Raw genomic sequence first — 142,884 nt, forward strand, 5'->3', positions numbered from 1 at the left:
CCAGGAGATACCTTTTGAAATTTCTCCCCTGGTCCGTATATATCCTTTCAGGGATGCCCTATTGGCAGATGAACTCTTTCCACATCACATCATCTGTCTGGAGTATGAATGGTAGGCTGTAATCAGCATTTCCCAGTATTGGTGCAGTAGTCAGCTTTGTCTTCAGCTCTGTGAAAGCCTGGTCACATTCCTCTGTCCAAACAAAACTGGGTATCTTAGTGGGACCCCTCTGATTTCTCCTTCTGGTCTGGGCTTCACCTGCAGTTAATCTGAATAATGGGGTTATCAGTTTGGAGTAGCCTTTGATGTATTTCCTGTAATAGCCAGTAAATCCAAGAAACTGTAACACTTTCTTCCTGTTAGAAGGGGGTCTTCCAATCCCTCACCTGCTGTATCTTATTTGGATCTGTTGCAATGCCTTGGGCAGACACTATGTGCTCTTCTCGTAGCAAGTGACACTTCCTGGGCTTCAGCTTGAGACCGTGTTGATGGAGTCTATCAAAAGCCGTCTCCAGGCGCTGTAGATGCACCTCAAAAGTACAGGAGAACACTATGACATCATCAATGTAAATCAGTACTGCTGAGAAGTTTAAATCCCCCAAGACATACATCATCAGCCCCTGGAAGGTAGCCGGGGCATTCTGTAGACTGAAAGGCATCCGATTACATTCAAACAGCCCCATAGGGGTGGTGAATGTGGTTTTGGGTTTTTCCTACTCTGCCATTTCCTCCTGCCACTATCCTGAGTGTAGAGTAATATCAGGCTCTGCCTAGGGCATTCAGGGCTTCTTTGATACAGGGCAGAGGAAATGAATTTTGAGTGGTTTTAACATTCAACTGTCTGTAGTCAAGCATAGAACCATCTTTCTTCCATGCCACCACCATTGGTGAAGCATAAAGGCTTTGACTCGGTCTGATTGCTCCCGCTTCTACCATCCCCTGCAAGTGATTGTGGACCTCCTGGTATTGTGCTGGAGGTATTCTCCAATAGGGTTGCCTCACAGGAATAGTATCAATCAGGGGTATTTCATGCTTGATTGTGGAAGTGCAGCCCAAGTCAAGATCATTTTGAGAAAATACGTCTACATTCTGCTGCAGCAATTCTTCCAGTATCTTCAGATGAGCTGGGTCCTGCACAGTTACCTGACTGAGGTCCACCTCTGGCACTGCAGCATTGGCCTGTGCCACTTCCCTCAGTGCTTGTCCTGGAGAATATTTTATGTTGCTGCTCACGCTAGCCTTGCTGTAGACTACTGAAGCTATTGCTAGATGCTGGTTCCTCTTTATTACAGTTGTTGTTTGTCCTACATTTTGCAGATAAATATAAGCCATCCCGTATTCAACATCTGTTATACCTTCCTCCACCCTCAGGTCTTCTGGAAGGTGAGTCTTAGAATCAGGTCCTACCAGAATAGTGTATGGTTCCCACCCTGCACCACAGGGGGCCTTCACTTCTTCCTTCTCCAACTCTTAACAAGATGGGCCACTGGCCAGTGTATCTCAAGGATGGCCTCCCTCAGCCAGAGACCACTTGCTTGTAGGCTGCATACCAGACTGATGACTTTCCTTTCAGGCAGGCTGGGAATTAGTTCCTGGACTGGTTAGCTAAATCCTGCCAACTGGTGCGGATGACATTTGTCCCTAACAGCATGAGTACTGCCTAGCAGTACTTCATCCCAGGCACCACCAGGTCAGGCACCCTTGTTGGTTCGGCAAAGAAAAGATAAATCTAACTTGATTGCTCCTTGATGGGAGACTCCTTGGCCACGGCTCCCTCTATTAGGATATCTACAGGCATGGGATGCAACTTGCCCAGGGTAGGGTGGTTTCTCCAGAAATCCTCTGTGCTGGTTGTGACCTAAGACCCTGAAGCAATTAGAGTCTTGCACAGGATACCATTCACTTCCACAGTTTCTTCGTTCAAGGGCTCCACCAGGCCGGGATGCCAGGTTGCAACTGGTATGGTACATTGGGAAGTTCTGCACACTGATGCTATTGGGGGACTTCTCACCAGCTCTACGCCCTTCATTTGCCCCTTAGTGTCAGTCTTTAGCAGTTTAAAGAAGCGGGAGCCTCAACTTGCCCTGGCGCCATGGGGTGGGGCTGAGGAGGTTGATGGTAGCCCCTGGCTATGTGGCCTTCTTGTCCACAACTGTGGCATGAACACTAACATCAGGGGTACCTTGACCATTTCCCCATCTAGAATTTTGGGGTGTCATCCTCGCTATTGCACTTGCCGCAGTACTTGTGCCTCCAGTTGTCCCATTCTCTCATGGCTCTATCTCTGGAGGACAGTCAGTTCTTGGACTAACCCAGTTAGGCCCTTCACTGCCTCCAGCATCACATGATCTGGGGTACTGCAGGGTTGGAGGCCTCTCAGGAGCAGCCTGCACAGCACCATCTGGCAGGGCAGCTTGCTGCATGTTGTTTATCCTCTGGGCTGGCCTATCCATTGTACCCTCTACGTTCCTCTCCCAGGCCAGCTGACGCAGTTCTCCTTCCAGCTGTTGGAATGTCATGTAGCAAGGCTGCATAGGTGCCAGCGTGTCCCACACTTCTCGCTCCCAGATGCCCTGCATGAACTGCAGTGTCAACTTACAGTCCCGATCAGGGGAAGGATGGCCGCCTCAGAGCTTCTTCTCTACTACTTGCAGTAGGGCCTCTAACTCAATGGCATAGGATGAGGCTGTCTCTCTAGGGCATTGGCGTCTCTCATAAAAGTCTTCCATGGGGTCCAGCAATAAATGGCAGTCACTGTACTCTGCACTGTACTCTGATGCGATTCCACCACTCAGTGCTAGTTTCCAGAGCCCTAAAGCGATGATCCACCGTGTTCAGCTGTTCCATGAATGCCAATGGTAATTTAATGTTGCCCTATCCAGGCTGGACAGCGCGTCTGGCAACTGTGACTACCATTGCATTCGTAACTTCAAGAACAACTCTGCTGCCATTTGTAATGTGTTAGTGACAGCTAGCAGAGCACTGGAGAGCAGCGCAGGATCCATGCCTGTGGACGGAGATGGCAGGACGAGCAGAAAACAAGGGATGTTGAAAAATGCCGCGAACTGAAGATGGAAGCACATGGAATACTGGGACAGAAAGAACTGCATCATGGGACGTTGAGCCTGGACCCATGATGTGCTGCGATCTACTCCGTCTCCCACAACATCGAGCGGCATAAGATGGAGAGTTGAACTGTGGGATAGCTACCCACAGTGCATTGCTCTTACTGCTGATGTGACTGCCTCACATGTGGACGCGCTATGCTGACAGACGAAGACAATGTGAACATGCAACAATGGTTTTCTTTAAACACTTTTTGATTGTTGACCAAACTTTCAGCGAAAAAATTGTCAGTGCCGCTATGGCCTGCGTTAAACAGAAGAAAGCCCCGTTTACACCCGAATAGGAATGTCCGCTCCCAGGCTTGCACCAGGGTAACTATGTGAGCACAGCGCAGCCGCACTGCTGTAGTCCTTCCGTGAGGACGTTCACGACAGTGACAGGAGGGGCTCTCCCGCCGCCGTTGGTTGCCCACTTCCCCGAGACGGACCAGCTCGGTGGATGGAAGAATTCTTCTGCTGACCTAGCACTGTCTGCACTGGGGGTTAGGTTGGATTCAGTAGGGCTCTCAAGTGGTTTTTCACAACATTGAGAGACATAGGTACGTCGATGTAACTTTTCAGTGTAGATCAGCCCTACGTTGGTTTATATTGGCACCTTTGGCCAGGTCTACACTAAAAAGTTAGGTTGATCCAGCTATGTCACTCGGGGTGTGAAAAATCAACAGACCGAGCTACCATATCCTGGTGAGGTGGGTTAACTACGGCAAGGGAGAGCCCCTCCTGTCACTGTAGTGAATGTCTTCACAGAAGCACTACGGTGGTGCAGCTGAGCGCTTCCAGTGAAGACACAGGCTTAAGACCAGCTTAGCTTTCCCCCGGAGACCCAGCCTCTCCAGAACAATGACTTTCTCTTGCTCTGCATTTGTAAAGGGCCACACACAAAGGAGGCCGAAGGTGTTACTAGAATACAAATACTAATGACATCTGAAACACTAGTTAGTGTTTTTATCAATGACCTGGAAGACAACATAAAATCATCACTGATAAAGTTTGCAGATGACACAGAAATTGGGGAAGCGGTAAATAACTAAGAGGTCACAGATTCAGAGCAATCTGGGTCATTTGGTAAACTGAGTGCAAGTAAACAATATGCGTTTTAATATGGATAAATATAAATGTCTACATCTAGGAAAAAAGAATGTGGGCCATACTTACACAGTGAGGGATTTTATCCTGGGAAGCAGTGACTCTGAAAAAGATTTGGCTGATGTGATTGCAGAGCCATTGGCCACTATCTTTGAAAACTCGTGGCGATCAGGGGAGGTCCTGGATGATTGGAAAAAGGCTAATGTAGTGCCCATCTCTAAAAAAGGGAAGAAGGAGAATCTGGGGAACTACAGACCAGTCATCCTCACCTCAGTCCCTGGAAAAAGCATAGAGCAGGTCCTCAAGAAATCCATTTTGAAGCACGTGGAGGAGAGGAAGGTGATCAGCAAGAGTCAACATGGATTCACCAAGGGCAAGTCATGCCTGACCAACCTGATTGCCTTCTATGATGAGATAACTGGCTCTGTGGATATGCGGAAAGTGGTGGATGTGTCACGGAGTCCCCGGGCGATGCGCTGGAACTGCTCCCCATGAAGCCAGGCAGGACTCTGGGGAAGTCTCCTTTCTGTGAGCAGCCTGTCTTCAGGACACAAAGCTCACACAGCTTCCACCTTCCTGGGTCTGACCTCGGAGCATTCAGCCTCCTCTGCCCCTCCGTGCGCTTCCCCCAGCGAGTCCGCTCAGACGGGGTTCCTGGGGAAGCCAGAGGGTCCTGAACCCCAACTTCGCAGTCAGACGTGACTCTCAGCCAGCCAGTAAAACAGAGGTTTATTAAACGACAGGAACATGGTCTAAAACAGAGCTTGTAGGTGCAGAGAACAGGACCCCTCAGCTGGGTCCATTTTGGGGGGCCGTGAGCCAGACAGCCACGTCTGTCCTTCACTCCATGTCCCCAGCCAGCCCCAAACTGAAACTCCCTCCAGCCCCTCCTCCTCTGGGCTTTGTCCCTTTCCTGGGCCAGGAGGTCACCTGATTCCTTTGTTCTCCAACCCTTCAGCTCTCATCTTGCAGGGGGAAAGGGCCCAGGCCATCAGTTGCCAGGAAACAGGGTGTCGGCCATCCTCTGTGTCCAGACTCCTGCACACACCTGCCCTCTAGGGCTCTGCAGTGATTATACACCCTTACCCCACCACCTAGATACTTAAGAACTGCATAGGGGAAACTGAGGCACCCCCACAATATTCAGAGGAAACATTAAGAACAGTCCCACTTTGTCACAGGATGTAATTTACCTTGACTTTAGCAAAGCTTTTGATGCAGTCTCCCACAGTATTCTTGCCAGCAAGTTAAAAAAGTATGGATTGGATGAATGGACTATAAGGTGGATAGAAAGCTGGCTAGATTGTCGGGCTCAACAGGTAGTGATCAACAGCTCGATGTCTATTTGACAGCCGGTATCAAGCAGAGTGCCCCAGCGGTTGGTCCTGGGGCCTGTTTTGTTCAACATAGATTCATAAATTCATAGATACTAAGGTCAGAAGGGACCATTATGATCATCTAGTCCGACCTCCTGTACAACGCAGGCCACAGAATCTCACCCACCCACTCCTATGAAAAACCTCTCACCTATGTCTAAGCTATTGAAGTCCTCAAATCGTGGTTTAAGGACTTCAAGGAGCAGAGAATCCTCCAGCAAGTGACCCGTGCCCCATGCTACAGAGGAAGGTGAAAAACCTCCAGGGCCTCTTCCAGTCTGCTCTGGAGGAAAATTCCTTCCCGACCCCAAATATGGTGATTAGCTAAACCCTGAGCATATGGGCAAGATTCACCAGCAAGATACCCAGGAAAGAATTTTCTGTAGTAACTCAGTTCCCACCCCATCTAACATCCCATCACAGGCCATTAGGCCCATTTACCATGAATATTTAAAGATCAATTAATTACCAAAATCACGGTATAACATCTTCATGAATGATCTGGATGATGGGAATGATTGCACCCTCAGCAAGTTCATGGATGACACTAAGCTGGGTGGAGAGGTAGATACGCTGGAGGGTAGGGATAGGGTCCAGAGGGACCTAGACAAATTGTAGGATTGAGCCAAAAGAAATCTGATGAGATTCAACAAGGACAAGTGCAGAGTCCTGCATTTAGGATGGAAGAATCCCATGCACCGCCACAGGCTGGGGACTAACTGGCTAAGCAGCAGTTCTGCAGAAAAAGACCTGGGGATTAGGATTACAGTGGACAAGAAGCTGGATATGAGTCAGCAGTGTGCCCTTGTTGCCAAGAAAGCTAATGGCATATTGGGCTGTATTAGTAGGAGTGTTGTCAGCAGATCGAGGGTCGTGATTATTCCCCTCTGTTCTGCACTGGTTAGGACACATTTGGAGTATTGCATCCCGTTTTGGGCCCCCCACTACAGAAAGGATGTGGACAAATTGGAGAGAGTCCAGTGGACAAACGGTCCAGGGACAAACAGTCCAGTGGAATGAGTGCTCAGTATAATGTACTGTGTTTGAAGTGAAGAAAAAAGTCAAATGAATGCAGACACTAGTACAGCTGTTTCTTGGCTCCCAGTATATCTTAATGACGCTTGCTCCATGTGTCATGATAAATCCATTCAGATGCCAAGGAACTGGCAAATTGCCCAACACTTTGAGAAATACACCTAGGTCACTGCTGAGTCAGAGCCAGAGGGAGCAACATTAGAGTGCATCTTTTAAAAAGCATGCTTTTGTCTTTTGCAGGAGAGTTTTGTGAGCCTAAAAACCATCACTACAGAAGCACCCTGCTTTTTGAAAACAAGGTCACTGTCAGACCCTGAGAATCTCCAAGCACGTAAAAAACACTCATTACTTTAGCTTCACAACCCCCCTGTGAGGCTGTTGAGGGCCCTTATTCCCACTTTACAGATGGGGAAATGGAGCGGGAAAGAATCCATTGATTGTCCTTCATGTGGGAACAAATGATACAGCTAGATTCTCACTGGAACTTATAAAGGGAGACTATGCCAGGCTGGGGAAGACGCTTTAGGAAATCGAGGCTCAGGTGATCTTTAGTGGGATTCTGCCTGTTCCCAGAGAAGGGCAACAAAGGTGTGACAAGATTATGATTGTCAACAGATGGCTCAGGCAGTGGTGCTATAAGGAGGGCTTTGGGATGTATGGCTACTGGGAGGCATTCATGGACAGAGGACTATTCTCTCAGGATGGACTTCACCTGAGTAGGGAGGGAAATAGACTTCTAGGATGGAGGCTGGCACAACTGATTAAGAGAGCTTTAAACTAAGAATTTGGGAGAGATCATTGGGAGATGAGCAGGTCCTCAAAGAATCAATCCTGAAGCACTTGCATGAGAGGAAAGTGATCAGGAACAGCCAGCATGGATTCACCAAGGGAAGGTCATGCCTGACTAATCTAATCGCCTTTTATGATGAGATTACTGGTTCTGTGGATGAAGGGAAAGCAGTGGATGTATTGTTTCTTGACTTTAGCAAAGCTTTTGACACGGTCTCCCACAGTATTCTTGTCAGCAAGTTAAGGAAGTATGGGCTGGAAGAATGCACTATAAGGTGGGTAGAAAGCTGGCTAGATTGTCGGGCTCAACGGGTAGTGATCAATGGCTCCATGTCTAGTTGGCAGCCGGTATCAAGTGGAGTGCCCCAAGGGTCGGTCCTGGGGCCGGTTTTGTTCAATATCTTCATAAATGATCTGGAGGATGGTGTGGATTGCACTCTCAGCAAATTTGCGGATGATACTAAACTGGGAGGAGTGGTAGATACGCTGGAGGGGAGGGATAGAATACAGAAGGACCTAGACAAATTGGAGGATTGGGCCAAAAGAAATCTGATGAGGTTCAATAAGGATAAGTGCAGGGTCCTGCACTTAGGACGGAAGAACCCAATGCACAGCTACAGACTAGGGACCGAATGGCTAGGCAGCAGTTCTGCGGAAAAGGACCTAGGGGTGACAGTGGACGAGAAGCTGGATATGAGTCAGCAGTGTGCCCTTGTTGCCAAGAAGGCCAATGGCATTTTGGGATGTATAAGTAGGGGCATAGCGAGCAGATCGAGGGACGTGATCATTCCCCTCTATTCGACATTGGTGAGGCCTCATCTGGAGTACTGTGTCCAGTTTTGGGCCCCACACTTCAAGAAGGATGTGGATAAATTGGAGAGAGTCCAGCAGAGGGCAACAAAAATGATTAGGGGTCTGGAACACATGAGTTATGAGGAGAGGCTGAGGGAGCTGGGATTGTTTAGCCTGCAGAAGAAAAGAATGAGGGGGGATTTGATAGCTGCTTTCAACTCCCTGAAAGGGGGTTCCAAAGAGGATGGCTCTAGACTGTTCTCAATGGTAGCAGATGACAGAACGAGGAGTAATGGTCTCAAGCTGCAGTGGGGGAGGTTTAGATTGGATATTAGGAAAAACTTTTTCACTGAGAGGGTGGTGAAACACTGGAATGCGTAGGGAGGTGGTAGAATCTCCTTCCTTAGAGGTTTTTAAGGTCAGGCTTGACAAAGCCCTGGCTGGGATGATTTAACTGGGAATTGGTCCTGCTTCGAGCAGGGGGTTGGACTAGATGACCTTCTGGGGTCCCTTCCAACCCTTATATTCTATGATTCTATGATTCTATGTTCAGGTAATCTCCACACCAGATTTTATCATTGAGAGGGAAGAAAACGAAGTAAGAAAGGATACAGCCGTGGGTAGGAGAATGGACATGAGGAGGAAGGGCAGTGTAGATACCAGTCTAATAGGTGATACTGGCGGTAGAATGTCTGTGCCTAATCGGGTAAAGAATGTGAGTGAAGCCAAACAACAAAAATTAAGATGTTTGTACACCAATGCGAGGAGCCTAGGTAACAAAATGGAGAAACTAGAGTTACTGGTACAGGAAGTGAAACCTGTAGGGATAACAGAAACATGGTGGAATAGTAGTCATGACTGGAGTACGGTTATTGAAGGGTAAGTGCTGTTTAGGAAAGACAGAAATAAAGGCAAAGGTGGTGGAGTAGCATTGTATATCAATGATGAGGCAGAATGTAAAGAAATAAGAATCATAGAATCATAAAATATGAGAGTTGAAAGGGACCTAAGGAGGTCATCTAGTCCAACCCCCTGCTCAAAGCAGGACCAAGCCCCAACTAAATCATCCCAACCAGGGCTTTGTCAAGCCTGACCTTAAAAACTTCAAAGGAAGGAGATTCCACCACCTCCCTAGGTAATGCATTCCAGTGTTTCACCACCCTCCTAGTGAAAAAGTTTTTCCTAATATCCAACCTAAACCTCCCCCACTGCAACTTGAAACCATTGCTCCTCGTTCTGTCATCTGGTACCACTGAGAACAGTCTAGAGCCATCCTCTTTGGAACCCCCTTTCAGGTAGTTGAAAGCAGCTATCAAATCCCCCCTCATTCTTCTCTTCTGCAGACTAAACAGTCCCAGTTCCCTCAGCCTCTCCTCATAAGTCATGTGTTCCAGACCCCTAATCATTTTTGTTGCCCTCTGCTGGACACTTTCCAATTTTTCCACATCCTTCTTGTAGTGTGGGGCCCAAAACTGGACACAGTACTCCAGATGAGGCCTCACCAATGTCGAATAGAGGGGAATGATCATGTCCCTTGACCTGCTCGCTATGCTCCTACTTATACAGCCCAAAATTCCGTTAGCCTTCTTGGCAACAAGGGCACACTGCTGACTCATATCCAGCTTCTCATCCACTGTAACCCATAGATCCTTTTCTGCAGAACTGCTGCCGAGCCATTTGGTCCCTAGTCTGTAGCGGTGTATGGGATTCTTCCATCCTAAGTGCAGAACTCTGCACTTGTCCTTTTTGAACCTCATCAGATTTCTTTTGGCCCAATCCTCCAATTTGTCTAGGTCCCTCTGTATCCTATCCCTACCCTCCAGCGTATCTACCACTCCTCCCAGTTTAGTGTCATCTGCAAACTTGCTGAGGGTGCAATCCACACCATCCTCCAGATCATTAATGAAGATATTGAACAAAACTGGCCCCAGGACCTACCCTTGGGGCACTCCGCTTAATACCGGCTGCCAACTAGACATGAAGCCATTGATCACTACCCGTTGAGCCCAACAATCTAGCCAGTTTTCTATCCACCTTATAGTCCATTCATCCAGCCCAAACTTCTTTAACTTGCTGGGAAGAATACTGTGGGAGACCGTGTCAAAAGCTTTGCTAAAGTCAAGGGATAACACGTCCACTGCTTTCCCCGCATCCACAGAGCCAGTTATCTTGTCGTAGAAGGCGATTAGATTAGTCAGATATGACTAAAGAAGCGATGGACTGGATAAGACAGAGTCTGGGCAAAAACCACATTGGGGAAGAAAGCTACTAGAGCCTCCCCTGGGATAGTGCTATAGATCGCCGGGATCCGATCTGGATATGGATAGAGACCTCTTTAATGTTTTTAATGAAGTAAATACTAATGGGAATTGTGTGATCATGGGAGACTTTAACTTGCCAGATACAGACTGGAGGACAAATGCTAGTAATAATAATAGGGTTCAGATTTTCCTCGATGCGATAGCTGATGGATTCCTTCACCAAGTAGTTGCTGAACCGAAAAGAGGGGATGCCATTTTAGATTTGGTTTTGGTGAGTAGTGAAGACCTCATAGAAGAAATGGTTGTAGGGGAGAACCTTGGTTTGAGCGATCATTTGCTAGGAGTTCAGATCTCACCTCAAAAGAGTGTTACATTTCCAGGCACTTCACAGCCCTGGCATTGTCCGAGGCTTCATACCCCAGTCCTGGAAGGCACCTACACTACATATCTTCGAGGCTTACTGAGCTGAGATCTAAGTGCACAGGACCATTGACCTAGCATCTAGTCATGACCTAAGCCCTTCAGTTACAGGAAGGAGGATGCTCAGGGTAAGTTTCCCAGACTGAGCTGATTACATTGCTGCTTAATGACAGGTTTCAGAGTAACAGTCGTGTTAGTCTGTATTCGCAAAAAGAAAAGGAGTACTTGTGGCACCTTAGAGACTAATCAATTTATTTGAGCATAAGCTTTCATGAGCGAGCTGTAGCTCACGAAAGCTTATGCTCAAATAAATTGGTTAATCTCTAAGGTGCCACAAGTACTCCTTTTCTTATTGCTGCTTAAGAAAACAAACCCAGAAGCAAAGAACAAATAAGGAACCTCCCTTGTAACAACATTCTACACCAACTCTCTCCAGCTCAGCCACTGAGGTTTGCAAAATATATTAACAATTTTCTGCTGGCTAGATAATAAATTATCATTAATTATTTGTCTTGCGGTAGCACGTAGGACCCCTAGTCATGCATCAGGACTCTCCTGTGCTAGGCGTTGGAAGACACACAACAAACAGATGTCATGTTTTATATTTGAAGTTCTCAAAGCACGTCACAAACATGTTAAAGATGGGGAAACTGAGGCACAGAGCAGGGAAATGACTCTCCTAAGGTCACTGAAAGGGTCAGGCCACAGCTATGCTCCTGATTCTCTCCCCTTTATCCTATCCTCTGAGCCATACTATCTTATATTATTTTTCAATTTATCCTCCCCAAACAACAAATGGCTCCTTATTGGCTCAAAGGGTCTGCTTCAAACTACAGAATCTTTTAAATACCTTTTCCCCATAACCTCCCGCAGCAAAGGATACAAACTTGCCTGTAAAGGCAAGTCAAAGATGCCTAGAGGATGAAACAAGCCACACAAATCCACCAGCCTGCCAAAGAAAAGATCTACTCCTGCTCATTTGCACATGTGCAAAACACACACAATCTCACCATGCCCTGAGCTCCCATGAAGCTGCCATTCTGCTTCCTGCTCAGGGGCTTGTGCACTGACGAGGCTTGTGAAGTTAGCGTATTTCAAAGTACCACCAGACTAGCTAGCCAGGGGCTCCCACCTGTCATGGGAGGTGGTTGCCTCCTTTTGGCATCAAATGCCTGTTTACATCCCATAAGAAGAGAGGGAAATAGGGATTTTGTGTTGGCTTCCCAGTGTCTGATTCACTGTGGGATGATACAGATGTGAAGCTCCTTGTAGAACAACTGCTCTTAACCCTCATCGGGGTGGTGGTCAGGGGCCAGGGGTGTGGATAGGGGTTGGGGCGGCCAGAGGGCAGGGAACAGGGGGGTTGAATGGGCGCAGGGGTCCCGGGGGGGCAGTCAAGAAGGAGAGGAGGGTTTGGATGGGGCAGCGGGGGCAGTCAGGAGTGGGGGTTCAGGTGTCACTAGGGTGCACTGGCGACCAAGGAAGTGATATCTTGGAGCTCCATTGCCATGGCTGGATATTTCTACTTTTTACTCCTTATGGAACAACTTTTCTGGACAAATGTAAAACCAGATGTACTTCTTTATCATGGTCTTGACTTAACACAGCTTGGAGAGCCATATCCCAGAATACTTTCCTTTTCCCAGTTCTAAGTCCTGGCTGACCAATGCAACCAGCCCTTGCTGCATAACTAATCCTTAAAGAACGGAGGCTGGACTGACTCCTTGATAAATTGCAATGAAGAACTGAAGCTGATTTTAGTACCCAGCTCTTACAGTGAGGGGTGCTTTAGGAACCTATCTTTGGGCATTTCTAACACACCTTCACCTCAGTGTCTGGGCACCCAGTAGAATAAACAATCAGTGATTGCTGTCTGAAACGCACTATTCTCTTCATGACCTTTTTCACTGTGATAGGCAGCATTGTCTAGCACAGAGGTGGGCAAACTACAGCCCGCGGGACCTTCCTGCTTGGCCCCTGAGCTCCTGGCCTGGGAGGCTCGCCCCCGGCCCTCCCCTGCTGCTCCCCTCCCCCGCAGCCTCTGCTCACTGCACTGCGGGTGGGGGTGGGTGGGGGGGCTGCGAGCTCCTGGGGCAGTGCAGCTGCGGAGCCCGGCCTGACCCGGTGCTCTGAGCTGCGCGCACGGCTGCCTGTCCTGGTGCAGCCATGCTGCCAGCCACCCATGCTCCAGGCAGTGTGGTGAGGGGACAGGGAGCAGGGAGGGTTGGATGAGGGCAGGGGAGTTCGGGGTGGTGGTCAGGGGCCAGGGGTGTGGATAGGGGTTGGGGCGGCCAGAGGGCAGGGAACAGGGGGGTTGAATGGGTGCAGGGGTCCCGGGGGGGCAGTCAAGAAGGAGAGGAGGGTTTGGATGGGGCAGCGGGGGCAGTCAGGAGTGGGGGTTCAGGGGGTGGTCAGGGAGAAGAGGTGGTTGGATGGGGTAGGGGTCCTAGGGAGAGCAGTCAGGAATGAGAGGAGGGGTTGGATGGGGTGGTGGGGCGTCCGGGGGCAATCAGGGGACAGACAGCTGGGCAGGGAGAGGGGTGGATGGGGCATGGGTCCCGGGGCACCATCAGGGAACAGGGGGGTTGGATTGGGCAGGAGTCCCGGGGGGCTGTCAGGAGGCAAGAAGCAGGGAGGAGGTCAGATATGGGGCGTGGGGCACAGCCTTCCCTAACCGGCCCTCCATACAATTTCAGAAACCCGATGTGGCCCTCAGGTCCAAAGGTTTGCCTGCCCCTGATCTAGTGCAATGGGATAGGGCTCAGGTGACTGGGGTTCTAGCTTTAGCTCTGCTACTGAACTGCTCGGTGACCTTGGGCAAGTCACTTCTCTTGGTGCCTCTTCTCTCTCTGCCCCACCTTGTCTATTTCAGTCTCTTTGGGCCAGAGACTGCCTTTTTCATGCCTGTGTACAGTGCTTAGCACAATGGGGCCCCTAATCTGATTTGGGGCCTCTGGGAACGCTACCATTGTGTAAATGGAAATGTGGACAAAAGTGATCTGGTAGGTTCTAAGCCCCCTGGGACAGGGACTGTCTCCTCAGGCCACTGCCACAGCCCTGACGGCTGGCTCTCACCAGCTGGCTTTTGGCTGGAGCAGCAACGGGACAGCACTTCAACCCATGGCAGGATCTGGCCCTCACTCCCTGCTTGTGCACTGGAATATCAGCATTAAACAGTGGTAAAGATAATCGGCATCAGAGCTGGGCTGAGGGACACCTGCTACATGCAACCTCCACATGGTGATTCAGGCTGCAGCAGTGTCAGGATACTGCTGGGCAGCGTGGGTGAGGGTGTGGGGGGTGTTTGCGCTGGAGAAATACAGAGCCACCTAAGAGGCAAGGATAAGTAAGGATAGTAAATATGGCAGGCGACCAGCTTGGCTTAATGGTGAAATCTTAGCGGATCTTAAACATAAAAAAGAAGCTTACAAGAAGTGGAAGGTTGGACATATGACCAGGGAAGAGTATAAAAATATTGCTAGGGCATGTAGGAATGTTATCAGGAGGGCCAAATCGCACCTGGAGCTGCAGCTAGCCAGAGATGTCAAGAGTAACAAGAAGGGTTTCTTCAGGTATGTTGGCAACAAGAAGAAAGCCAAGGAATGTGTGGGCCCCTTACTGAATGAGGGAGGCAAACTAGTGACAGAGGATGTGGAAAAAGCTAATGTACTCAATGCTTTTTTTGCCTCTGTTTTCACTAACAAGGTCAGCTCCCAGACTGCTACGCTGGGCATCACAAAATGGGGAAGAGATGGCCAGCCCTCTGTGGAGATAGAGGTGGTTAGGGACTTTTTAGAAAAGCTGGACGTGCACAAGTCCATGGGGCCGGACGAGTTGCATCCGAGAGTGCTGAAGGAACTGGCGGCTGTGATTGCAGAGCCATTGGCCATTATCTTTGAAAACTCGTGGCGAACCGGGGAAGTCCCGGATGACTGGAAAAAGGCTAATGTAGTGCCAATCTTTAAAAAAGGGAAGAAGGAGGATCCTGGGAACTACAGGCCAGTCAGCCTCACTTCAGTCCCTGGAAAAATCATGGAGCAGGTCCTCAAAGAATCAATCCTGAAGCACTTGCATGAGAGGAAAGTGATCAGGAACAGCCAGCATGGATTCACCAAGGGAAGGTCATGCCTGACTAATCTAATCGCCTTCTATGATGAGATTACTGGTTCTGTGGATGAAGGGAAAGCAGTGGATGTATTGTTTCTTGACTTTAGCAAAGCTTTTGACACGGTCTCCCACAGTATTCTTGTCAGCAAGTTAAGGAAGTATGGGCTGGATGAATGCACTACAAGGTGGGTAGAAAGCTGGCTAGATTGTCGGGCTCAACGGGTAGTGATCAATGGCCCCATGTCTAGTTGGCAGCCGGTATCAAGTGGTGTGCCCCAAGGGTCGGTCCTGGGGCCGGTTTTGTTCAATATCTTCATAAATGATCTGGAGGATGGTGTGGATTGCACTCTCAGCAAATTTGCGGATGATACTAAACTGGGAGGAGTGGTAGATACGCTGGAGGGGAGGGATAGGATACAGAAGGACCTAGACAAATTGGAGGATTGGGCCAAAAGAAATCTGATGAGGTTCAATAAGGATAAGTGCAGGGTCTTGCACTTAGGACGGAAGAACCCAATGCACAGCTACAGACTAGGGACCGAATGGCTAGGCAGCAGTTCTGCGGAAAAGGACCTAGGGGTGACAGTGGACGAGAAGCTGGATATGAGTCAGCAGTGTGCCCTTGTTGCCAAGAAGGCCAATGGCATTTTGGGATGTATAAGTAGGGGCATAGCGAGCAGATCGAGGGACGTGATCGTTCCCCTCTATTCGACATTGGTGAGGCCTCATCTGGAGTACTGTGTCCAGTTTTGGGCCCCACACTTCAAGAAGGATGTGGATAAATTGGAGAGAGTCCAGCGAAGGGCAACAAAAATGATTAGGGGTCTGGAACACATGAGTTATGAGGAGAGGCTGAGGGAGCTGGGATTGTTTAGCCTGCAGAAGAGAAGAATGAGGGGGGATTTGATAGCTGTTTTCAACTACCTGAAAGGGGGTTCCAAAGAGGATGGCTCTAGACTGTTCTCAATGGTATCAGATGACAGAACGAGGAGTAATGGTCTCAAGTTACAGTGGGGGAGGTTTAGATTGGATATTAGGAAAAACTTTTTCACTATGAGGGTGGTGAAACACTGGAATGCGTTACCTAGGGAGGTGGTAGAATCTCCTTCCTTAGAGGTTTTTAAGGTCAGGCTTGACAAAGCCCTGGCTGGGATGATTTAACTGGGAATTGGTCCTGCTTTGAGCAGGGGGTTGGACTAGATGACCTTCTGGGGTCCCTTCCAACCCTTATATTCTATTATTCTATGATTCTATGATTCTAAGTCCTCTGGGCAGATGTCCCTCAGTGCTAAATAATGAGGGGGGAAGAATCCAGGAAAGAATGGATGGGAGCAGAGCAGCATCTGTGTTTCCCCATCTGGTCCCAGCTGCTCCTCCCCAAGTGCTGCATTCATGTCAGTGGGCTGGAGGGTGGGGCTCCTCCCCCAGCCATCCCCACGCTGTCCCTCTGAAAGGTGCAGGTGGGGGACAACGGGACCCAGCATTTTCCCCAGGAATTGAAATGGGGGGGTGGGGTGTTCGAATATACGCGCGTGTGTGTGTGTGTGAGGGCCAACGAGAGTTGAGACCGTGAGGGTGAAGGGGGGCTGGATGGCACTATAATAAAAGCTGAAAAATGTTTCAAGACTATTTTATTAGATGTAGCTCATGTTTTAAAATAATCACAGAAATTAAAGTTGGCTACTCAAGCCTACTATGAAGCACGACATCTGCATCCTTCTTGGTTTCTTGTAATTTTGCACAACTCTTTGGTGTCTTCTTGTGTGTCCGGTACTTCCAGTCCTTCATGATATGCTCGTATTCAGGCAAAAGGTGACTTCTTACAGAATACAAAATTCTATTCAATGAGGAAAAAGAATGATCACCTGTAGCTGTTGTGACTGGGAGTAGCAAGAGATGAATTCCTGCTTCTTTCATCCGAGGAAACAGAGCACGAAGATTGGGTCGAACCACTCGTGACGATAAAGAAGAAGTTGAAGTTAAATTTTCATTTGTTTGTCCTATGATTTTCTACTCTGTGTTCAAAATTCTCTACTCTGGCCTGAGCACATGGCAGCCCCATTGCTGGTAGGCCTCACTCCACTCAGCTGTCGGTGTTTTATCAGACAGGGATCTGTAAAAGCTACGTAGAGGTTGAGTAGAATCCAGAAATCGTTGTTGTAGATTTATAAGAATCAAGTCTGTGTACTTTTTCAGCTGGCTAACAAACACTTCTTGTCCTCTTCACTTAAGAAATCAATATAAGGACCTTCATTAGTCAACTTCTGGACTGAAGTCTTTGTTCCTTCCAGTCCATTTTCAATGGATCTCTCTCTGATTGATGCAAGAGTAGCTTCTATTGCTGGACAAAGATCTACTACTGTTGTAGCAGATGCCTGGATGGCATTGTTTAGTGACTCCAGTGGTTTCAACAGAAGACTTACAAGAGAGATAATGGTGATAGTCTTCTCTGAACTTAGGAGCAAAAGTAGTCCACCAGCCTCACTACTTAGATCTGTCCCATCTCAGTAGATACTTTCCAAAGCCGGTAATAACAGTTGCAGTAATTTTAAGATAACAGCCAAGGATAGCTCATGAGAAAGCCAGTGGGTTTTCCCAGGTTGGACTAATTTGAACTTCAGCCCCAGTGTATCTTCTATTTGTTTCCAGGCTGTTCAGTCCTTTTGGACTCTTGCTGAAAAAAAAAAAGAATATAAAAAGCCATTAAATGTATGGCTTTTAATGTTTTTTGAAGAGTCTGCAGCTCATACTAGCATTAGCTGGAGTAGATGGCCTCTGTAGTGTGTATAGGAGAGATTAGGGTTACACTTTTCTCTGAGCAAAGCTTGTAGTCCACTATGTCTTCCAGAGAAGTTTGTAGCCCCATCAAATGCACCAGCAGCCATCTGTCTGGGGTTCAATTTACAAGCATTTAACTCTTCTAAGATGTCACAGATGCAGCTGATGTGTCTTCTCTTACCTGAACATCTAGAATGCATCTACTGGCCTACCATGGACAGCAAGATAGCAAACACACTGACTTAACACTTGATGCCTGTTTGCACTGGTGCTTCATCAGCCATGTGTGCACATATTTTGAATGTGGGGAGAGAGTTCTTCACTTTTTAAACTGCTGAGTCTTTCACTGTTGCACCACGTGCTTCTAGACAATCAGCTGAGTTTTTGCAGAAATATAGCAAGCATGTGTTCAACTTCAAGATTGGTGGGGAGGGATAGCTCAGGGAACCCAGGGTTGTGAGTTCAATCCTTGAGGGGGCCATTTAGGGATCTGGGGCAAAACTTGGGGAGTGGTCCTGTTTTGAGTAGGCAGTTGGACTAGATGACCTCCTGAGGTTCCTTCCAACCCTGATATTCTATGATTAACAAGTGACAATGCACTTAGAATTGGCCTCCAGTTTGCTGTGTGTGGTATCTCTTGCTTAAATAGAAAGTGTAATGCAACAGCCATATTGGGTCACATAAACAGAGTTATGTATCCAGCATTCTTAACCGCCTTATTAAGTACTTCTAAAATTGGCTTTGACAGTGACTGGCTTATAAGGAATTCTGCATGTCCATGCAGTCCAGAGGCGTGGTGTTTTGCAGCCTTTTCATGTAGGTTATCAGTATTGGCTTGGCTGATTGGTCTGGCAAACCCAGCTCCTCCACTTTTACCACACAAATCTATGATATGCCCACATTTTGAATACTGCGTGCGCCATGCAATTCTGGTCACCCCAACTCAAAAAAGATATACTGGAATTGGAAAAGGTACAGAGAAAGGCAACAAAAATGATGAGGGGTCTGGAACAGATTCCATAGGAGGAGAGATTAAGAGACTGGGACTTTTCAGCTTGGAAAAGAGATGACTACGGGGGCGATATGATAGAGGCCTATAAAATCTTGACTGGTGTGGAGAAAATTAATAAGGAAGTGTTATTTATCCCTTCACTTAACACAAGAATCAGGCAGCAAGTTTAAAGCAAACAAAAGGGAGTCCTTTTTTACACAACGCACAGTCACCTGTGGAACTTTTTGCCAGGGATGTTGTGAAGGCCAAGACTATGACAGCGTTCAAAAAAGAACAAGATAAGTTCATGGAGGTTAGGTCCATCAATGGCTATTAGCTGGGATGGGCAGGGATGCAACACCATGCTCTGAGTGTCCCCAGCCTCTGGGACGACAGGGGGTGGATCACTCAATGATTCCCTGTTCTATTTATTCCCTCTGAAGCACCTGGCATTAGCCACTGTCAGAAGACAGGATACTGGGCTGGATGGACCTTTGGTCTGACCCAATATGGCCATTCTTACATAAAAAATTAATTATAATAATAAAAAAGTTTAGTACAGAAACTCCCCAAGATATCAAGCATTCTTAAAACTACAATACTCACCTGGAGATGTGAGGAAACATTGACAGAGACAGGTACCCAGAAGTCACTTACTACAGGACAGGCCTAACAAGGAAAATAACAGAACACTGGCCATCACGTACAGCCCCCAGCTAAAACCTCTCCAGCACATCATCAACAGTCTACAACCTATCCTGGAAAATGATCCCTCACTCTCACAGACCTTGGGAGACTGGCCTGTCCTCGCTTACAGACAGCCCCCCAACCTGAAGCAAATACTCACCAGGAACTGCACACCACACCACAGAAACACTAACCCAGGAACCTATCCTTGCAACAAAGCCTGTTGCCTACTCTGTCCCCATATCTACTCTAGTGACACCATCAGAGGATCCAACCACATGAGCCACACCATCAGGGACTCATTCACCTGCATGTCTACTAATGTGATATACGCCATCATGTGCCAGCAATGCCCCTTGGCCACGAACATTGGCTAAACTGGACAGTCTCTACGTAAAAGAATAAATGGACACAAATCAGACATCAGGAATGGTAACATACAAAAGCCAGTCGGAGAACACTTCAGTCTTCTTGGACATTCTATAACAGATTTAAAAGTAGCCATCCTTCAACAAAAAATCTTCAAAAACAGACTTCAAAGAGAAACTGCACAGCTACAATTCATTTGCAAATTTAACATCATTAATTCGGGCTTGAATAGGCTCACTGCAAAAGCAACTTTCCGTTTCTTGGTATTGACACCTCCCCATCAATTACTGGGAGTGGACCACATCCACCCTGATTGAATTGGCCCTGTCAACACTGGTTCTCCACTTGTCAGGTAACTCCCTTCTCTTCATGTGTCAGTATATTTACGCCTGCATCTGTCATTTTCACTGCATGCATCTGAAGAAGTTGGTTTTTTACTCACAAAAGCTTATGCCCAAATAAATCTGTTAGTCTTTAAGGTGCTACCAGACTCCTCATTGTTTCCCCAAGATAATGACCTCTCAAGATAGCGATGATGTGAGATAATGCCTTGGCAAATAATGCATTTTAAAAATCTTGGCCTGTTAGGAAATGTATATTTATGTCAGTTTCCTAGCCACAAATCTAGCGTTCTGGAGTGAAGTCACTAAAACAGCTCTGGCTGCTGTTGTTCATTGTGCTGCTGTTCACTCCATCGCTCCGTCCCCAGTGGCCCTGCACCGTCACCTGCTGCTGCCCCCTGCCACCGTGACCTCTGCGAGTCGGTCTCTTGGGTTCCACCCGCTCTCAGTGATTTCAGCTCTCGGTGGGGGAACCGCGCTGCTAGTGCAGGCTGGGCCGTCTCTTCCACAGAAACACTGTCCCCTACAGCCGGTCTGAGCACGTAGGCCTGATTGTCAGCGAATTCAGCTCTAGTGGTCACTTAACCAACCAGAAGACTCTCTGTGGAGCCCAATCCGCTCTCCCTCTAAACAGGAGAGGGGGCAGGTCAGACAGTGCCTGTGACTCTTAGGCAGAGCCCACCCCACCAAGCAAAACACCTGTTCGCCCCCTGCCCCCTCACTAGGATCTGGCACCCAACCCTCCTGCTTAGCGGGTGCAGTTCAGGTGAGGGTGACCAGGGCTTACTCTGTAAGGAAAGAGGTGCTGGGGCTCAAGCAAATTTGTTACTTTCATAAGTGATGTGGCAAGCCCAGAGGTCCCCAGGCTCTGAACGGCCGAGCCTGGAGGTGCCAGGGCTGAGCCCTGGCAAGCCCTGGCACCAATTAAGCCCTGAGGGAGACCCCATCATTCAGGCAGGCTCAGCACAGGTCTGCTGCCCTCTACTCAGGCCATAAGGAGAACAACAGTTCATGACCCCCACATTCAAAGTGATTCCTAACCCAGCACCAGCCAAAATGGATCCCTTGGGCAGCAGGGCTCCGTCTGCTGGATACCTCGGCAGAGTAGGTGAGTCCATATCAATACAGTCTGGCCCTGAAGCCTTCCCCCCACCCGGCTCATCAGCAGCTGTCAGGGAAGAGCTCAGTCAGACCTGGCTTACAAGTCATAATTGGAAATGATTAAGCAGGCCAATGTAGCCGAAACCAATGTGCGAGTGTCACCAATAACAGCCGTGTGAAGAAACGGGTCTTTGTTCAGACTTTTCAATCCGTTCTGCTTGCTCAGGTACAAGGTTTGATCACAAGATGTGTATGCTTTTATAATGCTTCCACTTCAGTTCAAATTGCCTTTGGCAACGCTGCTACCTGGGCTGGGGCGTCGGGGAAATTCGGGGAGCGGCTGGGGAATCCCCCGCGGGACCTGTTGCCGGAACAGGGCAGAGTCAAGGGCCAGGTGCGGACGCCGCGTGTCCGCCCCGTGCAGCGCGCCCAGCCCGGCCCAGCAGGGGGCAGTCGCGTGCGCCGGTCCCGGGATGGGCCGGGCCGGGGGCGGAGCCGAGCCGGCGATTGTCTCCCGGGCTTTAAAGAGCCGCCGGGACGCCCCGCTCCAGCGCAGCTGGGCCGGCCGGGCGGGCGCTCCGGAGCGAGGCTGGCGGTTCTGCAGCGCCGCCGTGTGAACCCTGCAGGTAGGGCCCGGCCCGGGCAGCGGCTCCGGCCGCGGGGCTGGGCGGCGTCTGGGTCGCAGCCGAGCCCAGCCCCCTGGGCTGTTCGCTCCGCGGGGCCCCCAGCGGAACTTCGACGGGACTTCTGCGGGGAGCGGACCCCGGGTTTGCCTGGGGATCGGCCCGTCGGGGGCTTGAATCTGGCCTCGGGCTTCTGTTCGCCCTTCCTCTCCCTCTGGGCTTTATCCCGCCTCGCCGGGACGGGGGTAGCGGAGGAGCCCCGGCAGCGCGGGGTCGGGGCTGCCCTGGGGAAGCCCGAGTCCGGGAGTGAGCAGTGGGGCCGCATCAGCCGGGCGTGGGGATCGCCCCTTCCCTCCCTCCTCTGGCGGCTGCCGTGCTGGGGAATCCCGCAACGAGGAGCGGGTTGCTACAGACCCGCTCTGGGGGGCAGAGAGGCGCCGGAGGCTTGTGGCTGTGAGCGGTGCCAGGCTGCTCCCGGAAGCCCTCTCCCAGTGCTGCTCCTCGGGAGAGCTAGGGAGTTTGGTGGAAGTTCTCGTGGGCGATTCCCAGCCTGTTTGGACACTGCTTTGGTGCTGTCAGTCTCATCCCAGGGCGCTGGGCAGCCCCCCTTTGCGTGGAGGAAAGGTTGGCAGTGAAGTTGGGCTGTTGGCAGGGTGTGTGATTTGCAGTTAATTCTTCTCCCAGGGGAGGTTCTGGCTCAGAGCTGCTGGAATGTGTGTCAGATGGGTTCACATGCCAGCCAGTGGGTTTGCAAGGAGCTGGGTGGTCCTCAGGCTTGAAGTGGGCTCCCAGAAATGCCAGGCCTGTCATTAAATCATGACAAGATTTAAAAGTTTGCAAAATAGCCCCTGCAGAATTGGGGCAGATGCTGCAAGGAAACCATCCTTGGGGGAGTATGCCAGGATGCAGAAGGGAACGACCTAGGCTGGGGACTGGTGGTGCTTGCCAGTACTAAGGCACTGTGCCAGCCTCCCACCAGTAACTGGTGCCCCTTAGAGCTCTCTCTATCTAGGGTGGGAGGCAGGTTGGTGACCCAGTCCCCACAGAGACTGATGGGATGGGGGGGGGGGGGGGTTGGCCCTGGGAGATGCAGGGACTGTTATTGTCAGATGCTGGCTAGAAAAGTTTCAGTCCAGCTGGAGGGCTGTGTGGATAAGGCCCAAGTAGGGGAGATCTCTGGGAACCCCACTATGGCCAGGTCTGTCAGGGCTCTGGGCACAGCAGAAGATGGACTGGGGAAATGAGGCACTAAGGAGAGCAGGGGCACTTCCTGCCCATTGGTTAGTACTGCCCTTAGGATCCTGGGCTTTGCTCTTTGGGGCCAGGTTCCCATTTCAGGGTCTTGGCCCATGTAGCACAGAGTGGTCCCAGGTCCAGCGCCATGCAGTGTGGGGGAGCTGTGGGTGTATGGGGTGGGGGAATCTACATCCTCCTAGGCAGCTGGGACGAGGTCACTTTGTGCAAGAGGTTCCCCTTCCTTGCTCTGCAGATGACTTGTAGGCAATTCCCCTATTGAGATTCCCAGCCGGAGCCCTCCCAGACAGTCATAGAATCATAGAATATCAGGGTTAGAAGGGACCTCAGGAGGTCATCTAGTCCAACCCCCTGCTCAAAGCAGGGCCAATCCCCAATTTTTGCCCCAGATCCCAAATGGCCCCCTCAAGGATTGAACTCACAACCCTGGGTTTAGCAGGCCAATGCTCAAACCACTGAGCTATCCGTGATCATAAGGCAGCCATGGGGCTCAGGATGCCAAGGGACTAACCCTCCCCTCCGAGCTAAAGCCTCCTGAATAATCCAGGGGTCTCCTACGGCAGCCAGCCCTGCTCCCAGCAGATAGAGCTGTAAACCAGCTCTCGCACTCCTACCACTCGTGGCTGGCTCTTACTGGCTGACTTTTGGCAGGTTTCTGTGCTGGCTGGTCAGTACCATGAGCTGCATGTGTGATGGGGACACACGTTTGTCATGGGTCACATGGGTTTGAAAGCTCTTTAGAAAAGAGTGCAATTTTCTAAGCAACTCGTCACTGTGCATGCTGAGCTCTGGGCAATCTGACGGTCTCCCCCAAAGGGAGCTGCTGGCTCTGGGAAACCTGGCACCTCTTTGGGTGCCTAAACGGGAGCCTGAGCACTTTGAGGAAATCTGCTCCATGCGTGCTGGATTCTTACCTTGCTCACCCCAGCGCAACTCTGTGGCGTTATCCTTGACTCTCACCAGTGGCAGTGAGCTCAAAATCTGGCCCTTGAGACAAGGTTTGTTCCCTTGCATTACACGGGTTTCCCAGTTTCGTGGGCTACAGTGTGTTCTCGTATTGATTGTGTTGTGGTACTGTGGTAGGCCCTATATGAACATATAGGAAGAGAAGGTTTAGCCTGCAGAAGAGAAGAATGAGGGGGGATTTGATAGCTGCTTTTAGCTACCTGAGAGGTGGTTCCAAAGAGGATGGCTCTAGACTGTTCTCAATGGTAGCAGATGACAGAACAAGAAGTAATGGTCTCAAGCTGCAGTGGGGGAGGTTTAGGTTGGATATTAGGAAAAACTATTTCACTAGGATTGTGGTGAAATACTGGAATGCATTACCTAGGGAGGTGGTGGAATCTCCTTCCTTAAAAACATCTAAGGCCCGGCTTGAGAGAGCCCTGGCTGGGATGAATTAGTTGGGGATTGGCCCTGCTTTGAGCAGGGGGTTGGACTAGCTGACCTCCTGAGGTCCCTTCGAACCCTGATATCCTGTGATAAGGTGCCTGCACTGAAGAACTTCCAGTACAAGTTGTTAATGTCAGCGGTGTCATTCCCTGCAGCCAACCAGGGAAGTGCAGGTCACCTCCCTTTCTGCACCCCTTTACCTGGAAAGGTGCTTGTGCTGTCAGGCTGTGGAGGTAGGAGGCCTGATTCTGATCTTGCCCTGCTGGGAGTCCATTGAGTTCAAGGGACTGACTTCTGACCAGCATTGCTCAGCAGAACAGCCCATCTCTAACTGTTCCCACCAGCCACCCAGCTTGCTGATCTTCGGAGGGCAGTGCACCATGCATCCTCTCTTTCACGCATTTTCCTGGTGATGGCTGGGTTATATCATCTGGACTGGGGCTCTGTGTGTGTGTGTGTGTGTGTGTGTGGGCGGGAGGCACCTGGGGGGCCTCTCTGCACTGGCCTTTGTGGGCAGTTAATTTAACGTGAGGCTGCATTGAATCTGCATGAGGCACCAGACGCTGCCGGGACCTATGCATTTTAAAAAATTCAATGAATGGAATCAAATTAAATTTTAAGAGCTGAGGTGGGAGGAGCTTGTTTCTAAAAATGACCTGACCCTGTAATTTGTTTCTGAAACTCTTCTCCTCAGCCATTCTAAGTGTAAGTTAAAGCCACCTGGAGACCAGGAGGCTGCAATGCCTCTCAGCACCGGGTCACACGGGCTGATCCCAAGTGGGTCCAGGGGATCTCTGCCCTGTTCTGCAGCTCTGTGCTCAGACTGTCTAGTGTGGGCTATAGCTGCTGCTGCAGGATCAGTCAGCAATAGCTTCTCCATTCCAGTGCTGGGTGGGTTCCAGTCTGCCCAGCTTTGCCAGGGCACCTCAGCCCCAACTGGCTTCCCCCACACCTCCCCAGCTCTGCCAATGCTCTTAGTTCCTGAGCTGCAGCCCTCTAGCTCCAGTCCTAACCTCCCATCTGCACCCCAGCTTTGCTGAATCACCTTAGTTGTATGTGAAAACTCTCCAGGTGTGGTGGGCTTTTAGCATAATGTTAATTTCTCTTGGAAACCAGCCAGGAGGGGAAACCCTATATGCCATGTCTTCCTTGCTTCCTGGTGATAGAGCACCCATGGCTTGCCATTCAAGGGCTCCCAGACCATCTGGAGATAAGGGTTCTTCCAGGGTCCCTGAGCTGCCGCATGAGCCATGGGACCTTATCAGCCAGGATGAGAAGGTGCTGGAGCAACATGCAGATCCCCATCGTGGGGTGGGGTGGGGGTGCCCCTGTCTGGAGGGGTCTCATTCTGCTCCCTTCAGCCAGACTGGGCCCCATGTTTATCCATGGATGAGGATGATGCAAGGGTAGGGTGGGGGGAGGGTTTTGTGCAGCAACAAGTGATCCAGAGGGTACCCTGATCTGGAGGACACTGGGACTTCAAGAGGTGTTAGTTTGCCTCCCAAAATTCCCTGTGCAGCTGCCACTGGAAATGGAGGTATTCAGCTGATTCCTAAATTGCTGCACAGTGTTGCTGCATAGAACAGTTACCATGCTCTGGACCAGAGGTGGCTGTATGTCAGTGCTGGGCGAAGTGATCTACTTCGAGCCAACCATAGAGCTGTAACGTATCCTCCCTTTGGGAACCTCTGGGATGAAAAGCACTAGTACAAATGTGCAAAGAGAAGAAGCAACAATCCAGCGGTCTCATTATGGAGGGAAGGAAATACAATTGTATCTCTTTACGAAGAGACTGGTTTGTTTCTGTCCTTCCTACATCCCCCATGAGGGCTGGAGCAGTTACTCTGAAACAATTCATACAGGATTATTGTAACAGCCATGTTAGTCTGTATCCACTAAAAGAAAAGGAGGACTTGTGGCACCTTAGAGACTAACTCATTTATTTGAGCACAAGCTTTCGTGAGCTCACTGGATCCGATGAAGTGAGCTGTAGCCCACGAAAGCTTGTGCTCAAATAAATTGGCTAGTCTCTAAGGTGCCACAAGTCCTCCTTTTCTTTTTGCCTGTATAACTTAATGTTTCTCTAGCAATCAGCAAAAAGCAGAAACCCTGCTAGGAAGGTGCCAACTTCTTACTGCCCAGGGCATCCCCAAACACCACTGGCATGATGTGCTCATGCCTTTGGAACATGTCAGCTTCAGGAAGAGCTGTGTTAACAAGCACATGGTTAAAGAAACCAAGCAGTGTAGTTAGGATCCAGCTCTCTAAACCAGGAGGGTGCTTTGGATGCACACTGCTTTAAACTGAATGGCAAACACAGGATCTTTCAGGGCACTAAAGCCTGCATCATCGGAGTTGCTCAAAAGGAAATAAATAGCGTTCTCCTGCCAGACATGTTTCCGGTTTCCTTGGTGGAGCTGTGCTGCTATAGTGTTTGTGGTGGAGATGCTCTCTCTCGCAGGAGAGAGCTTGCCTGTCTGCTGAACTCCTGCCTCTGCGAGAGGCAGCAGCTCTGCTGGCAGGAGACACTTTCCTGCTGCAATAGTGCTGTCTACACTGGCAGCTAGATTCGTGTAACTTATGTCGCCAAGGGGGGGTGGATTACTCACATCCTGAATGTTGCACGTTATACCAAAGTAACCTGTAGAGTAGCCACGGTCTTAGTGAATCGGTCACTTAGCTGGCAGTCAGAGGGGCAGGGCACGGAAGCACTGCTCCTTGGGCTGAGCACTAGGAGCCTTTGGTTTGGTGCTGGCTCCACACTTCCAGGGTCTGCACCCCCAGTCTGTGAGGCAGGAGGGGAAGGGAGGAAAGCCGCCCTGCTGCTGAGGCAAGAACAGGACAGACACTGCCCCTGAGTTTTGTAGGAAAAAATAAAACATCTCATCGGATATTAGGAAAAACTTTCCCACTAGGAGGGTGGTGAAGCACTGGAATGCGTTACCTAGGGAGGTGGTGGAATCTCCTTCCTTAGAAGTTTTTAAGGTCCGGCTTGACAAAGCCCTGGCTGGGATGATTTAGCTGGGGCTTGGTCCTGCTTTGAACAGGGGTGGGACTGGAACCTCCTGAGGTCCCTTCCAGCCCTGATAGCCTATGACTGCCAAGCACTACCAGAGTCAGGTATGGAAACAGCATGTTAGTGCAGTGCTGTATGTTCCCGGGCATCTGCTCTGGGGTCTCCTTTTAGTAGCTAGTGACATTATAGCAGGGACGTCAGCAGGAGGGCTCCTGGAGCAGTCTCTTGACTAGAACTCTGCTCAAGCATTTGCAAACGCAGCGAGTGCAGTGCATGGTGTCCAAGCCCGCCAGCTGGGGTGGTTAGACACAAGGAGGAATGTTTATGCAGTTAAGTGTTGCACTTGCTCTTGGGGGTGGGTGGGTGTTTTTTGTTTTGTTTTCCCTTCAGAACAGTGCTTAGGATCTGCATCCTCTCACTGCTCCCTGTGCTGGGGTAGCAGCCGTGTTAGTCTGTATTCGCAAAAAGAAAAGGAGGACTTGTGGCACCTTAGACTAACCCATTTATTGGAGCATGAGATTTTGTGAGCTACAGGTCACTTCATCGGAGGCATTGAGTGGAAAATACAATGGGGCGATTTTATATACACAGAACACGAATCAATGGGTGTTACCGTACACACTGTAACGAGTGATCAGGTAAGTGAGCATTACCAGTAAGGGGGGTGGGTGGGGGTGTGAGACCTTTCGTAGTGATGATCAAGGTGGGCCATTTCCAGCAGTTGACAAGAACGTCTGCGGAGCAGTGGGGGACGGGGGGAATAAACATGGGGAAATAGTTTTACTTTGTGTAATGACCCACCTACTCCCCGTCTCTATTCAAGCCAGAGTTAACTAGCTCATGAAAGCTTATGCTCAAATAAATTTTAGTCTCTAAGCTGCTGCAAGTCCTCCTGTTCTTTGTGCTAGGGTAGTCACTCTGGGGCAAGTCCAGGGATGCATATTGGTGTCTGTTCAGCTCCTAGGGATGCCCACATTTCCTAGGGTCTCTAATCACCACTGCCTGGGCTGTGTGTGCTCAGGGGAGGGAGCGTTTGGCCTCCACTGTTAATCCACTTCTCCCTGCCTGCCCCCGGTGCTGTCCCCAGCCAGGAGCGACTGTGCAGCACGGACTAGGGTACTTCTTGCTCTAGAGAGGCAGCAGCTGTGGAGATGGCTCAGTGGAGCATACTTGCTGGGTGACTGGACAAAATGGGTCTGTGGGGGAGAATGGGCTGAGGGAGGGTTTTGCAGGTGAATCTGCAGCGATGCACCCTGTGATTGCTAAAGCAACAGGAAACCCTTCAGCATTAGCAAGCAGCCTCTGGTGCAATCTCTGCCAAGTTGTTGCGCTGACCCAGTGTAATGGTAGGAAATGCTGGAACTCCCCCAAACCCTGGCCTCTGAGCAGGGCCCGGCCCAGCTTGGCTGTGTGTGTCTCTGAATAGGGAAGGATGAACTGGCATGACACTTGGCTGCAATGGCTTCCTGCCTGTGAAGGGGTGGGGTTTGCCTGCATGCTGAGTTGACCCAAGCAAATGGGGGTTTTCTCAGTAACTCTTCCTGAGCTTTGGGGACAGTGACTGGGGTGAGGGTGATGGAACAGGAGTCAAGAGGACCATTGTCATGGGAGAGGGAGGAGCGGAGCCGAATTGCAGAGCAGCCCTGCTGAGAGACACTTGGGTGGTATTTGAGACTGCTCTGCCCCAGTGCCCTGCAGTCCTGCACGTATCACCAGTGATATGTGCATGTCCATATCCATACAGCCTGCACAGAGCTGGCTCGGCTAGCCCAGTGCCTTCTATATCACAACTCTTCCATGTTTCCATCCCCCTCTGGCACAGGGTAAGAGCAGAGGCAGGGCATAAATTGCCCTGGAAGGGAGGGGACAGAGTGGAAGTTGTGGATGGGGCTGGGGTTGGCCAAAGAAGCACTTCCCCATAGTGCTTTGCAAGCCTAAAGGCCACTGCAACAGGAGTACAAGTTTCCATGGCCTGCGTCAGGAGCCACCACAGCCCCCAAATAGGGGAGAGACAAATTGCCCTGTACCTGAGCAGGGCTCTATGCCCCAACACAGGAGGAATCCCCCTGCCTAAGCACATGTCATGGGGAGGGCAGGAGATGTTTGCATGAGAGTTGCGTTGCTCAGACCCATTGCCATTACTGTGATCCCTTTGTAAGTCGTGCAATGGCCCGAGGTGTGGGGGAGATGCAGAGGCAACTCGGTGGTAAGAGCACTGGTCCAATCTGCACTAGTGCTTGCAGCTGTGGGAGGATTTTGGAGAATCCTGCCTGTGGGCAAAGGCCTGGAGATTGGAGAGAAGAATCTCCATGGCCTAACCCTTCACTTGGCATGTGCTGAGGCTGCTGCCAAAGCAGCCGGGGATTTGTGAGGGTTTCCTCTTTGAAGGAAATTAACCTCTACAAGTGAAGGCTGGTAGTAGAATGTGACCACATAATAAAAGTGCATCAGGCAACTGCTGGCTGCCTGGTGAAGGCAGTAACGCCGTGTGGGCACAGGCTGCAGAAGACCATTACCCTACAGTCACCTGTAAAGGTAGAAGACTGACTGGCCATTGCACTCCACTCTTTCACTTCTGATTGATACAATAATACCAGACACTGCAGAACAGGGAAGGATTGGAGAGAAAATGTGTTTGGTTTTTTGTTTAAAGTAGTCTACATAAAGTCTCGCATTCTTTCCATGCAGTTAGTGCCCTCTGTGGGGCTTCATCTAAACAAAGTTTGCGTGATGTTGGCATGGGAAAAGTGGTACAGCAGAGCCACACCAGAATCCTGCAGCTTTGCGTTTAGACAATGACTAACTGCAAGGGAAAGGGTGAAAATGACTACAAAAATCACCCCCCCCATGAGTCCTGTGGATACAAAATCTGTTTGTGGACCAGGCCTTGATTGGGCGGGATTTCACACTGCAGCAGGGGAGAGAATTCTGTGCTTAAAATGGGAAGGTGGGATTGGGAACCACAAACACTGACAGGTCCTGGGGCAGCAGTATTTCCCAAGCATTTAAAGATTGCAGGTCCCCTCATCTGCCCCCCAACTCCCAAATAAGATTGTTTCTGTTTTTTTGGGGGGGGAGGGAGGAGTCTTTTTATTGAGCTTCTGGTTTGTGAGCAGTTAGACATGTGTTCAAGCTTTCCTTGGCCACCACAAACTAGGAACGTTAAAGCTGAGATTCTCACATCTGCTGCTTGGTGGCCTGTGGGTAAGGCTCCTAATACCAACAGTCAGGGGTTCCCAGGTGATTGAACACAAGAAGGTGGAAGGGGCAATTATAAGACCTTTTAATTTTGGATGAAATTCTCTGGCCTGTGTCCTGTAGGAGGTCAGACTAGATGGGTAGGGCAGCACATGCTTTAAAGCAAAACAGGATTTAATCCACGGTCCCAGGTATGCAAGCAAGCGTGGGTTCAAAGAACATGCCTGAGGCTTTTGTGTATGGCTGGTAAGGGGGTCTGGGCAAAAACGCACCCAAATGATGGGTAGACCTACAAAGTGGACATAACCATAATGGGACCATTATGAATCTGTCTACCTTATGAGCTAGGAGTGTGGTTCATTCCCCCTGCCCCCCTTCCTGCTCCTGTACACATTTGCACTAACTCTCCTCAAGCTAGTGTGACAGTAAATAGCAGCGTAGCTGCAGTCGCATGCATAGTGTTGTACTCGCCATGGCTAACCCCTGCATTTGCTGCCACTACCCATGCGACTGCAGCTGCCTTGCTAGTCATACTCCTGCTGACATGAGTGTAGTGCGATCCTGAGAATCACATCCTCAGCTCTTAGTGCACATGTAGCCTGTGGCTCCAGGAGTTGGAAACTTAAGAAAAACACCCCAAATTGCAAGAGTTGGCAACAAGCAAACACCTGGAAGCTACTTTTGGTTTTAAGATAGCACAAGCAACTTGAAATCTGGCTTTATCTCTGCTCACAGAGCCCTGGGGCCACTTCTTCAGAAGAGTTCAGCACCCAACATGCAGAGCCTTCTTGCAGACCTGGCCCCAGAGTCATGCTGGGGGCTGAATGCTTGAACATAGGGCCCCAAGTTCCTTTGACAGCTTGGTTCCTGCTGCATTGACTCTGTCAACATTGGCCATTGTCTTGCTGGTTAAAAACAATTGCAACTGATCTGGGTGAGATTCTCTGGCAGGAGATCAGATTAGATGACTGCAGCTGGCCTTGAATCCAACTGCTTGAAGCATATGGGGGAAGGGTTGAGTTTTGGGGGCATGGGCTCCTGGGGGCAGGGATTGTATGGGCCTGTAGACTCCCTCCGCCCTTTCCAGCTTCTTCCAACAAGTCTCCTCTTCCCATCTGCCTTGCAGGTGGTGACAGAGTATTGGAACAACACACTGAGGAGGTGACACTCACTCAGTGCATATCCTCACAATCCAATCTGAGCTTAAACCTTAATTACCCTCTTTGCCAACAGCCTTCCTCACCCTAACCCCATCCCCTCCAGAATGCCTGAGGAAGGTGCTGAGCTCTGTGCAACAGCTGATCTTTGTCTGAGGGAGGATCTAGGGAAATATGTGTGGCCAGCTGTGAGGGCCTGGGATGTGAAGGATCGCCCCAAACAGGTCCATGTTTTGAGGTACACTTTCCATGTACATCTACATAAAAAAGATCTCACTGTTTTCTCACAACGAGAAGGATCCAACAGGACTCCTGCTGTAGGGGAGACACTCCCATGAAGAATATTTGATTCCCAGGCTCACTTGATGCTAGCAGGGAAGTTTGGAGTGTAGGGTGACTAGCACAGAGACAATTCTGAGGTGGCAGAGGATAGCTAGGCAGAGCTGAAAAGGAAGCTATTATCTAATTAGCAGTTTCAATGGAAGTGTATGTACTCTCATCAGTGTGTCATGCATTAGACTTCCTCTGAGCTGACCCAAGGATTCCTTTTCCCCTCTTATGTAAGAAAGGGAACATTTGCATATAACCTCACTTCAAGTTCATTAGAAGACACTTATCTTCCTGGCCTGGCTCTCTGAGCAAACCCATCTTTTTGCATATCAGTTGTTCACTTCCCTTCCTCAGGAAGTTGGCTGGGCTGTTTGCATGTTTCCTTGAGGCCACATTAACATACAGGAATTAAATTCATAACCACATACATGGATCAAATATCATAACCTTCAGACTATCACCAGCATGTCTAAAGATGGCCTAGTGATGGTGCCCTTTATTAAGGGGGAAACTCCCAGTTTACAAGTGTGCAAAAAACAAACCCGTGCACTTAATTTTATAAATCTATAAAAATATCCTAGCCTTTGCTCTCCTGTATACCCCTCCTGCTTTTCCCTTCTCTTGAAGGCTGTGGATAAAGATCTGGAGTGTACCAAGGTGGACCAGGTTACTGCAGTGAGTTGCTGAGCTTGTAGCTCTTTCTCCCAGGATCCATAGAAGTACTCCTGGGGGCAGTCTGGCCCCCCAAAATTTTAAAATTGGGCAATTTTATTTGTCAAAATAACACTACATAATCAGGACCATTTCAATTTTGATTTATTTCAAAATACCTGTAAGCAAGTATGTCTGTCACAATTCAGACAAACACAAATTCCCCAACGAGTAGAGTTAGAGCCCCCTGTGACAACCCAGTTCCTCTTTCTGTCCCTTCCCCTCCCCAGAGCCCAGGTGGGAGACCAGACACCCACAACCTCCCACCCCTTCCCCAGAGCCCACTTGGAGTTCTCAGATTGTATTGCGGTCCTTGACCCCATCACTCTCTCCAGGGACACAGCACCTCACTACCACTTGCCCTGAGTGTGAAGAAGCCTTAGGGTCCCCTGACTCCCCCAGCAACGGGCAACACGTGCACCCCCCTCAAGGCCTACACTGGCCCTGCTGCTGTCTCCCTGCAGTTTAGAGGATAGGCATGCTCTAACCCTCGAGCCCTCCTAGCAGCCCCTGTTCTACTGGACGCTCGCAGTATTCAGAGCCATTGGTTCCAAAGAAACTGCACACCAGCTTAGCTGTTCCACCTCAAATCACCACTCTGCATTACATGCAACACTATGAAGGTCACAGACCTTGAAGCAGGGCCCAGGAGTTCCCAGACAGCACGTGGCCCACAGCCACCACCCAGCAGGTCCCTTGAAGGACTAGTGCGCAGAGCTCCACCCACAAAGCTTCTGTTTGGGGGAGACATCCAGCCCCACTGATTGGCTGGGAAGCTCCACTTAAGCCAGAAAGAGGCACAGGAAGTTGTCAAAGTGGGAATCTGTGGCTGGCTGCCAGTATGGATCCTGTCTGATTCCTGAACGCTGCCTGTTCCTGTCATCCTTATCCCAGACCCCCATCTGTTCCGAGATCCTGCTTTCCTGCCTCACTCAGGTGCCTGCTCCTACATCCCACCCCGATGCTGACTCCAGCTTTCATCTTAGGGTTGGCTCCTGACTGTTGCCAGCTCTGGTTCCAGGCGCCTGACTCTAACCATTAGGCATGACTGCCCATGCCCGACAAGCACTGAGATGTTTCTTTATAGAGAAAGCAAGTACAAGTTTATTTTAACAATGACTCAAGTGATAGCAAGTAGAAGTATTGAAAACAAATAGTCCCAGGTAAAATCATAACATGCATTCTAGAGCCCTGACTTAATTAACAAGATACTTTCATGTCTAATAAAGTATTGCTCACTAGCACTTTGCAGCCAGGCTGGCTGTGACCCCTCTTTGAAAAGGCACAACATGCTGTCCACTTGTCTCCTCAGTCAAGGATCTGGGCTTGTCTCCTGGTACCCCAAGATGTATTCGAACAGTTTTGTCCTTAATCATCAGCAGGACATCGGCTGAGAAATCAATGAGAGGAAAGCCACAGGAAGAAACAAATCATAGAATATCAGGGTTGGAAGGGACCCCTGAAGGTCATGTAGTCCAACCCCCTGCTCGAAGCAGGACCAATTCCCAGTTAAATCATCCCAGCCAGGGCTTTGTCAAGCCTGACCTTAAAAACCTCTAAGGAAGGAGATTCTACCACCTCCCTAGGTAACGCATTCCAGTGTTTCACCACCCTCCTAGTGGGAAAGTTTTTCCTAATATCCAACCTAAACCTCCCCCACTGCAACTTGAGACCATTACTCCTCGTTCTGTCATCTGCTACCATTGAGAACAGTCTAGATCCATCCTCTTTGGAACCCCCTTTCAGGTAGTTGAAAGCAGCTATCAAATCCCCCCTCATTCTTCTCTTCTGCAGGCTAAACAATCCCAGCTCCCTCAGCCTCTCCTCATAACTCATGTGTTCTAGACCCCTAATCGTTTTTGTTGCCCTTCGCTGGACTCTCTCCAATTTATCCACATCCTTCTTGTAGTGTGGGGCCCAAAACTGGACACAGTACTCCAGATGAGGCCTCACCAATGTCGAATAGAGGGGAACGATCACGTCCCTCGATCTGCTCACTATGCCCCTACTTATACATCCCAAAATGCCATTGGCCTTCTTGGCAACAAGGGCACACTGCTGACTCATATCCAGCTTCTCGTCCACTGTCACCCCTAGGTCCTTTTCCGCAGAACTGCTGCCTAGCCATTCGGTCCCTAGTCTGTAGCGGTGCATTGGATTCTTCCATCCTAAGTGCAGGACCCTGCACTTATCCTTATTGAACCTCATCAGATTTCTTTTGGCCCAATCCTCCAATTTGTCTAGGTCCTTCTGTATCCTATCCCTCCCCTCCAGCGTATCTACCACTCCTCCCAGTTTAGTATCATCCGCAAATTTGCTGAGAGTGCAATCCACACCATCCTCCAGATCATTTATGAAGATATTGAACAAAACCGGCCCCAGGACCGACCCTTGGGGCACTCCACTTGATACCGGCTGCCAACTAGACATGGAGCCATTGATCACTACCCGTTGAGCCCGACAATCTAGCCAGCTTTCTACCCACCTTATAGTGCATTCATCCAGCCCATACTTCCTTAACTTGCTGACAAGAATACTGTGGGAGACCGTGTCAAAAGCTTTGCTAAAGTCAAGAAACAATACATCCACTGCTTTCCCTTCATCCACAGAACCAGTAATCTCATCATAAAAGGCGATTAGATTAGTCAGGCATGACCTTCCCTTGGTGAATCCATGCTGGCTGTTCCTGATCACCTTCCTCTCATGCAAGTGCTTCAGGATTGATTCTTTAAGGACCTGCTCCATGATTTTTCTAGGGACTGAGGTGAGGCTGACTGGCCTGTAGTTCCCAGGATCCTCCTTCCCTTTTTTAAAGATTGGCACTAAATTAGCCTTTTTCCAGTCATCCGGGACTTCCCCGGTTCGCCACGAGTTTTCAAAGATAATGGCCAATGGCTCTGCAATCACAGCCGCCAATTCCTTCAGCACTCTCGGATGCAACTCGTCCGGCCCCATGGACTTGTGCACATCCAGCTTTTCTAAATAGTCCCTAACCACCTCTTTCTCCACAGAGGGCTGGCCATCTCTTCCCCATTTTGTGATGCCCAGCGCAGCAGTCTGGGAGCTGACCTTGTTAGTGAAGACAGAGGCAAAAAAGCATTGAGTACATTAGCTTTTTCCACATCCTCTGTCACTAGGTTGTCTCCCTCATTCAGTAAGGGGCCCACACTTTCCTTGGCTTTCTTCTTGTTGCCAACATACCTGAAGAAACTCTTCTTGTTACTCTTGACATCTCTGGCTAGCTGCAGCTCCAAGTGAGATTTGGCCCTCCTGATTTCATTCCTACATGCCCGAGCAATATTTTTATACTCTTCCCTGGTCATATGTCCAACCTTCCACTTCTTGTAAGCTTCTTTTTTATGTTTAAGATCCGCTAAGATTTCACCATTAAGCCAAGCTGGTCGCCTGCCATATTTACTATTCTTTCGACTCATCGGGATGGTTTGTCCCTGTAACCTCAACAGGGATTCCTTGAAATACAGCCAGCTCTCCTGGACTCCTTTCCCCTTCAAGTTAGTCCCCCAGGGGATCCTGGCCATCCGTTCCCTGAGGGAGTCGAAGTCTGCTTTCCTGAAGTCCAGGGTCCGTATCACACGGACCAAATCTAAGATTGATGATTGTATCTGGCTCAGTCTGTAAACAGCCCTACAGAGTGAGGCGCACAATACACAAATGACCAGACAGGGAGAGAAGTGTTGGTTGCCACCTGTCCAAGGTCTGTCACCTGACCTGATACGTCTGTATCTGTACTGAAAATTCTGTTCTGAAGGATTTGGGATTGAGAACTCCTTAAATATGGTGTACCCACATTTTGCAACAGTCTACTTGCTCTGGATAGAGACCTCACATGTTGCCTTTGGTGAACTAATTTGTATATATCTGATCCAGGGGATCCCTGTAAACCCCTAGGCACCCTTTGCACCCTCTGCCAGTTGGCACCAACAAGCTCCTGGGCCACAGACCCATGTGCCTGTCCTTTTGCCCACCCACACGAGACCTCCGTTCATCAACAGCTATTTTTCCATGGTGCTCCAAGACCTGGTTGGTCACCATGGAAGGTTCACCAAGATTAATGTGGGGTGTTCTGGCCAGGTCCATGGGGCTACAATCTTTTGAAACTTATGTCTGGGCTTTGTGTGTGGTGTGTTTTTGCTAATGGAAAAATGGAACGCTTTCTTGCAGGACCACTATGAACATAAGAACAGCTTTACTGGGTCAGAGCAATGGTCCGTCTAGCCCAACATCTGGTCGCCTGACAATGGCCAATGCCAGGTGCTTCAGAGGGAATGAACAGAACAGGGCAGCTTCAAGTGATCAGTCCCCTGTTGTCTAGTTCCAGCTTCTGGCAAACAGAAGCGAGGGACATCCAAACATGGGGTTACAACCAGTATTCCCTCTCATTTTCCCCACCCATGTGCAGAATGAATTTTGTTATGTGCACCAATATGGATTGTTATACATCACCTTCATATTAGTGCACATAACAAAATTCATGTGGTGGGGGTGAGGCCAGAGCTGAGGGGTTCAGAGTGTGGAAGGAGGCTCAGGGCTGGGGCAAAGGGGTGCAGTGCAGGGGTGTGAGGGCTCCAGCTAGGGGTGCAGGCTCTGGGGTGGGGCCAGGGATGAGGGTCTCAGAGCTGGGGCAGAGGGTTGTGGTGCTGGGGGTGTGGGCTTGGGTGGGGCTGGGGATAAGGGGTTTGGGGTGCCTGAGGGTGCTCAGGGGCCACAGCAGGGAGACTCCCTGTAGCTCTCCCCCCCCCCACAGCAGCAGGACCTGGGCTGCGGGGTGGGGAGATGGCTCTCCCTGCCATAGCGGGGTTGGGGCTGCAGGATAGGTGCCCCTCCCCTGGCCATGGCAGGTCTCCGGGCAGGCTCTTTGAGTGTCTGTGCAGTGCTAACTAGGCTGCTGCGTGGCCATGCAGCTCACAGGGAATTTAAGTTGCATCCCTGACCATCTTGGCTAATAGCTATTGATGGACCTGTCCTCCATGAACTTACCTTATTCCTGTTTGAACCCAGGTATACTTTTGGCCATCACAACATCCCACGGCAACAAGTTCCACAGGTTGACTGTGTGTTCTTTGAGGAAGTGCTTCCTTTTGTTTGTTTCAGATCTGCTGCTGATTAATTTCATTGGGGTACCCCTGGTTCTTGTGTTATGGGAAGGAGTAAATAACATTCTCCACACCAGTCAAGACTTCATAGTCGATCATATCCCTACTGTCTCTCTTCCAAGCTGAACACGGTCTTTTTATTCTCTCCCCATATGTTCCATGCCCCTAATTTTTGTTGTCCCTTTCTATAACTTTTCTAGTTCTAATATCTTTTTGAGATGGGGCAAGCAAATCTGCATGCAGTAGTCAAGGTGTGGGAGTCCCATGGGTTTAAATAGTGGCATTGTGATATTTTCTGTCTTATCTATCACTTTCCTAATAGTTCCCAACATTGTTTGCTTTTTTTGACTGCCGCTGCACATTGAGCAGATGTGTTCTGAGAACTTGGAGTCATTGTGGATCTTTAAGTGGTGTCAAAGTTTGACTCAGACTCACAATTTATCAGACCACTCTGTTTTATTAGCAAAGCTGCTCTAATACATTTAGAAGTGAGCCCCCCGAGTGGGGCTTGTCTTTTTAATTTATACAGTTTTTTGGAGAACAAGTTACAGACAAAAGAAGAGAGAGATTTTAGTCGCCACCCTTCAAGATCCCTGAGACCAGTCACGTATCTTCAATTACCTGCCACCCTTAACAATCTCCTTTTAACAGCTTCCAGTTAACTTAACTAATTGCCCTTCACACCTTCCATTCTGATGCCTGCTTCTTAGACGTGCTGGCTCTATCTTAATTGCTTCTCCATTCAAAAGCTAACTGTCCCTACGTGTGCTCCCTCAGATACTTTGTAACATGTTTTGGCATGCCCTCTCATATACAATGTATCCAGCATGTCCCCTTATACAATGTTATACTTCCACAATCCCCCCTCTTGGTCAAGGCTACACCCATGACCATTGACTTACTGGATTCCATACATCAGTCGTTCTTTTTCATTACTTTCACTGGTGACATTTAACAACATTAGATTAGCCCTCTGGTTAGGGGTAACCTGATGGATGGTGTGTCTTGTGCAGTTTTAGATACAACAAGAAATCAATTGAAAACACACAAAGATTAGAATTCCAAATAGGATAGTCAAGATTCCTTGAAACAACTAGGTTCCCAGACTAGAGAAATTGAATAAGTTACTCATCCATTTCCACAAGGAACTTGGTTCTTTGTGGGGAAGGTATGCAATTTGCTCCAGATGGCTAGCACGATTTATTACCTCATTAGTATTATCAGGTATGTATTCACAGCATTCTGTTCCAATTAGAACACAGGTCCCTCCTTTGGCTGCCAGTATTATATCTAATGCCCGACGGTTTTGGAGGGCCACTTGTCGGACCGCTCCTGCTTCTTTGGCTAGAGCTTTTAAGCTCTCTCCTGTTTCATTGGCCATGATCTCAACCACCGCTTGTAACCTTAAAAGCCTTTTTGCATGGTGGATTACCCCCCCTACTGGGACTAAAGAAATGCCAACAGCTTCTTCCCAAGTTAGGGGGCTTATGTTATCCACATACCATTTAGCATCTGGCAAGTCCCTCCTTTTTCGCCTGAAATTACGGAGGCAATTTCGTGGGAGGGATTGAAGCACCCGGAATTGTGGGAAAAGCTGAGCAGGATAACAGATACCTGACCAATTTGCTGGTAACAGTGTAAGCATTTTCCCCACAAACCCAATGATGTCCCATTAAAGCTGGGAAGGGTTTACTGCAACCCTCTGACATGTAAGAATTTACGAAGGAGGAATAGTATCCCCCAAAGGGCACAGGATGATTTTCACTGGGAGAAGAGGTAGCATTCACATGACATTTGTAGATGGTGCTGTTTTTCTCAGGGAGGCTGTAGGGGGAGCAAGAGATTGAATCTTTGGTTTGGTCCCAGGTTGAGAGGAAGTTTCTTTCCATACCCGGTTCGCCATTCTCCAACCTTGTTTGAATAGTCCCATACACCATGGGACACGATGTATTGGAGACAGCTGCTCCTCCCTAGATTCAGCCCTGTCCCATTACACACCCAGCACCAGTGGCCCTTTCCTTTCACCACACTTATAAGTTTAGGAACATATGTTTTTCCCAGCCCAAGTGTCATTTTCCTTCCATGTCCTTTCAAGTGGATAGGGTTCTCCAGCAAGCTCTGAGGAATTCAAAAGGATTGCCATGGTAGGGATACTAGCTTGTGAGTGAGCTGGGATGTGGCTGCAGACCCAGCAATTAGCCCAGATCCTGAATATTTCTATCTGCACCTGTTGTTGGATGAAAGAATTGTCACTGTCACTCTGGATTCCCCAGACCCTCAGGACACAGTAGCTGAGGATTAAGCTTCTCAAAGGACACATGTTGGAAGCAGGACCCTTTCTGGTTCCGACAACCCCTTTCAAGGGAACCGCAGTCACAGTTTTACGTCCACCAGGCAGCAGGTGCTAGGCTTATTATTGCTTCTTGTTTGTTGGGTCCTGCTGTCTGCTTACCCTCTGCTTCTGGCAACTCTTACGAGCGCGCAGATTGTAAGGTATTGCAGGCTGTTCCTCTTTGTCTTCTGGGGTTGAAGCTGGTTCTGCATGGTCTTGCAGAGGTGCTTGGTCCCCTTGAGGTGGCGCTGGCTTAAACTGTGAGGCGTGGATCCATGCAGCGATGCCGGATAATTTCACTGCTGTCTGGGTGGTGAGCAGTACCTGGTATGGACCCTCCCACTGGGGTTCCAAGGCGTGCTTCCGAAGGTGGTGCCGCAGGCAGACCCACTCACCAGGCTCAGGGGTGTGACAGGCAGCAGAGGTGGGTTCCCTCGGCCAAGCTGCTCGCACCTGCGAATGGAAGGACCTCACCGCTTGCATTAACCCTTTGCAGTACTGGAGGAGCGTGCTGTGAGTTAGGTTTAGGTCTGGGGCTGGGGTAATAGTAGCCATTGTTCGCATAGGGCGTCCCATGATGATTTCAAATGGACTCAATTTGTGTCTCTGGGATGGGGATGACCGAATTTCCATAAGGGCCAGTGGTAAAGCAGCTGGCCAGTTTAACCCTGTGGAACGGCAGATTTTTGCCAGCTTATTTTTAAGCACACCATTTCGCCTTTCAACTGCCCCTGCACTCTGTGGATGGTAAGGGCAGTGCAACAGGTGGGTGACATGTAATACCTGGTTTAGATGTGGAACAATTTTTCCAGTAGAATGTGTTCCCCGGTCACTAGACAAAGTGGCAGGAATTCCCTTGGTAGGGATAATGTGGTTTAACAGACATTTTGCAAAGGACAATGAATCAGCTTTGCGACAGGGAAAGGCTTCAATCCAACCTGAAAACAGACATATTATAACTAAAATGAATTCATATTTCTGACACTTTGGCATTTGTACAAAATCCAGTTGCCAGTGTAGCAAAGGTGCTTGAGGCAAACCCCGGAACCCTTGTGTTACTTTTACAGATTTGCCTACATTGTGGCTTTGACAAGTAACACAAATGGCACAGTGGCAGGTTGCAAAGGAGCTGAAATGGGGAGCCCACCACCCCACCTTTCTCATAGCAGAGACCATCCCCTCCTTGCTGACATGCAAAACACCATGTAGCAGGGCGGCTAGAGACGGGTAGAGTGAGAGGGGGGCTACAAAGGTACCGGTGGGCGATCGCCAAAGGGAATCGGAATGCAGAGAGCAACCCAAAGCACTCCAGGAGTCTCTCTCTGTTTCTGGGGCAGAATCCTGGAGCTGAGCGAGATGAGACAGGGATGGTGGCGTTACAGAGACAGAGAGGACCAAGAAACGCTTCTGGTGAAGGTTTTATAGTGGCGGCATGTTTTGCAGCAGCATCAGCAAGTGCATTACCTTTTGCCACCTCAGTGTCTGCCGCTGAGTGGCCAGTACACTTAACAATTGCCAAGGCAGACAGTAGTAAAACTGCATACAGGAGGGCGGCAATGTAGGGGCCATTCTTGATAGGGGTACCAGTAGAGGTAAGAAAACCTCAAGCCTGCCAGAGGTGCCAAAGTCATGCACAACCCCAAAGGCATACCGAGAATCACTAAAAATAGTGGTAGAGAGCCCCTCGGCTAGAAAGCCGGCACGGGTTAGAGCAATCAGTTCAGCCACCTGGGCAGAGGTCACAGAGGGTAAGGGCGCAGCTTCTATGGTCTCAGAGAGACCACAGCGTACCCTGCAAGAAGGTGGCCTTGGTCATTTCTATAACAGGACCCATCAGTGAATAATACCAGGTCAGAGTTAGGGAGAGGTACATCTGAAAGGTCGGGGCATGGGACAGTGATAGCGGAGACAGTTGCAAGGCAGTCATGGGGTTCACCATCACTAGGTAAAGGAAGGAGGGTAGCAGGGTTTAACCGGGAGCAGCGCTTAATAGTGATATGTGAGGCTGAAAGCAGCAGAAGTTCATACCTAGTGAGGCGAGCAGAGGAGAGGTGAGCAGAGTTGCGTTGCAGAAGGAGAGTTTCCACAGAATGGGGAACCGTGAGAGGAGAGTGGAGGACCAGGGACTCAGACATCTCGACCAGGCACGCTGCAGCAGCTTCAGCACGTAGGCAAGGGGGTAAACCCTGGGCTACAGGGTCCAAGGTTGCAGAAAAATAAGCCACCGGGCGATTTCTGTCACCATGCTCCTGAGTAAGAACCCCGAGGGCACAAGCAGATTGTTCGTGACAGAAAAGGGTAAAAGGCTTGTCATAGTTAGGTAACCCTAAGGCAGGGGCAGAGGCTAAATTCTGCTTAAGGGAGATGAAGGCAGCATTTGCTTCAAGTGGCCATGACATGGGGTTAGGTACAGAGGATCGAGTGAGTTCTTGGAGTGGTTTAGCCAGAGAAGCATATTGGGGAATCCATTGCCTACAGAACCCTGTCATGCCTAAGAATTTTCTGACCTGGTGTGGAGAGCAAGGCTGGGGAAAGCTAAGGATGGCTTGTACCCAGGCTGGATAGTGTACAGGAGCCCTGGGAAAGAAGGAAGCCTAGGTATCTGACAGAGGTTTGGCAGAGCCGCAATTTTGTGCAAGAAGCCTTATGACCCTTGTTAGCTAAAGCTGTGAGGAGTGTTAGTGAATCAGTTTCTGAGGCAGACAGAGGGGGAGCACAGGAGTAAGTCGTCCACATATTGGATCAGTGTGGATCCTGATGGGGAAAACCAGATCAGCGAGATCCCTGGCTAGGGCTTGAGAAAAATAGGATGGACTCTCTGTATACCCCTGGGGAAGGGTAGTCCATGTATATTGCTGACCCTTGTAGGAGAAGGCAAAGAGATACTGGGATTCAGAGTGAACTGGGACAGAGAAGAAAGTGGAGCACCAATCTACAACAGTAAAGTGGGTTGCATTTGGAGGAATAGACGCTAGTATTGTAGCAGGGTTAGGAACCACTGGAAAAGAAGGTATGACAATACAGTTAATAGCTCGAAGGTCTTGAACAAATTGCCACAATTTGCCATCAGCCTTTTGAACTGGGAGGATAGGGGTGTTACAGGGGCTGGAACAAGGGACAATAATTCCTTGTTCTTTTAATGCAGATATAACTGGAGCAATCCCAGCCTCTGCCTTAGGATTCAAAGGATACTGAGACAGGCAAGGCAGAGGTTTGGAATTGTCTACAGTAATCCGAACTGGGTCAGTATTTAATCAGCCCACTTCAGATGGGTGAGATGGCCATAGGGAGGAAGGAACCTGAGAGATTAGGTGCTCTAGGGACGGAGTTAAGGGACAGCAAGGGACCGGAGGGGAGTTTCAGACAGCAGGGAGGCTACAGAATCACATAAGGAAGACTGAGGGATTTGCAGATAGACACCATCTGGGGAGCAGTAAATAGAACAGCCAAGTTTGCATAGCAAGTCCCGTCCCAGAAGGTTTGCAGGGGTGGAATCAGAGAGGAGGAATGCATGCTCCTCAGAGGGGACCGACCTGAACAGACAAAGGTTTGAGAGGGGAAAAGAGGTAGGGATCCCTGTAATGCCAACAGCAGACACAGATTTTTCCAGATCGGGGAACCTCAGGCAAGTCAGTGGTGCGGATTGTAGAAAGAGAAGCTCCAGTATCAACAAGGAAAGGGGGAGAGATCATTTACAGTCAGGACACATTCTCCAGTAGGGGACAGAGGTAATAAGGGAGCTAAAACTTTGAGGTTCCCCAGCATCCTGTCATTGTTGGGGTGAAAAATAGGGTTGGGGATCAGCTGGAGGAACCAGCGAGGTGTTCACTTGATTTCCCATACAATTATTAGGTCGTCTTGGACACTTTTTTTTCCAGTGTCCAGGCTGTTTACAGTAGTTACAAACCCCAGTTAATCCAGCCCCCCGCCCCCTTCCGCAACCCCGTCCCTGTCCCCGGTGTGGTCTGCTTAATCCTGAATAATGCTGTATCTGCAGAGCCATTAACTTTTGGGAGGACTGTTCCTCCTTTCCTTTTAAAGTGCGGTGGCAATGCTCTGCTACTGCCAGCAATTTGTCCATGGTTTCAGTCTCCCATCCCACACTTATTCATTTTAACATGCTGCCTGTGGCAGGGAGAAGACCATCAACAAATGCATGTGCCAAGGCCCCCTGCCCATTTACATCGGGCTCCTGTATTCCTGAATGTTGTAGGAAAATATCAGTTAGCCGGGACCTATAGTCGCCTGGGCTTTCTCCTTGCCCTTGCTTACAGCAATGTATTGCTGTCCAGTTTGTTTTAGGAGACCACACTTTGGGAATGGCTTGATGCAGGCGCTTCCAAAGAGCCATACTCCAGTCTCTGTATGCCAAATCTGGGCCAGTACTTTTTATGGTTGAGTGGCGTGCCTCAGCTGGCCAGTCTGCGGCAGCCAACCATTTTTCATAACTGGCAGGAGCTAACAATTTACACAGTTGGCGGAGATCTGTCTCAGAGGGTTCATAGGTTTCACAGATTAACAGAAACTCCTCAGCAAATCTGACAGTCTTCCTGTGGTTTGGGAAAACTTTTAACTATAGATAAGTTCCATATGAGTCCAGGGCTTATAATCCCATATGGACTCACTTTCTCCCATCTTAAGGACTCGTAAGGGTGCCACAACAGTTTGATCAGAGTCTCTCATTAACCTCCCATCAGGTTCTCTTTTCCAAGAAGAGATGTCAAGAGAATCTTTGCAGTCTGCTTTGGATTTCTTCTTCATAATATTTTGCAGAGCTGCAAGGCCAATGAAAGTATCTTCACTTTCATTATCTGTAGTCACTGAAGATTTTTCCTTTTCTGATTTCTTATTTGCACAGGAGTATGGTGGGGGTCAGGTTTGATCCGGATCATTGCACAGGACTGGGCAAAGGGGAGCGCTTGGACTAGGGGTGGGAGAGACTGCATCCAATTGAACTGTTAGTTTTTTGATAGAATTTTTAAGAGAGGTGAGTTTTGACTCAGTCCATCTACAATTTGCCTCTTCCCACCACTGCATGAAACAGTCTACTTCTCTCTCCAATTTGGTTTTTGGGAGGACGAGTTTGCTTTTTAAAGCGTCCACTCGATCCTTGTCCCAAGAACCTAACGGTGGCCACTGTAATTTGGGGTTCTCTAGAGCTAATTTGGACCATTTTTCAAGAAACCTACAAGAGTCCGGACCCCTCTTAAAATACATAAAATAAGCTGGAGTTCCCTTAGGGAACTGTTCTACCTTAGACTTCTGATTACCCATCTCGGAGGACTTCACACAGCACTCACACAGGAAGGAAATTCAGGCTCAGCAGAGCGGTGCCTGGTGCAACACACAGAAAGGAGCCCACAGCCTACTGCCTCAACTGCCCTTGCTTTCACACCAGGGGTTATACCCAAGGCGTGGTGCGGCTGCAGCTGTGCAGATTCCACTTATTCAGACCGTGCAGATGGGGACCCCTTGGTCAGCCAGTCTCTGGACAGAGATGGCTCCCAGATTCTCACACACACACCACGGGGAAGACGGATAGACACAAAGACAAGACAGTCCTCAAACCGGTTAAAGCACAAAAATAATAATTACCTGAGACATCTGATTCCGGAAGCTGGATCCAAAGACCCCTACCCGAACAGAGTGGGAACCAACAAGTTCAATGGCCTAGACTGCGCTGCTGCTGTGTACCTTTCTGTCTTGTGGAGGATAGCTTGGACTAAGCGTCCAGGCGCCGGCTGTCACGATCATCCTGCAAGGCAGTCAGGGATCACACAGCCTCAGTGAAGCCGCTTGCCATCTCGGTGGAACCTTCAAATTGTCAAAGTTTGACTCAGACTCACAATTTATCAGACCACTCTGTTTTATTAGCAAAGCTGCTCTGCTAATACATTTAGAAGTGAGCCCCCCGAGTGGGGCTTGTGTCTTTTTAATTTATACAGTTTTTTGGAGAACAAGTTAGACAAAAGAAGAAAAAGACTTTAGTCACCACCCTTCGAGATCCCTGAGACCAGTCACGTATCTTCAATTACCTGCCACCCTTAACAATCTCCTTTTAACAGCTTCCAGTTAACTTAACTAATTGCCCTTCACACCTTCCATTCTGATGCCTGCTTCTTTGGCTCTATCTTAATTGCTTCTCCATTCAAAAGCTAACTGTCCCTACGTGTGCTCCCTCAGATACTTTGTAACATGTTCTGGCATGCCCTCTCATATACAATGTATCCAGCATGTCCCCTTATACAACGTTATACAATGTTATACTTCTACAGTGGTAAAAGCTAGCTTAAACCCCCTGATGTGGTATGTATAGTAGGGATTTTTTCCAATATGCATTACTCTGCAGTAAGGGGCTGTAACTGCCTGCCCTGAAACTCTAGGTGCCTTCCATGCTCTTTCTGTGGCTCACACCTCTGACACCAACAGTCCACATACAACCATGCAAGTCCCACCCTGCTTTCGCCAGCCTTTGTTACATTTTTGCAGAGTGACCCCAAATTCCCCCAAAACCATCTGTCTTGTGACCATCTTCTGAGGTTCCCAGAATTGTGAGTTACTGTTACCCTTCTCACTGTCTGCCAGTGAGAGCTTTGCTAATGGGGAGTTGCCATACAGCTTCCCAGGCATGCTAGCTTGTCTGTCTGGCCAGCGAACTCTGCAGCACTCTGCTAGTCCACACCTTGCCTTGGAGGTAACAAACCATGACCCGAGCTCCCCAGATAAGTGTCCTTGCAGCATCCACTCCCACAAGTCATTAAGTTTACTGTACCTTTAAAGAGACAGGAATACCAGCTTGTTAATGTAACTGGGGTTTGAAATAAGAGTGTTTGTCAATCTCAGCACTGAACTGGCATATAATTAAATTTAAAACAAGTTTATGAAACAGTCATAGATGTGTGTGATGCCAAAGATAAGGAGCCAAGATAAAAAGGGTTAAACAAGCAAAAGTGAAAATAAATTTCAGCAAGTTACAATCTTTGCCTAAGCAGGATTCTCACCTGTATTAAAGGATCCCTTTGCCTCAGATGTACAAGAGCTCTGGCCTCTTGTATCTGCCCAGTAACACAGACCAAAAATGGCTTTCTGTTTCTGCTTAGTTTCCCAAAGGTCATTGACCTTCCTTCAAGAGGCAGGAAGGTTTCTGGCTGTTCTTCCCTTCCTGTTAACTTCCCATCCCTCTGCTGATTCATATCTAAATTAGACTTCCATTGTTTGATGGTCACACCTTGTTTAATTTCATTAGAGACCAGTAGATAACTGAGGGAACCAGTTTCTCCCTGTATTTGGTCACAGATTGTAAAGCATGATATTGGTGAGTGTCTGTAATTCCTCATAGTGTTAATACAGATATTTCACAATAATTGTAATCCCCAGTATCTCACAGGCTGTCCTAAAAGACCTTACTTGGCACACGTCAATTCAGTAATATTGGATTGAAGCAACAGATTTTATTGCTTAGTGTTTGAGGTTCAGAGCCATTGTCCTTGTAGCCCAATAAATGGTTGCAGTGTATTCTCACCTTCTGGGGAGAGGTGACATGGCCTGGTGAAGACTTCATGCAGGCTCCTTCCCATCTGGTGGTGGTTGAGTTACTATCTTCTCCCCTTGCTAGCTTGATGACTGTTTACCTGTCATGTAAATTCACCTTCATTGCCACTGCCTGGTGACCTAGGTGGTCGGACAAGCAAATACACATTCCTTTGTCTAAGGCAGACTGGGCTTAGGCATTGCTTGTCAACACACAACTACTGAAATTATGTTCTTAAAATGTATTACCCTTTGTACGTGCCCCATACATACATCATGCAATGATTATTGGGGGGCCATCGTTGGTGTATGAAATCTTACACAACACCTTTTTGATACAGATTCTGATACCAGTGTGTGAGGTTTAGTGAGCACATCAGGACTGCCGAGCTGCTGACACAGATTAATAGTGTTTGATATTAGGGTCTTGGAGCTTTTATCAAAATAATTATTTGCACTACTGGATGGGCAATGCAATTAAACCATAAACTGACAAAGGCTTGCAAACTGTTAACCTCAATACCACAAAATAAAAGGCTGCAAACTTTGGAACAGTGAAAGAAGATAGAATGCCTGCCTAAAAGTGCTGTGACACACAAATAGGCTCTCTGGTTGTAAGTGTCTGTAGGTGCAGGAGTTTAGCCTTTTTTGTCCTTCCCTTTCAGTATAGAATGAGGAGGAAAGAAGCCTTCAGTTGGGTGCAAGCTGGGGTCCTGGTATCTGCTATTTTCCCTGTCCTGTAGCGTAGAGGGGGGAGGGAAGTGCCTGGGGCTAGAATCTGGGAAGAGTAAAGCTGCTCCCAGTACACAGTGTTGTCTATGAGCTTCAGGACATGGCTGGGACGTGGTGGTGTAAGGAACACTGCCCTAAGACTACATCTACACTGCACACAGCTGGTTTAGCTACATGCCACAGTGAAAAGCAAGCTGCATCCACACTGCGGTGTCAGGGAAAGTCTCCAGCATGGCCCCGCTGCCGGCAACTTTCCCCGCTGCCGGAGTTCTTCCCTGCTTCAGAGAGAGGCTCCGGCACCAGGCTGCTAAACTGGGTCACCAGAAAAAAAGTTTGAAAACCACTGCTCTATAACAGCCCATAATATATCTGAAAACTTGTCAGATGCTCCCGGAGTCATCTTTTTGGAAGACTAAACATGCCCGGTTTTGTTTAAGCTTTTCTAACTTTGGCTCTTCTGTGGGCTCTCGCCAGTTTGCCCACAACTTTCCTAGAGTTTGGTGCCCAGAACTGGACACAATATTCAGCTGAGGCCTCACTAGTGCCGTGTAGAGCAGGACAGTGACCTCTCAGGTCTTCCATATGACACTCCTGTCAACACCCCTCCCACAATGATATTTTTCACAACTGCACACATTGTTGGCTCATTCAGTTTGTGATTCCCCAGGTCCTTTTCAGCAGTACCACCACCTAGCCAGGTATCCTCTATTCTGTAGGTGTGCATTTGATATTTTCCTTCCTGCAGACAAAACCTTAGTTAAAGGGTCCAATTTTCTTGGATATATATGAAGCCTGAGTTTACTGCTTCATAAAGCACCTGGGTGACTGCAAGCATGGTGCACATATGAGGAGCATCATGTCCTGTTCCCTTGTCTGATGAGCAGCCACTTAGCCAACACTTCTGCTGGACTTAAGGGCAATAGGATTTCCCCAGCCCAACTTACATACCCAGTGCACTTGTCTAGAGCTGGGGCGGGGGGGAAGCAATTCTCTGTCAGCCTGGAAGAGGATTGCAGCTGATATGCCATGGCATTGTCTCCCATCGCACACCTTGCATCAGCAGGGGTAGTCCCTGGCCGTGTCTAGACTTCAGTCCTTGGCTGCCTGCACAGCAGAGCAAGGGCCTGTGCCTGCTCTCCAGGAGTGAACTGTGGGCATTGGACACAGCGTCTCTTGGGGCACCAGCTTTGAGTGCGACTGTCTCGGGGAAGGCGAACGGGTCAGATGGGCCGTGGTAATAGAGAGGTTCTGCTGTCAGCAGGTTTGCTGCTGAAAGGGAAGCACTGGGGCCGTTGGCTCTGAGTTGTATCCCTGCGAGTTAGTGAGGGGTTGTCCATAAATTACATAGCACATTGTTGGGTGACTTCTCTCCCCCCCCCCCGACCATATACCCCTTGAAACACACAAAATTAAGGACCCCCTATGCCCTTTATGTGCTATGTAATTGATGAACAGCCCCTGGTCCACTGCTGGTTCCTTGGCTGATCTTGCTGCAGTCAGAACCATCGTGTTGCGTTTGAATGAGCAAGTCACCAAGTTGTGAAAATTCTGGAAAAACAGGAGTTTGGCTCTAGCCAATCATCTAACCAGAGGCAGGACCCAAAGGTAGTGCTGGGAGGCAGGGTGTCAGGAAGAGGATGGGGTATAGCTGAGTAAAGGAAAATGCAGGTTAAAATACTTCCCAAAATCCAGGGCCTAGTATGATAAATCCCGAGGCTTTGGGCAGTCCTGTGTGCTCCATGGAAACCTAGGGCTCAGTATGATAGCTAATACCTAGCGTATGTAAAGCTCTTCACTCGGATTTCAGTGCACCTGTCAAAGGACGTCAGTATCCTAGAATATCAGGGTTGGAGGGGACCTCAGGAGGTCATCTAGTCCAACCCCCTGCTCAAAGCAGGACCAATCCCCAACTAAATCATCCCAGCCAGGGCTTTGTCAAGCCTGACCTTAAAGACCTCTAAGGAAGGAGATTCCACCACCTCCCTAGGTAACGCATTCCAGTGTTTCACCACCCTCCTAGTGAAATTTTTTTTCCTAATATCCAATCTAAACCTCCCCCACTGCGACTTGGGAGTATTGCTCCTTGTTCTGTCATCTGCAGAACAGTCTAGAATCCCCCTCATTCTTCTCTTCTGCAGACTAAACAATCCCTGTTCCCTCAGCCTCTCCTCATAAGTGATGTGCTCCAGCCCCCAAATCATTTTTCCAATTTTTCCACATCCTTCTTGTAGTGTGGACACAATACTCCAGATGAGGCCTCACCAATGCAGAATAGATGGGAATGATCACGTCCCTCGATCTGCTGGCAATGCTCCTACTTATACAGCCCAAAATGCCATTGGCCTTCTTGGCAACAAGGGCACACTGTTGACTCATATCCAGCTTCTCGTCCACTATCACCCCAGGTCCTTTTCTGCAGAACTGCTGCCGAGCCATTCGGTCCCTAGTCTGTAGCGGTGTATGGGATTCTTCCATCCTAAGTACAGGACTCTGCACTTGTCCTTGTTGAACCTCATCAGATTTCTTTTGGCCCAATCCTCTAATTTGTCTAGGGCCCTCTGTATCCTACCCCTACCTCCAGCGTACCTCCCAGTTTAGTGTCATCTGCAAACTTGCTGAGGATGCAATCCACGCCATACTCCAGAACTCTAATGAGGATATTAGACACAACTGAGCCCAGGACCTACCCTTGGGGCACTCTGCTTGATACCAGCTGCCACCTAGACATGGAGCCATTGATCGCTAGATGTTGACCCCTATGATCTAGCCAGCTCTCTATCCACCTTGTAGCCCATACTTCTTTAACTTGCTGGCAAGAATACTGTAGGAGACCGTGTCAAAAGCTTTGCTAAAGTCAAGGAATAATCTGTCTACCGCTTTCCCCTCATCCACAGAGCCAGTTATCTCGTCATAGAAGGCAATCAGGTGGTCAGGCATGACTTGCCCTTGGTGAATCCATGCTGACTGTTCCTGATCACTTTCGTCTCCTCTAAGTGCATCAAAATGGATTTCTTGAGGACCTGCTCCGTGACTTTTCCAGGGACTGAGGTGAGGCTGACTGGCCTGTAGTTCCCCCGGATTCTCCTTCTTCTCTTTTTTAAAGATGGGCACTACATTTAGCCTTTTTCCAGTCATCCGGGACCTTGCCAGGAGTTTTCAAAGATAATGGCCAATGGCTCTGCAATCACATCCGCCAACTCCTTTAGCACTCTGGGATGCAGCGCATCCGGCCCCATGGACTTGTGCTCGTCCAGCTTTTCTAAATAGTCCAGAACCACTTCTTTCGCCACAGAAGGCTGGTCACCTCCTCCCCATGCTGTCCTGCCCAGTGCAGCAGTCTGGGAGCTGACCTTGTTCATGAAGACAGAGGCAAAAAAAAGCATTGAGTACATTAGCTTTTTCCACATCCTCTGTCACTAGGTTGCCTCCCTCATTTAGTAAGGGGCCCACACTTTCCTTGACTTTCTTCTTGTTGTTAATGTACCTGAAGAAACCCTTCTTGTTACTCTTAACATCTCTTGCTAGCTGCAACTCCAGGTGTGATTTGGCCTTCCTGATTACAGTCCTGCATCCCCGAACAATATTTTTATACTCCTCCCTGGTTATTTGTCCAATCTTCCACTTCTTGTAAGCTTTTTTTTTTGTGTGTGTGTTTAAGATCAGCAAGGATTTTACTGTTAAGCCAGGCTCGTCGCCTGCCATATTTACTATTCTTTCTACACATTGGGATGGTTTGATCCTGCAATCTCAATAAGGCTTCTTTAAAATACAGCCAGCTCTCCTGGACTCCTTTTTCCCCCTCAGATTAGCCTCCCAGGGGATCCTGCCCATCAGTTCCCTGACGGAGTCACAGTCTGCTTTTCTGAAGTCCAGGGTCCGTATTCTGCTGCTCTCCTTTCTTCCTTGTGTCAGGATCCTGAACTCAACGAACTCATGGTCACTGCCTCCCAGGTTCCCATCCACTTTTGCTTCCCCTACTAATTCTTCCCAGTTTGTGAGCAGCAGGTCAAGAAGAGCTCTGCCCCTAGTTGGCTCCTCCAGCACTTGCACCAGGAAATTGTCCCCTACGCTTTCCAAAAACTTCCTGGATTGTCTGTGCACCGCTGTATTGCTCTCCCAGCAGATATCAGGGTGATTGAAGTCTCCCATGAGAACCAGGGCCTGCGATCTAATAATTTCCATGAAGTGACCTTAACTTTCTCTGCAATAAGCTAAATTGTGTGTCCTTTTTGACATGGGGACACCAGAACTGGACCAGTCCCCAGTGATGGGATCTCTAATGCTATACACAGAGGTAATATCACCTTACTCCTGCTTGTTGTTCCCATCCCTCCACCTACTAAAGTACACTTCCAGAGCTGTGAATGTGGGTGTGTTTCTGGGTTTGAGCTACATTGACACAGCTGGTTCAGGAGGCTACAGGACTGGAGTAGCAGGGGATGCTGCAGGTAAATAATGCCACACATCTGCAGAGCTGAGGTGAGTGAAGTTTGCGGAGCACCTCCCCGTGTTGCACCTGGCTCTGCTTGGGAGGGCAAGAGAATTTTATTGCTTATCTGAATGTTACAATTCCAAATGCAGTTCAGAGATTCATGGGCTGGATTCACACTGGGTTGGAGAGTTGTCTCAGCCAAGCTCCCCAGATCGCACATGCTGGATACTGAAAGCCTGCAAAGGAGCTTGACCCAGCACCAGACTCATGCCTAGAGCCACCTGACTGCTGAAAAAGTGGCCATATCTTTATAAGACCTCAGCTTCCCCAGTGAGCAATGGCCCCCACAGTCCCTCCACCTCCTTCTCCAATGGAGAAATCCCACCTTGCCCCTCTACTGACAGCAATGGAGAGCTCTGCTTCCCTCCCCCACTGAGGGGGAGGGATAGCTCAGTGGTTTGAGCATTGGCCTGCTAAACCCAGGGTTGTGAGTTCAATCCTTGAGGGGGCCATTTAGGGATCTGGGGCAAAAATTGGGGATTGGTCCTGCTTTGAGCAGGGGGTTGGACTAGATGACCTCCTGAGGTCACTTCCAACCCTGATATTCTGTGATTCTGAGAGCAGTGGGGAATTCCCTCCCCAGGCTGTTCTCAGTGGGAGCTCTTGGGTGTTGAGCTTGCTTGTAAACGTGGCCTCCAGCCTCTGCCCCTGGGTACCCATGCTGCCCCGGGGCAGCCACGAGGCCTCTTCAGCAGGACCACTGCTGCCAGCATGCAACTCAGCATTGCCGAGTGCAATGTAGCTGTCGTTTGCAGAGATCAGTGGCCGTTTCTCTTCAGATTCCTGCTCCTCTGGACCATGGGGTCCTGTCAGAACTTGGTACTGAGCAAACCTCCATTTCCCCCATCTGTGAATTAGGGCTAAGGCCCACCTCACGGGGGCTGAAGGAAAGTTAATACCTCTCCAAACAGCAGGCAGGCCCTCAGCTGGAAAGCACAATAACCTTCCTCCATGCTATATAACGTGCTCCAGCTGCTTGTGATTTGCCAGACCAGCTAGATCTCCCTGCCAGCTGGCACGGCTTGCTCAGAGGGTTGTGCTGGGGATGCTGGTTAGTTCTCCCCCTCCACCCCCCGCTGCCAGCTGGAGTTTCTGGAGGAGGCCTGGTTGTGCAAGGCAACTGCTGTCCCCTGCCAAAATCTCTGTGCTACCCAGGGAGCAGTTACTGAGCTCCAAAGGCACCTCTGTTTCTGGCACCCAGCAGGCTAATCTGAGGGAATGGACTATTGCCATTCTCCTGGCTTGTCTTGGATCTTCTCCCTCCCCAGAGGAGATTGAGCCCCATAACTTGACAATGTGAAGGGAGTGGGGGGGATCCCGCTCCCTCCCTCCCTGCCCCATGGTGGTGGTGCTGCTGTTCAGGAGGTGAGGATAGTTTTTCATTCTGCTCTGTCCTGACTCTCCATCCCAGGAGATGCTGGTTTGCCAGTCACCTCGTGCAGCTGGTCAGGTGAGAGCTGGGGTGTTTGCACTGCAATTCAACTCTTTCTGTGTTGTAATTTCCACAGTATTGGAGCAAAGATCCATTCTTATGTAGTGACTTGAACCATGGGTCGTCTGTGAGGACTGAGCCTGTGACCCACGCACAAGCCTTAGGAAGGAGGGCCGTGTTTGGGCGGAGGAGTGATGGTGCTGGGCACTGAGAGACAGTGCAGTTCAGTGCATAGGCATCTGGACAGAGTCAGATTTTGGTCTATCTCCAGATGACTTTGGGCAAGTCACTTCAACCTCTCTGCCTTGGTTTTTCCTCTCCCACTCTGTGTGATCCATTTAGGTGCAGGCTCCTTGGGGCAGGGGCTCTCTCACTAGGGCTCCTTGTCTTCACTAGGAAAAAGGTGGAAAGCCATGTGGTAAAACCCCCGTGCAGACAGGGCAGTTGCAGTTTCAACACATGTTAGCAGGACGGGGTGACCCCCAGGGCCCCCCTTAGTGTTTACCTCAACCTGCTACCACATGGGAAAACTAAACTGCCATGTCCTTACTAGGATTTTACTATGCTAAGTGTGGTCTTACCATGTGTTAGCTTTCTTCCTACATGTGGATGCATCCCCAGTGTCTGTCCAGCACCTTGCACCACAGGGCTGTGATTCCCTCCTGGTGCTACCAGGCCCCACTGTAATACAAACAGGAAGCCCAGTCAGAGGTGGTGCAGTGTCTAAAGTTGGGTGCCCTCGCTGCACTGAGGGAATTTAGGAGATGTTGCCGGACAGTAGGAGCTATATATTGTTTGAGAAGTGCCAGCATGTCTTAATTGACCTCAGCCCCCTCCCCTGGAGGAAAGACTGTCCTGGGTTGAGTTGGTTGGACAGCAGAACAATTCAGCCCTTCCAGCCTACCTGGGACAATCCAGGCCTCCTAGGATTTTACCTAGGCTACAGCCAAGTCTGTCCTCTCCTGAAAGCTGTTCTGCATGGGGGAAGCAGGGGGGGACAAGGAGATGGGCTGGGGTAGATGTCCTTTCTCGCTAGCGCAGCAGTGCGAGTGGTCTCTGTCTTCCATTCCCCAGAGTCTGCTACGCAAGAACAGATCCTCTGCTGAGCACGCAGGTCCCTGGTGTCGTCCTGAGTGATTGCCAGCAGCATCATGAAGGCTCTTCTCCTTGTCCTGCTGGCTGAAGTCTGTCTCGCCTCCCTTGTCCCAGGTATGTGGATCCCTAGGTTACTCACGCCCAGGCCATTCCTGGGGGGTGCGGGGCCTGGGACAAATCAGCCTGCACCAGCTTGGGGGCCTTGCTCTGCATCTGTGGCTGGGAGCCTAGGGGTCTCGCAGCATCCCCCAAATCCCTAGTTCCCATGCCTGTCTTCCAGGACTGACGGTGCCAGCCAATTGCACTGGCCCGGGGGGCCCCACCAAAGCGCAGGGCCCGGAGTGGTTTCCCCAATTTGCCCTACCCAAGGGATGGCCCTTCTTGCACCCATGGGCGTACCAGCTTTGTGGCATGTGGTTCGAAGAGTGTGTGCGTCAAGAAAGGATGTAGGAGTTCTGATCCTCTCTGTGAACGTGCTCCAACCATTCCTGAGGGCCGCAGCTTATGACGCGACATCTGGGGCTTGTACACTGCCATGCAGAGAACCCATCAGCTGCAGGTCTGCAGAGCTCTTTACCGGGGTCCTTCAGCAGGCAGACAGAACTCAGGAAGGCTGGTGCCAGCCCATACTCCTCAAGGTGGACGGTTCAGCTCCTGCAGTATCCGTCACCCCTCTGTGCCCCCTTAGCCGAAGGTGCAGCCTTGCAGGCTGCAGGGGAGACCAGTTGGGAGGGCTGGTCTTGGCATAGTCCACCAGTCAGATGGGCCAGGCTCTGATTCATAAGGCAGTTTGTGCGGTGCCCCGCACAGCCTGCCCATACGAGGGTGAAAGATGTCGTCATTTTAATGTGTTAGCTAACCCTGGGGTTGAGAGGGCAATCTGTGTTTTAATCTCTGTTAGCTGGTCAAGAAACTCTGACCTCCCCTATTAAAACATGTCAGTTAGCACCCCTTAAGCTGCTGTTCCTGCTCAGGGCTGAAGCCAGCCCCACCCATGTCTACCTAAAGCACGTCATAGAATCCTCGAAGATGAGGGTTGAAAGAGACCTCAGGAGGTCCTCTCATCTAACCCCCTGCTCAAAGCAGGACCAATTCCCAACTAAATCATCCCAGCCAGGGCTTTGTCAAGCTGGGCCTTAAAAAGCTCTAAGGATGGAGATTCCACCGCCTCCCCAGGTAACTCATTCCAGTGCTTCACCACCCTCCTAGTGAAATAGTGTTTCCTAATATCCAACCTAAACCTCCCCCACTGCAACTTGAGACCATTGCTCCTTGTTCTGTCATCTGCCACCACTGAGAGCAGCCTAGCTCCATCCTCTTTGGACCCCCCTTCAGGTAGTTGAAGGCTGCTATCAAATCCCCCCTCACTCTTCTCTTCTGCCGACTAAATAAACCCAGTTCCCTCAGCCTCTCCTCATAAGTCATATGCTTCCCTCCCCCAGTCATTGTCATTACCCTCCGCTGGACTCTCTCCAATTTGTCCACATCCCTTCTGTAGTTGGGGCCCAAAACTGGACACAATACTGCAGATGTGATCTCACCAGAGGGGAATAATCACTTCCTTCAACCTGCTGGCAATGCTCCTTCTAATGCAGCCCAATATGCTGTTAGTTTTCTTGGCAATAAGGGCACACTGACTCATCCAGCTTCTCATCCACTGTAATCCCCAGATCCTTTTCTGCAGAACGGCTGCTTAGCTAGTCGGTCCCGAGCCTGTAGCCGTGCATGGGATTCTTTCATCATATATGCAGGACTCTGCACTTGTCCTTTTTGAACCTCATCAGATTTCTTTTGGCTCAATCCAACAATTTGTCTAGGTCACTCTGGACCCTATTCCTACCCTCCAGCATATCTACCTCTTCTCCCCCCCCCCCCCCGTTTAGTGTTTTCCACAAACTTGCTGAGGATGCAATCCATCCCATCATCCAGATCATTAATGAAGATGTTGAAAAAACCGATCCCTGGGGCACTCCGCTTGATACCGGCTGCCAACTAGACATTGAGCCATTGATCACTACCCGTTGAGCTCAACAATCTAGCCAGCTTTCTATCCACCTTACAGTCCATTCATCCTATCCATACTTCTTGAACTTGCTGGCAAGAATACTGTGGGAGACTGTATCAAAAGTTTTGCTAAAGTCAAGGTTTATCACGTCCACCACTTTCCCCATATCCACAGAGCCAGTTATCTCATCATAGAAGGCATGACTTGCCCTTGGTGAATCCATGTTGACTGTTCCTGAGCACCTTCCTCTCCACCAAGTGCTTCAAAATGGATTCCTTGAGGACCTGCTCCATGATTTTTATAGGGACTGAGGTGAGGCTGACCAGTCTGTAGTTCTTTAAAGATGGGCACTATATTTTCCTTTCTCCAATACTCCGGGACCTCCCCTGATTGCCATGAGTTTTCAAAGATAATGGCCAAGGGCTCTGCAATCACATCAGCCCATTCCCTGAGCACCCTTGGATACATTAGATCCAGCCTAAGGACTTGTGTATGTCCAGCTTTTCTAAATAGTCCTTAACCTGTTCTTTCACCACTGAGGGCTGCTCACCATCTCCCTATACTGTGCTGTCCACTGCAGCAGTCTGGGGTGAAGACCGGGAGGGGGAAATCATTAAGTACTTCAACTTTTTCCACATCATCTGTTGCTAGGTTGCATCCCCCATTAAGTGTCCCACACTTTCCCTGACCACCACCTTGTTGCGAACGTACCTGTAGAAACCCTTCTCGTTTCCCTTCACATCCCTGGCTAGCTGCAACTCCAATTGTGCTTTGGCCTTCCTGATTACATCCCTGCATGCTCGAGCAATATTCTCATACTCCTCCCTAGTCATCTGTCCAAGTTTCCACTTCTTGTAAGCTTCCTTTTCGAGGGAGTCAGTCTGCTTTTCTGAAGTCCAGGTTCCATATTTTGCTGCTCTCCTTTTGTCAGGATCCTGAATTTGACCATCTCATGATCACTGCTGCCCAGATTGCCACCCACTTCTACTTCCCGTACAAATTCTTCCCTGCTTGTGAGCAGCAGGTCAAGAGGAGCACGGTTCCTCCAGCACTTGCACCAGAAAGTTGTCCTCAACCCTCTCCAAAAACTTCCTGGATTGTCTGTGCACTGCTCTATTGCTCTCCAATCACCCTGACATTGGCTGGAAGTCCCCCCACCATGAGAACCAGGGCCTGTGATCTGGAAACTTCTGTTAATTGTCTGAAGAAAGCCTCCTCTACCTCATCCTCCTGGTCTGGTGGTCTATACCTTACCTCTGTAATGGAGACTCCCAGGGGGCAGGGCAGGGCCATCACCCCTTGGACAGAAAGGTAACTAAGGCACATTGAGGCTAAGGGGTTTGTCTACACTTTGGGGGGTGGGGGGCAGACCTGCAGCAGGAAGACTCTGAGCCCAGGTATATAGCCCCTGGCCCATGCGACATGTAGCAATACAGACATTCCCAAATGGGCTGAGAGACCCACTCCGTTCTCAGCGTTTCAGAGCCCAAGTGGGAATGTCCACCAGAGCCAGTGCTAGCCCACTGGGGGCCTTAAGCAGGAATATTTTACCCTCCCACCCCAATATTAAAGCAGGCAAATTCTTATAAGTGAATAGGGGCCCCCTTGAGCTGCTAAGGGCTCTAAGCAGTTGCTTAGTCTGCTTCTCTGATGTCCACACTGGTTTTAGCGCCCTTGCAGACTCTGGCTCTGAGACTTGCAGCCCCATCTCTGTCTTGCAGCATAGATACACCCTAAGCAGCTTTCACAGGAAGTCTGTGAAAGAGAAGGGAATGGAAATAGGTTTTCTGGAGCCCAGTGGTACACCCTAACCACTGGGACATTGTTCCTTGGGGGGGCATCTTCACCATGCTCCTCTAGGGCGCCGCTAAGCGCAAAGGGTGTAAAAGGCTGAGCAGCACATAAAGAAGAGACCCAGAAAAGGGTAAAACTAGCAAAGGAATAAACCCCCTTTGCCCACCAGGAAGAGAGGGCCCTGAAGAATACAGGGAGACCACCTGGATAATGATATTCAGAAAGGACTCTTCTGTAATTGCATCTGAATTCACGTCCCAGGGTATTTTTGTCTGATGCTGAGTCGGGGCAGAGGGTCACAGTCCTGGCTCAGCAGAGCCCCTGCCAGCAGCATATGTGAGAATTCAGGCCCCAGTGCTTCGGGGTTCAGGGCCATTTCATGGCTCTGGGATTGGATCCTGGCCTGGGAGAGGTCGGCATAAATCAATGGCAGCGACTAATTGGAAAGTGCTGCCTGCAAGAGCAGCTCTACTGGATCGGGGCTTGTAAAAGGAGAACGCAGGCTAGAGAAGTGGGGAGAGTCCTTGCTGTTCCTGGGCGAGAGTGCAGGAACAATTTTTATAGTGGAAGCCATTGAACAAAACTGTAAAGCATTTGGTTGCCATTGTTACTTCAATCTGGGAGGGCTGCCGCAACCCCAGCAGCACCCCTAGCATGGGGTGGAGCCCAACATGAGGAGTGGGGGTGGTATTGCCTGCCCTGTGTGCTAAGGGGTCGCACTACAAAGGGTGCTGCCCTCTGATCCGCAAGGGGCCCACATCAGTGAATTAAAAGCAGAGGCAACCCCAGGTCGGAAAATTCCCTGGCTCGGGGCATTCAGTATCTAGACTCGCATGTCAGCAAAGAGCTCTACTGTTAGGTAGGGATACCAGCAAAGAAACCAGATCCAAACACTCCATGATCTTTGGCATATGGGAGATCTGGATTGAAATCCTGTGGGTTGAGCTCCTCTCTGGCCGGGAGCTGATAGTCCAAGCCAGCTAGGGCTGTCCACTCACCCACATTGGGAGGGTGACCAGGCCTGCTGACAGCAGTTCCAGGCCCCAGGGCAGAATAGTCAATGAGGCCCTGCACAAGCTTCGCCCGTGGCCCACCTGACTTTTGGATGGTGCTGGTGCCCAGAGAGCTGCCATCTGTGCTCCTGGACGCACTCTTCCAGCACGCCCAGGGCTTTCACACACTCGCCCAGTAGGGTTGCCAGTGGTCTAATCGCACAAACCCAAAGGGGGGTGCGGGCTCTGGGGGGGAGTTGGGGTGCAGGAGGGGGTGAGGGGTGCAGGCTCTGGGAAAGGGTGTGGGCTCTAGACTGGGGCAGGGGGTTGGGGTGCAGGAGAGGGCCAGGGGGTCAGTGCTTACCTCAGGTGGTTCCCGAAAGCGACCAGAACACCCCTCTGGCAGCAGCGGCTCCTAGGTTGGGGGCGCAGGAGGTGTCCGCACGCCACTGCCTACAGGCACAGCTCCCATTGGCTGCAGTTCCTGGCCAATGAGAGCTGCGGAGTTGGCACTTGGGGCGGGAGCAGTGTGCAGATACCTCAACCTGTGGCCCATGGACTATGTCTAAGGGGTCCACGAAAGACTTAAATCGAAAACTAACGGAACAGAAATCAGCTATAGTTACAGATAATCCATTTCCAAAGAGGTCCTCTCCTCCATTCAAAATTTTTTAGGGGTCTGCAAATGAAAAAAGGTTGAGAACCACTGTGTTAAATAATTGGTGAGCCTTCTAATGGTCCCACTGAACTTGTGTTTTCTGGCAGCTTTGAAAGCCCTTGGCTTTATCTACCCTTTTGAATTCAGGATTGAACAGGGATTTCTAGCCCCAGCCAGAAAAACTGGAAGCAATTCATACCCCACACTCCAGTTTTGAGCTAGGAACTGCACAGACAGATCCATTTTGGATCCTCCCTCATTTTGTTTGTGACAAGTTGACAGATGCTCAGTGCACCCAAAAGCGATGAGGTTTATAGAGAGTGGTAATTCCCAGAGTTTGTCAGGTGACTGGCCACACCAAAGCAGCCCTGGCCTCCCTGGCTCCGCCAGCCAAGTCTTTGCCCTATAGCCCGGCTTGTACTACTTGATTTATATTTTTCTCTTGTGGTGGAACATACAGAGCCGGCGGCATTAACTCCTTCCAGACTTGACGTAGAGAACAATGGGCAGGCGAAGGGACCAGGTCGGAGGAGGCTGGGAAACCACTGCTGGGCTGTGTAGCACCAACCAGCTCTTCTTGCTGGACTCCTCCCTTGCCACCTAAGTGTTGGAGTCGTGTGGTCCCCACTTCACCCAGGGATTCTCTGTATTGTGGCTGCCTTCCAGCCCCCACCATGGTGATCTTTCTGGCCCAGGTGCGAATGAATCTGTAGTGCCTAGGAATAAGATTGTAGCCCTTTTAAATAGTTTGCTAGCCCTCTTGTGGTGCCCGCTGTGTTTGTGTTTTAGGAGCTGCCAGAAACCAGCCAGAGCGGCTGGATGTGTGTAGCTAGGCGAGTTGTACTACTGATGCCAAACATTCAAAAGCTTGAGTCTGGCCCTGTGAAAATCATGGGATTGGCTTAAAGCTTACGAGATTTAAAAAATATTGGAGGGGAGGGGGTCCTACTTTGCTTCCCCCCTCTCCCTCCCGCCCTGCTTTCAGGTCACATTTGCTTCATGTTCAGACTTTTCCGTGCAACCAGGAGGGCTAGAAATTTGCTTTTAAAAAAAAAAAAACAACCAAAAGCCAAGATTCTCCTGCAGTACCAGGATTCCAGCAGCTGGGGCTTTAAGAAAACACCTGCAACCCAGAACTGGCAATAATGAATTAACGAATACCGTTATTTGGGACCCCGTAGTGCTGGATGCTTCCTTCATAGTGCTGTGGAAAGAGCAAATGCTCCTGCAGACCCTCCCTTAGGGTCTCTGTCTCTGTTCTTCGGTCAGAGATCAAAGAGCAATCCATCCTTGGGACACCAGTCCCCAGGACTGAGTCAGCTCACGCACAAGAAGCTGGGACTTGATCCAAGATTCCTCTTCTGAGCTTCATTCCACAGGCTAGAAACCTCTCCTAGTCCCATGCACAATGCCACAAAACCCTGGAAAATGGCCACTCCCCGGGTGACCTCCCTGAAGGGTGGCTGATTTCATAAGTTAGTATGGCAAGGAGAAGACTGTGCAGGCAGATGCTGCTGGCTTCCTTAAAGACATGCAGAGAATGCTCGTTTCTTCTCATGTCTAGATCCAGGCCTGTGGAGGCAGGCTCTTGTTGCTGCTTTTTGGGGCTTGGTTCCTTCTGCTAAAGGATGGAGCACTGTGGTGACAGCTGGGGACTGGCAGTCAGGACCTCTAGGTTCTTCTTTGAATGATTGCTCGTGTCGATTCCAATTAGATGTGTGCGAGCCGTGTGCACAGTCATTAGAAAGGTGTTTGTTTTTTCTTTTCCCCCCTAGTCGCACCAGTCGGGTCGGCTGTGGAGCCTCCTGGTGTGGCACCTTCATGGCGCTCAATATATGACCCTGCCTACCCAGTGCCACCTCAGTTCCTTCTTATTGAGCAGGGGGTTGGACTAGATGACCTCCTGAGGTCCCTTCCAACCCTGATATTCTATGATATGATTCTACCACCTGTGACAGTTGTTGGACCTGTGGCTTCTTGCTCAGCAAGTTCTCCACGTTTCCCTAGCTCTTGTTTCTCTTGTATCTTTTATTTAGCTTATTGTAGTAGCAGTTGGGATGGGAGGTTTACCCTCCATCCTGACTGGTTTCTCTTGAGAGAGCTTTCATCACAAGTCCCAGGGGTTCAAGTCCTGCTCCAAGCCCATGTCAACGGGCAACCCTCACAACACTTGTCTCAAGTGCCTGGGGGAGGCTCACCAAGCCAATAGGTACGGGATTCGCAAGGGTTTTGCCCTAGAACCAAAGAGGAGCAAGACTTTCACCTTAAGCAGCTCCTTATGGTGAAGACCTACTTAGACCTTAACTTCCTTCCGTGTGGCAGGATCTGGCAGACAGTTCTTCGGTGTGTAGCGCCGTGGTGGAAGTGGCACAGTGGACGGACTCTGGCAGAGACCTGCAGCACCGCTGCTCCCTGGCGCTGAAACCGGCAGGATCAACCCGGCACCGCTCCCACTCCCTGGCACAGAAGCAGCACCCAAAGCAAAGAAAGAGCAGCTCTCCATCCCACAGACCCACCCCTCTGGAGCTAGCCAATGGGGCACGTCCTCGAGAGGAGCACCCAGCGCCAAAGCCTGCGGAGACGGTACCATTGACTTTGGCCCTGCAAGGGGGATTGTCGAGTCTGGTGCCGTTGGACTCCCCAGCCCTCATCATTGAGGAGGTACAGCTACCATCCACTCAGGACACCTTTCTGGCCACAAGGGACCTCATCACCGTGACAGCGCCAAGGTTGCCTAGGATTCACATCAAGCATCTGGTACCACGGCACCATCTCAAGGCAAAGAAGCAATGAACAGTGGTGCCGACAGCCAGGTCAAACTCACGGCACCACTCCAGGTCATGCCAGCGCTCTCAATGCTGATCCTTTGCGGAGCAGGTCCTGGACACGGCACCAATCCGGCGCCGCTCGATGACCCTGTGTAGCTCCAGGTCACGCACTGCTCCCCAGCCTCGCAGCACCGGTCGCCAGCTCAGCTCCGCTCAGCACCACCCTGGCCCTCGTGATCCTGGTCCTCAAACTTGGAGGCAGGGTCTAGGTACTCGGAGCAGGACCGGCACTGGTCAGGCTATGGACGCTCTGAGGTGGGGCCAGGGCCATGGCCTGCACAGTGGCAGGGACCAGCGCAGTGGCCATTCTGGACCCCATGGGCATACCACCAGCCCAGGGCACCCAGTCTAAAGGGTCCCAATCGGCCACCTCTGAACCAAGGGGGCCGTAGGCCTCAGCCAGTCAGCCCACCCCTAGGGGTGCTGGGGAGACACAGTGCCCCCACCTCCTCTCAGAATCAGCTCCAACTCCGGTTCCTGAGCTGGGGGTGACCAGCAAAGCAGATCGTCAGGCTCCTGATGAGCAGGAAGGATGAGAGGACCTGGTTTCCCCCAATGACCTCTTCGTCCTCCTCTGACAAAGCCATTGCAGGCACTTCTGTCTCTGGACTGCCTTCTATAGATAGCCGTGCCCACCAGGACCTCCTGCGCAGAGCAGCGTGCAACATGGGTCTGCACGCCGAGGAGGTGGTGGAGTTAGAGGACCCTGTGGTTGACATTCTGGCCCCAGAAGGTCCTTTGAGGGTGGCTCTGCCCCTCATCAAGACCATACAGGCCAATTCCAAGACTATCTGTCAGCCTCCATCCCTCCCATAGCCACGGGCGCTGAGAGGAAGTACTTCGTGCCCTCAAAGGGGTACGAATATCTCTTTTACGCACCCACAGCCCTGTTCATTGGTGGCTGTGACTGTAAATGAGAGAGAGAGGCAGGGGCAGCAGGCGCCGGAGGCCAAGCTCCTAGACTCGTTTGGCCATAAAGTGTACTCCATGGGGGGACGTCCGCTCAGGATTGCCAACCAGCTCGCAATTCTGAGCTGCTGTAACTTCAACTCCTGGAACTTGATGCTCAAGGAGCTTGTGCCATCTGAGTCCAGGGAGGAGTTTGGGGGTATAGTAGACGAAGGCAGGGTGGTGGCACAGGCCTCTTTACAGGCCTCACTGGACACTGCAGACTCGGCAGTGCACACCTTGTCCTCGGGTATTGCCATGAGGTGCACCTCTTGGTTGCAAGCCTCGGGCCTTCCACCGAGGGGCAGGCCTGTTCGCGTAGCAGACTGCCTCTCGGCTGCACAGCCTAAAGGACTCAAGGGGGACTATGAAATCCTTGGGTATGCACACCCCAGCAACCCCACAGAAACCCTTCCAGGCCCAGCCCCAGCAGCAGCAGCCCTCCTACCCTCCTCAGCTGAGGTAGGGCTTCTACAGACTGAGGGGCAGGAACAGCAGAAGGAAGCCTTCCAATCCCCCTTCCAAACAAGGCCAGGACCCAACCAAACCATCAGCGGGTTCCAAGCAGGCCTTTTGAAGAGACGCCCGAGGACAACGCACCAGACTCCTCCCTGGATCCTTCCCCGCCCTTTTTGAATCGTTTGTCCTACTCCTACCATGCCTGGTCCCAAATAACCTCAGACTGCTGGGTACATAAAGGTGCGCCTTGCTGTTATCTCGGCCTTCCACCTGAGTGTGTCGGATCGCTCCGTCTTTGCCAACCCTATGGTTGGTTGCTTCCTCAAAGATTTGCACCGCCTGCATGCTCAGATTCGGCAGCCTGTCCCTGCGTGGACCTTAACCTGGTCCTTTCATGGCTCATGTGGGGGGCCCATTTGAACCATTGGTGACTTGCTCCCTCCTGTATCTGTCTTGGAAGGCAGCTTTCCTGGTGGCCATTACATCTGTGAGAAGGGTGTCTGAGCTAAAGGCCCTCACCTCGGAACTGCCTTACACAGCTTTCCACAAGGCTAAGGTGCAACTCAGGCTACACCCGGCCTTTCTCCCCAACGTGATGTCTCACTTCCACACCAGCCAGGACATTTTCCTTTTACCCTTATGCCGGTACCCAACAGCAATGGCTACGCTCCCTTGATGTTCAGTGAGCACTAGCTTTCTACATTAAGCGCCTACTAAGACCTTCAGAAAATCGACCCAGCTATTTATGACGGACCAGATGAAAGGCTTCCCGGTCTAATCTCAAAGAATATCCTCCTGGATAGTGTCCTGCATCCGCATGTGCTAAGAACTGGCCAAAGTGCCGACCCCAGCCCTCATGGCACACTCCACTAGGGCCCAGGCCTCGTCGGCCGTATTCCTGGCCCAGGTTCCAATCCAGGAAATCCGCAGGGCAGCAACTTGGTCCTCGGTACATACCTTCACCTCTCGCTAGGCCATCACTCAGCTCACCAGGGACGACGCGGCTTTTGCCGCAATCAGCGTTTCCTTAACACCTAGGTGAGGCTTGGGAATCGATACGAGCGATCACTCAAAGAAAAAACGGTTACTTGCCTCTCCTAACGATTGTTCTTCGAGATGCGTTGCTCACATCCACTGCTCATCCCCGCCCATCTTCCCCTCTGTCGGAGCAGCCGGCAAGGAGGGACTGAGGAGGTGCAGGGTTGGCAGGGTCACATATTGAGCGCCATGAAGGCGCCACGCCAGGGGGCTCCACAGCCGACCCGACGGGTGCTGCCAGGGGACAAACTTTCCGACGTGTGTGCGCCCCGCATGCACAGTCCTAATTGGAATGGATGTGAGCAACACCTCTCCAGGAACAACAGTTACAAGAAACAAGTAACTCTGTGTGTGTGTGTTTTTGTTTCTGGCTCTGCCGGATTTGCTGTGTGACTATGGGGCAAATTACTTTGGTCAAACTTTCAAAAGTGCCCACTAATTTGGGGCACATGAGGATCTGTGGTTGTGTGTGGTGTGTTTAAATCCCAGAGGTTCTGAGTGTCAAGGCTCAGGGCTATCGCCCATGTAGTCCCCCCTCTAGAATCCCAGCCAAGCGGTCCACCCTCTTTCTCCCCTGGCTGTCACCTCTGGGGCGGAGGGGCTCTTCCATTGCTGTAGTTAGTGCATCTCTCCAATGGAAGGCTTCTGTGTCCAGCTGTGTGCACTGGGAGTTAGGTCTGCTCTGAGGGGTGGATTTTTCACACCTGGAGCGATGTTTGAGTTGACCTAACTCTGCAGTGTAGACCTGGCCCTTCTCTCTGGCTGCTGTGCTCTCACCCTGCCGTGGCTGTGCTTTCAGAGAAGGAGAAGAATCCACAGTACTGGAGGAATCAGGCTCAGCAGACACTGAAAATTGCCCTGAAGCTGCAGCAGCTCAACACCAATGTGGCCAAGAACATCATCTTATTTCTTGGAGATGGTGAGTGCTTTTATCCGCTGCCTAAGCAGCGCACATGGGGCGGGAGTGGCCTGTGTCAACCCCAGTGTCTCAGGAAGAGGGGTTGGGTCAGTTCTGGAAATTGTGGGTGGGTGGGGAGTGTGTGTGTGTGTGTGGGGCGGGGGGGGGGGCGCAGGCAGTGATCTTGCCATCAAACTTTCTTGGAATTTCCTGTAATTCCCCTGGTTGGTGATTCATAAATCTCAGTGGATTCTGCCAGAGTCCTCCACTTGGGAACTCCACTGGTTGGGACTGCGCTGGCCCACAATGGGAGTTAAACACCTCGGAGGGTTTGGGCCTCTCTCCCCAACATTACCCACTGTGGCTAACTCTGGCTCCCTAGTGGTAACCGTGTCGGTGGCGTGGAGGAGGAGCAGTAGTGTGTCCTCTACCGGGCTGGAGTAAGGAGGCTGGAGATGGCAGCTCCCCCTCCTGCCTCTCCTGGCCTAGGGAAGGACCACTGAACTGTGTGTCATAGACCCTAGACGCGCACCATGTGGCTCAGTCGCAGGGGCCTGTGCTTGCAGCCCAGCTGCGCTTGCAGAGCTGTGAGTGGCTGTGGAGTGCGGCGCAGCGATAACTGTGCTGATGTTGCACTCGCTGTGACATCACACGATCAAATATTCGCCGCCAGTGGGAGGCATTATGTCATCAGAGTAAGCTCCCATTGGCTGACCTGACCCCCTTCCTGCCAGCTTTAGAGAGCTGCGTTTCCCAAATATCCCCTTTCCCAGGCATCACATGGACACTTTTCCCTGCCCCTCCCCGCTGGAGTTCAGTGACCCAGGTTGTGTCCGAGTTGGTCCTGCTTTGAGCAGGGGGACTAGATGACCTCCTGAGGTCTCTTCCAACCCTGATCTATGATTCTATGAGTCACGATGCAGGCTGAAGGTGGAGAGGAGAGGTTGATCCCAGAGATGCTGGGAACCACTAGGTCCACCAACAGCAGGGCTGGGATGCCAAGTTTATCTAACCTTTCAAGTAGCTGCTATGTGGTTAGACAGCCCGGGAAAGCCTGGTTCAGAAGGACCCAGTGCCAGCATGCCATGTCCCAGGGACAGCAGATTCCATTTAGACCCATGCTTGGGACATTCTTCTGCGGTCTTGGTGTAAAACATATGGGGTTGTTGGTAATCCTGGGCTGTGCTCTGATTCCTGGGACTCTTGGGATTAGGTCTCTCTCACTCCTCACCCCCACGCGCCCCTCCCCACTGTGAGCTGCAGACATCTGTTCCGAGAGGCTCTAGTTATCAAGCAGCAATTTTTCACCACTTCACCCAACCTCAAACAAGAGGATAAGCAAACGAAGCAAAGACCCTTGGAGCAGGGGCAGATGCTCAACAAAGCCAGCTTCTGAAAGCCAGGAATGCTTTGCAGGCTGGCTTTGGGGGTAGAGGGAGAGAACAGAAGGAGTGAAAGCAACACAGGGGGATGATTCTCTGAATAAACCCTTCGAAGGTTCACTGGTCGCTCTTGCTGATCTTGCACCATGAGTAGCATCTGGTCACATATCCATCCTGAGCACCTCTCGGAACATGTGCTCTGGAGCCTGACTCCTGGGGTAGGACTTCTAAAACATGGGCCGTTTGTGCTGTGTGCACAAGTGCTATTGGTCCGGCGCACATCTGTCCTGATGAGCCGGTTTTTAAAGCTCTCCGGGTTCTCTGCCCTCATCCCCCAGGTTGGGTATGTTGCTTGTCTGAGCTTTTTGACTGGCTTAAGTTGGTGCGAGGGATCATTGAACTTCAAGACTGTGTCCTAGCCTTTCACAAACATTGCACGCACACCAGTAATTACCGTGCAAATGGTTGTGTGGTTGGAAACTGGTAACATGTATTCTGCCAGAAATGAAGCAAAATAATATACTTTTTAATGGAAAACCTGATTTTTCTGTTTTGAGAAAAAATGTAGAGAGAGAAACAAAGTGGTTATTTGAAAAATTCTTTTTTTTTTTTAAAAGGCCATTTTTAATCTCTGACATTTTGACAATTTAACGCCCCTACTCAGCATAAATAGCCTTTTTCTAATAAACAAAACAAGAAAGAAAAATCAAAATGTCACGTCTGTTCCATAATTGCACAGTCAAGGGGAAAATTTTCAAAAGCACCTAAGTCCCATTTTCAGAAGTGATCTTGGGCTCTTAGAAATGTGGACTATTGACTTTGTGAGACTTAGCCTTCCATGTTAAGTAGACGCTTTTGAAAATGTTACCATAAGTCACTATAGTGTGCTAGGTCCCAGGCCTTCACTGGCTCCATCTCTGAGCATCATGGAAGTTAGTGGGCATCCGTGGTGCAACTTGCAGATTCAGAGCTTATGGGTTATTAAAGAAATACCAGGTATAAAAATGTCCCTGAGCTACCAAAAGAATGAAGGTGAATGCAGGAACAGAGTGTATATTACAAGAGCACCCATTGCAGATAATAGATGGGGAGGGCAAACAGACACAAAAGGGTCTATCTACACAGCCTGCCCCTGAGCCTGGGTCAACAGGCTTGTGCTTGTGCTACTGGATTAGAAATAGCTGTGTAGACATTGTGGCTTGGGTGGAGCTCATGCTGTGACGTCGAAGGAGGGGGTAGGTCTACACAGCTATTTTTATTGCCATAGCACAAGCCCTAGTCTGTGGTGTGGTCTTGGAGGCTCGCTACTCCGCAGTGCCAAGGTTCCAGAACAGGTCAACAGCAGAGCCAGGAATAGAATCCTGTGTGCCTGATTCCTAATCCAGTGCCTTGTCCCCTAGACCAGGAATAGGGCCCCTTGCCTACCAGAACAGTTAGATGAGAGCAGCTCCCTTGCTCTCCTTTGTCCTATCTGACTGGTTCTCTGAGAAGATCTCCCAATGTGGAGATTTCCAGGGACTGCTTTAAGCTGAGATGGCCACTGGAGAAAACTGGTGCCCATCTTCTGTGCTTCCTCATATTGAGGGAAGGGCCTTATGTCAATTTTTGTCTGAACCCACTCAGGAAGAGAGGAAGCACCTAATTCCCCAAAGTCTTTGATGAACTGGAATCCTATATTGGCAAGGGTGAAGTGGTTTGCATAGACTGCTTTTACTGTGTATAACAGCCGTGGGTTGGGACGATGGTCCTTAGCCCTGGACTTCTCTCAGGGGAATAGAAATGGGATGCAGAGCAAAATAAACGATGTGCAATGTTCTATTTTAATTCAGCAGTTAAAGGGTTAATTGTGTCATGAGCATGGTTTAATTATACTGTCACCTGATGTTTTCCTCTTGGGGCCAGGGGAGCCAAGCTCAGACAAAAAAGAGGAATAATTGTTGCAACTAATGTTTTAGTCTGTACCTGATCTGGAGACAGCTGTGTGGAGAAGCCTCTGGTGAGTGGGTTGGACCGGCTTTTCTGATCCCCCTGCAATGCCTTGCAATAGCTTTTAAGGAAGTCGTAGTCAGTGCTTTGCGATTCTTCAGCATTGGACACAGGTCACTGCTCCATGTGATTCATTCTTGCTTTGTCCAACTGTCTGCTGCAGGCATGGGAGTCTCCACCGTCACAGCAGCTCGTATCCTCAAGGGGCAGCTGCAGAACATGAAGGGGGAAGAATCCCTGCTGGAAATGGATAAATTTCCTTATGTGGCTTTGTCCAAGGTGAGGCCAGTTATTTTTGCCTGCCTGGCTATTCCTGGGGCATGGTTTGGGGTGGGAGCAGGAGCTACAAAGTGGCGGGGGTGAGGCAATGCCTGCGGCTGAGAATCTACAGGAATCTGTCCTGCTCTGGATTTCATGGCTGGGGCATTTAGACATGTCTGTGTTGGGGGCACTGTGAAGCTGCTCAGCTTGTGGGGGAAGGGTAGAGAAAAAACTGGATCACAGTCATTCAAAGGACTGTACTTCTTCTGTGCTCAGTCTTGCAACGCCCAACTAATTTAGGAGCCTAAATCCCAACGGGAGCCTAAGTCGGTTAGGCCTTGCAATGCCGAGTGCAACAATGCCTGAAGGCCTTTAAAAAGCTGGCCTGTGCCCAAGGAGGTACAATCCCAGCTCCACTACTGCAGGGGGGAGGGGCAGCAAGGATTGTGTTTTGTCCCTGTCTCTTGCACCTTCAACTTCTTGTTGTGTTTCTTCTGGGGTATGGGGGAAGGTTTTCCTCCAGCACCTGCTCCCCACCCCTCTCCTCTCACCCCACACCCTGCCTAGTATCAGAGCCCCATCTTCTCTGGGCTTCAGCTGCATTTCCCTGGTTGCTCAGTGAAAGCAGCTCAGTTTGTTTCAGCCTGGTTGCAGAAATAGGTGACTCTGGATAAAGCATCTGCCACAGCCATGGAACTGTCACTTTTCTCCAGGGAGCTGGTTGCTTTGGGTCACCTGCAGGGCATTCGCCACCAGTCCTTCCCTCCCACTCAAAATTACTTCTCTTAGGGGCTAGGGACCCCTCTGTCCTTGGCTTTTGCCAACTTCCCCATGGGAGGAGAAGCTGGGAGACTAACATATCTTTGTGGGCCTGTTGATGAGACTGCCCCTTTGTTGACACCCCAGGCTGAATCAATTTCAGTGACCTCAATGCCATCTCTCCAGCAGGTATTGACAAGTGCTGTAAATCAAACCATCATCAAATAAGCCACTGGCAAAGGCAAAGATTTGTGCCAGCTGACTGACACATACACGCCCAGGGCAGCTCCTCTCGGCCAGGAAGGTGTCTCTTTAAGAAATTCAGTTTCCATTTGTTTGGGTTAATTCAAGTGATTGCAATTGCATAGGGATTAATGCCAGAATATACACAGGTGTCTTGGCCTCTCAGAGACCAGGAAAAGATTTATGGCAGAGAATACAGAGGTGCTGGGCCAACTTTGATGCCTTTTGGAAGTTTGACATTTGAAAGGGCTCTGAGTCAAGGGCAATTTTTAAAGGTTAGACTGTGGGAAAGCAGACTCCTGAAAAACCCTCTGCATTTTCACTCTGGTCACAAGATAGACTTTTAAAACTGATCCTGAGGCTGCCAGGTGTGTGCATATGCGTATGAATGTATAGTGGGGTCAGCATAGCTAGGGTTGCATTCAGATTTGCACATACCCACATATCTCTGATTTAAAATAGCTGAGAATTTCAAAGCTGCCTCCAGGATTGGGGTGTTCAGTTTGCATTAATTATGTCATGGATGGGACCTCGAGCATCCAAATCCCTTAGGCTGATTTGAAAATCAGTCTGAATACAAAGAGTTTATTTCCCTGATTCCTTATAATTGAACTGCTCTCCACCAAGCAAAGCCAAGAGAGCTGCTCAACCCATTGCCTGCTTCCATTCTCTGAGCCAGTGGAGCAGGGGGCTGGGGTGGTCAGTGGTCGCACAGAGTTTACAAGAGATCTGCTTTATTCTAAGTTTGGTTCCAACCGTCTGTGCATAACATGAACTTCATGGTACTCCACCCAGGCTGTCTGGGAAGCTCAGCCCTTGAAGGCACAGTCCCTAATATCACAGGGACCAGTGTCTTTCGCAGATGGCAGCTCTTAGGGTAAAACACTGCATAGATGAGCTGCTCTTAAAAACAAACTTAAAAATGCCATTTCATTTCTCCCAAACTGCTTTTCCCTGGACATGGGTCCCTGGCATTTGGGTTGGAAAAAGGATCTTGGCACCAGCATTTTCAGGGCTGTGCTCTTCACCCAGCCCATCTGCTGGCATGCAGCTGGCCATGGGTGGATGGTCTGGCACTGAGACACCTGCTGTTGCCTCCCTGCTCTGAACTGAAGCCCTGATTCAATCCATGTTTGTGTCAATAATGCATCTCACCGCAGTGGAGTGCAGGGTGAGGCTAGCCAGCTGCTTGCCACAAGGTGGGGGGGGGGGGTGAGGGATGCCCCACTTTGGAGGAAAAACTTTATTTTTTGCAAGGTGTGGGGTTTTTTATTTTTATTTTTTTATTGAATAGGATCAAATATGTATTGCCTAGTGTCCCTGTCTGGTGCCAGGTTAAAAATGTTCTGGACTGAATTAAAATATGCATGGAGCTGAAAGGCAGGGATTGTGGGCAGCTGGGTGATGGCACGAGGTATAGGGGTCCTGCTCTGCCAGCTCCCTTTTCTGCTGTGGGAGTCGAGCCTGAAGGCACAGGCACACCCCTTGAGGCAATCTCTCCCTTGCTACTCACCGTTGGGCCCTTCCTGGTGAGGGGGAAGGCTATCAGTGGGTGGAGGGCAAGGGGGTCATATCAGTGCTAGTAGATGAAAGGGTTGAGAACATGGGCATCTCCCAAAGTTGCCCCTGTTCTGCAGAGGTTGGCAGTTGGAGCAATTTCCTGGCATCACTGGTGGGCCTCATCCCACCAAGGGCAATGGGAGTCTTGGTGCCAACTTGGCAGGGTTGGCTGGGGCCCACAGGGAGGCTGGGGTGCCTGGCTAGTCAGGGTTTGTCTGAAGTAACAGTTAAATGCCCGAAGTTGGCTGTGGGTGAGGGTGGGGAGTGAGAACTGGGGGACAATCACAAGGCGGAGAGCTGCCCGGCCTTGTTGGGAATGGGAGCATCTCTCTGGAATGGGAGGTTCAGGGCAGTCTCCTTGCAACCCTTGAGTTGCCATGGGGCAGAATCCAGACCTGGCATGAGTGGCAGCGTCTCTGGGCCCAGTCCAGCTGTGTGGCCTGTAATTGTGCAAGTTATATACACGGTGCATGGAGCAAAGTGGTGAATCTTGCACCAATTTGTTCACAAAACCAGTGTAATTTACATGCTGAGAGGACAGATGGGAGGGCATCGAAGAAATGCAGCACCCAGGAGAATGCTAGACAGAGCAACCCACTCCTTTCCTTATCTCAGCCCCTCCTCTTGTTAGCAGTATCCACGCCAAGGCACAGGAGAGATTCCACTCCTTTTTCACACCCACTGAATGCCGGCTGCATGGAGTGTCTCTTTCCCACGCCCGTCCCGAGTGCCTTACCTCTCAGAGACCTCACTAGGGAATCTGGGCTTGAAGCCTGCCCTGAAGGCAGCTGGTGTTGTGATCTGTTCTTTGCCTGGAGACTGGAATCCAGCTCCTAGCATAGAACACACCAGCCTCCCCAAGCCTGTACATGTTCATTGCCTTTCTCCTAACTCACCCCAGCTCCTTTCCCCATAGGCCATCAGCAGATCAGTCCCTGGTACGTACAGTTGGGAGGTTTGGGGCTCTGTTTCCTCCATGCCTGTTCTGGGGAGGAAAGGTAAGCGGCCAAGGCCTTGTGACGGGGGCTGCTGACGCTGGTCTTGCTCATTCAACCCTGCCGTTCATCCTTGCAGACCTACAACACCAACGCCCAGGTGCCAGACAGTGCAGGCACGGCTACTGCTTATCTCTGTGGGGTGAAGGCCAACGAGGGGACGGTGGGCGTGAGCGCAGCCGTGACCCGCGCTCAGTGCAATACCACAGCGGGCAACGAGGTCACATCGGTTCTCAAGTGGGCGAAGGGAGCAGGTGAGCAAGTGGGCAGGCTGTAAGATGTCATGTATGATACAGACCAGCTCTCTGGGCCCAGTGGCCAGAGGGGAGGGTGGGCAGGACGGGGGCATGGCCAGGTCAAGTTGATTCATTTCATCGATTTCTTTGTTTCTGGCATTCCTGTCCCTTAGAGCAGGACTTCCGAGATGTGCTCCTCTTCCAAAGAAGGGTTGGGGGGGAAAAAACATCCCTGACCGCAGAAACAACTGCCATGCCAAGGACACCTGAACCAAAGCAATGTGAAGTTTCATCCTAAACTAATGGACAGTGCCCCCTTCCATGTATCCGTTGAAAAGAAATACCTGGGACATTCCCCAGTGAGATCCCCCATCTCCTGTCTGTTCTGGACATATCCTACAGTGCCCCCTCTAGGGCTGTGGCTAGAAAACATGTCCCTCCAACGTGAGGTGAGCAAGGGGAAAACGATTGGCGGAGGGTGCACTGCATGATAGCATCCCAGAATGCTTTGTGTGGTGGTCTCTCCTTCGCAGGTGTCAATAGAGCACGAACAACCGGGAGTCCGGTGGCACCTTTAAAGACTAACAGATTTATTTGGGCATAAGCTTTCGTGGGTAAATGCAGCATGGTTACACTCCGAGATGGGGATCAGTCCCTTTATATCTCTAACCATCAAACCGCATGTCATGCTCCCCACTCACTTATCCCACTGTTAACCCCTTTTCTCCTGCTGCAGGCAAGTCTGTGGGCATCGTCACCACCACACGGGTAAACCACGCCACTCCCAGTGCTGCCTATGCCCACTCTGTTAACAGGGACTGGTATTCGGATAACGAGATGCCCCCGGAGGCCATCCAGCAGGGTTGCAAAGATATCGCCCAGCAGCTCTTTGACAACATCCCAGACATCGAGGTATAGTGTGGAGAAAAGCAGAGCCGGTGGATGAATAGCATTATATTCCTGGGGTTGGGGAGGAATGACTTGGGGGGCTGGGTATAATATGGTGAGGGCTGGTATCAGTGGGAGCTGGCATTGATTCAATCATGAAATTGTAACACACGTAAAATGTGTTCTGCAACCCTAGTTGGTGGCTGGGCCCCATGGAAGGAAAGAACCTGCTGCTGCTTCCAGTTAATGGAGTTTCTCCTTTAGCACAAGAGGTAGAAGTATGTTCTGCAGGGCTGGAGGTTGTGGGTTCATACCCAGGGGGGGCTGTTTCAAAACTCAATTATTGGGGGATGGATTAGGAAGGGTTGGATGGTCAGTTGGGATCAACACCCAGAAATGTGGATACTTCTGCTAGGCTTAAGATGGCCTAGGAACAGTGTTTGTCATAAAAGGCAGCATGGTGAAGTATGGAGGGTGCCATCCTGGCAGGTAGCAAACTTTGGCTCTGCTCCCTGCTCTGCCATTGCCTTGCTGAACTGGGTTGAGGGCTATCCATGAGGGTGATGCAGGGTATAGCCCTTTATAGTGATGGAAAAGGACTGTTGCTGTTCTGTACCTGGGCTTTTCCCAGCTGGATTTGTAGATTACTGTTGTCCGTAGGTAGATAAACTATTGCAACTGAAAAACATTCCTCTGTATACGTACAGCGCGGCTTGCGTTTATTTTGGACCTTGGAGAGTTCACTTCAATCTTGTTGTCACTCAAGTCGTGTCAGCATTGTGTGCTTTGGAGCTGTGCAATGTCAGAGCAAATCCGTGGTGGGGGGAACCAATCAGTTGTCCGTTCTAGAAGTAGGAGTTCTGGAACTTCCCTGACCCTTCGCAAAACAAATGTTTTGCTTTCTGCCCATGATTTCTGGGGAAGAGCAGAGCCTATGAAAACATGGGATAAATGTGTAGCCCGGTCAGATTGGTGGGAAGAAAAGATGGTGGTACGCTAAGCTCTGCCCATGTGAATCTTCCAAATGAGACACTGCTTGCAGTAGATTGTGCACATGTGTCTGTTTGCCAATATATGGGAATGGGTGACAGGGGATGGATCACTTGATTCCCTTTTCTGTTCATTCCCTCTGGGGCGTCTGGCATTGGCCACTGTCAGACAGGATACTGGGCTAGATGGACCTTTGGTCTGACCAAGTATGGCCATTCTTATGTTAAGTTCTTATGCTGGATGACCTTGAGGAAGACCATTCCGCTTTCTGTGCCTCAGTTTCCCCACCTTTAAAACGAGGATAATGGCCATTTCCTACTGTGGCAAAACACTTTGAGATCTCTGCATGGAAAGTGCTGTATGTGACTGGACTACACTGCATTGATAGCTCTTGCCCCAGGTCAGCCCCTTCAGTCCCAACTCCACCTGCGAAGGAGAGGCTCTGCAAAAATAATAAGAAACACTGAAATTATTTGCAGTTCCTTGATCCTCCATGGCTGGATTTGGACGAAGGTTTAGGCTGGCTTTTACCTTCTCCAAACAAGCATGCCTGGCCCTAATGGCGTCTAAGGGCTGATCTACACTGCAGCACAGTGCAGAATATGGGAGATTGGGGGGAGAATTGTAGAGCAGACTAAAGTGTCGTGCTTTTAACTGCCCCATGTAGACCCTGCTGGTGTGAACTGAAAGGTACCTAATGTGTGTTTGATGTAGTCCTGTGTCAAACAGCTGCCAGATAGACTAGCCATAAGAGACCAGGCAGATTTCAGTGGCTTTCATAAAGCAGGCTGAAGAAGACCCTGACTGCAAAGGGATGTATTCCAATCTGGGCAGGACTCCCTTGCCACATTACCTTCCTCTGAGAGTGATTAGTTATGTGTATTGTGGTAGCACCTAGACGCAGGATTCCAGTGCAACAGCATATAAACTGATCCCTGACAATCCAAGTTAATATCTACATCTTGCTCTGTCTTTGGTGTCCCCCCTGTGGGGGTTGTTTGGAGTGGGGGGGCAGGGCTGGGGTGAGGAAATTAGGTGGTACTTTTCCCATGTTGCTCCCAAGCTGCCTCAAAACACTGTGAGCTGTACGCTTATTAGCCAAATGAGCTTGTATCTCACCCTTGGCCGCACTGCGGTGTGCCATGATGGCTTAGGAAACAGGAGGGGAGCAAAGGGAAGCCTGACTAGGCCCCGCACAGTGATCCAAGGAACACTGACAATTAAAGGCTTTCAGACTAATAACCCGGGATCAACTGGCTTATCTGGGCTCTGAGAAAACTGCCCGCTTTGCGGACACTGCTCTGCATCCTGGCGGAGCTCACCCATCAGAGTTCTCCTGTCCCACCCTAAGCTGTGCTGGCTCTGCTCCACCCAACTTGCCTTCCTCTGGCAGCAGTATTGCTAGCCAGGTGGCATCCGGTGGGGCTGACTCTTGGCCTGGGGTGCCAGGCAGTTAGTGTGGCAAAAGGGGGGATCCAGCAGCCACCTAGCTGAGGCAAATATTGAAAGCTGGGCTCAGTCAGGCACTGTGGCAAGTGAAAGGAGTTGGCTGAGAGCTCAGCTCGACATGGTGCTGGGCAGCCTCCATCCCCAACGAGCTTGGCGTGTGTCAGGATCAGGCCCTAGTGAAGTAGTCCTGGAGCATCAGCAGAACAAGGACATCCTTCCCAGAGCTTCCAGCTTTGCTTCCGTGGGGATAAATAGCTGGTGCCTGCTGCTTCCCAGTAAGCATTTGGGATCCACCAGCCTGTCCTGAGCTAATGGCTCCTTCCCTGATGGCAAAGGCGTGAAGTGATTGTGTGAGGCTTTGGCAATGAAAATGGCAGGGACTGAGTGGGAAGAAAGGGAATGTTCTTGGGGATCTGCCAGCAGTTGGCTGGCCTGGACAGCCACCTTTGTGACTCTTAATAAAGCAAATGTTAATGCTTGTGCCTGGAGAGCTGGTGTGGGCTAGCTGGGTCCCCTCCTGAAAGCCTAAGAGGGGGTGGTGGGCTATTCAGGGGGCTGCAAGGCCACCTCTGCATTCCCCCCCCAAAGGAACATTGGAAGCTAGGCCTGTGGGAGTATCCCACATGAGAAGGGCTGTTTCTCGGCAGGGTTCATAATTTGGATGTGTCCAGAGATATGGGCCTAAATCTCTGTGAGCTTGGGTGCTGGTGTAGGGTATTTCAAAATAAAGGGTGTCTGGGCCAGGGGTCTGTAACCATAAGGGCCATCAAAGCAACTTAGAAACTTCATTACAACCTCTGATCTTGGGCATTCTCATCTGTGAGGATCACAAAGGCACTGGCTTTTCAGCAAGATGGCCACCTCTGCCACTGGGCTCGGCAAAATGGCTGCCTTTTTGTTTCAACTCTGATGTGGTAGGGGAACAAGGAGGAAACCACAGCCTCCAGCTGGTGCCAATGCCAGGGGCCTACGTGACACTTATGCCTTTTGGAGGATTCACTCTCTCAGTCCCATTGCTTGAACATCTCAGTGAGGAGACTGGCTGGCTGGATTTGGCTGCTCTGAGGCTTCTGGGGACATTTGCTGGTGCTTCCAAATCAAGGCTTTGTGTCTCAGGTTCTGAGCACTGTCAGTCCCCTTTGTTGCTCTTGGGTACAGGGAGATGAGAAGATCTGGGCCTTTCCATAGTGATCTAGGCCTCTGTCATCTCCAGACTGGATTATTATGTACTAGGAACTCTCTCTCTTCACATTGGTCTGACAAAGCCGTGGTCTGTTGACCGTCATGGGATCCATCTGTTCCCTCAAGCACTTTCACCGGGACCAGAATTTGGCCCTAAATGCAAAGACCTGTTCATGCAGAAGTAGGAGTGTCAATGACAGCCTCTTCTGACAGTGGTGTGCTTCTCCTGCAGTAGAAATAGTTCCCCAGCGCATATGAGATGTAAAGGTATGCGTCAGGACTCCTTATTGAGGAGCACCTGTCTGTAGAAAATTACAGAACAGGTTTTTGACAGAGTAGACGGGCTTTGACAGAAGTTACAGTGGAACTAGATGACCTTCAAATCCAGCTAATCATTCATCTGCATTCCAGGTTCAAGGCGGGAGAAACCACAATAAATATTGTGGAAAGCTGCTGTCAGCGTGCTCTTGTTTACAAACACGCCTCTCACTATGGCATTGGTCCAGAGCAAAGAGCAGCCCCTGCTCAATCACTTTCACCACTTCTACAGCGCCTGGGCCTTTGTGGGAAGTGTCCCATCCTAACAGTGGCCTGGCTGACTGAGCAAGGGAGACCTGAGTTACTGTGGCACGTTTGAATAAAGCAGGGCCCATCTTTCTATTCTGTTTGTGTACAGCACCTAGCAAGTGGGGTCCTGCTCCATGGCTGGGCTATTACACAAATAATTACTAATGGGCATGTCTAGGTACTGCAGGAGCGTGGCTCAGAGTCCCTTTTCCAGGTGCCATGGGAAGCTTAGCTGTGTCTGTTGGAGACTCTTCATGTGAGCAGAGCTTTGAGAACCACCTTGTGCCATGAGAACTGCTCAGATACACTCCTGGTATCCAGCATGCTCCTCTACTATGGGCAGTGGGGTGGTCCTCAGTGCTGGCTGCTCTGGATGTTTCTCTGAATCCTTTTGGTTGCTTTTCTGAGTCTGCTGCTTCCAGAGATCTGAACACTTAAGGGAAAAAACCATTTACCAAACTGTGGGGTGTGGTGTGTTTTTTTGTTTGTTTTGGTTTTTTTTTTTGAACCCAAAGCCTGTCTTCTACTTTGGGTTTACCTGTGTTTCTCCAGATATTTTCATCCAGGTTAACCTTTATTGTAGATGAAGAGAGCAATAAAAATCGGGAACATGCCACAATAAAGTCTCCATGAGGAATCGCAGGGCCAATCTCGGCTGGGCCAGCCTGCGCTGAATGAGACCTACATGGCCAGATTCTCCATTGCTCTCAGTAAAGAAGGGAGTTCTCTGTGGTTTTCATTGGGAGCAGAGTAACTTTGAAAATCTGGCACTTCATTTAGGTACCTAAATGGGAACTGGGCTCTTCTGCAAATCTGGCCCAAAGTGGCTGCCAGGCTTTTCAGGCAGCAGAGGCCTCAGACGTAATAGTTACGTAGCTAAATCCATCTGTGGTGGAGATTTGATTTCAGGCCAGAGGTTCAGGCTGGATTTAATTTTATCCTGAATGGTGGCCTCATTGTTACTAGGCATAAGAACTCTGCTCCACAGAGGAAAAACACATGTTAGAAGCAGAAAACGAGCCCCCTGGAATGTGTAGTCTGATTTCCAGTAACATATGGACCCTGTGGATTTTGTTTTGTGCTCCCATTGGCATTAGAGTGGAATGAAAACCTCCTGGAAAACCTTGGCAGTTTGATCTGTCCCAGATTTTGTGGTCTGGGATTGAATGAATTCGCTTTCTTCTTTGGAAGAAACCACTTTCCTGACCGCTTGTGAAAGGCTATAATTCTCGGCCGTGAGAAGGCAGAAAGAAATGCGAGTAATAAGCTGTCTCCCAGGGTGACTTTCAGAACGCAGTTGGCACTAGAAGTAAAGGGCCATGCTCTGGTGCCCACTGATTTCCTGATGCCACAGAAATCTCTCTGCCACCACAGGGGTCTAGCCCACAGATGGGGCCACTCAATATGCTTTTTGCCAGCGAGGCCACGAAGTCATGAAGTGTCTTGTGGCCATGGAAAGAAAGGACGTGAAAATTACAAGGGAGGCAACAAGTCGGCTGGGGCAGCTGTAGTGGAGCAGGTACCTGCCATGGAGGCAGTCTCGTTAATGTAGCCCTCGCAGAAAATAAAATGAAAATCAGTCATAGAATCGTAGAATACAAGGGTTGGAAGGGACCTCAGGAGGTCATCTAGACCAACCCCCTGCTCAAAGCAGGACCAAGCCCCATTTTTTGCCCCAGATCCCTAAATGGCCTCCTCAAGGATTGAACTTGCAACCCTGGGTTTAGCAGGCCAATGCTCAAACCACTGAGGGATCCCTCCCCCCCTTTTAGTGTCTACGCCCTGCCAGCACCAGGCTGGGGAATCCCGCAGAAATGTTCTCTGGTGCCTCTCCTGTAAATGAATATCCCTCTTTGCGTCAAAATAACCACAAAGCAAACGGCCAAGTCTGTTAGTGGTTTAACGGGCACGTGGTTGGTTGCTTTAAGTCGGCCCTGGGTGGGAAACATGGTGGTGGGAGGGCGGGTGGCTGGTGGCAGGCGGGCAGCAAGCTTGTTTCCCTTAATGCTTTTGTTCTGGCAGCTTCACAGGGTCACCTCCTGAGAAGGGAAATCTGTGCCTCCGCTAAAAATAAGAAAGCAAAAAAAAATATTTCAAAGCAAATGCCTAGAGACGGCTCGGGACAACGCGGGACTCAGGGTCTGAGGCACCAGCCAGGCCCGCTCAGACCTAGGGCTCTGCTCTGGGCCCATAGGATCATGGAATCTCGGGGTTGGAAGGGGCCTCAGGAGGTTCTAGTCCAACCCCCTGCTCAAAGCAGGACCAATCCGCAACTAAATCATCCCAGCCAGGGCTTTGTCAAGCCTGACCTTAAAAACCTCTAAGGAAGGAGATTCCACCACCTCCCTAGGTAACCCATTCCAGTGTTTCACCACTCTCCTGGTGAAAAAGTTTTTCCTAATATCCAACCTAAACCTCCCCCACTGCAACTTGAGACCATTACTCCTTGTTCTGTCATCTGCTACCACTGAGAACAGTCTAGGTCCATCCTCTTTGGCATCCCCTTTCAGGTAGCTGAAAGCAGCTATCAAATCCCCCCTCATTCTTCTCTTCCGCAGACTAAACAATCCCAGGTCCCTCAGCCTCTCCTCATAAGTCATGTGTTCCAGCCCCCTGATCATTTCCGTTGCCCAAAACTGGACACAATACTCCAGATGAGGCCTCACCAGTGCCAAATAGAGGGGAATAATTTCCTCGATCTGCCAGCAATGCTTCTACTAATGCAGCCCAATATGCCATTGGCCTTCTTGGCAACAAGGGCACACTGCTGGCTCATATCCAGCTTCTCGTCCACTGTAACCGCTAGGTCCTTTTCTGCAGACCTGCCAATTAGCCGCTCAGTCCCAAGTCTATGGCAGTGCATGGGATTTTTCCATCCTAGGGGCAGGACTCTGCACTTGTCTTTGTTGAACCTCATCAGATTTCTTTTGGCCCAATCCTGCAATTTGTCTAGGTCACTCTGGACACTATCCCTACCCTCAGTTTAGTGTCATCTGCAAACTTGTTGAGAGTGCAGTCCATCCCTCATTCAGATCATTAATGAAGATGTTGAACAAAACTGGTCCTACGACCAACCTCTGGGGCACTCCGCTTGATACTGGCTGCCATCTATACAGTGAGCCCTTGATCACTACCCGTTGAGCCCAACAATCTAGCCAGCTTTCTATCCACCTTATTTATTCATCCAATCCATACTTCTTGAACTTGCTGGCAAGAATACTGTGGGAGACCATATCAAAAGTTTTGCTAAAGGTATATCACATCCACCACTTTCCCCATATCCACAAAGCCAGCTATCTCATCATAGAAGGCATGGTCAGGCATGCCCTGGGTGAATCCATGTTGACTGTTCCTGATCACCTTCCTCTCCTCCAAGTGCCTCAAAATGGATTCCTTGAGGCTCCATGATTTTTATTCCAAGGACTGAAGTGAGGCTGACTGATTTTATAGTTCCTCAGATTCTCTTTCTTCCCTTTTTTAGAGATGGGCACTATATTTGCCTTTTTCCAATTGTCTGGCACCTCCCCCGATTGCCATGAGTTTTCAAAGATAATGGCCAAGGGCTCTGCAATCGCATCAACCAACTCCCTCAGCACCCTTGGATGCATCTGATCTGGACCCCTGGACTTGTGCATGTCCAGCTTTTCTAAATAGTCCTTAACCTGTTCTTTCACCACTGAGGGCTGCTAATCTCCTTCCCATGCTGTGTTGCCCAGTGCAGCAGTCTGGGAGCTGACCTTGTCTGTGAAGACCAAGGCAAAAAAAGCATTGAGTACTTCAGCTTTTTCCACATCTGTCACCATATTTATTTTCCCACCCCCTCCTTGGCTGTTACTCTCTCATTTTAAAACAGCAATAAAAAAACCCCCAAATACACCAGAGAAGCAAAAACCAATATGGTCCCTTTCCCGAATGCTCCTGCTCAGCACCGTGAGTGCCCCGTTCAGGAGCAGGCCGCGCCCCTGTGGCGAGGATGCCTGTTTGCGCAAGGCTGCGGCCTGCAGCGGTTAGGCCTCCCGCGCTGGGGCAGAGGCACCCTGGCGTAAGCGGTGTGTGGGGCACCGGGGACGTGATGCCCTCCCCTCCCTTGGGACCCGTGGGACGGGGATGTGAACGGGCGACTGTAATGGCAGGCAGCACATGCTGTTCCTGGCCCTGGCTGGTAGAGGCAGCAATGGGGCTTTGCAGCCGGCGTTTGCTCGGGCCAGCGGCGCTCTGTGTGCGGCCACCAAGGAGTTTTTGCATGGAGTCCAGGAATAATTTCTAATAAAGCCCAAGCCTTGCAGCGAGCCATGTCCCCCTTCCAGGTCACAGCTGGCTGGCACCTTGCAACAAGCATCTGCTGTGGTCACTGTAAGTGACCTGGGTGTCTTGGGAGCAACAGCCAGAGGTCGTGGTGAGCTGGGTGCTCTGGGCCAGGCTACTGGGTTCATTAGCTAGTGCTGGTCTCTCCGCATTCACGTCAGGAACCCATTGAGTACAAGGGCCATTCAGACCAGTCAGTCCAAATGCTTAAATATTCAGAAGGCTAAAGTCTAGGCTTGTGATTCAGCCTTCCCCATCAGTCAGGAAAATCCCGGGTCCTGCTTTCCTGTGGCAGATCTAGGACAGACAGGTTCGCTGATGATCCATTCCTCTAATGATGATTTTTGCAAGAATGGGGGAGAGAAAGAGACTAGGTGCCGTCACACCTTTGCCAGCTAATCTGCAGACAGTGGTTTGGTGCATTTTCCTGTTCTGCCCGCCTGTGCCCACTGGACAAGCTGCTGGTGTCCATTCCTAGTTCAACAATTGCATCTAGGAGTGTTAAGTCCCAAGGGCTGTAAAATTCACATGACAGTGGATGGCATTTTAGCAGCCGTCTTAATCCTGGTGACCCTGTGAGTAGGGCTCTGAGGTGCTCTGATTAATGTACGACAGATAGGGGGCAGATTCTCAGCTGCTGTAAATTGATCATGGTGCTACACTGAGGTCTAGCCCAGTAACTGATTAAACCTTACCCCCTCCATCCAGGGAAGTAGGCCAGTATCATCAGCTCCATTTTATAGATTGACGGGGGGGGGGAACTGATGCACAGGGAGTTGAAGTGACTTGCTCCAGGTCACAGAGCTGGAATCCCAAGAGTTCTTGGCCTCCTGATCCCTCCACTAAACTATGCTGCATCCCGGTGAGACTGCAAGCATGTCTCTGTCCACATACTGACAGAGAGCAGAACCCTGAGACAGGAACAGAGAGGGAACTGAAAACCGGTGTCCGGTTAACCAAAGGGTTAACATGCTTGATCGCTGAAATACTCTGGTGTGGCTGAATGGAAACTGGGTTCTTTTTTTGTGCCCTGCCCTAGGTGATCATGGGAGGTGGCCGGAAATACATGTTTCCAAAGAACACCAGTGATGTGGAATACCGGGATGATGACAAGTACAGGGGCACTCGTCTGGATGGCAAAAACCTCATTGATGTCTGGAGAGATAAGAAACCTAAAGACAAGGTAAAGGGGAGGGAGGGAGATGTCTGGGGAGAGGATCAAGGCCAGAGGGGCTGCAGTTTTAAAGATTCTTTACTCGGGGATCTCTGGTTCAAGCTCATGTCCAAAGATAGGGAAATAATCCTGCTGATGTAGCACTTCCCTTGTTCAAAACCCTCACAGTCAGTAACTAACCTCCACAGCCCCTGCCAGGAATGGGGAGTGTTTACAGTTCTGTCTGGCACCTTCCATCCAAATGAGGAGCTGTGTCCTACAGATATCAACAGGGAGGCAGATGGGGAAACCGAGGCAGACAGGTGCTGAGTCTCACCCAGGATCATACAGTGAGTCAGCAGTGCAGCCAGGATTACAGCTTGGGAGCGCCTGGCCCACCGTTGAGGGTCCTTCAGGATGAAAGGTGCTCTAAGAAACTGCTATCTGGACACCCAGGGCACGAACGAAAGAAAGGAACGTTCCTGAGTTTCAGCATAAAAGTACTTCTCTTTAGAGTTCGCAGTGTTGCTGTGGTGGTGTCCATCCCAGAATATTAGAGAGGCCAGGTGGGTGAGGTGAGATCTTCTATTGGACAACTTCTGTTTTATTGTTTTGTTCTGGTTTGTTGGGCCAATAAAAATTATTACCTCACCCACCTGGTATCTCTTTAGAGTAACACAGATGAGCCCAGCTGCCTTTGACCTTTCTTGGCCAGAGACTTTGTCCCATCGGCACCTTGCTGTCTCTCTAGAGATCTGTGTGGCTGTCAGAACCATAGTATCTTTGCTGCTGGAATATCGATGGGGGGCTGTTGATTACAAAGAGGGCTGTTGCCAGCTTCCACCCAGTTTTTCCAGTCACCCCTCTTACCCAGGCTTGGAGCTAATCTTTGCAGAAGACCCTAGATGCCTGTATGGTTTTTATTTATATTCCAGAAGTCCTGAAGTCAAGACCCCACTGAACAAACACACAGGAAGAGCTTGCAGACTAAATAGCTAAGACAAATAAAGGGTGGGAGGGGGTGAAGCCACTTGCTAAGCTCACTCAGTAGAGGTTGGTATAGAACCCAGGCCTCTGAAGCCAGTGTCCTAGCCACTGGACCAACCTGCCTCTCTTTGTATGCTCCACTGCCTAACTAGATAGTATCCCCAGTGCAGAAAGACGACTTTGTCCTAATACAGCCTCCCAAGCAGATGTCGTGGCAAACCCAGTTCTGAGCTGTTGTCTGGAATTTCCTGCACGTGCTGTACTGGGATTGAGAGCTCTGTCTCAAAATCTATCACTTCTCTGTGTGCAGCTTGTCTACACCTTAAACACTATAGCGGCACAGACCCTCTATGCTGACAGGAGGGGTTCTCCCGTCAGTGCAGGTAATCCACCTCCCCAAGAGGCAGTAGCTAGGTCAACATTCGTCCACTGACTTAGCACTGTCCACACAGGGACTTGGGTCAGCTTAACTGCATTGCTTAGGGGTGTGGATTTTTCACACTCTGTGCAATGCAGTTAAGATGACTTAATTTTCTAGTGTAGACCAGGCCTGCTTAGATGGGGATGCTGGGGGATGAGGGAGAGGGAGAGAGACTGGAAATTATGGTGGATGAATGCCTGAAGACAGCAGTGAGCCCTGGTAGTCTGAACAGCTTTGATGTTGATGGAATTTAGATTTCTAACTGGCTTCAGTTTTAAGTGCCCACATTGCATCCACTGAGAGTGAAAACAGGAGTCGGCAGAGGACAAATGGGGCTGGTTATTCCAGTCTAAGGGATGATAATTGTGTGCGGGAAAACTCTCTGAAAATCCCCAGACCCTCTGGAGGGACCTTTTGAAATTAGTCCTGCAGCAGCCTTAGGGAGCTCTGCAAACACACCAGCTCACTCCCTGATCCAAGCCTGAGCCCTGAACTCCTCTGTCGCTCCAGTTGTTACAGCGCTGGGAAGGAGACCGCACTACCCGGTGTATCTGGAGCAGCCTTTGGAGCAGCTTGGATGGGCTCAGAGAAGAAGCACATCCAGGTCTTAGCCAGGGGAGGCTGCCACTGCATGAGGCTTTGGTCAGGGAAAGAGGACCTTCCACGCTCCCATCCCCATCCCAACTGATCAGATCTGAGCTGAGAATGAATGTAGCCTCTAGTCTGAAGAATATCAGTGATGCTGCCTGTCTGACCATACCCCTTGCTTCTCCATAACACTCGTTCTGCCTTCTCTGAGTGCTAGGTTTCTTATTGTAGCTCCTGTTTTTCGGGGTTCAGTTGTGCTCACCCACTCACATAGTGCCTTTAATCACAAAGGATCCCATGGGCTTTTACCAGCTGTTGGCTAGTATGCTCGGGAGTCGCTTTGCTGCAGCAGAATTGCAGCCATGTCTGGGGGGGTGTTCAATGGCCATTGAACAGCCCATGGCAAGACTGCATGGCAGCTCAGAGGAAGGAACATTGGAAAATTCTGTATCCAATGGAAACTGCTTTTCTCTTCCATTGATTATGATTTAGCTGGGACATAAACCACTGGGAACATTTGAGTTTTACTAAGACCAGCTGGTGTATCCTGGCCTCCCTCAGACTCAAAGGGAGTCTGTTTCTTCTGCTGCTTGTGCCCCGAAGGGGAGGTTCCATGTTAGTGGCATTGGTGCTGCCTGGCTATTTAGGAGCAGGCAGTCACTCTTCTGGGGTATCTTGGCTAGCAGAGGGCATCTGGGTGAGGAAGGGGGCTAGCAGTCCGGCTGCAATGGCTAGAGCTAGGAGAGCAGGATTGGCCCCAGGCATGTTTAAAATCCCTCTGTGAAGTCAAGCGGAAGGAACTTTCTCTTCCCTCGGCGTGGTGGGAGCAGCCATAAAGCATGCTGTGTCTGGAGAAGGTTGAGCTGGCCTGAATCTTGGCATAACCCAAAGTGGAGCCTTGCCTGATGGTCAAAGTTTGGGTGACGTTTGTCTCCTTTTCCCCCATGCTGCTCAGTACTGGCTTTTGCCAGGACCAGCCCTGAAACCTGCCTTATGTAAGAGGCTTAGCTCAGGGTATTTCTGGCTCAGCCCAAACCAGGATATCTCATGGCAAAGCCTCCCTAGGCCAAGGCACACAGGAGAAGCATCTGAACTGAATGGAACCTTGTCAAAACTGAATCCCCATTCTGGCACTTAGAGTGCAGAAGGTGGGGGCCTGCAAGGAGTCTAAAAATTAATACTGTCTGCTCCAGGCTTGTATTATACTCCCAAGGTTACAGCTTTTCTCTGACCTTGGCTTGGTTATCACTGCCACCACCCAAATGCAAAAAAACCCCCAAATCTTTGGACCCAGGAAGGAACACTTGGGAATTCCTCCCTGTGGGGTACCCTTGAGCCCTTCCCCCCTGGGGAAGAGCTGAGAAAGAGAAAAAGGAAATTAGCTGTGCTACCAGCTAATCAATCAACATGCACAAACCTCTTAGGACACCAAAAATCCAATCCTGCTCTTAAAGGTAATTTTTTTAAAAAAACAAAAAGGAAAAAAATACACCTGGAACCCAAACTAGCTTTCTTGGGGGTTCAGCTTAAAACTTACAAGCAAACAAAAGCATCAGGGGTTTGCACAGAGGAGATCCACAAGCCAAAATAAGAAAGAAACCTGATTGTCTGTCTAAATATTTCCTATCCAAATCATTTCTTCTTTTTCATATCTGGTTCAAACCTTACACAGCATTGCTGGTCCATGTCCCTCCAGCCCAGAGAACAACAAAGGGAAAGTTTTCTTTCCCAATTCTAAAAGTTCTAGCCTTCCCATTGGCTCTTTTGGTCAGGTGCCCACTCATTTCATGTTACCTGTGGGCTTGTTAACCCTGTACAGGTAAAGCAAGCAGAGAACAGACATCAAGAGGGATTTTACAACTAACTGGCTGGCTGGGTGTTCATAAAAGGGAGCTCTCCTCCCCCCCCCCGGCCAACGCACTTCATTTTATCACAAACCTTCAGACCTTTGAGGGTCTCCCCATCATTTAGTGTCTGAGGCTGAGATGTGGGTGGAAGGGAAGGAGACACATGGGTTTGTTTGCTCATGGCAGCTCCTATAAGCAACATGATGGTCAGCACAGGTACAGGGGCCACCCACCTGGATCTGATTTCAGGATCTGGACCAGAAGTCCCTCTCTCTACAGCACTGGCAAATCTATGGGCATTGTTGCTATCAACCCTCATTAGCCTTTGCTCCAACCCCCTGGTTCCAGGGCAGAACCAAACTCAAGAGGGCCCAGTTTTCCAGTTCTGAGGAGACTACAGCCTCATGCTAGTCAACTGCTGGGAATCTTGTTACATTTATTTTTCTGCTGCTTTGGGCCAAAACCTTGTGAGAATGGCTAGTGGGATTTTAGTGCTGTAGGATCCAAACCTGAATCCCAATCTTGTGCGTTGAACCCAAAGCCTCTGCATGTTCTGAGCCTTGTACTAGGGCTGCCAAACTTTGCTCTGAGCTTAAACTTTATGGGTGGGATGTTCAAAAAGTGCTCCACTTTGGCCGACCTCTTATTCAGCGGCACTGAGGGGAGTTCTGTCACTCGGAGCAGAGTTGGGCCAACGCTGAGTGCTCCTGAGGTGCCTATGCTGGGTGCTTTATTTGTTTTATTTTCCACAGGAGTCCTCTGAATAGGTCCAGTCAATTTTCTGGAGAAACTAAAGATCCGATTTCACTTCTTGATCAAAAAATCCCCCATGCCACTGTTCTGTTTGACTGTTGCCCTCCACCCCAGAGGTGGCTGCATTTCTATGCCGCTTTCTGTAGCTGTGTGTCTATTAAGTAACATTTATACTGCAGTAGCACCAAGAGGCCAACCAGGTCAAGACCCCATTGTGCTGGGCACCATACAAATGAATAGAAAATGATTAGTCCAACCTTAAAGAGCTTACAATATCTGTAGTTTGTGACATGCTTTGGGATCCAAGTTGCTAAATGAATTTAAGATCCTCATTATGATGAACATTCATTGCACAATAAAATACATTTACTAAGATACAAGATAAATGTGTTAAAGAGGGCAAAGTTGCCTGATTTTCATGCCTGTGAAGTTGTCTGGGCAGTTATTGATGCATATATCTGGGATATATGGCAGATGTTCTCTGTGAGTGCAATACATATGGCAAATACCATATCTGGGAAATACCTATGGCTTCTAGATTCAAAAGGCAGAAGTAGCCACCGTGATCATCTAGTCTGCCTGCCTGCATAGCAAAGGCCAGAAAAATTCTCCACAATAATTCCTGTTTTGAATTAGAACAGATCTTGTAGAACATCCAGTCTTGATTTTAAAATTGCCAGTGTTGGAGAAACCACCACAAACCTTGGGAAATTGTTTCTAGTGGTTAATTCCCCTCCCTGATAAATGTATGTCTTATTTCTAATCCCCCTCTATAAAGAAGTGTACAAACCAGCTGCTGTTCCATTGCTCTCCCTTAGAATGCCCAGTACGTCTGGAATCGCAGTGACCTGTTGTCTCTCAACCTGATGGAGGTGGACTTCCTCTTAGGTGAGTATCTAAGGCAAAGGTCAGAGGTGAGGGAGCTAAGTGAAAATTGGTGAGTTGTGGGACAGATTTACGAGGGTGTTCAGGCACCTGGAGATGCAGATGGGTGCCGAGTGGGATTTGTGAATGCTCCTCAGCAAGTTAAGTACCTGGTTGCCAGTGAATGTCCATGGCAGTTAGGCACCTAGCTCCCTTAGGCACTTTTGTAAATCTCTGGTTGGGTGGCAAGGGGCAAGGCCACCCTGCCCCTCCCTTGTTGCTAAAAGGGAGGTATGGTCAGATGTCGGCTGTGTGTGTGCTCTCGCTCGTGTGCTCTCTCTGCTATCTCAGCTCTGCGTGCAGGCGGGCTCCAGGCCCCCGCGTTCCAAGCAGGTCCTTGGGGTGGCAGTTCGAAGGGGCAGCAGCTCTTCCAGCCACGGTGGCCGATCGGCGGCAGCTTCTTCCCTTTTGCCATCCACGGAGGCAGGGTTTTTTTTGTTTTTTTTTCACTGCTTAAGGCGGCAAAAACTGTAGAGCCAGCCCTGTCCGCAGAGATAGCAGACTGATTGAGCTACCCACTAAATCCAGACACCGTTTTCAGCAAAGGAACTTGGTCAGGTTTATTGCCGACGAAGGACAGTGCTAATGCCCCAACTCAATGATACACTAACACCATGTAGGCTCGTGACAATGGACTGGGTCGGTGAATGGCGGGACTTTCCATTCTCCCGTCGTCCAGACCCCAACACCGCCTCAGCGATACCTCTTTATACCCCAGTACAAACAAGTTACGTATTGCCCCTCTGACGTAGCTATGTGCCAGCTCCGACGTATCTGGGTGCCACCCTCTGATGTCCACCCATTGCCTTGTACTTGTTGGTTCGATCAAAACGTCTCTATCCATCATGGTGTTATCATGACCTTATCTTTAGGATGGGTCAGTGTGTTCCTGTTCTCTTTTGGGGAATGTGTCTGGTATTGAGGTGTTCTAGTACCTTTCTGGAATGCTTGTGTATATATTCTTAAGAATGTGTGTTTCTGCAATATCAGCCCTGTTCTTGCCAAATTCTGTGAGCAGGGCCTCTTGAGTGTGCCTCTTGCTCATAACTTAACTTTAGTTCAGGCCTGAGACCTCGTACCAGGCCTCTGACACAAGGCCTCAAGTCTCAGGCCCTCTTTCTACTATAGGGTACATGGGAGAAGGGAGGTGAGTTCATTAGGGGAAAGGCAGAGAGCCACAACGAGAGGGAAGTATCCTGTGTTGCCAGGGACTGATGGACTGTAACCCATTAGGGTTTCTCTGCTTCTATTCTCTATGGTCCTTGCCTGGCGCAGGGAACTAGGACGAAGGATTCCCTCAGCATTGGAAAAGACTGAAAACACCTGACCAGAAAGACTAAGTGTGCACTGAAGAATCTTCTTACCTAATACCCACAAACCTAGCTGTTCCCAAGTGCTGAGCCAACCCCTGAGGCAGGGAAAGGGGCATTTAGTGCCAGCCCTGGGTGGGTGGCTGGAGTCTGCCTGTCTTCTAGCCTGCTGTTTCAACAGCATACTTCTAGATGCAGCGGGGAGAGATCACATCTCCTTCACTGCTGCTCCCCGTTCCAGGCTCTGCACAGTGACAGAAAGCAGCAGCATGGTTAGGAGGTGCTAATGTCCTATTAGCAGCCAAGTCACCTCTGCAGTGCCAGTATTCTATGTGGAGTGGCATGCTGTGTTATGCCTTGTGACCCAGGCAACATCAAACCAGTTGTCACACCCCAGAAGCGTGGGAAAGCAGAGCTTAGAGACCTTGCATTATGCATCGCAGCTACAGAGCTGCTGGCTAGCTGAGGAGCTGGCCCACAACTGCTCCTTGGGTGGAGGGAGAGGAACAGAGCAGAACCACACAGCAATTGGGGGCTGGAGGGAAGATATCTTTTGCAGGCAGGAGGGACTTTTTGATTTTTATAAAATGCAGGGAGCTGAAAAAGCTGAGTATTTGTACAGGACCTTTCCCACTGTGTGCGTGTAGCTGCTGTTTGTACATCCAGTCATGCGTATTGAGGGCAATATGTACCCGCAAGTCTGCAAAGGATGCCTGTGGCTTGAAAGGAATTAGGCTCCTTCTGTATGGCCATGGCACTCCACCTCTTCCACCCTGTGACCATGTTCCATCAGAACATGGGCTTTGTGAGGGACCCATTCCCATCTAGCTACACAGAAAAGGGAGGGGGCTCCTGACTCCCTGAAATTTGGTGGAGGAGAACCTATGGACCTGGCCCACTTCCCATCTGAATTTGGGATGTGTTCTCCTTGTTATGGGCTCCTGTTATCCAAGAGAAGCACAGTGGGAAAGTGGCAGGAAGGGGGATGGCCACTAGCTCTTGCCGAGTCAAACAACCCCTTTGGGCCTCTTGGTTATGCTACAGCTCACAACTGGGTCGGAAACACTTTTCAAATGCAGCTGCAGCCTCACAAGCATCTGTGTCTGATGTGGTTACACAGTGTGCTCAAAAACCAACCCATGGAGTGCCTGGGCATGATGATCTGGCCTAGCGAGCACGGCTGCAAGAGTCCTTGTCCCTTCTTTCAGAGAACATTGCTACCAAAGTGCTAGCAACCATGGCTTTGGAAACTAGTGGCTGGGGCTGCAGATTTGCCACAGCATTTGTTATCAAGAATCGCAGGGGAGTGCCGGTAACTTCAGTCAAAGTGCTGTGTTACTGAATTTACCACAACTGTTCTGATTTTTGCTAACAAATGCCCTCTCCTCACCCCGCTGAGGGGGGCAATGATGATCCACAGCCGCACCCTCCACGCCCGGCACCACAACCCCCAGGTAAGAGGGGAGGCCAGGGATGGAGAAGGACTGGAGAGTGAGCCCTCCCACACTTGCCCCACAGCAGTGACTCCTGGGTTCTGCGGGGCTGAGCCCAGCGCTGTGCTCTGGGCATTGCAACCTGGCACACAGGGCTGCTCTGTTTGGCTTGCCTGACTGGCACTGCCTTCCCATCACAATGGAGGCTGAGGTGCTCCACGTCGCAGTACCAGGGACAGGGTGCTGGGCCTAGCCCCATGGGACACGGGAGCTGCCACTGTGGGGTGAGCCTTGAACAGAGGAAAACGTCAGACAAACGGGACAGTCACTGTCTGGGAGTTTTTTCACTCTGACAAACCTGCAGCCCTGCCAATGTCCAGTCCAGTGCTAGGCTGGCCCCTGTCGTGGAGTGGAGAGAGCCTTCCAGGGAAAGGCTGCAGTTCTCCACCCCATTAAGTCGGCTGTGAGCGTCAACGACGCATCAGCTGTTCTATATGGGCCTGAACCGCAGTCCCCCACATCCCCACAGGTTCCAATTCCCACAGCTCCTTGCTCTGCCTGTGCAGTGGCCCACATGGCAGCCCCCTTGGGTTCAGGGGCTCCTAGAACTTGCATTTGGAGCCACAGCTCAGGCTGCTTTTTAAAATGGAGGTCCCTGCGCAGCCATGACTCGACAGATTCTGGTGTAGCAGGTTTCTTCAGATGTTCACTGTGCCGTGCGTGTTCATGTACATACGGGGCCAAGTGTGTGCACGGGTACACGTGGAGGGTGTGTTCACATGTACCTGCTTCATGCCTCTGCCAACTTCCGGATAGATTGTCTTAGTACTTACCCCAGCAGTCAGTGATGACTGCCCCATTTTTATGAGCATAAGAAAACCAATCCAGGAACCTGTTTCTCCAGGCGGCTCCGTTTGCTTTCTGAGTCTGGTTCCAAATGCTTGGGCCCCTCAGGAGATGCAGACACAGGGAGATCTCACCTTGGCGTCTCCCTACATCAGCTCCAGAGCCGGATGGCACATGTGCAAAGCATCTGGCTGTGTAGGCCCCTCTCTCTCCGGAGCTGCTGAAGCTTTTGATATCTGCAGGGTGTTTGCTGCAGTCTCTGGCCACTTCCATCCTCCTGAGCTGCATCTGAGGAACCAAACAGGTCGGCGTGAACAAACTCTTACATACAGTGTTTGGGCACGCATTTCCTGCTGGCTCCCTGGTTACTGAGACAAGGCATGCGGCCATCTCGTTAACCCATTTTTGGCTAGAAGGCAGGATTCCCTAGAGGCCACACGGTGGAGCAAAGAGCCAGCATTAGCAGGGAGCAATAGGGAGGAATCCTGACACAAAGCGAAGCTGCCCCCGGGCTCCATTATCACCAGGAGCAGATTGGAGTCCGCTGGAGTATGGCAGGAGGGTAACCAGAGCAATAGATTGCACTAAGTAAGAAGGTGTCTGATTGTCAGATACACTCCTCAGGAGAGTCACTGCCCCTGTCCCTGAGGATCTGAGTGTGATGTGGGCCTCCAACAATTGCTCCACCCCAGCAACACGTGTCCTACCTCCTCTGCTTGTCAGATCCATATGGATCTGCTGGGCTCTCTTTCAGCAGTTATGTCTCATGGAGCCAAGCGACACCAATTACTGCATGTAGCAGGGACTTGGTACATCTGAGCCAGTTGCTAGGATTGGGGGCAAAGAGGCAGCTGGAAGTAGCTGCAGCAGTGAATGAGCAGGCAGTGTGAGCATGGAGGATGAGTGCACAGTGGGAGCACAAATCTGGAGTCCCAGGGAAAATGTGCACCTGTAAAATACTGCAGAGACTCGGCAGAAATGTGGATGTGTGTCTCTGATCTGTACCAGGCCCCATTGGCCTCCAAGCACAGTTCTGGGCCTGTCTGTGATGTGCTGCTGTTGAAGCAGGGTATGGTCACACACACACAAAATTACATCCATAAAACGTGTTGAAGCAATTTCCCAAAGGAAGCACTTGCACACTGGATCCCATGCTGGATTTCACTGTCTATTTTTGTGTTTTTGAGAAGGTTAGCTACCGAGGTAGCAAAAGTGCTCAACTGTCTCCAAAGTCTGACTCTCGATGGTGATTTGCGGTGGGTCGTGTGCAAGGCCTTGAAGCAGGCTGATAGAGCACTTTAATCTTCTCAGTATTAAGTGAGAGCCCTAGGCTTCGGTAAACTTATGCAAGAAAATCCAGTGTGGACTGAAGGTCCTTCTCAGTGTGCGCGAAGATGGCAGTCATCTGCATACTGAAGATCAGTAATGGACGCCCTGAAGACTTTAGACTTTGAGCGGAGACGTCAAAGATTAAAGAGCCACCCATCCATTTTGTATTGAATGTCAGCTGACCAAAATGACTGCTAAATAGCTGGAGAACAGGGTTGGGGCAATAACACATCCTTGCTTAACCCCGATTTTGATGACGAAAGATTCCATCTCAAGGCCATTACAGAGAACCATGGCAGTCATCTGATCTTAAGAAATTTTGGAGCGCAGCCAAATTTGGTCAGCACTTTCCACAGGGCATCACAGTTGACAGAGACAGACTGTGACCTATGGCAGGACTCCAAGATCCAGGTCTATAAGACAATTGTTGTTCCTACACTCCTTTATGGGGGTAAAACCCGGGTGATCGATTGACAGCACCTCAAGATTCTGGAGGGGTACCACCAACAATGCTTCTGGAAAACACTTTGCATCAAGTGGCAAGATTGCTGCACTAATGCCAGCATCCTCACTGAAGCCAATGTCACCAGCATTGAAGCAATGATCCTCATGCACCAACTTCGCTGGGCTGGACATTGTGTGCAGATGCCAGACTCTCACCTCCCAAAAAAAAGTCCTCTACTCTCAGCTCACCAATGGTCAGAGTTCCCATGGTAGTTGGAGGAAATGCTAGAGCAGTTCTCAAACTGTGGGTCAGGATAGGGGGGAGGGATAGCTCAGTGGTTTGAGCATTGGCCTGCTAAACCCAGGGTTGTGAGTTCAGTCCTTGAGGGGGCCATTTAGGGATTGGGGCAAAAATTGGGGATTGGTCCTGCTTTGAGCAGGGGGTTGGACTAGATGACCTCCTAAAGTCCCTTCCAACCCTGATATTCTGTGACCCCAAAGTGGGTCCCGACCCCTTTTTAATGGGGTTACCAGGGCTGGTTTGCTGGGGCCCAGGGCCCAAGCCCTAGGGCTTCAGCCCTGGGTGACAGGACTCAGATTACAGGTCCCCTGCCTGGGGAGGTGGGGCTTTGGCTTTGCGCACGTCCCCCACACTCCCGGGCTTCTGGGGTCCTGTAGTAATTTTTGTTGTCAAAAGGGGATTGCGGTGCAATGATGTTTGAGAACTTCTGTGCTACGCTTTCAGTGTCTTTGTATCTTAAGAAAACTGATGTAGGCATCACAAGCTGGGAGGAGCAAGCCACCAACTGACCCCACTGGCACCATATCTTCCATTAGGCAGTGGCCCACTTCGAGGAGAGGCGCCTAGCCCTTGAAGCTGAAAAGAGAGAACTTTTTCTCCCAGCAGGCAGCTGGCCTGCCATGAAATGTCTGTACCTACTGCAGGCGGATTTGAAGTTTCAGGAGTCCAATTCTGGGTCATCTCAGGGCCCATAGTAAATCCGTGGTAGAGAACATCCTTGAATTGAGGGATTGCCAATCAATCCTTATGTCCATAGTAGGCTGCTGACCCATTCAGAGGAAAATCTAATCTGAACCCTGCACCCGCTTCTCAGTTACATGCCCCGTCACACCACACAGCCCACATCCCAATGCATACTGCACTTAGCATGGAAGAATCCAATGCACCGCTACAGACTAGGGACCGAATGGCTAGGCAGCAGTTCTGCGGAAAAGGACCTAGGGGTGACAGTGGACGAGAAGCTGGATATGAGTCAGCAGTGTGCCCTTGTTGCCAAGAAGGCCAATGGCATTTTGGGATGTATAAGTAGGGGCATAGCGAGCAGATCGAGGGACGTGATCGTTCCCCTCTATTCGACATTGGTGAGGCCTCATCTGGAGTACTGTGTCCAGTTTTGGGCCCCACACTACAAGAAGGATGTGGATAAATTGGAGAGAGTCCAGCGAAGGGCAACAAAAATGATTAGGGGTCTAGAACACATGAGTTATGAGGAGAGGCTGAGGGAGCTGGGATTGTTTAGCCTGCAGAAGAGAAGAATGAGGGGGGATTTGATAGCTGCTTTCAACTCCCTGAAAGGGGGTTCCAAAGAGGATGGCTCTAGACTGTTCTCAATGGTAGCCGATGACAGAACGAGGAGTAATGGTCTCAAGTTGCAGTGGGGGAGGTTTAGATTGGATATTAGGAAAAACTTTTTCACTAAGAGGGTGGTGAAACACTGGAATGCGTTACCTAGGGAGGTGGTAGAATCTGCTTCCTTAGAGGTTTTTAAGGTCAGGCTTGACAAAGCCCTGGCTGGGATGATTTAACTGGGAATTGGTCCTGCTTCGAGCAGGGGGTTGGACTAGATGACCTTCAGGGGTCCCTTCCAACCCTGATATTCTATGATTCTATGATTCATACTGCGGTATACATACGCTATCTCATACCTCCAGGGTGGTGCTGCCTAGTGAGCAGAGCAATGGACTGGGGGTCAAAACGCCTGGCTACTCTGCCAGAATGTGTCCAGCTCCTGGTGGCAGAGAGAGGTGGGAGGGTAGCAGAGCCCATGAGGGATCATTATTCTGTGAAAAACTTTGGTGATCATGTTGGTACAGCCTTGCTTCCTCAATCGGAATTGGTAGCACATGGATCTGAGGCCTCATGAAGATCAAAACATGGTGCATAGCTGACATGTCCTCTCCCTTTTGCAGGCCTCTTCGAGCCAATGGATATGATGTATGAGCTAGACAGGAATGTCCAGACAGACCCTTCCCTGACGGAGATGGTGCAGGTGGCCATCAAAATCCTCCAGAGAAACCCCCGAGGATTCTTTCTGCTGGTAGAAGGTGAGAGCCAGTGTCTCCAGACTACCAGTGCCCCGTGAGGCTGAGCTTCCCATCCTGTGCTGAGGACACGGGCCTGTTACTGGAGGGCTGCTATTGTCTTCTGACCTGAATGTGCCTCTCTGAGAGGGTGATGAAACAGTTCTGGAGTCGAGTGACAGTGGGCAAAACCCACCCCTGTTGCACCCACCATTGCTTCACAAGTCAGGAAAGGAGCTGAGCAAGTTCCCCAGCCATTTGCCCTACAAGGGAACAGATGGAAATTGCTTTGTGGGGAGAGCCTAGTATGTAGGCAATGGGTCCCAGAGCCCACGGCTCCCAAGGGAGAGGGAGACCGTGGACATGGGTAAATACCAGCACTGGTCTGATACTGGCCCACAAACTCCTAGCTTAACTGCATTAGCCTCCCTTTCTAGCATCTGAAGTGCAGGTAATGCTGGCCCCGGATTACACCTTTCAGTCAAGAGAAGTTGGTTTCCTTTACTGGCCTGGAAGGGGAAGGAATGGAGGGCTCGTGGTAAGGAATATTCACCACATCAGAACCAAGACTGTAGCCTAGCAACTCCCATCCTGAGGGCTCTAGGAGGTAGTACCTATCCCTGCTGTGTGGGTGTTCCTTCTAATAGCGAGTCTGCTGTATGCCGTGGTATCTGAGTCAGCACGTCCCTTGGGAAGCAGCCGGAGACGACTCAGTTGTGGATGTGATCCTCGAAGTGGCTTGATAGAAATGATGATGTATTTCCCGTGCTCTCTCCCTGTCAGCTCCTTCCATCTGTTCTCCAAATAACAGCTCAGACCTATTGTGCCGCACTGTAAAGTGCGGTAAACGTGGTTTGCACCTTCCAGTGCAGCACCCGCCACAGGCCGGTGTTGGGACAGGAGAGTGGATTGGTACTGGCCTGGTGCAGCGAAGAGGAAGGATATTGGACTCCATTGGCCTGGCCCAAGATAGCAGGAAGAAAGAGCACAGCCAGGTGTGATCTGTTATTGGTGATTCTCAGGTTTCTAGTCCAACCAGTTCCCTTCTTGCTTTTCCCTTTCCAGGAGGTAGGATCGATCACGGTCACCATGAGGGGAAAGCCAAGCACGCGCTGTATGAGACCGTGGAGATGGACAGAGCCATAGGCCAGGCTGGTGGCATGACGTCCCTGGAGGACACGCTGACCGTAGTCACTGCTGACCACTCCCATGTCTTCACCTTTGGTGGATACACACCCCGCGGCAATCCCATTTTCGGTAAGGGTTTAACCCATTGGTTCCCCCCACAAGCCGAAGACCTGCCAGCCTCCAAATGGTGGCACCTGGACCGTTACTGCTGGAGAACTGTTTGGCATCTCTGCCTTGCAGGATTGACAAAGCCTTGGCTGGGATGATTACCTGGGGTTCATAGAATCATAGAATCATAGAATATAAGGGTTGGAAGGGACCCCAGAAGGTCATCTAGTCCAACCCCCTGCTCAAAGCAGGACCAATTCCCAGTTAAATCATCCCAGCCAGGGCTTTGTCAAGCCTGACCTTAAAAACCTCTAAGGAAGGAGATTCTACCACCTCCCTAGGTAACGCATTCCAGTGTTTCACCACCCTCATAGTGAAAAAGTTTTTCCTAATATCCAATCTAAACCTCCCCCACTGCAGCTTGAGACCATTACTCCTCGTTCTGTCATCTGATACCATTGAGAACAGTCTAGAGCCATCCTCTTTGGAACCCCCTTTCAGGTAGTTGAAAACAGCTATCAAATCCCCCCTCATTCTTCTCTTCTGCAGGCTAAACAATCCCAGCTCCCTCAGCCTCTCCTCATAACTCATGTGTTCCAGACCCCTAATCATTTTTGTTGCCCTTCGCTGGACTCTCTCCAATTTATCCACATCCTTCTTGAAGTGTGGGGCCCAAAACTGGACACAGTACTCCAGATGAGGCCTCACCAATGTCGAATAGAGGGGAACGATCACGTCCCTCGATCTGCTCGCTATGCCCCTACTTATACATCCCAAAATGCCATTGGCCTTCTTGGCAACAAGGGCACACTGCTGGCTCATATCCAGCTTCTCGTCCACTGTCACCCCTAGGTCCTTTTCCGCAGAACTGCTGCCTAGCCAAGGGTTGGACTGAATGACCTCTTGAGGTCCCTTCCAACACTGATCTATGATTCTGTGATGTCCCTTGAAACAGCAGTGATTGAAATGTGTCCAGTGTCAGAACCAGGGCAAAACCTCTGGCAGCTTTCCTAGACTGTAAGGTCATTACAATCCTCTAGTCTGACTCCCATGTAACTCAAGCCTGAGAACTCCCCCAGAGAGTCCTGCATTGCACCTGAGCCCATGGCTTGTGGCTGACCTGGAGTGCATCTGTTTAGAAAGACCTCCAATCTTGATATAAAGACCCCAAGTGAAGGGAAATTTTACCACCCCCTAGTTATTGGGGATGGATTTCTAATCACATCATAAGATCCAGCTCCTGGATCCCTGAGCCCGTGGACTAGAACCAAACCCCAGTTCTGAACACCCCGAAACTCTCTGGGTTTGAGGCCTGGATTTCAGATGTACTGGAGCTCCTCTCTACTGCAGCCCAGACTCGCACCACCCACCCTGGGTCAAAACACAGCAGCTGTTTAGCTAGCCCAGCAAAATGCCGTATTTCTCCTTTCTGATGGAGTGGGGGTGGGGGAGTAATCACTTTTCTGATTAAAACCACTAATTCAATTTGTCAGCAAATGAGATGCCCAGTCTGGGCCTGCCAGCACAGCTGTGGGTAGGAGCCTTGCAACAGTGGGGATGAACTGGAGCAAGAGGTTTTCAGAGGGGCAGAGTAGAAAAACGAGGCTTCTTTTGTTAAGAAAATAGAATCCTAGAATATCAGGGTTAGAAAGGACCTCAGGAGGTCATCTAGTCCAACCCCCTACTCAAAGCAGGACCAATCCCCAATTTTTGCCCCAGATCCCTAAATGGCCCCCTCAAGAATTGAACTCACAACCCTGGGTTTGGCAGGCCAATGCTCAAACCACTGAGCTATCCCTCCCCTTGCTGTAAGGGTTCCAGTTGCACATGAAATGAGTTCACGCTCCAACTCTTGCCAAAGGTTCCATGCAGTCGATGACCAAGCTGCTCAGTATCTCGGCTCCCCATCTCCAGAAGGCAAGACCTCCAGCAGCATAGCACCATGCTGCATCACCGGTACTGCTTGCTGCAACACCTCGGGGTTGTCTGGTTGGGTCTCCCATCCAAATGCTGGCCAGCACTGACCCTGCTTAGCCAAGGAGAGCTGATGAGCTTCCAGTGGGGTGGAATGGCTGCATGGGCTATGAGCAGGTGGGACTATAAAAACATCAAACCTTTGACCGCCTCCTGAGTTATTCACCCCTGAAAACTGGCTGTAGTGACTATTTCTTGTGCCACACTTCCCCTCTCCCTGTTCTCACTTGGGAACCAGAGCTTGGTCTCTTTGATGGGCATGTGATCAGCCCCAGGGTAGCAGAAACAGCTCTGGCTGACACTCCAGTCAGTGTCCTTGGCTAAAGAGAGGATTGGAGTGAGGCGCTGGAGCAGATAAACTAGGGAATCCTGGAGATATGCCTCCCCAGCAGAAATACTCTCTGGAAAGGGCAGGATTGGAGTCAAGCATGACCTCTTCTGTAGAGGAGCGATGGTCACCATCCCTCATGCTAACCATGCTCATCCCCGCGCAGGTCTAGCACCAATGCACAGCGATGTGGATAAAATGCCCTTCACCTCCATCCTGTACGGAAATGGCCCCGGGTACAAAATTGTAGCCGGAGAGAGGGAGAATGTGTCCGCTGTGGATTATGGTGAGTTTGGGGGGCTGGCAAGATGGGGATGGGGGGGGCATGTGTCAGGGACCAGCTAATGCCACTGGGTTCATGTAAAATGCATTGCTTGTCCCAATCTAATTCCCAGTGAGACGGAGCCCACGTTCCAAACCCACTGCCACTAACAGGGGCTCCACATTGGGGCACTCAGCAGAGAGGCCATGGTCTGAGTGGGCCATGGAGACTGAACTCCCTCCCCTCTCAAAGGTGGCCTGTCATGTCAGGATGGAAGCTGGGGAGGCCCTTTCCTCAGTGGATAGTGGGTGCCAATCTCCAGCCCGGTGGTCTGACTCCCCAGTCTCTTACAGCTGTTTGTTCGTTCTTTGCAGCTCATGCCAACTACCAGGCCCAGTCGGCTGTGCCCCTGCGCCAGGAGACCCATGGGGGTGAGGACGTAGCGATCTTTGCCAAGGGCCCCATGGCCCACCTCCTGCATGGAGTACATGAACAGAACTACATCCCACACGTCATGGCCTATGCCGCCTGCATTGGCCAGAACACAGACCACTGCCGTTCTGGGGCCCACCACAGCATAGTGGGGCCTCTGCCCTTCCTCTCTACCCTTGCCTCAGTCATCCTCCTCAAATTCTTGTTTTAAGGTCTCGCCCTGAATCAGCTCACTTCCTTCAGTCACAGACCAGGGGTCCCCAGCTGTCTCAAATAGAGATCTTGACCCCATTCAAAGACAGATCTTGGAACCTGTCTTGCCATATGATACTGGGTCTTCAGGTTTTAACCACATTGGACATAATACCAAAGCTTCCTATGTCTCTTGCCTCTGGACCCACCTTGCCCCCGAACCAGGGCAGCTGGCCTGCGGCCATGAACCACTGTTCAAGATCATTGGCGTGGGGAACGGAGTGAGCAGCTCAGTTGCTGTTGACACTGCTGGACATCCCTTGTGTGGATGCCTGGACTCCAGGTTGGCTTCAAGAGCTGGAAGTGTTGGGCTGTTTCTATAGCAATAGCCTGGACTGGTTCTGTGAACCTAAAGGCAGAGACACACTGGTTCAGGCTGGGGCAGACTCTCTTGGGTCCAGATGTTTCATATCTAATAATGTTTTCGTTTGTGTTAAGCTCCCCTAACCCAACTCAAGCAGCTTTTTAAAAAAAATCAGAAGAACAAAACTCACATACAGGGAAATGTTCTGTTCTCCTCCCACAGCTGCTGATTATGTAAATAGAGGCTTCCTCCCCAGGAACCAAAACCTGGATCTAAACTTTTGAGAGAAGTGGCTTTTGGAATCTGAATTTTGGCTCCTTCGTTCATCTCTGGTTGATGTTTTCAGAGGACCTTTGGGGAATTAGTCACTTAAGTCAGCAGGAATGGGCCACCTAGAGCCAGATCCATAAAGGTATTTAGGCTCCCAAGTCCCTCCAGTTTCAATGGAAGTTAGAAGCCTAAATACCTTCAGTGGGGCCAAAGGAATCACTCATATCCATAGAATCGTAAGACTGGAAGGGACATTGAGAGGTCATCTAGTCCAGTCCCCTGCACTCATGGGAGGACTAAGTATTCTCAATGGTGTTTTATGTTTGAAGCCAGGGTGATACGATATATGGAGCCCTCTTTGATTCCTCCCTTTAGCCCCCTTGGTGCCAGGCACATTAGGCACTCCCAGCCGACGCTGCGGTTGCCACGTCTGTCCCAGACCTTGTGCCACAATTCTGATTTGTCTAGGCTCTGCTTTGTCCTTCACGGCTGGCTTGTAGGACACTAAAGGTCTCTGGAGACCATGCTTGTTGGTCACTTCTTGGTGATGCTGTGATGTGAAGATGTGGGGCAAAATGGCAGGTCAGGGTAGAAACCCAGGTTGTCAGATCCTGGGTCAGTCAACCCCTCAAGTCTCCCAAGCTGGACTGGGAAGGTCCAAGTAAAGGCATTCCTGTGAGACTTTCTACAGCCAGTTAGGCCATGGACAATACCCCCACGATCAGCCTTTGCCACCATATTGCAGTCCTGGCCTGAGCTCAGTAGTGGGGAGCAGCTGGAGAATAATGTTGGTCAAACTTTTCTTGACCATATTAAAAGGTTGTTTGCAGTGCTGTGGCCATGTCGGTCCCAGGATGTTAGAGCGACAAGCTATCTTTTATTGGACAGACTTCTGTTGGTGAAAGACACACACTTTCGAGCTGCACAGAGCTCTTTGTCCTGGCTGGGCTCCCTCACCCACCTTGTCTCCTATATAAAAAATGTCCATTTGAGTTTCAGGCTGGGTCGTATTTGAACCAAACTGGTTTCCCTGTCTCTCATTGCATCACAATGTGATGATGCAACAGCCTTAGGAGCCAGAACCCTATTACAAGTAAATGGGACTTAGTTTTTCTAGATATTAGGAGACCAGAGTGGCCAAGGCCCCTGCTGACAGACAGAAAGAAGCAGGGTGTGTGTGTGTGCGGGGGTAACATTGTCAAAAGCACTTACGTGCCTTGAGAGACTAACCATCATTTCTCCTGACAAGTTGATGCAGCAGGTGGAGGGGAATTATTTGCCATGACATGTGGGGATTAGTTTCTGAGGATGCTCATCAGCATGCCCTTAGGAGACCTGAGCTCTTTAACTTATCAACGTTTCATTCAGCTGTTCAATTTGTCAGTAGGGTGTTGATTTTTTTTAAAAGGCTTTATTAAAAAAAAAAAAAAAAAAAACTATTTCAGGCCATAGCGGATTGTTTGAAGAAACTTGAATTCTTGGGGTCAATGAGGCACTGGAAGGACAGCCTCTTTGGGCTTCATTCATAAGAAAACCACTGGCCTGAACACAGCCAGGTGGAAGGAACAGTCAATCCAATTCATAACCTGTGACTCAAGACCCCTCTCTGTATTTCCATAGAAGTCATCCATGGTGAAAGCAAATCAGCTGTCAGTGATAAATAAATACAAATCTGGGAGTGCATCTGGATTGGATTTGCATTGAGGCCTCTTGTTTCAGTGTTTAGTTGGGGATCTTGTTAAAGCTGCTTATGGTTTTTCCATAAATGTGCATCGGCTTCTCAGCATAAAACTCTGTGGGCTGTAGCAAAAGCTGGGTGCAGAACCGTAACGGTGGGGGCCGGGCACTGCAGTACAGCTGCTGAGCGTTCAGCTCTGGTTGCTCACACATGCTGCTCCCTACGGGCTTCTAGAGTAACTTGAACAGTGGCTTCCTGAGATTATTGCTCTCCTCCTGCTGGCTTTCATTTATGACTCTTGGAATGGGGGTGAAGCTGTTTAGAGCCTGGAGGGCGGGAAAAAGACCTGGTTCATTAGGCTATCAGTCACCCAGAGAGAGGGGGCAAGACTTCTCCTCCCACAAAGGGTCCTGGGAAGCCCTCTACAAAACTCCCTGGCTTGGCGTTGAGAGTCAGCGTTGCAGGAAGGAGGTCCCCTGGAGGAACATGGGCCTGTCGGAGGCCTGTTGTGGCAGGTATTCCTGCTTGGGTTTTTATTTGTATTATTATTCTTTTTTAAACCCCTCGAAACTGGGTCTTGATGTTAAATTAGACACTCTTGCTACTGCCCTGTGCCACAACCCTCTTTTTATTTATTTGTGCTGAAGTGGTGACTAAGAGACCCCGTCATGGACACCATTGTGCTAGGTGCTGTACAAATACAGAGCAAAATGATGGTCCCTGTCCCAAGGACCTTCTCGTCCTAGACACTCTCACCCCCCCCCCCCCATGTGCCTTCTTTGTTTTCCTGCCCACGTTTAGGGTTGCATTTTGATACATAGAAGCCTTTGTTTGCTGCCATAGTTAAAGGAGGTTTTATTAATTGTCACTGAGATGGTTTTTTTGGGTGAGGAAGATGGACCTTGAGCCAAGAGCCCTGGATTTGGATCCCAGCTCACCACTTGAATATCTCACAGATCTTGGGAGACAGGCCAGTCCTTGCTTATAGACAGTCCCCCAACCTGCACATCTACCAATGTGATATATGCCATCATGTGCCAGCAATGCCCCTAGACCATGTACATTGGTCATACTGGACAGTCTGTACGTAAAAGAATAAATGGACACAAATCAGACATCAAGAATTATAACTTTCAAAAACCAGTTGGAGAACACTTCAATCTCTCTGGTCACTCGATTTACAGACCTAAAAGTTGCAATACTTCAACAAAAAAACTTCAAAAACAGACTCCAACGAGAGACTGCTGAATTGGAATTAATTTGTAAACTGGATACAATTAACTTAGGCTTGAATAGAGACTGGGAGTGGATGGGTCATTACACAAAGTAAAACTATTTCCCCATGTTTATTCCCCCCTTCCACCCCCTACTGTTCCTCAGATGTTCTTGTCAACTGCTGGAAATGGCCCACCTCGATTATCACTACAAAAGGTTTTTCCTCCCTGCTCTCCTGCCGGTAATAACTCACCATAAGTGATCACTCTCCAGTGTGTATGTTAACACCCATTGTTTCATGTTCTCTGTGTATTTAAAATTGTCCCACTGTATTTTCCACTGAATGCATCCGATGAAGTGAGCTGTAGCTCATGAAAGCTTATGCTCAAATAAATTTGTTAGTCTCTAAGGTGCCACAAGTCCTCCTGTTTTTTTTTTTTTTGTGAATACAGACTAACACGGCTGCTACTCTGACACTTGAATATCTGTTTCTCTAATGGGCTAAATTGTAAATGTTCACAGTAGAACAGTCCAAACTGTGAACATTTACAATTTGGCCCACTACAGAGTTTGGATTCAGGGTTTTTGCTAGGCTCCTTGTGTATCCCGACAGTTCAGACCTGGAATCCTGGCATATTTGAGTTGGGTGGCTTCAAAAATACATTCCAAGGGAAGAGCAACTTTTGAAAATGGGCAGAAGGAGGGAACAGGTGTGGGTGGTTGATTAAGTAGGGTGGCCTGGCAGCAAACTTGCTGCCTCTCGGTTGAAGCACTACTAAGCTCTGACCATGTGCGGGCAGAGTCTGTGGGTGGCTCATACCTCTGGGGGTCTTGATCAAAACTTATCCTTCAGGGGCAAGCAGTTTGGGAGTTTTCTTTCTGTAATCCGGAGGAGATGGGAGGAGTTCTGGTGATTGCTGAAGTGGATCGGAATGTCCTAGTGTCCTAGTCTATTGCTTGCAGATATTTATATGTCTTTGTTTGTGTCTAATAATCTCCTAATCAGTCAATAAAATCAAACCAGCCCATCTGCACACAGCACGCAAGGAATGGGTGGAAAAAAACCGACCAGCTGCTTGCTAATCACTGCTGCTCGGAAGTAGCTGCTGGTGTGGGAGTGGCTGGCTAGGCAGATGGCTTTTGGAGTGGCTACAGTTGTGTGTGTGTGTGTGTGTGAGAGAGAGAGAAGGCCCTGGATCTCTGCTTTGACTGGTTGGTAGGTGCAGGATGCCTGGCGCAGATCCCTGACCACCTCTCTGCCTGGCAACAAGTGTTGGTCCAGCTCCTGTTATAGTCCAAGACGAGATGGGGCAGGTTACAAAACCAGGACTGGATATGGGGTTGGAATGGATTGGATGCAGGAGAGTAGAGACCCCCCACCCCACCCCACCCCCGTTTAGGTATCCTACTTTCACCTCTTCTTTCCATTGACAGCAGTGCCTGCTAGTGTCATGGAAACCCCCACCTCCCCCTCTTTATTTTGGGGGCTGCCATGTCCACCCTTTGATGGGCCTGATCCTTCTTCTCTTTTACACCATTGGACTCCATGGCCTTGAGGGGAGTTACTGCTGATCTGCACTGCTGTAAGTAGAAGAGAATCGGGCCCGGAGTCTCCAAGATTGCAACACCACACCCAGGTGCTCCCTGCTCCCCCTCAAAGGGTCCCTGAAGCGCTTGCTCCAGAGCTGCACCCATGTGGGTGCCGGGGTCGCCCAGCTAGAGGCCCTGGTACTAGTGTCCACGCTCATACTTGCATCCCATGGAGACCAGCTTTCCAGGGAAGAAGACACCTTAGGCTGCTCTCTTCCCTCACTCCCGTCCTGGGGTTTGCTGGCAGTCTGCCCTACTTGGTCCCAAGGCTCGGGCTTGTTTTATCACACTGTGACACAGGGCTGTGTTCTCTCTGAGCTGGCCTTTGCAAGCTAGGCCAATGCCCCTCAAACCTCTGCCTGATCTCATCCACTCGGCCCTTGCATGTCATCGTCCTTACAGATTTACGGCCAGGAGGCCCTGCGTAAAGGGAAGGAGCTGGGTGCTTGGTGCTGTGCCCTGCTGCTGCTGCCTCTTGGGCTGGACAGGGCTTTCTGGAGCCCGCTTGTGGGCTGCCCCTTAGAATCCTGGGTACACCAAGGGGACTGCTTGGGCCCTGGCTGCCACAGCGATGCCTGAGCTCCGCTTCTGGGGCAGACTGGACGTTCTTAGCTGTGACTGCACCCTAGCCCTGCTTGCCTGGCCTGTGAGCAGTGTGTGGCCCCGAGGGTTTGCTTGGGGGGAGGCAGTTGATCACACATCTGCCCAGTGATGAGCTGCCAAAATCTTAACAACCGGTTCCCTATAAAAAGTTCTGATGTAAGGGCTGTGCCCCAGTATGTATTTTTTGTACCAACAGGGTTACCATACGTCCATAATTTAAAAATTCCTCCCAGATGGCGATTTAAGAACCAAAAAGCCTGACATGTCGGGAAAATACGGGTGTGTGTTAACACTGCCTAAAGCTCTTCTTCAAAAAGATGGGCCTGACCTAGAAATGAGCTCCATTTCACAGGTGTGAGACCCCACCACGCTCTGGGGGTGTGCTAGGGTGACCAGATGTCCCGATTTTATAGGGACAGTCCTGGTTTTGGGGTCTTTTTCTTATATAGGCTCCTGTTACCCCCCACCCCCTGTCCTGATTTTTCACACTTGCTGTCTGGTCACCCTAGGGTGTGCTCATTTGTGGGTCCCAGCTGCTCCCTGCCCCCCTCATTGAAGCAGGTGTGGGAACTGCAGGGCACCACTGGACATGGGGCCAGCAGCAGACAGGGGTGTGGGGCAGGGCTAGCTGGAGGCAGGGGGTGCGGAGCTAGCTGGAAACAGGGCAGGGGGGTGCAGAGCTGGCTGGAGACAGGGCAGGGGCTGATGGAGGTAGGGGCTGGCTGGAGGCAGGGAGTGCAGGGGCTGGCTGGAGGCAGGGGCTGGCTGCGGGCAGGGGGTGCAGGGGTGTCACGGAGTCCCTGGGCGATGCTCTGGAACTGCTCCCCATGAAGCCAGGCAGGACTCTGGGGCAGTCGCCTTTCTTCAGGACCCACAGCTCACCCGGCTTCCACCTTCCTGGGTCTGACCTCGGAGCATTCAGCCTCCTCTGCCCCTCCCTGCTCTTCCCCCAGTGAGTCCGCCCAGGCGGGGTCCTAGGGAAGCCAGAGGGTCCTGCCCCCCAACTCCGCAGTCAGACGTGACTCTCAGCCAGCCAGTAAAACAGAAGGTTTATTAGACGACAGGAACATGGTCTAAAACAGAGCTTGCAGGTGCAGAGAACAGGACCCCTCAGCTGGGTCCATTTTGGGGGGCAGTGAGCCAGACAACCACGTCTGCACTTCACTCCATGTCCCAGCCAGCCCCAAACTGAAACTCCCTCCAGCCCCTCCTCCTCTGGGCTTTGTCCCTCTCCCGGGCCAGGAGGTCACCGGATTCCTTTGTTCTCCAACCCTTTAGATCTCAACTTGCAGGGGGGAAGGGCCCAGGCCATCAGTGGCCAGGAAACAGGGTGTCAGCCCTTCTCTGTGTCCAGACCCCTGCACACACCTGCCCTCTAGGGCTCTCAATGATCATACACACTTATCCCACCCCCTAGATACTTAAGAACTGCATAGGGGAAACTGAGGCACCCCCACACTATTCAGAGGAAACATTAGGGACACTTCGTCACAAGGGGGTGGCTGGAGGCAGGGCAGGGGCTGGCTGCAGGCAGGGGGTGCAGGGGGTGGCTGGAGACAGGGGCTGGCTGCGAGTAGGGGGTGCGAGGGTGGCTGGAGGCAGGGCAGGGGAGTGGCTGGAGGCAGGGGGTGCAGGGGGGCTGGCTGGAGGCAGGGGGTGCGGGGGTGGCTGGAGGCAGGGCAGGGGGTGCGGCAAGGGCTGGATGGAGGCAGGGCAGGGGGGTGGCTGGAGGCAGGGGCTGGCTGCAGGCAGGGGGTGCAGGGGGTGGCTGGAGGCAGGGTAGGGGGTGGCTGGAGGCAGGCAGGGGGTGCGGGGATGGCTGGAGGCAGGGGCTGGCTTGAGGCAGGGCAGGGGTGGCTGGAGGCAGGGGGTGTGGCAGGGGCTGGCTGCGGGCAGGGGGTGCGGCGGGGCTGGAGACAGGGGCTGGCTGCGGGCAGGGGGTGCAGGGGGTGGCTGGAGACAGGGGCTAGCTGGGGGCAGGGGCTGGCTGCGGGCAGGTGGTGCAGGGGGTGCGACAGGGGCTGGCTGCGGGCAGGGGGTGCAGAGGGTGGCTGGAGACAGGGGCTAGCTGGCTGCAGGCAGGGGGTGCGGGGCTGGATGGAGGCAGGGGCTGGATGGAGGCCGGGCAGGAGGTGAGGCAGGGGCTGTCTGCAGGCAGGGTGTGCGGGGGTGGCTGGAGACAGGGGCTAGCTGCAGGCAGGGGATTCAGGGGTGGCTGGAGGCAGGGCAGGGGGTGCGGCAGGGGCTGGCTGCAGGCAAGGGGTGCAGGGGGTGCGGCAGGGGCTGGCTGCAGGTAAGGGGTGCGGGGGTGGCTGGAGACAGGGGCTGGCTGCGGGTAGGGGGCGCGAGAGTGGCTGGAGGCAGGGCAGGGGCTGGATGGAGGCAGGGCAGGGGAGTGGCTGGAGGCAGGGGCTGGCTGCAGGCAGGGCTGCAGGGGGCGGCTGGAGGCAGGGGGTGGCTGCGGGCAGGGCAGGGGGTGCGGCAGGGGCTGGCTGCGGGTAGGGGGTGCGAGGGTGGCTGGAGGCAGGGCAGGGGGTGTGGCAGGGGCTGGATGGAGGCAGGGCAGGGGCTGGCTGGAGGCAGGGAGTGCAGGGGGTGGCTGGAGGCAGGGGCTGGCTGCGGGCAGGGGGTTCGGGGGTGGCTGCGGGCAAGGCAGCGGGTGCAGCAGGGGCTGGCTGCAGGCAAGGGGTGCAGGGGGTGCGGCAGGGGCTGGCTGCAGGTAAGGGGTGCGGGGGTGGCTGGAGACAGGGGCTGGCTGCGGGTAGGGGGCGCGAGAGTGGCTGGAGGCAGGGCAGGGGCTGGATAGAGGCAGGGCAGGGGAGTGGCTGGAGGCAGGGGGTGGCTGCGGGCAGGGCAGGGGGTGCGGCAGGGGCTGGCTGCGGGTATGGGGTGCGAGGGTGGCTGGAGGCAGGGCAGGGGGTGCGGCAGGGGCTGGATGGAGGCAGGGCAGGGGGTGGCTGGAGGCAGGGGCTGGCTGCAGGCAGGGAGTGCAGGGGGTGGCTGGAGGCAGGGGCTGGCTGCGGGCAGGGGGTTCAGGGGTGGCTGGAGGCAGGGGCTGGCTGCAGGCAAGGGGTTCGGGGGTGGCTGGAGACGGGCTGGCTGCGGGCAGGGGGTTCGGGGGTGGCTAGAGACGGGCTGGCTGCGGGCAGGGGGTTCGGGGGTGGCTGCGGGCAAGGCAGCGGGTGCAGCAGGAGCTGGCTGCGGGCAGGGTTGGGGGCGCTCACGGGGAGAGCAGCAGGACGCAGCCCCGGCCCAGCAGAGCAGCCGGGGACCCACCCGGCAGCAGCGGGAGCCCCAGGGCCAGGGGAGCAGCAGCCCCAGGGCTCGTGCCCAGGGCCGGGGGGCAGCCCACGTGGCTCCCGCAGCGCAGCGCCCCTGGTGGCCGGAGGAGGAATTACATCACTTCCCGGCCGGAGCCCCCTGCAGGGAAGCGGGTTAACAACCATTTCTAAAACTGCTTCAAAATTTAACAACCGGTTCACGCGAACCAACTCCAGCTCCCCACTGCACGTACCCTGGGATGGGGCCGTCACTCCAGGTTAAGCCTCTTGTTTGCTTTTGTCCACAAGGTAAATTTTGCATAAGCTGCAGAACAAGGCAGTTGGGGAGAAGCTGGGGCCCACCTTGGACAGACTGCACAGGAACTGGTGGAGGCAACAGTGGGGTCTCCTCTCCTTGCTAACAGCGGGTTCCAACCTCTCCTCCCTTGCCATGGGGTGCTGCCCCGTCCTCCTAACTTTGGGGGGGAGGGATAGCTCAGTGGTTTGAGCATTGGCCTGCTAAACCCAGGGTTGTGAGTTCAATCCTTGAGGGGGCCATTTAGGGATCTGGAGCAAAAATTGGGGATTGGTCCTGCTTCAAGCAGGGGGTTGGACTAGATGACCTCCTGAGGTCCCTTCCAACCCTGACCTTCTATGAATCTAGGGCTTCACCCAACTTCATTATTGCTGGGAAATAGCCAGGTTGGTCAGCACCAAGCAGCAGGCAGGCAGGGTTCTTTACACCCTGCATTACACCTCTTAGTCCCCGGTCAGTGGCCTTTTCCCTCGGGGCTCTGGCTGAGACACACTCTCCACCTACGCCTTGGGCCTGTGCCCCAAGCCTGAGCTCAGACCATTGACCTGCTGTGTCCCTGCAGCAGCAGCAGCAACTGCTGCCTGTCACATAGAATCATAAAATATGAGAGTTGAAAGGGACCTCAGGAGGTCATCTAGTCCAACCCCCTGCTCAAAGCAGGACCAATCCCCAATTAAATCATCCCAGCCAGGGCTTTGTCAAGCCTGAGCTTAAAAACTTCTAAGGAAGGAGATTCTACCACCTCCCTAGGTAACGCATTCCAGTGTTTCACCACCCTCCTAGTGAAAAAGTTTTTCCTAATATCCAACCTAAACCTCCCCCACTGCAACCTGAGACCATTACTCCTCGTTCTGTCATCTGCTACCACTGAGAACAGTCTAGAGCCATCCTCTTGGGAACCCCCTTTCAGGTAGTTGAAAGCAGCTATCAAATCCCCCCTCATTCTTCTCTTCCGTAGACTAAACAATCCCAGTTCCCTCAGCCTCTCCTCATAAGTCATGTGTTCCAGACCCCTAATCATTTTTGTTGCCCTTCGCTGGACTCTCTCCAATTTTTCCACATCCTTCTTGTAGGGTGGGGCCCAAAACTGGACACAGTACTCCAGATGAGGCCTCACCAATGTCAAATAGAGGGGAACGATCACGTCCCTTGATCTGCTGGCTATGCCCCTACTTATACATAGGTATACATCTTTGACTCTTCCCAGGAGAGCTGCAACAGGAGCTCTGGGCAGGATTTCCTGCGTCTCTACCCAACCAGCAAGCTCATTGCCCTGCCAGTCCAGGGCCAGGCCAGCATTTACAGCTTGGCAGCTGATCTGTAGAGTGATCATAGAATCACAGAATATCAGGGTTGGAAGGGACCTCAGGAGGTCATCTAGTCCAACCCCCTGCTCAAAGCAGGACCAATCCCCAACTAAATCATCCCAGTCAGGGCTTTGTCAAGCCTGACCTTAAAAATATCTAAGGAAGTAGATTCCACCACCTCCCTCGGTAACGCATTTCAGTGTTTCACCACCCTCCTAGTGAAAAAGTTTTTCCTGACATCCAACCTAAACCTCCCCCACTGCAACTTGAGACCATTACTCCTTGTCCTGTCCTCTTCTACCACTGAGAACAGTCTGGATCCATCCTCTTTGGAACCCCCTTTCAGGTAGTTGAAAGCAGCTATCAAATCCCCCCTTCTTCTCTTCCTCAGACTAAACAATCCCAGTTCCCTCAGCCTCTCCTCATAAGCCCTATGGGAATAATGAGAAAAGGAGGAGCTCGCTGGGAACCACCTTAGTAGCCTTCCCATTCCAAGGTACCAGAGTAACTATTACACAGGTACTAGACCCAGAGTTGAGCATTTTGTAACCCCATATGCACCTCCCCATCCCAAGTTAACCTTTTGAAGCCATCCTCCACCCATGTCACCAGGTTTCCTGTCCATTGAGTTAGCTGTAGGTTCCCTTTGGCTGCTCTTTTCTATCCTATTGTGATTGCAGGCAGCTTTTGTGCCAGTAGCTCATTGATTTGCTGCTGCAGTTTTACATTCTGGCTTATCAGTTATAGTTACCCAACAGTCCCCCAGATTTCATACACCCAGCCCTGTGTTTCCTGCTGCCCACAAATCCCTTTTCCAGCAATGATTCCATGTATGTCCCCTCACCCACCAATTAAATTGTCGCTTCAACCCTTCTATGTATGTGCTGCAGTTGAGGTGTACCCGGTCCACCCACCATTCTCTGGGGCATACCACCCATGTTATGGACTGGAAAGACTCACTGAAAAGCGCTGGTTGCACCCGCACCCACAGTGGCTCCCACACATTCGCCCATCAAGAAGTATTTCTGGCTTCAGGCTGCGGCCAGCTTAGATCAGGATTCTTCCAGCTTGGCATCCATATTACCTGTAGGGTTACATTCTGCAAAGCAGTTAAATTGTCATACCCAGCATCCCAGGGGAGAGTATATGCTCCGTGTGATGTGTACATAACAACTGCACATCCAGGGATTTTCCTCGGTGGAGGTACCATTATGATTACACATGGTAACATCACACCCTAACTGGGGAACCCCATTACCCAAACACCCCAGGAGACCAGAGGGTTATGTTTTTTGGGCCCTCTGTGACAAACCATATGTCCAGATGACTTTGTTTCCCACTGTCATTGATCATGACGTATTGTCAAAGCTGATTCCCCCCCACTCTGGCACTTCGATCGGAGAAGGTGGGGGCCCACAAGGATTCTAAAAATTTATACTGGCCACTGCAGGCTTGTATTAAACTCCCAAGGTCATAGTTCTCGTTGACCTTGGATAGGTAGATGCTGCTACCACCCAAGTGCAAAAAACCCCTTTGGACCCAGGAAGGCGCACTGGGGAATTCCTCCCTGAGGGGTGCCCTCAATCCCTTTCACCCTGCCTCCGGGAAGAGCTGAGAAAGAAAACAAAGGAAATCAGCTGTTGCCACCAGCTAATTAAACAACATGTGCACAAACCTCTTAGGACACAAAAAAAACCCCAATCCTGGCCTTAAAAAAGGTAAATTTTATTAAAAACAAAAAGAATTACATCTGGAACTTAGGCTATTGCTAGACTTAAAAAGAGCAAATAGAATAATTAAGCATCAAGAATAGTTTTCTTGAGGTCCAGTTTAAAGCAAAACAAAAGCACCTAGGGTTAGAAGAAAGGAGTCCACAAGCCATAAAGAAATAAAAGAGAGAAACCTAATCGAGTCTTCCTAGACATTTTCCGATCTACTTACATATCTGGGAGTTTCAAATAAGTAGTTTCTAGGTATGATCTGATGGTTTTTCATACCTGACTTAAAGCTTCTTACAGCATAGTTCAGCCCTGCGCCTGCTCTGCGTCTCCTCTCTCCAGAGAACAATAGACAGACAGACAAAGGGAAAGTTTTTTCCCCAATTTTTAAAAAGTTCTAGCCCTCCCATTGGCTCTTTTGGTCAGGTGTCCACTCCCTTCCTTTTACCTGTGTGCTTTTTTAACCCTTTACAGGTAAAGCAAGTAGAGAACAGCTACTAACAGGGATTTTACAGCTAACTGGCTGGCTGGGTGTTCACAAAAGGGAACTAACCCCCACTTCATTTATCACACATATCCTAAGGAACACCATGCAATATTTCCTGATAAATTTGTCTCCACCCGGTTAGGACTCTACCCCTTCCAATCCGTACACCACATACCAACACTGCCAAATTCCCATGGGGGGAATCAGCAGTACAATTTTCTATGGGTAGATCCTTAAGGTCCTTATCTGCCTTATTACCACAACTTGGGGGTGTCACAGTCCACGTGTTCCCTCCTTTTGCCACTTCACATCACGGGATCTGGGCAAGGTTTACAATAGTGACAACTGTGATTAGCAACAACGATTGTTCCATTCCAGGCCAGGGAATCTTTGATTTCTCCTCTGTAGGGCCGCCTGTAATATGCATGTAATAGTTTATACGTCCTCCTTCTTAGCTCCCATTTTGTGCCTTTTTATTTGTGCTTGATTTCCCAGCTTGGGTAGACCATGCTTCCCAGGCAGGTCATACCATGCATTGACCTTTGCTTTTATATATATTAATTCTCCTTGTACCATTTCCACCAAAATAATGGTAATAACAAGACAAACAACACAACCACACAACACAATCTTTGTCGCGTCAGTAGACTCACGGTGCTCTGGGTTATTTTTCCGCTGGCAGCAGCTTGCTTGTAGAGTGTCTGAAAAACAAAAGAAACATTTCACAGTCCCCTGGATGGGGACAGATTATTGCCTAGAAATACCCCTTTCTTTTACAAATTTTGCTGACTGCAGAGAAAACAGAAGAATTGCCTCCATATTTTCCTTGTTTTGTTCTATAGGCAGGCTAGTGAATTATCCCACTGTTCATTCATGAAATTCAGCAGGTGGTGTACCTCAGTTTCCTCTCTTATTTTCAGGCTTGACTTGTTTTCCCACCTTCCTTTTCTGGAGGCCCATAATCTGAGTCTTCTTGCTTACAAGTAGCTTGTTTGCTGACTAGGTATATTTATTATTTGCTGCTCCTTTGTGCTGCCATTTATGGGCAGTTGTCTCCTTCTCCTATCAGCTAGGTAATTTGCATCCACACAGAGGCTTTCTGGCTTGCTTTTGGATCCAAAGCTACTAGCAGCTCAGAGACTCTGTCTTAAAAAGGACACAATTAACTTCCACCAGAGTTATTACTTTTCACTTCTGCTTCTAAAACACACAGCCACGTGAGAAAGAAAACACAACCAAGTGTGGCTCCTTTTGGAGCCCTGATAGAATTTTAATTAAGTAGCATGTTTTGTTTGCATTTCTTTTACCCCTTCTACAAAATATACTGCACATGTTCTGGGAAAATGCATACCCCGTTCACAGTTCAACTCTACAACATTCTATTAGCCACATCAACTTTCTCACGAGGCGTAACTGCCTCCCCCCGCACCCAGAGTTCTCCTGCACCCCCACCAAAGTGACAGTCCGATCCCCCAGAGCCACCCCAAGGCTCAGTGCTCCCCTTTCCCTTCTCTTTTTTCCTGTGCACACACAAAAAAAGACCCACGTCTCCCCCATCCCCCGGCCCTGACCGCCTCCCACCACAGCCACGACTTTGGTCTTTACTTAAAAACATATTAAGCTTTATAAATCATTGAGGTACCTTAAGGGTAAATGCTAAATACCAAAGCCAAACAACACTATTTACCTGTGTCTAGCAAAAAGTGTCTGTCAGTTTTGCAACTTTGAATGAAAGATTCAAATGGATTTTTAGTGGTATTATTTAAAAACAAAAACAAATCAATTCATCTTAAACCTATGTAAGCAGAGTCAGGATGAGCTCCACCCTTACATCTGGTGGTGAGGTGTGGCAAGTTGTGGAAAAAAACTTCAGGGGCTGATCTCATTTGCATAGGCACACCCATCCCACCTAGAATGAGGCCATAGCTGCCCAAATGGTCACTTTGGCTGCTGTGGGATCCCCAGTGTCTCTGTTATTGGGGCAGGAAGAATAAATTGTTATTACCCTGATTATGGGAATCAAGGACAGTGGAACTGTACTTGGCCTTTTGTTATGATGGAGGGATTCGCCATCAACTAAGTAGCACTCGCTAGGCAAGGGACATGGGTTCCAAAATTCTGTGAATTGAGAGAGGCTGGGGACAAGTATTAATATTTGGTGGTATGGGCTCCTGGGTGAGGGCCTTACATGCTAATTCCACTTCCTCCTCTCTCCACTGTGGAATATCAGAGCTAATGTTGACTCCATTAGGAGTCTAGTTACAGGCTACTGAGCTGATTTCACTTTGGGCTAATGGTGCACCAGCACTGAGGCTCCCCTGCTACAAGCTGAAATCACAAAAGAGCTAAAAACTGACTAAGCCCTGGTCTACACTAGGACTTTAGGTCAAATTTAGCAGCGTTAAATCGATTTAAACCTGCACCCGTCCACACAATGAAGCCCTTTATTTCGACTTAAAGGGCTCTTAAAATCTTACTCCACCCCTGACAAGTGGATTAGCGCTTAAATCGATGTTGCCGGCTCGAATTTGGGGTACTGTGGACACAATTCGATGGTATTGGCCTCCGGGAGCTATCCCAGAGTGCTCCATTCTGACCGCTCTGGACAGCGCTCTCAACTCAGATGCACTGGCCAGGTAGACAGGAAAAGAACCGCGAACTTTTGAATCTCATTTCCTGTTTGGCCAGCGTGGCAAGCTGCAGGTGACCATGCAGAGCTCATCAGCACAGGTGACCATGATGGAGTCCCAGAATCGCAAAAGAGCTCCAGCATGGACCGAACGGGAGGTACGGGATCTGATCGCTGTTTGGGGAGAGGAATCCGTGCTATCAGAACTCCATTCCAGTTTTCGAAATGCCAAAACCTTTGTGAAAATCTCCCAGGGCATGAAGGACAGAGGCCATAACAGGGACCCGAAGCAGTGCCACGTGAAACTGAAGGAGCTGAGGCAAGCCTACCAGAAAACCAGAGAGGCGAACAGCCGCTCTGGGTCAGAGCCCCAAACATGCCGCTTCTATGATGAGCTGCATGCCATTTTAGGGGGTTCAGCCACCACTACCCCAGCCGTGTTGTTTGACTCCTTCAATGGAGATGGAGGCAATACGGAAGTAGGTTTTGGGGACGAAGAAGATGATGATGAGGAGGAGGTTGTAGATAGCTCACAGCAAGCAAGTGGAGAAACCGGTTTTCCCGACAGCCAGGAACTGTTTCTCACCCTAGACCTGGAGCCAGTACGCCCCGAACCCACCCAAGGCTGCCTCCTGGACTCAGCAGGCGGAGAAGGGACCTCTGGTGAGTGTACCTTTTAAAATACTATACATGGTTTAAAAGCAAGCATGTGAAAGGATTACTTTGCCCTGGCATTTGCGGTTCTCCTAGATGTAGTCCTAAAGCCTTTGCAAAAGGTTTCTGGGGAGGGCAGCCTTATTTCGTCCTTCATGGTAGGACACTTTACCACTCCAGGCCAGTAACACGTACTCGGGAATCACTGTAGAACAAAGCATTGCAGTGTATGTTTGCTGGCATTCAACCAAAATCCGTTCTTTATCTCTCTGTGTTATCCTCAGGAGAGTGAGATATAATTCATGGTCACCTGGTTGAAATAGAGTGCTTTTCTTCAGGGGACACTCAGAGGAGCCCATTCCTGCTGGGCTGTTTGCCTGTGGCTAAACAGAAATGTTCCCCGCTGTTAGCCACAGGGAGGGGGGAAGGTTGAGGGGGTAGTCACGCGGTGGGAGGAGGCAAAATGCGACCTTGTAACGAAAGCACATGTGCTATGTATGTAATGTTAACAGCAAGGTTTACCCTGAAAGAGTGTAGCGACTGTTTTATAAAATGTGTCTTTTTAAATACTGCTGTCCCTTTTTTTTTCTCCACCAGCTGCATGTATTTCAATGATCACAGGATCTTCTCCTTCCCAGAGGCTAGTGAAGCTTAGAAAGAAAAAAAAACGCACTCGCGATGAAATGTTCTCCGAGCTCATGCTGTCCTCCCACACTGACAGAGCACAGACGAATGCGTGGAGGCAAATAATGTCAGAGTGCAGGAAAGCACAAAATGACCGGGAGGAGAGGTGGCGGGCTGAAGAGAGTAAGTGGCGGGCTGAAGAGAGTAAGTGGCGGGCTGAAGACAGGGCTGAAGCTCAAATGTGGCGGCAGCGTGATGAGAGGAGGCAGGATTCAATGCTGAGGCTGCTGCAGGACCAAACCAGTATGCTCCAGTGTATGGTTGAGCTGCAGCAAAGGCAGCTGGAGCACAGACTGCCACTGCTGCCCCTCTGTAACCAACCGCCCTCCTCCCCAAGTTCCATAGTCTCCACACCCAGACGCCCAAGAACGCGGTGGGGGGGGCCTCCGGCCAACCAGCCACTCCACCACAGAGGATTGCCCAAAAAAAAGAAGGCTGTCATTCAATAAATTTTAAAGTTGTAAACTTTTAAAGTGCTGTGTGGCATTTTCCTTCCCTCCTCCACCACCCCTCCTGGGATACCTTGGTAGTCATCCCCCTATTTGTGTGATGAATGAATAACGAATGCATGAATGTGAAGCAGAAATGACTTTATTGCCTCTGCAAGCAATGATTAAAGGGAGGAGGGGAGGGTGGTTAGCTTACAGGGAAGTAGAGTGAACCAAGGGGCGGGGGGTTTCATCAAGGAGAAACAAACAGAACTTTCACACCGTAGCCTGGCCAGTCATGAAACTGGTTTTCAAAGCTTCTCTGATGCGTACCACGCCCTCCTGTGCTCTTCTAACAGCCCTGGTGTCTGCTGTTGCTCTGACGGAGGGAGGGGCGACTGACGACACGGCTTACAGGGTTGGCTTCAGGGAGCTAAAATCAACAAAGGGGGTGTCTTTACATCAAGGAGTATTTCAGGCAGGACTTCACGGAGGGTTCCAATAAGAAATGGTGCACCTAAGTTATTGTCCTTATTGGAACAAGAAGGTTAGCCTGGCCTCTGATTGATACATGGCTAGATTTACCTCGCTGCACCTTCTCTGTAAGTGACTGCAGTGTGATCTAGAAGAATGAGTCCCCTAGACAGGGGAGGGGGGGAAGCAAATGAGTACAAAACAAATCTGGTCTATTTCTTGTTTTGATCCACTCCATCTATCTTTTACATCTTTGGCTGGCAGCAGACGGTGCAGAAGGACTGCATGCCATCCACATCTCATGGCTGCTCGGCAGAAGATGGTACAGTACGACTGCTAGCAGTCCGTATCGCCTGCCCACTCACCATAAGACGGTTCAATAGGACTGACTGCAGGACTAAAGAGAATGACCTGGTCAAGTCACTCCAAATTTAGTCCCTGTGCCCATGTCTGCCCAGGCGCTCCTGATCGACCTCACAGAGGCGACCAGGAGCACCTCAGACATGACGATGACGGCTACCAGTCGTACTGTACCGTCTGCTGCCACAAGGCAAGGGGTTGCTGCTACTGTGTAGCAATGCCGTACCGTGTCTGCCAGCACCCAGGAGACATAGGGTGACGGTTACCTGAGCGGGCTCCATGCTTGCCATGGTATGGCGTCTGCACGGGTAACTCAGGAAAAAAGGCGCGAAATGATTGTCTGCCCTTGCTTTCACGGGGGGAGGGAGGGAACGGGGGGCTGACGATATGTACCCAGAACCACCCGCGACAATGTTTTAGCCCCATCAGGCATTGGGATCTCAACCCAGAATTCCAATGGGCAGCGGAGACTGCGGGAACTGTGGGATAGCTACCCACAGTGCAACGCTCCGGAAGTCGACGTTTGCCTCGGTACTGTGGAAGCGCTCCGCCGAGTTAATGCACTTAATGCACTTAGAGCATTTTCTGTGGGGACACACACACTCGAATATATAAAACCGATTTCTAAAAAACCGACTTCTATAAATTCGACCTAATTTCGTAGTGTAGACATACCCTAAGAGCTGAAATCACTGAGTGTTGTGTTAAGTAGTGGGGGAGCCTGAAGCTATATGGTAGAGCTGTTTGCAGCATGGTGAGTGGAGTGGCTGGCAGAGCAGTTCGGCTGGTGGAGTGGAGCCCTGTGGAGAGGTGGGGCCACCAGTGTTGGACCACCTAAGGTACCCCTTAACACCCCCCCACAATCTCCACCCAAGCTCTGCAGATAAACTTTTGAACTCTGGGCCTGCCCTGACCAAGGACAGAGACTTTTGGGTCATTGGACTTTTGGGACTTTGGGTGATTTTGGGTTGCTGGACTCAAGAACCAAAGGGAAAGGACACGCCCCAATTTGCTTGGCGTGGGTTTTGCTCCTGGGTTGTGTTATGAATCCTGTTGGTGGTGTTTCCCCAACATAATGCCACATTGTTTCTCTCTGTTATTAAAAGGCTTTTTGCTACATTCAGACTATGTGCTTGGGAGAGGGGAAGTATTGCCTCTTGGAGGCGCCCGGCAGGGGTGGTATATATTTGTCCCAGGTCACTGGGTGGGGGCTCGAGCCGGTTTTGCATTGTGTTATTGGAATGGATCCCCTAGATATTGAACCCGGCCCTTGTTGCTGCCAACTCTGACGGGCAGAAGGGTTACACCTACAAACATGATTTTACAAACCATGAGTGTTGGTTTAGGTCCTTAAAACCTCACATGATTACACAAAAAGATTCACACACAAAAATTCTCTTTTGCCCAACATCCCTTGCACTGCTTTTATTAATTTTTACACAACTGTACCCAGATTATATTCCCATTTTGTACAATCGGAGACAGTCAAGTTAAGCTCCAATAGAAACCCTTTACCTTCCTTTAGTGATTTTGATTAAGTCATCCAATAGTCAAATAATATAGGTCAGAGTATCTGGCTGGCTGCTGCCTGCAGCAGAGCCCTTTACAGACCATTTCTGTGGGGAAAGGGCCTGTTTCCCCTCAGAATAGCTGTAAAGGCTCCTGGGGACAGAAACATAGAAGGTGGTGGCCACCTGATCCTCTGGTATAATTTGTGTGACTACCAGGGTCCCCCCCGTGTGACGGTACCGAGTTGCACAAATAATTTCATTTACATGATGGGGTTTTATCATCAAACCCAAAACTTCCTTCTTATAACACCACAACTATTCCTCTTTAACACTTACACAACTCCCAACCAAATTAAGCAAACTGAGGAGGAGGAGAAGAAAAAGAAGAAGAAAAGAGTGGGGGTTGTTAGCCACTTGTACAAACCCTGCTGTTTTTCACTTTGAAACGTTTTTTTCTCCACCCCCCCCCCAGGACCAAGTCCCAGCTCTTGTCTCCTAAGGTGGTCTGTTAACTCTGCTTCTGACTCCAAACCATGTTGTGCCAAACCATCTTTAACTCCCCCTAACTTTAATTTACAATCCTCCAGTAGCCTTCGCTAGAGTAGCGCCAAACTTGAAAGATTCCTGGCAGCTTCCCATAATGCTGCCTTTACTTCAAACCTCTTACCAGCAGAGTGAAGTGCCTCCTTTCCCTGGAAGGCATCCTGTCCCCATGGGCACGGACCTCCTTCCGCTACCCCTTTACCAAGGAGGGTGGGCTCCTCAGCCAGCCCCCATCCCTCTGGGTCCCCTAACACTGCTCCCATTTCCTTCTTAATCTCATCCCAGGTTGACCCCTGCACCTGGAATGGACCCAGATTCTTCCTAATCCACTTATCCAAAAAGACCATTACAAGGTCTTTTTGTCTTGCAAGGACCCACAACTACCATTATGAGAGCCCACCATGCCCCATCCAAGCAGCTGCGTGGGTCAGTTGGGGAAGGGAACGTACGTGCCTGCTACTCACCTGTCCGACATGAGGTATCTGAGTCACGGCACCAAGATGTTAGAGGGCTTTCCCTCCACCCTCCCACTTCCCTGGTTCTTGTCATGCAGACAGGAAGCGGCAAAAGACCAGCAGCAGTCCGAAGCGCAGACAATGCAATGTTTGTTGGGGTTAGTTTCCATGCAAGCATATTCTGAAGCCCTTCACACCAGTCGGGCTTATCTCTATATGCACGATAGAGTCTGTCCCGCAGTGTTCCCTTCCCAGCTCTGATGCCACAGAGCCTTGCCTGTGTCCCTGTTCCCCGTTCCCTGTTCCCTGTTCCTGTTCCCCCCCCTTAGCAAACATAATTCCAATTTCCCTTCCCCCCACTTCCTGTTTGACCCCAGTATATATAGTAATATTCTCAGCTATACCTTAACCAATCATTTTATTAGGTTTCAGAGTAACAGCCGTGTTAGTCTGTATTCGCAAAAAGAAAAGGAGTACTTGTGGCACCTTAGAGACTAACCAATTTATTTGAGCATGAGCTTTCGTGAGCTACAGCTCACCACAGTATGCATCCGATGAAGTGAGCTGTAGCTCACGAAAGCTCATGCTCAAATAAATTGGTTAGTCTCTAAGGTGCCACAAGTACTCCTTTTCTTTTTGCGAATCATTTTATTGAAATTTAATTAACCAATCCTAACATATTGTAACATAATTCTCTAACCAATTATATCCCACTTCCCTAAGTTAACTTACTCCTAGCAAAATAAATTATACAGCAGACAGAAATAATTAGAGAGCCAGACAGATTAACAATAGAAAAGTGGGGGCCATAAAGATAAAACACTGCAGAAATGAGGGTTTCACAACCACAACCGTAAGTGATTTCTTGCCAGACAGGATGCTATCAAACTAAGTTTTCTTTAACCATCTTTATCTGGTGGGGATAGGCACTTATCAGGACAGGATTGTATTCCTGTACAAGCCCAATACCACCTTATTTCAATGCGACTGGTTTGGGGTGTGAGGATGTGACTGTTCGCTTCCCAGCTTATGGCTGCCCCTGCTGCTTAGCCAAAGGCCTTAGCCTAAGAACAAGGCCTCAGACTATCCTAGTGAGAGAAAGCCCATTCACAGGCAGACTTGTGATTTTGATTCTTTGTTTTTATACCCCTGTAACTAGCTAAGTGATAAAAATATACCTAAGTTCTTAAAGTATAGGCCTTTACAGGCAGGCCTGAATATCTATATTCTAACACTGACACTGAAAGAGTCTGTCAAGACAGTTTGGGTCCAAGGCTTGGGGTAAACTGCAGCAACTTTCACGCACATTGGTGAACTTCACTGGCATCCAGTGAACCCAGTTTAAACAAGACTCCAAAATGTTCATACAGCACATTGTAAGCATCCAGTCAGTGTAGAGAAGCTGTAAACTGGTCAATTATGACGAAAATGTTTCAATGCAAAATTGATTCAAGTATTTGCTCTAGTTCTTAAGATTCAACCTGAAACCGTTTTCTGAGGATGACACAACTTGTGTTATCGTAGTGAGAAGTAGTCCTGCATTTTTTCTTTGCATTGAATTCAGAATCCACAGATTGTTCATGCAACGTTGCAATAAATGTTTCCAGGGAGCTCAGTACTTCAGATCTCTGTCCATTTGCTGCAGCGGTACGCTGGTTGGTGAAAATCTTTAAAGCACGATGATCCCAAAGTGTGCCATAAAAGCTGTCTTCACTTGTTCCATTTTCTTCAGAAAAGTTGCATTTAAATGAGTGGCAGGAATCTGATTTGTATCTTTGGCAAACTCCACCAAGGCTCAACAAATCCTGCTCTAGCTTTGATGCAATGCTTTGGAAGAATTGGCAGGACTACACCATCATGTGTATGGCAGACTGTTGAGAGCCAACAATCTCTGGCCAGTGACAGTATTTACATTATCGAAAATACTTTTCCACTGATCTGTCAATACAGAGCAAAAAGAGCATCATGACTACATAACACCCACCCCATGATTATATCTGAGCAACTGTGAACATCAGACCTTCAACTAAATGTAAGGAGTGTGCAGTGCAGGGAACATACTGTATTAATGTTTTTTTCTGTGTGATAGATGGGCCTGCAGATCACTTTAACAAGCCAGGCACATTACTTAGCATTATCAAATGCCTGTTTGTGGCAGTGTGACACAACCAAACCAACATCTGTGTAGGCTAGGGTTACACCTGTCTGGTTCTATAGTGGCTGCAACTCAATGATCACTCAATTATTTGCCCCTCTGAATTGAGAAATCAGAAGATGAATCCAACCTGGTCTACATGCATGACATCAGGCGCTGAATCAACAATGACAGAGAAATATTTGGCTTGCTGTAATTCTCGTGCTACAGTATTTTTAATGTTCTTTCCCGTCAATTTAATTAATTTCTCACTGTAGCAGATCGAACACTCACTGCCTCGGCACCGCTTGCTGGTCATTCTGGGAATTAGGTCTTTCCAGCCTCAGAGCGCCTCCTGCTGGCCGGTGTCTCACCTGCCGCAGGCCCTGTGTCCCTCCCAGACCCCAGTGCCCCTTACCTTGGGGTGCTGCCCCAGAGGAACCCCCTCCCCCTATGCCCACTTTGCCTCAGTGGCTACTGCCAATCATCATCTAGCCCCCTCTCACTGGGGCAAACTGCAGTCTGTAATGGCCACTCATCACTAGCAAGGGGCTTGGACCAGCTACCTTTCCCTGCAGCCCCAGTACCTCACTAGGCCTTTACTAAGGCCTCAGCCTGGGGAGTTGCCAGGCTGGAGCTCCCCAGCTCCTCTCGCCCTTCCCCAGCGCTGTTTTGCTTCTGGTGCCCTGTGCTGCCAGGCAGCTAAGTCCTTCCCACTCCAGGGCTGGAGTGAGCCTCTGAGCCAGCTCCTGCCTTATCCCTTCTTATCAGGGCCTGCTATGGCCTGATTAGGTGTGGACCCAGCTGTGGCCGCTTCCACAATCAGCCTACCTTTTTTCCACTGGGTACTGCCCCACTACACTCACATATAGCTTACTGTTCCCATGGTGTCTAAATTTAGCCAGGTGGGAAGTCAGAAATGGATCAAACTGTGGTTTAGCTTCAAAATCCCCCAATAATTTCCATTGCTGTCAGATCCTAATACTTCATCCTGGCCATGGAAGCCAAGCCCATGAGCACTTGAAAACATTATAACTGCCACCACATGCTGAAGAATCTCTCTCAAGTACCGCCGTTCTGAATTAAATTGGCATGCACATCAGAGTCAACTCCACAGATGATGATTTCACAAGTGTTATCAAGCCAACATGCCATTTCAGTGCTCTGTATTCCTCGTGCTCAGAGAACCAATTGGGATTTTTCCAACGGCTAAATCCTTCTGTAAAAGCATGCGATCCACTGGAAAAAGCTTACATGGAACGCAGTAAACATTTCCAGTAGATGGAGAGTAAATAAATTAATTTCACACAACAACTTCACCATTGTGCAGATGAAATTTTAAAAAGTTCTTTAGAAAACATTTGTCGCTTCCCTGCAATTACCCAGGCAGAATTCAGGAAGTGTTCTACAGCCACATTTCAACACACAGCCAAACCTGCAGTAACCCCAAACTGTGACTGCTATTTTCATCATAGTTTCTCCACAGAGCAGGATCTGAAGGAACTTGGTTACTGGTAGAGCTCTTGCGTTATCTTTAGCTTTTTTCTTCTTGCCCAGCTTTGAGTGTAGTCATACTCTGATCCCTTTCTACGGCCTTTCCTTCTGCTTGCAAATTTTCAGTGTTACCAGCTCCAGGTGGGCTGCATTGCTCCCTGTCATTTTCTTTTCAAACACCAGAATTCTCTTGTAGGGGCTTCTCTGGGTTGACAACAAAGACACTCCTGTTGACTTAATTAATCCACCCCAACGAACAGTGGTAGGACTGCACACACCAGCGCTTAGGCGGTTCACACCCCACAGAGCCTAAACATGTCTGAAAACTTTTACCAGGTTAGAGTGTTTCAAACGGTTCAGTGTAAAGCTGCTGTGACGCAGCAGGGCGGGGGGGAGTGTTGACCTGGGAATGTGGTGGGGGAGTTTCAATGGGAGACCTGAGAGCCTGTCACCTGAGCCAGGAGGGGGACGGGGAGGTGACACCTCTGCCCGGGAATGTGAACAGAGGCTGCAGGAGGGAGCCTGCTGGGTGGGTTTAGTTTCAGTTGGGGCTGGGTGGAGGAACGCAGGGAACCCCAGGGCTGGGGTCTAAGCTCCCTGCCCCCCAGAAGGACTTGACTGAGGGGTCCTGGGTGTACCCACAAGCTCTGTTTTGGACTGTGTTCCTGTTGTCCAATAAACCTTCCATTTTACTGGCTGGCTGAGAGTCTCAGTGAATCCCAGGAAGAGGGGTGCAGGGCCTGGACTCCCCCACACTCCATGACAACTGGTGGCAGAGGTGGGATGTACTGCACCCCGTGAACGGCGCTTCCTGCAGTAAGTGACTGGGGAGCAGTAAAACGAAGGGGTTGACGGGGACCAGGCGTGCTGAAGATTCAGAGAGAGACGGTTTCAGGGGGCGGTTAACCCCTGGGAGTGTTTGACCAGAGAGAAGGACTTTTGCAGTAACAGGGTCTCCCGGGGGATCGCAGTGAGCGGTCCCAGGGGCGGAGGAGTCTGCAGCTCGACCCTGGCAAAGAGGTGGTGACCTCAAGAAGGACTGGCACACGAGGGGCTTTTCCTGGAAACTGTAGAAAGCTGCCCGGCCTGCGAGTGGCCAGCAGGGAGATGTACGCTAAACGCCTTAAGAGCGACTTGGTGGAGCTGTGCAGGCAGAGGGGGCTCGCATTGGGAGGTCCACCAAGGAACAGCTGATTGCCCAGCTGGAGGAGAGGGATCACTTGGATGACTCGATCCCTGTCCCTGAGGGAAGCTGCCCGGCGGACGCAGTGTGGGACCTGGGGCCTGACCAGGCCGGGAGGGGTCAGACTGCTGCCCAGGACATCCCGAGACCCTTCCTACCTAGGCCTGGAGGAGGGGTTGGGGGAAGCCCAGCGAATACCGAGGGCACCCTGACCCTGGCAGCCAGCAGGGGATCCTCCCGGCGGAGCTCCCCATCCCTGGAATGGATGCGGCTGGAATGGGAGAGGGAGATGAAAATGAGGGAGCTGGAGGATCATGAAAAACAATGTAAGCATGAGCAGGAGGAGAAGGAGAGGGAACGTCAGGAGAAGGAGAAACAAAGACAGCATGAACTGGAGCTGGCCAGGCTGAGGAGCAGTGGGGCCCCGGCTGCGGTGAGTGAGGGGGGACCCAAGACTGCAAGGAGCTCTGATAAGTGCTTTCTGGCCCAGCGTAAGGAGGGGGAGGACATAGATAGCTTCCTGACGGCCTTTGAGAATGCCTGCGAGCTGCACAGGGTTGACCCTGCCGACAGGCTCCAGTTTCTCACCCCCTTACTGGACCCCAAAGCCGTGGAGGTGTACAGCCGGATGACAGGGCCAGAGGCAGGGGACTATGAACTGTTCAAACAGGCCCTGTTCCGTGAGTTTGGGCTGACCCCCGAGATGTACCGGAGAAGGTTCCGGAGTCAGTGTAAAACGCCTGAGGTCACCTACCTACAACTGGTCAACCGGATGCAGGGATATGCCCGCAAGTGGACAGCTGGGGCCCGAGCTAAAGAGGACCTGCTTGACCTAATCGTACTGGAGCAACTGTATGAACAGTGCCCATCCGACCTGAGGCTGTGGCTAGTGGACAAAAAGCTAGAGAACCCCCAGCACGCAGGGCAGCTGGCCGACGAGTTTGTGAACAGTCGGTCAGGGGGTAGCCGGGAGGAGTCCCAAAAGAACAGGCCCCCCCGATGCAGAGAGAGAGTCACCATGGGGCCTCCCAGCGGGGAAATAGGGAGAACCCCCTCCCAAGGGGAACGCCTGGCGTCGGGCCCCTCCGACCCACTCGAGGGGACCAACGTGACCTGAGCTGCTATCACTGTGGCCAGAGAGGCCACGTACGGACCCAGTGCCCCGGGCTCAGGGACAAACTGAGCCGACCCAACCTACCCAGGGTTAACTGGGTAGGGACTCAGCTGGATGAGGGGCAGATGACCCAGGCAAGGGGGGCTGCCAGTTTACCACCTGCTCAGGAGGGAAGAGTACCCCCGGCCAGCTCCGCCAGAGGGCTGGAGGCTCTGGGCTCAGGGTTCTTGGTTTACAGGGTGGGCGCGGGGCTGTCCCTCGGAGAGAGTGCCTTGTTCCCCTGGAGGTGGATGGGAGGAAGGTCAATGGACACTGGGATACGGGCGCGGAGGTGACGCTGGTCCGGCCCGAGGTGGTGGCCCCAGATTGGGTGGTACCCAACACCTACCTGACCCTGATGGGGGTGGGCGGGAGCCCATTTAAGGTGCCCGTGGCAAGGGTACACCTGAAATGGGGGACCAAGGAGAGCCCCATGGACGTGCGGGTGCACCACCATTTGCTCACTGAGGTTTTGATGGGGGGAAACCTAGAGGACTGGCCAAGCAAACCCCAGACCGCCCTGGTTGTGACGCGTAGCCAGAGCCGGCGAGGGGCACTGCACCCCGACCTTGGGAAGGGTACCACACCAGAGGCGCAGGACCCTACCCTGGTGGGGAGGGAGTGCCGAGGGGCACGGCTCAGAGAGGCTGTGGCCTCAGACCCGGCCAATGAGAGGGAACCGGTCCCCATCCCTTCCCCAGCCGCTGAGTTCCAGGCCGAGTTGAGGAAAGATCCCTCCTTGCGGAAGCTCAGGGACCTGGCCGACCTCGGTGTGGGACGGACCATGAGGAGAGGCTGCCAGGAGACGTTCCTGTGGGAGAAGGGGTTCCTGTACCGAGAATGGGCTCCCCCAGGGGAAGTAGAGTCCTGTGGGATCAGGAGGCAGCTGGTGGTCCCCCAGAGGTATCGCCGCAAGCTCCCGTACCTGGCCTATGACATCCCCCTCGCAGGGCACCAGGGAATCCAGCGCACCCGGCAGAGGTTGCTACAGAATTTTAACTGGCCCGGGGTCTTTACCACTGTCCGGCAGTATTGCCGATCCTGTGACCCCTGTCAGAGGGTGGGAAAGGCCTGGGACAAGGGGAAAGCGGCTTTGAGACCTTTGTCCATCATAGAGGAGCCTTTCCAGAAGGTGGCCATGGACATCGTGGAGCCTCTCAGCAAGACGACCCGGTCGGGGAAGAAATACATTCTGGTGGTGGTAGATTTCGCCACCCGCTACCCCGAGGCAGTGCCCTTAGCTTCCATTGAAGCAGACACCGTGGCCGATGCGCTCCTGACCATTTTCAGCAGAGTGGGGTTCCCCAAGGAAGTCTTGACAGACCAAGGCTCCAACTTCATGTCGGCCCTGCTCCGGTGCTTGTGGGAGAAATGTGGGGTCCGGCGCAACTGGGCCTCAGCTTATCACCCCCAGTCCAATGGGCTGGTTCAATGGGACACTAAAGATGATGCTGAAAACCTTTATGAACCAGCACCCGCAGGGCTGGGACAAGTACTTACCTCACCTGTTGTTCGCGTACAGGGAGGTACCCCAGGAGTCTACCAGATTTTCGCCTTTCGAACTGTTATATGGAAGGAGGGTGAGGGGCCCCCTGGACCTGATGAGAGATGAATGGGAGGGGAAGGCCACTCCCGATGGAGAGTCAGTGGTGGAGTATGTCCTGATCTTCCGAGAGAGACTGGCTGAACTCATGGGCCTGGCCAGGGAGAATCTGGCCAGAGCCCAGAAGAAGCAGAAGGTCTGGTATGACCGCACGGTGCGGGCCTGCGCCTATGCCACCGGGGATCAGGTGATGGTTCTCATCCCTGTGAGAAAGAACGAACTACAGGCTGCCTGGGAGGACCCTTTCAAGGTTGTCAAGCAGCTCAATGAGGTAAACTATTTGGTGGAGCTGCCGAACCGGGCGCACCACCGCCGGGTATACCATGTGAATATGATGAAGCCATATTATGCCAGGGGGAATGTGGTGTTGGCCGTGTGTGGACACTGGGAGGAGCAGGGAGATAACCCTTTAGTAGATCTATTCCCTGGGACCAGAGCTGGTTCCCCCCTGGAAACAATTCCCCTCTAGGATCAGCTAACCCCTGCCCGGCAAGCTGAGGTCAGGGGGTTGCTGCATCCGTACCGACAGCTGTTTTCCAACCAGCCTGGACGCACTAATCTGACTGTCCACCGGGTGCAAACAGGGTCGATGAAGTCCTAGATGAGGCCTGATGAGCTCCTAGACAAATTGGGAGGAGCTCGATACCTTACCACCATGGACCTTACAAAGGGCTACTGGCAAGTGCCGCGGGATGCAGATGCCCGGCTGAAATCAGTCTTTATCACCCCTCTGGGGCTCTATGAGTTCCTGACCCTGCCTTTCGGCCTCAAGGGAGCGCCGGCCACCTTCCAGCGCCTGGTGGATCAGCTACTGAGGGGGATAGAGAGTTTTGCTGTAGCATATATTGATGACATCTGTGTCTTTAGCCAGACCTGGGAGGACCATGTGTCCCAGGTTAGACAAGTGATGGACCGACTTCAGGGGGCTGGGCTGACTTTAAAAGCAGAGAAGTGCAACGTGGGGATGGCTGAAGTATCTTACCTGGGCCATCGGGTGGGGAGCGGCTGCCTAAAGCTGGAACCAGCTAAGGTGGAGGTGATCAGAGACTGGCCTGCTCCACACACCAAAAAGCAGGTCCAAGCCTTTATTGGGTTGGCAGGATACTACCGAAGATTTGTGCCCCACTTTAGTGCCATAGCCACCCCCATCACTGAGCTATGCAAGAAGGGAAAGCCAGACAAGGTGGTCTGGACCGAGCAGCGCCAGGAGGCTTTCCGGGCACTGAAGGAGGCTCTGGTCTGTGGCCCAGTTCTGGCAAACCCAGACTTTGACAAGCCCTTTGTGGTGTTCACCGATGCCTCAGACATGGGAGTGGGGGCAGTGTTAATGCAGGAGGATGAAAAGGGGGAGAGACACCCCATCGTCTACTTGAGCGAGAAGTTGCTACCCCGGGAGCAACACTACGCGGCCATCGAGAAGGAGTGCCTGGCCATGGTGTGGGCCCTCAAGAAACTAGAGCCCTATCTCTTCAGGCAACACTTCACCGTCTACACCGACCCCTCTCCCCTGACCTGGCTGCACCAGATGAAAGGAGCCAACGCCAAGCTCCTGAGATGGAGCCTGCTCCTGCAGGATTACGACATGGACGTGGTCCATGTGAAGGGAAGTGCCAACCTGATAGTGGATGTGCTGTCCCGGAGAAGGGGCCCCGAACTTCCCCAGGTCACTGGTCAGAGTGACCCCGCTCAGTTCAGTCTCGAAGGGGGGAGAGATCTGACGCAGGAAGGAGGGGGGAGTGTTGACCTGGGAATGTGGCCGGGGAGTTTCAATGAGACCTGAGAGCCTGTAACCTGAGCCAGGAGGGCGAGGGGGAGGTGACACCTCTGCCCAGGAATGTGATCAGAGGCTGCAGGAGGGAGCCTGCTGGGTGGGTTTAGTTTCAGTTTGGTGCTGGGGGGTGGAACGCAGGGAACCCCAGGGCTGGGGTCTAAGCTCCCTGCTCCCCCAGAAGGACTTGACTGAGGGGTCCTGGTTGTACCCACAAGCTCTGTTTTGGACTGTGTTCCTCTTGTCCAATAAACCTTCCATTTTACTGGCTGGCTGAGAGTCTCAGTGAATCCCAGGAAGAGGGGTGCAGGGCCTGGACTCCCCCACACTCCATGACAGCTGGTTCCAAAAGGGCAGCATCATCTTGTTGCTGCTTTGTCAAAGACAGCAACACACTTGGGCTAAAGGTATGATGGGATAACCTGATTTTGGCAATTAATTTATATTTAAATATTCATGGTAAATAGGCCCAATGGCCTGTGGTGGGATGTTAGATGGGGTGGGATCTGAGTTACTACAGAGAATTCTTTCCTGGGTATCTGGCTGGTGAATCTTGCCCATATGCTCAGGGTTCAGCTGATCGCCATATTTGGGGTCGGGAAGGAATTTTCCTCCAGGGCAGACTGGAAGAGGCCCCGGGGGTTTCTCGCCTTCCTCTGCAGTGTGGGGCACGGATCACTTGCTGGAGGATTCTCTGCACCTTGAAGTCTTTAAACCATGATTTGAAGACTTCAATAGCTCAGACATAGGTGAGAGGTTTATCGCAGGAGTGGGTGGGTGAGATTCTGTGGCCTGCGTTGTGCAGGAGGTCGGACTAGATGATCATGATGGTCCCTTCTGACCTTAATATCTATAAAGGTACCATCAGGACACAATGTGTTGCCAGCTAAGCAAATGTAACTGCCACATTTTCACAATTTGAGTAAATGTGCAAGCAGCAAAAAGAATGGGAAAGTCTTCTGTCTTTACCCATTCTGGGCACATGGCCAAAAAGTAATAAAAGCAGGTTTGTTTTTAAACATGTTACAAACGCATAACATCAGCAGCATGGGATTTGTTTTAGCCATAAAGTGAGTTCTTAGTTTTAACATCTTTATTTAACTGCAATTTTTGTAATATTCAATTGTATCAAACTTCTAAATCCCAATTTTGGGATAAGAAACCTACAAACCTTAAAATATAATCAAGTACCTTCCCCCTTCCCTGTTTTTGTTTGTAATTGTGATTTTTATGAACCAGTGGCTGATCCTACATGGAATAGGTCCATAAGAAAGGATTATGTTGCAATAATTGGGCCTGCACAATTTGAGTACATTTGAGTTCAGCTGTAAAAAGTGAATGAAAGTTAATAAAAAAAAGTTAATAAAATGTCACACTAACCTTATAACATTGCAGATGACACTAGACTGGGAGGAGAGGTAGATATGCTGGAGGGTAGGGATAGGACACAGAGGGACCTAGACAAATTAGAGGATTGGGCCAAAAGAAATCTGATGAGGTTCAACAAGGACAAGTGCAGAGTTCTGCACTTAGGACAGAAGAATCCCATGCATCGCTACAGACTAGGGACTGAATGGCTCGGCAGCAGTTCTGCAGAAAAGGTCCGAATGGTTACAGTGGACGAGAAGCTGGATATGAGTCAGCAGTGTGCCCTTGTTGCCAAGAAGGCTAACATCATATTGGGCTACATTAGTAGGAGCATTGCCAGCAGATCAAGGGAAGTGATCTATCATGATCCAGCTTCTCGTCCACTGTAATCCCCAAATCCTTTTCTGTAGAACTGTCGTTTAGCCAGTCGGTCCCCAGCCTGTAGCCATGCATGGGATTCTTCCGTCCTAAGTGCAGGACTCTGCACTTGTCCTTGTTGAACCTCATCAGATTTCTTTTGGCCCAATCCTCCAATTTGTCTAGGTCCCTCTGGACCCTATCCCTACCCTCCAGCATATCCACCTCTCCCCGCATCTTAGTGTCATCTGCAAACTTGCTGAGGGTGCAATCTAGCCCACCCTCCAGATCATTAATGAAGATATTGAACAAAACCAGCCCCAGGACCGACCGCTTGAGCACTCCTCTTGATACCAGCAGCCAACTAGACATTGAGCCATTGATCACTACCCACTGAGCCCGATGATCTAGCCAGCTTTCTATCCACCTTCTAGTCCATTCATCCAATCCATACTTCTTTAACTTTGCTGGCAAGAATACCGTGGGAGACCTTATCAAAAGCTTTGCTAAAGTCAAGGTATATCACATCCACCACTTTCCCCATATCCAGGGAGCCAGTTATCTCATCATAGAAGGCAATCAGGTTGGTCAGGCATGACTTTCCCTTGGTGAATCCATGTTGACTGTTCCTGATCACCTTCCTCTCCTCCAAGTGCTTCAAAATGGATTCCTTGAGGACCTGCTCCATGATTTTTCCAGGGACTGAGGTGAGGCTGACTGGCCTGTAGTTCCCCCAGATTCTCCTTCTTCCCTTTTTTAAAGATGGGCACTACATTAGCCTTTTTCCAATCATCCAGGTCCTCCCTGTATCACCACAAGTTTTCAAAGATAATGGCCAGTGGCTCTGCAACCACATCAGCCAACTCCTTCAGCACCCTCAGATGCAGTGCATATGGCCTCATGCATGTCCAACTTTTCTAAATAGTCCTTAACTTGTTCTTTCACCCCTGAGGGCTGCTCGCCTCCTCCCCATAGTGTGCTGCTCAGTGCAGCAGTCTGGGAGCTGACCTTGTCTGTAAAGACCGAGGCAAAGAAAGCATTGAGTACTTCAGCTTTTTCCACATCATCTGTCAGCCATCCCCTGGGTGCAGGTGCTCTCAGCATGGCTTCATCCCTTGGGCGCCAGCAATTTCATCTCACGGTCACGCTCCAGCTCCCCTCCACAACCTCAGCCAAGGAGCCGAGCCCCCAGGGAGTGGCACAGCACAGCTAATGTTCCCATGATCTTTTGAAGTGCGGGAGCGGGAGGATGTTAGGCCAGGAAACCACGGACCTTTAGCATGCACCATCCTCTGTCTGACTCATCTGGTTTCTATAGGCCCCTAACCACTGTAGGAGGCAGGCAACAAGAGAGCACTGACCATTGTCTTGGAAAGTTTAATTGGATGTGGGCCAAATTCTCTGCTGACAGCATCCCTGCAGGACTGCACCAGGTCTGTCCTCCAGCAAAGCGTGACAGGCCCAGGGGCTGTGAGTCTGTTAGAGCCATAAACTAGATAGGCTTGGTCCTTACCTCGAGCTGAAGCAACCAATGCTTTTAGCTCTGGCGGTTCCCTGTTTTAATCGCTGGAGTATCAGCCAAGATGGCGACATCACATGAATGTCAGTGGTGAGAAGTGCGTTCAGTCCTCCTGAGCCCTGAGGGACAGGAGTTCCGCTCCTTTAGCCCATCTCCAGTCCAGGGCCAGCGGCTCACCCACATCACCGGGGGTGCCCACTAGGAGGTGGAATTAGAGCCGTAGCCAGCAGAGAAACTCCTAAGCAGCAGCCCCAGCCCTGCTCCTCTCCCAACAGCCTCTGGAAATGCGATTGCCACTTGCTTGAGTTTGTCCGAAGGAATTAGTACACACGGCACGACACCGTGGCGTTTTCATGGCACTGGTGTTGTGGCACATCGTGAGGCCATGTAGTTACCTGCTCTCAAAATGTTGCAGTGGGCATCATTAAATACCTGCCATTGACAGCCACTGCAGCTGGCGTTACTGTGGCATTGGCAGGGTTGCCTGTTATAAATTCATGAAATACCAGGGTGTTGCCGGCACCCAGTGCCGAGAGGCTGAACAACAGCTTGAGTTGGTTCGTTACCCAGTGTGCTACACCCAATAATCACAACGGGGTGGAGAAGCAGAAAAGTTTATTTGCAGCTGCAAAAAGGTACAGAGAGAATAAAATCTCAAATCCTGCACAACAGAGCAGGAAGTTACACAGGCTTTTATACATCCTTTTTCCCAGCATACTTATCCAATAGCAAGCTGCTCCAAGTATCCATATAGCCAGCCAATCCAGTTCCCAGCTAGTTCCCTGATTCTCTGTATCATTTGTTAAACTATACATAAAGCTGCTTTATTCAGCATTGTTCTTCCATATCTCCCCTGTTTGGCCTTGCTTAGTTTCAGGCAGTCTGACTCTGCAACATACTGTTGCAGATTCTCAGCATAACTGCTGTGTGTGCCTCCAGGCGGGGGGGCCAAGGACACTTGGGCCTAGCACGCAGAGCTGCTGCGAGTGCCTCCAGGCAGGAGGAGGGGGGCCAAGGACACCGGGGCCTAGTGCGAGGGGGCTTCATCGACACTCATGGTCTTCCATCCCCTCGAGTTACCTAGTGGCCATGCCCCAGTGTTCCCAACAAGGGGGTAGTTTTAATTCTGCCTCTGTTCTCCCTGCTATAAACCACGGGCAGCTCCATCTTAGGGCAAGACAAATGCTGCTGGTGTCGGGGTGATGGCTGTGTGTAGTAATGTGCCATGATACCATTATGCCACGACTTGCCATGCTGCACTGCAATGCAGTGAAGTTCTGCAGACCCCAGGAGTTATTTCAGGCCCATTTGCATCTCATGTGTTATGTGAGCTGGCCCAGTAACCATGTGAGCAACAGGAAGCAGGCCGGGCAGCAAGGCCATCAACAGAATGGAAACGGCTCTAAGCTAGCTGCATCCTGGGAAGGCCAGAGTCTCACCGACTCCCTTGCAGTGTGAGGTCGCTGTAGTGTGTAGGAGCAGGCTCACAGCCTAGTGTGAAACACAGTGGGATGCTACCCTATTTTTCTACACTACAGACATAGTGCTGGACAGGGAGTCCACAAACAGCCACTGGGCCTTCCAGCCAAACATGTAGTCACTGGAGACCCTTCATGCCAAAGCACAGGCCTCGCTTGGCTGAAGCCCCATTAGCTGTTGGAGCTTCAGGTTATAGTCTCAAGAGGCCGCCAGCCTCGGGGCTGGGACAGCCGCCCGCACTGCTCAGGGCTGGCTCTGGCCACAGAGGACAGCACTGGCCCACAGCGCCTGGCCGCCGGCGGGGGACCACTCAGCCGGACTCCAGCGGGTGGAAGGATCCAGCCACTTCCCTGAGCTCCATGCAGCAGCTAAGTCCAAAGTTTCCGGAAGGTACCTGCCTGTAGGGAGCCAGGGCGGCTTCCCTCCGAATCGGAGGGTACAGAGCCACCCCCTCAGCCTGAGTGGGGGGGGCCAGGCCAAGCTTACACCGATCCCCGGGAGGGGCGGGGGGGACAGGAAGGACAAAGGGCAGGGTCCTGGGCCCAGCGCGGGCAGCACCAGGGAGGGTGACAGACCCAAGCTGCTGGCGGCTCCCTCGCGATCCTGCTGCCGACCCCGGGGAGGCCCTGGGCCAGGAGGAACCGGACCGGGAGGAAGGCCCGTGGCGACCAGGACTGCCAGCCGCCGAGTACCTGGAGGACCCGGAGGGCCCCGGCTGTAGCCCGGGCCAGCGTGAGCCCGAGACAGACAGGGAGCTGGAGCTGCCAGCAGCTGGATACGCGGACGAGCCGGAGGGACCAGAGAGGCCCGCTTGAGAGACCGGGGAGGAAGTAGCCTGGGGCAGAACTGCACCGTGGGGTGGGTGTGTTTGGTCAGCGGGCGCGGACGGCCCCCCCACTGACCGAGCTGCGGGACCTTCGGCTCCCGCCACTGCCAGGGCCCTGGGCTGGAATGCAGTGGAGTTGGGTGGGCCTGCGTTCCCCTACCCAGGGCCAGCCCGCCTCGGGTAGCAAAACTGTGCACTACCAACCCGTGCCGGCGCTCCCCTGCCTGAGGGGCGCCCTGCAGACTCGTGCCGGTCCCCGGTCTGAGGGGCGCCCTGCAGACTCGTACCGGTGCTCCCCGGTCTGAGGGGTGCCCTGCAGACTCGTGCCGGTCCCCGGTCTGAGGGGCGCCCTGCAGACTCGTACCGGTCCCCGGTCTGAGGGGCGCCCTGCAGACTCGTGCTGGTCCCCGGTCTGAGGGGCGCCCTGCAGACTCGTGCCGGTCCCCGGTCTGAGGGGCGCCCTGCAGACTCGTACCGTCGCTCCCCGGTCTGAGGGGCACCCTGCAGACTCGTACCGGTCCCCGGTCTGAGGGGCACCCTGCAGACTTGTACCGGCGCTCCCCGGTCTGAGGGGTGCCCTGCAGACTCGTGCCGGTCCCCGGTCTGAGGCGCCCTGCAGACTCGTGCCGGTCCCCGGTCTGAGGGGCGCCCTGCAGACTCGTACCGGCGCTCCCCGGTCTGAGGGGCGCCCTGCAGACTCGTGCCGGTCCCCGGTCTGAGGGGCGCCCTGCAGACTCGTACCGGTCCCCGGTCTGAGGGGCGCCCTGCAGACTCGTACCGGCGCTCCCCGGTCTGAGGGGCGCCCTGCAGACTCGTGCCGGTCCCCGGTCTGAGGGGCGCCCTGCAGACTTGTGCCGGTCCCCGGTCTGAGGGGCGCCCTGCAGACTCTGGCCGGCTCTCCCCGGTCTGAGGGGCGCCCTGCAGACTCGTGCCGGTCCCCGGTCTGAGGGGCGCCCTGCAGACTCGTACCGGCGCTCCCTGGTCTGAGGGGCGCCCTGCAGACTCGTGCCGGTCCCCGGTCTGTGGGGCGCCCTGCAGACTCGTACCGGTCCCCAGTCTGACGGGTGCGCCGCAGACTCGTACCGGCGCTCCCCGGTCTGAGGGGCGCCCTGCAGACTCGTACAGTCGCTCCCCGGTCTGAGGGGCGCCCTGCAGACTCGTGCCGGTCCCCGGTCTGAGGGGCGCCCTGCAGACTCGTACCGGTCCCCAGTCTGAGGGGTGCGCCGCAGACTCTGGCCAGCACACCTTTCCCGCTAACTCCCCAGTGCCCGAAAGGTGTGACGAAGGCCCGCCAGTGGGACCATAGCTCTCCATCGCCCCCAGGGGCTTGGGGGACCGATTGAAACCTGTCACAGTGCCATAATCGGGGTAGGGTGCCATCCCCATCCCATTAGGCTCCCTGTGTTATTGACTCACCAGTCCCTTTACAGAGGCAAAATATCCCAACCAGTGGTTTGTCCTGAGATTTTATTGATGCAAATAATTCAGCTCAGGAAGTTTATCAGCCCTTTTCCTCCGATGCCGCCTTGGCTTCGGAAATCACTTCCCCAGCTGCGGCCAGCCAGCCCTTAGAGTCATGCAGCCGAGCATGGGGTCAAGGCTCTGACACGCTGCAACCACTGTGCTCGTCAGGAGCACACATGCTGTACCACAGCCAGCCCTGGAGTCAGCCCTGTTTCCCCCAGCCATCAAGCCAGCCCCATGTTCAGCCTTCCCAGAGCCCTGGCCGTGATGTTTGGCCCCAGCATACCTTTGTGGGTTTATGGGCTGGCTCCAGTCCAGAAGCACAAGCCGTGAAGTATGAACTGGCTTTCTGTCTTCACACAGGGAACCACGCTGGCATAGATTGAGAACAAACAAGGAAGCCGCAGAGCCTGGAGCCAAGGGCTTGCTCTGCTCAGGAGACGCCAGGAACCCCTGCCAGCATGTGGTTTCAGCTTCTTTATTTGCAGAGTCACAGAACATGTCCCAGCCAGGTTGTTAGGCTATCTTGATAATACCCCTTTGGCAGGCACAGCGAGAGACAGCCCCTGCCCCTCGAGTTTGCAGCTTACAAATTGACAAGCCAGCCAAAGGCTGGGGGAGGGCAACAGGGACAGAACAGGGAATTCACTCAGCTAGGGCTGCCAACTTTCTATTCACAGAAAACCAAACACCCTTGCCCTGCCCCGCCCCTCCCCCCAAACCCCTCCCCTGCCCATTCTCTGTGGCTCTGCCCCTTCTCACTCCATCACACACACACACCCATCGCTCGCTCTCCCCACCCTCACTCACTCGCTCATTTTCACCGAGCTGGGGCAGGGAGTGGGATGTGGGAGCGGGTGAGGGCTCCGGCTGGGGGTGTGGCCTCCAGGTGGGACCAGAAATGAGGAGTTCAGAGTGCGGGAGGGGGCTCTGGGCTGGGGGTGGAGCTGAGGGGTTCGGTGTATGGGAGAGGGCTCCAGGCTGAGGCGGTGGGTTGGAGTATGGGAGGGGGTACACCTGCACCCCCAACCCAAAGCAATCAGTGCCCTTGGGTTGCCAGGAGGGTGGGTGCCAGATCCAGTGGCAGATGAAGCCCAACCGGGAAGTCAGCATGAAGGCAGGAAGCTGCAGAAGCAGAGGAAAGAACTGTGCAGTCCCTCTTCAGTGGCTGGAGCAGTGGTTCTCAATCAGGGGTACGTGTACCCCTGATGTATGCAGAGGTCTTCCAGGGGGCACATCAACTCATCTAGCTATTTGCCTAGTTTTACAAGAAGCAACATAAAAAGCACTAGCGAAGTCAGTACAAACTAAAATTTCATGCAGACAATGATTTGTTTATGCTGCTCTTTATACCATACACTGAAATGTAAGTAAGATATTAATATTACAATCGATTTATTTTATAATTACATGGTAAAAATGAGAAAGGAAGCCATTTGTCAGTAACAGTGTGTTGTTGCACTTGTATTGTTATGTCTGATTTTGTAAGCGAGTAATTTTTAAGTGAGGTGAAACTTGGGGTATGCAAGACATATCCACCTCCTGAATGGGGGACAGTCATCTGGAAAGGCTGAGAACCACTGGGCTTGAGCATGGAGGAAAGGCCATTTTTAAAAAAGGGAAGAAGGATTATCCTCGGAACTACAGGCCGGTCAGCCTCACCTCAGCCCCTGGAAAAATCATGGAGCAGGTCCTCAAGGAATCAATTCTGAAGTACTTAGAGGAGAGGAAAGTGATCAGGAACAGTCAGCATGGATTCACCAAGGGAAAGTCATGCCTGACTAATCTAATTGCCTTCTATGATGAGATAACTGGTTCTGTGGATGAAGGGAAAGCAGTGGACGTGTTATTCCTCGACTTTAGCAAAGCTTTTGACACGGTCTCCCACAGTATTCTTGTCAGCAAGTTAAAGAAGTATGGGCTGGATGGATGCACTACAAGGTGGGTAGAAAGATGGCTAGATTGTCGGGCTCAACAGGTAGTGATCAATGGCTCCATGTCTAGTTGGCAGCCGGTATCTAGCGGAGTGCCCCAAGGATTGGTCCTGGGGCCGGTTTTGTTCAATATCTTCATTAATGATCTGGAGGATAGTGTGGATTGCACCCTCAGCAAGTTTGCGGATGGCAATAAACTGGGAGGAGTGGTAGATACGCTGGAGGGTAGGGCTAGGATACAGAGGGACCTAGACAAATTGGAGGATTGGGCCAAAAGAAATCTGATGAGGTTCAACAAGGACAAGTGCAGAGTCCTGCACTTAGGACGGAAGAATCCAATGCACCGCTACAGACTAGGGACCGAATGGCTCGGCAGCAGTTCTGCAGAGAAGGACCTAGGGGTGACAGTGGACGAGAAGCTGGATATAAGTCAACAGTGTGCCCTTCTTGCCAAGAAGGCCAATGGCATTTTGGGATGTATAAGTAGGGGCATAGCCAGCAGATCGAGGGACATGATCGTCCCCCTCTATTCGACACTGGTGAGGCCTCATCTAGAGTAGTGTGTCCAGTTTTGGGCCCCACACTACAAGAAGGATGTGGAAAAATTGGAGAGAGTCCAGCGAAGGGCAACAAAAATGATTAGGGGACTGGAACACATGAGTTATCAGGAGAGGCTGAGGGAATTGGGATTGTTTAGTCTACGGAAGAGAAGAATGAGCGGGAATTTGATAGCTGCTTTTAACTACCTGAAAGGTGGATCCAAAGAGGATGGATCTAGACTATTCTCAGTGATAGCAGATGACAGGACAAGGAGTAATGGTCTCAAGTTGCAGTGCGGGAGGTTTAGGTTGGATATTAGGAAAAACTCTTTCACTAGGAGGGTGGTGAAACACTGGAATGCGTTACCTAGGGAGGTGGTGGAATCCCCTTCCTTAGAAGTTTTTAAGCTCAGGCTTGACAAAGCCCTAGCTGGGATGATTTAGTTGGGATTGGTCCTGCTCTGGGCAGGGGGTTGGACTAGATGGCCTCCAGAGATCCCTTCCAACTCTGTTATTCTATGATTCTATGATTCTATGATAGAGTCAGCCCAGGGAGGGGCTGTGAGAAGGGGCCTGCAGGAAGGCCCAGCTAGCAAGAAGTCCAGGGAAGCAGCAAGGAGCTGGAGGGAGCAGAGCTAAGCTGCTCA

At 50.8% G+C, this 142,884-nt stretch overlaps 1 protein-coding gene across 2 annotated transcripts; it reads left to right on the forward strand.

The window, feature by feature from the left end:
• The first annotated feature begins 21,750 nt into the window (after window positions 1-21,750).
• ALPL (alkaline phosphatase, biomineralization associated) lies at window positions 21,751-106,810 on the forward strand. 2 transcript variants are annotated; one of them, XM_048825440.2, is made up of 12 exons: window positions 21,751-21,884; window positions 55,646-55,780; window positions 67,188-67,307; window positions 70,818-70,933; window positions 74,552-74,726; window positions 75,445-75,620; window positions 85,129-85,272; window positions 90,657-90,726; window positions 98,336-98,470; window positions 99,512-99,703; window positions 102,151-102,270; window positions 102,621-106,810. In XM_048825440.2, exons 2-12 carry the CDS (start codon window positions 55,723-55,725, stop codon window positions 102,887-102,889), a joined length of 1,575 nt encoding a protein of 524 aa, XP_048681397.1. In that variant the 5' UTR covers window positions 21,751-21,884; window positions 55,646-55,722; the 3' UTR covers window positions 102,890-106,810. The 2 variants fall into 2 exon arrangements, with proteins under 2 accessions (XP_048681397.1, XP_048681399.1); XM_048825442.2 differs by lacking the exon at window positions 67,188-67,307.
• The last annotated feature ends 36,074 nt before the right edge of the window (window positions 106,811-142,884 follow it).

Source organism: Caretta caretta, chromosome 18 (assembly GCF_965140235.1).
Source record: "Caretta caretta isolate rCarCar2 chromosome 18, rCarCar1.hap1, whole genome shotgun sequence".
Lineage (NCBI taxonomy): Eukaryota > Metazoa > Chordata > Testudines > Cheloniidae > Caretta > Caretta caretta.

Bases quoted from the DNA above. Each gene is read 5' to 3' on its own strand.
- ALPL (XM_048825440.2), top strand. From the start codon at position 55,723: ATGAAGGCTCTTCTCCTTGTCCTGCTGGCTGAAGTCTGTCTCGCCTCC. The intron at 67,308-70,817 runs GTGAGTGCTTTT...TGTCTGCTGCAG, and splicing joins CATCTTATTTCTTGGAGATG to GCATGGGAGTCTCCACCGTC. The intron at 70,934-74,551 runs GTGAGGCCAGTT...TCATCCTTGCAG, and splicing joins CTTATGTGGCTTTGTCCAAG to ACCTACAACACCAACGCCCA.